Source organism: Falco cherrug, chromosome 11 (assembly GCF_023634085.1).
Source record: "Falco cherrug isolate bFalChe1 chromosome 11, bFalChe1.pri, whole genome shotgun sequence".
NCBI classification, from domain to species: Eukaryota; Metazoa; Chordata; class Aves; order Falconiformes; family Falconidae; genus Falco; species Falco cherrug.
The window spans coordinates 15,606,290-15,750,468 of record NC_073707.1 but is presented as its reverse complement, the minus strand read 5'-3'; the positions used below and the strand labels follow the sequence as shown (position 1 = coordinate 15,750,468).

At 39.9% G+C, this 144,179-nt stretch overlaps 3 protein-coding genes across 8 annotated transcripts; 1 reads left to right on the top strand and 2 right to left on the bottom strand.

Annotated features, from left to right (window-relative positions):
- The first annotated feature begins 30,410 nt into the window (after positions 1-30,410).
- On the top strand, positions 30,411-104,076 carry SPHKAP (SPHK1 interactor, AKAP domain containing). Of its 3 annotated transcripts, none has more exons than XM_055724008.1 (12): positions 30,412-30,860; positions 50,236-50,338; positions 56,705-56,815; positions 80,816-80,875; positions 83,998-84,132; positions 87,206-87,461; positions 87,745-91,489; positions 94,870-95,049; positions 96,950-97,036; positions 99,030-99,082; positions 99,166-99,350; positions 101,867-104,076. In XM_055724008.1, exons 1-12 carry the CDS (start codon positions 30,808-30,810, stop codon positions 102,008-102,010), a joined length of 5,112 nt encoding a protein of 1,703 aa, XP_055579983.1. In that variant the 5' UTR covers positions 30,412-30,807; the 3' UTR covers positions 102,011-104,076. The 3 variants fall into 3 exon arrangements, with proteins under 3 accessions (XP_055579985.1, XP_055579983.1, XP_055579984.1); XM_055724009.1 differs by lacking the exon at positions 30,412-30,860 and adding an exon at positions 30,887-31,024; XM_055724010.1 differs by lacking the exon at positions 96,950-97,036 and having other exon boundaries at positions 30,411-30,860.
- A 4,217-nt stretch (positions 104,077-108,293) lies between these two features.
- DAW1 (dynein assembly factor with WD repeats 1) lies at positions 108,294-129,676 on the bottom strand. Of its 4 annotated transcripts, XM_055724093.1 has the most exons (13): positions 129,591-129,676; positions 128,293-128,365; positions 125,383-125,524; positions 122,061-122,119; positions 121,288-121,410; positions 119,567-119,666; positions 117,931-118,038; positions 116,783-116,889; positions 113,429-113,531; positions 112,927-113,041; positions 111,766-111,842; positions 109,690-109,852; positions 108,294-109,053 (listed from the first exon to the last, which is right to left on the bottom strand). In XM_055724093.1, the coding sequence occupies exons 1-13, from the start codon at positions 129,628-129,630 to the stop codon at positions 109,019-109,021; spliced, it is 1,245 nt and encodes a 414-aa protein (XP_055580068.1). In that variant the 5' UTR covers positions 129,631-129,676; the 3' UTR covers positions 108,294-109,018. The 4 variants fall into 4 exon arrangements, with proteins under 4 accessions (XP_055580068.1, XP_055580069.1, XP_055580070.1 ...); XM_055724094.1 differs by lacking the exon at positions 117,931-118,038; XM_055724095.1 differs by lacking the exon at positions 121,288-121,410.
- An 11,108-nt stretch (positions 129,677-140,784) lies between these two features.
- On the bottom strand, positions 140,785-143,268 carry CCL20 (C-C motif chemokine ligand 20). The gene is made up of 4 exons (XM_005443669.4): positions 142,811-143,268; positions 142,442-142,556; positions 141,598-141,675; positions 140,785-141,309 (listed from the first exon to the last, which is right to left on the bottom strand). The coding sequence occupies exons 1-4, from the start codon at positions 142,890-142,892 to the stop codon at positions 141,282-141,284; spliced, it is 303 nt and encodes a 100-aa protein (XP_005443726.2). The 5' UTR covers positions 142,893-143,268; the 3' UTR covers positions 140,785-141,281.
- Between the last annotated feature and the right edge of the window lie 911 nt (positions 143,269-144,179).

Sequence of the window (144,179 nt, the reverse complement as noted above, 5' to 3'; positions counted from 1 at the left end):
GATTCTCTCTTTCTCTACTACAGAGACAGATTCAGAAAAGTACCTCTTGCAGAAACTCACCACAATGTCAGATGCATTTATGGAAGAGGTGTGCTTTTTTAATGTTCTTATGAATTAAAAATTGCACTTGAAATAAAAGAATAAGTTCCTAGGTGATCTTACAAAGCATGTTATAACCCTTCTTGAGCTGGGAATAACAGACAATATACAGCAGAAAATCCAACCTGTCGTTTTCTGTACTAATGCCCAAGATGTAACCACTCTTGTCAGAAATTTTATTGTCTCATAGCAAAATTTGAGAATATTAAAATACCAGATGAGAGATTTGATATTAAAGACATTGCTCATGAAATTACTTGCTGCACATTGACAAAATCTGGAAGCCCTGTGGGCTTGTTCCTTTAAAATTATACATGTGATTCTGACAGAAAGAAATTTAAAGAAATTATGTAGAGGCTTATTTCCAAGTAATAGCAGAAACACAACTCATGCTCAAAACCAAAAATCCAAGTACTATAGCCTTTGAGGATTGTATTGAATATGCTGATAAATGAAGTATGAGTAGGTGAAATTCTCTGTATGAAAAAATAGATACATGGATTACAGAAGTCACAGCAAATTCTGCACAGGCAGCTCTTTAGTGCATTAATATTTTCATTTAAATCAACTTGTAGCATCTTGTTTCTTTGAAGATGTAACAAGAACTGTGTAAATTCTCCTGAAGCCATTAGGCACAGAGAGATACTAAGATGCACCTGTAAGTGTAGTTAAACCAGAAGTCAATGTGTAAATTAAATCAATTAAATTAGGAACAAAATTGAACTTTTAATACAGCAAAGCAAGTGATTCTTAATGATGACTCAACAGCAGCTATAGGCTAAACTTATCACTTCCTTTCTGACACAGCTTTTAAAAAAAAAAAAAAAAGAAAAAAAAAAAGAAACAGGCTAGCATAGCAAGCAGGTCACCTCCCTCTGCACCGCATTCTTAAGAGTGAAAGACTGGAATAGAAAGATCAAGAGAAGCATGGTAAAACACAGGTCCTCCTCCTCAAGTCACACAAGCCAGCTTCCATATCAGGACCTTACATCTGCTTCTAGAGAAAAAGCACTGAATATATTCTCTTAGTCTCTTCTCATCACGCTATCACTCCGAGAAGAGAGGTACATGTTTGAATTAATCTCTCCAAGCCTGCTTGTCAGATCCTTTAAAACACTTGCTCTATTTAGTGTCAGAGTGCTCTTTATGCACTTAGCAGGCTTTCTGACAGAGGAACCAAGCTGACCACATCTGGTCAAAGAAGCAAAAATATGGGATGCCTGACTGCCATGAAGAGTTCTGCACCTAGATACCTTCCCATCTTGCCAGGATGGCCCAAGACCGTGGCTTTAGCCTGTGGGTAAGAGATTCTTGTCCCCAGGACTCCTCTTCTGCTCTTCTAATAGTACTTCCCTTTGAATATATTAAAATCTTTTTAGACCAACAAAGCATAAAAAGTTGGGCTAATTTTTTACCTAGGTTTCTTTTTGGTGCAGCTAATCCCATTTCTCTAGTGCATGCCAAAACCCAATTCTCATATGATAAAGCACCAACATGTGTCTTAATCTTACCATCATGCATTGCATAAAGCCAGAGAGCTTTGTACTAAAGTTATTTCTTCCATTGTGTTAGGGGTCACACATCCCTATCACTGTAGCTATTTCCTCAATCTATAGCTGTCCAACTTCTGATAAAAGATGTGGGGGTTTTGCAGGATGAACCTTTTTTTAGTGACATGTTCTCACATACTGATCCATTACTAGAGGCTCTGCTGAAGTGGTGTCTTGCTAAAGAACATGAGTAATCTTCAGTCTATCTGACCTCCACTTCACTTGCTTGTTGAAGATCATCCTATGTACCTAGCAAGTGTGTGATCAGAACTGAACACAAGTGTGACAAACATTGTCTGAGATGCTGCCCCCAAATAAGTAACAAATGGGAAGAAAAACATCTAGGTAATTGTGTTATATAATTTGCTTGTTTCATGAAAACCGTGGTCTGCATCAAACCAGAGAAATTGTCTTTTTATCTAGACAGAGTTTAAAGGGTAGGTATTCTTAGGGTGGTTAACTGGGAACATTTCGGCTGAGATGTACTCTGAACACAGAGACAGGTCTATCATTTACAGTAATGAAAAGTCATAAATGTCTCTATTAAAGAATTATTTCCTGCATAAAGAGGAATAAGGGACCAAGGGGTCTCATAGGTGAATGCAGAAGGAGTAGGAAAGCTATTTTTTCATAAAATAGTTCCAGACCAAACACTGAACAAGAAGTCAGGTCTGAAATCCCTAACTGACATTGATGCAAGAGCTAGCTTGGGGGCATACTTTGGATAAGTGTAGTATTGCTCTCTGTATGGAGCACAACAGATTCAACTACCACAGCAACAGCAACAAAATTGCATTAAAAAAATTAAAGGCTGCCTATTGAGCTCTTCTGAGGCTGTAAAATGATGTAATTTTGTGCCAAACCCACCCATTAAAAACAAAAAACAAACCAACAAGACAGAACTATTTTGTCTTTAAGATTATTTCCTCTGATAAGGCTCCAACACATTTAAGAACCATATCCTAAGGGAAGACAATATTTCATAGATCTAAAACCATCAACATTCTACAGCAGCACTTGCCACAGCATGGAGGCTGGCGGCTGATGGGCTCGAGGGATGTTTTAGAGTATGACCCATACCAGGTAACTTCTGCCTTTACACGTAAGGCTTCCAATAAATATATTCACTGATGAGGGGGCCAATATGAGAGATTAAAATCTCCCTTAAGCTTTAAGGGAATGGAGTCCACAACACATCTGGATCGTGCTCAGATTTTTCAAAGTTAGCTTTATGTCATCAGCTCATTATTGCCACCTGCCAGGAGATATTTGAGGATCTCTGGGGTCTTTTGAAGCAGAAAAGCAGTTGCACCTCACAGCAACATTGGTAATCTGCCTTCCTGACACTTGAAATTACATGAGAGAAGTTTTACACAAGCTGCAGTCCTCAGCAGGCTTTCTTTACTCTGGCCTGTAGTTTAGAGCTTTAAGTCCTTTAGCTGTGTGCCATGATGTTACCCGTTTGTGGGCTCTGCAGTCACATTCGCTGCCAAGAAGCTCATCACAGCTGCTTCCTTACCAGGACAGAACTGCCTGCTATTTGCAAGTTTTATACAATAAAGGAGAAAAGCAAAGAATTAACATTTCCTTAATGAAAGGCATTTCAGTGCCCTTTCTGGCACTATGTTCATCCACGTTGCCACAGATTTTAAGCCTTTCCTGACAATGTTATCTTATGTATTTTTGCTCTTGATTGTTTACAAAAGAAACACACATTATTTTTTCCCTTTGTAATTAAGGGAGGGAATAATTTATATAAATAATGCCTTTCACCCACACACCAAATTTGTTTGCGACAGGGAACACACGTTTCATCCTAAGTTTCCAGTGAAACTGGGTAGGCAACTGTAGGCTAGGTTTTTAAAATAAATATGTATTTTTTTTAAAAAAAGGACACCGGCAGGGACTCACTTGTAGGTAAGAGAAAGACTTATTCTAGAAATAAACTTATAAATTCGGAGGATTTATAAGGCTCAGCCTCGGGGACCACCAGCACAGGTTGTGCTCAAGCCTCAGGCCCAGGGCGGCACGTGCGAGGAGCTGAGGGGTGGCCGAGGGGCTCCTCACCGCCACACCCGGGCTCTGCCACCACCGCGCCCAGGGCCCTCAGGGACCCCTCACCGAGGCGGCTGAGGGCCGGGACCCGTGCTACGAAGGCCCAGTGCCACACACAGCCCTTGCTGCTGTAACATCCCCAGCAATCGTTTGGCCAGTTTGGTCTCTGCACAACCAGTTTTCTGCTGCCACAGGTCCAAGGACACAGAAGGGAAGCTCTTCTACAACAGATTTATTTTTGCCCAACTCATTTTGAAAACTGGACAAGCATTGGTCTCAAAACATTCAGTAAAGAGTTAATCTGGTAACAACTATTTCCCACGTCTTTTTTTGCATTTTTAATAGATGAATTTTTATTATGAGCCTATAAATAAACTTTGCAATGACTATGCTATATTCTGATGAACGTGCGCTTTCCCGGCTGAACAACCACAGGTTATTTTTTTCCTTCCAAGAGGAGCACAGCCCTTCAGCCTGGCCCACCACACAGACCCAAAGGGATCATGCGCACACCTTTTATATGCAGGGGTGGATGCAGCCCCAGGTGATGGGGAAGCTGCTGGGAACTCAGTCTGTCCCAGGGAACTGGGAATATGGGATCACTCTTCAGATCCCTGAAGCAAAGCCATGGGGCAAAGCAGGGAATACACAGTTTACAGCCCCACCACTGGGAAGGAAACTTAAGGCTTTGCAAATTAACTTGACACCCCCTACATATATGCACTTGCAGATATATCCTGTTACATGTCATGAGTCTTTACTAATGAGGGTAGGATATTTTGGGAAGAGGATGTGGGGCATGGAGGGAAAGGACATGCAAATATTTAAGCCCTGCTTACATAAAAATAAGTGATTAAAAAAAACCCAAAACAACAAAAACATCACACACACACACCCCACTTCAGGTGAGAAATAGATCATATTAATTTTAAGTAGTTATTCCTACTAGAAAATGCTGAGAAAATAAACTGACATATACATACTTCTGCAAAAATGGTAAATAGGACAGTTTAGTTTTTTCCTGTTAGTAAGCACACTGTAGCTTCTGTCCATTCATTTTTAAAACATACTCTAACATAACACGGATCAGATCTATCCCTGACTGCAAACCATGGGTTTCTTCCACTAGATCCAAAAGCTCTTATAGTAATTAGTCCATCTTTAGCACTACAGAACTCCAGCCAGCAGGAGGCTCTGAAACAAATAATTTTAATTAAATCCTGTTCTGAAACACCATTTATTATTCATCCATGCCAGGAAAACACTTCAGAGTAGGGTAGCCATCAGAGTGGTCTGCAAGTAAGGTGAACATGCGAAGCATGTTTCACGCACCTTAATGTTGGAGGGTGAGGGAGGGGGGGGCTGGTTTTGTTTGCCAAAAGCAAGCCTTGATTCTTGTAATAATGCCACATGCCAACTGTAAGAAATAACTAGGGGAGTGGTAAAGGGAGTTTAGCACTGGGGTTGAGACAAACAAGAAGTAGAGATTCTGACTCTCCAGGTGATGTGATCCCAGCTGGAGCTTTGCACTCACTTGGCCCCATGCTCTTTACCATTATGAGAAGCACCACACTAGAATGACATTAAGAGCTGAACACTGCTGGAGTGATTTTAAAGTGTTTTTTAATTTGGGTGCCACAGGAACATTAAAAAATAGTTAACAACGTGTGCTAGTACTGTCAGAGTCAGGCAGCTTCAACAGTCCTCAGCAAACAAAACCTATTTGCAACTTCTGTCCTACCCTCCTCCTGCTGCCTCATTGGTAGGGTAGACCAGTTTGCTATAGCTTAGACTCATGCAGCTCTCAGGCTCTTGTTTTCTTGTTTAAACAGAAAAAAAAAAAAAAAAAAAAAAAAAGTCATCATACTATTCACTGTCCTGTTTTGTTTTGAAGAGATATGCAGCTGTTCTCAGTTTGGCCGTTTATAAGGAACTTACTCTTGGCTATAGCAGAGGCTGGGTCTGAATCTGTTTACACTCCCGAAGAGACTATGAACATGTCAGTCAGGTCAAGAATTCAGAACAGGATCACAGAAGATATATCCAAATATATAAAAGTACTGAGTTAATTTATGGCCAAAGACTAGGAGCAGGTAATGGTGTAAGCAACAGTGACATGGAATTTTCTATTTCAACATTTCCTCTGGAAATGTTTCATAAAGCTGGAGGAGGCTAGAGCTTGGCCTGACAGAATTGGGATCTCTGTAAAACCAACCTAAACAGCAAAATCTATACTGTGTATTAAGGTATTCTGACAAGGAGGCCAGTTATCTAAAGATAAAGATTTGGATTTGAGTTGTCATGTGATAGAATAGAATTCCACACTTAGAGGCAAGCCTCAAATGGAGGGAACACAAGGAAAAAAGGGACCTTTGCTAAAACACCTTTGTTTCCTTCATATCTGATCTTGCAATCTTTAATTCATATTTCAGTAATTTTATACAAGCAAGATTGTTCTATTTCTATGAAAGGTAAACACACATTACAGCTAAACTTCTAAAAACTCAAGCTGTTAAACCTACCGGTAATTCAGGAACACAGAGCAAGGCTGAAAGCATGATATTGATGGAGCTGTTTAATAAACACTTCTGTGCAATGTCAAGAAAGTGTTGCTTATTCTCTACTCTGCTTCAAGTTTTACACTATTTGGTTTGTTTCTGAAAGGCTCAGCTTCTGACATGAGGCATTAATTAAGAACCTTACCTTTTATTAAAAACAAAAAACACTGTAATATTCATGACAGAGGGAAAAATAAAGCAAAAATCTAGAGGTGAATATAAAAAGAAAAACTTTTTTTTTTTTACTCCTAGTTGTTTACACAATCTTGTTTACTTAGATGAGTAGTTTTAATCCTTGAAGTAGCTAATGCTGAAATTTGGTTTTGGCAATTTTATTGCAGGTCCTTTCCAACAGAACTAGTATGAAAATAATTCAATTAACTTGTTAGTGTGGATGACCATATATCAAAAATGGGAGAGATCCTTTCCACTTGAAGAGTTTCATTATCTTGTACTGCTCTTCATGTCACAAACACAGCAAACTCCAACAGTTACCCAGAGGAAGGTTCATAGGGTAGTTTAACTCGCCAGAAACAACAGCTTGCCACTAAAAACAAACAAAACAAGACTCTACACTGTCACATATTGGTTATTTTTATCTTTTTGGTCATGAGAATGTTAGCAAACAAACCTTGCTCTCTTCCAACAAATAGTTTGATATAGAGTCATATGTACAGAGAAATCTGTGTTCTTAACTTCCTCCCAAAAATACAGAGCATAACTACATTCATTTTCTAATGCCAAATTCTTGATTATAAGCAAATCAGTAAATACCAATAAAAAATAGCTCCCAATAAGCATCTATTCTAAGGTCTTATTTGTAGTACTATACCACACAAGATGCTCAGAGCCATGCAGCAAACTGCAAAGTTGTAGAGATTTCCACCAGTAGAGACAATTTTAACAGAAAAAAAACAGGCAGCCTGGGACTGGGTGAAAAGGGGCTATTCATGCAGCTGAAAAACTTCGGGAAAGCCCACGAGCTAAAATGTAACAGAGGGATGTAAATGAAAATAATCAGAGCAAGCAATGCTGCCTACAAGTAATGTTATAGTGTCTAGCATTATAATGTATAACTGTTATAATGGAGGTATCAGGCAATTTTAGAACTTTGTCATATCTCAAGAAATGGAGCTGAAGATTTCCCACATTATCTTTCTCACAATGGCAATTTTTACTGGGACTTTTTTGGGGACATTGTATCAGAAGTACTTCAGTCATTTGTAAAAAGTAGCAATTGTAGAAACTTCTCTTTTGCCCCAGGGACGGAATTCACTCCACAACTATTTTCTTCAGCAGCTTGCTATGTGTGAGTGTTCTTTGTCATCAGGAACTTATTTTTCACCATTTCTATGAAAAATGCTACTTAGCTGTTCCCATGCGGTTCACGAATGCTTAGCCTCCTGGCACTGAGCAGCTCCAGCCTAGGCTCTTGAGGCAATAGGCACAGAAATGCAAGCAGAAACATTCTCTCATTCCCCGGTTTCAATGCTTCTGCTCCTCTCACCCAGGCAATATGGCAAGGAAAGAAGACTGGCAGGTGGGGCAAGAGCCAGGATGAGAGGCTGAAAGGAAGCACGGACTGAAATGAGGAAGCCACAAGCAGAAGACTAAAAGCACAAAGTAACTTTTTTGTTTGGTTCTACTGTCTTTGACTGCTAAGTTTGTAACCTTACTGTCCTCCTACATAGCTTTTGTGTTATAAAGTCAAATGTTTTACTAGATTTCTTTTCTTGGTCTATATTTACCTGTGCATTGTCTGACTTAAAGGACAAGATGACCACTTAAAGAATTATGTCTTCATCTGCCACTGAACATACAGAAAACTCCACATATGTGAGAATTTGCATCTGCAACATTTTCAGTTAAAAAAAAAAAAAATCACGTTTGTGTCCATGCTTAATACAACTTTTCAGTGTAAAGTAACAAAATATAAACTGTGAGTTCAAAAGGAGAAGTAGGTATCCCTGATAGTACTCCTTTTTAGATGTAAATGTTTTTATGGGATAGCTCAGACATTAACAGATGTGCAATGGCATCCTATTATTTGGAACAACAGATCATATAGGCATATGAGGAATGAAGAATGAAATGGTACTTCTGCACAAACGTCCTTTTTAGACTTTGGCATCACTAACCCATTGGAAATGCACATGCACCCCAGATATGTATTTGACTAACACGACTGACATTCATGGTGTTAAAGCAGCAGATTGTTAACCTCAGCTACAACTAGATTTAGCCTGCAATATAAACCCATTTTTCCTTCTGCTCACAGGACTAGTTTAAAGTGGTCTGTGCCAACACTAGTAACTATGATGTAAATATCACATAAAATTGGGTTTGGCACAGCTCCCCACTTCTCCCAAGACCAGTGAGCTCTACAGAGCCACTCTTCACTACACCTCACTCACTGGAATTTCTTTTTGGGTGCCACATTGTATACCTTAATCCTCTCCATGTTCATGCATTTGGAAGGAAAACTCAGTGCATCAAAAATAGTGAGTCAACGCAATTATATAAATGACTAACAGCACTATATATAAACACTTGATACATCATTCCATCTCCTTACCACCACCCCCCCTCAAAAAAAAAGAAGAGAAACCAAAAAGCCCACACATACTCTGTTATTGACCAGGATTTGCTACCTTTTTGTCTCATTCATCCTTCCTTTGGGGTTTGACATTGGCCTAAATAAAAGGGCAAAGACCCAGGATATGAAAATCCAGTACCTTCTCACTGCTACACAAATAACAATCCAACAAATCCTCTGTATACTCAAATTTTCTTCCTGACATCTCAACACTAGCAGCAGTAGCTCCTGCTTTTCTGAGCCACATCATTGCAGGCACAAGACCAACTCTAAGCACCTGGGAACTGCTGCTAAGGACTTGCCTGATATTGTTGCACATCACCTACTGCTTCTAGGAAACAGCCCTTTTTCGTTAACCCTTAGCACTCCCATTTAGAAAATCACAGGGTCATGGGTTTTTTTACAAGTGTACACTTGCATTTCTGCAGCTTGTATAGCCACTGTGATCTAATAAATGACTATTCAAATTCATAGGCAGTAGCCTGGGAAGCCAGTGGAGTAAAATTGGGAGAGAAACCTGTAGTTATTTAATCACTTGAGTCTCAGCTCTGCACAAACACATGCATTCCAAACAGCGGTTGTTCTGGCTTCAATGAAGTTGGCTTTAACACAGCTAATTAGCATCAAAACGTGCCCAGTCAGGGCCTCTGCTATATCACCAGTGAAGGTCTGATCGACAGAGCAATTAAAATGCTTGTAGCCATCTTATGATAAAACTAGTCACGTGAACATAGTAGCTGCTGCGTGCTTTGTGCTGCAATTATGTTACAATCAGGACAGCAGCTACACATCTGTCAAGTATTAGGTATTTTTCACATAGACCCTCTGCAGAAAGATCACTGGATAAAATCCTTTGGGAGGCGCCTGTTCAGTCTAATCACAGGATAAAGCAAGATACATGAGTGTAACTGAACTGTGAAGTCATTGTGCTCATCTCTCAGGCCCATCACCATGAGACGCGAACGGGCAGCTTGCCTGCCAAACATAACGCCACACTCCTGCAAGAACACTCTCCACAGCTTTGGTCCTTGCTGTCCTATGGATGCTGCAGGCAGCTGCCCATTCTAGGTCATCTCTCCAGAATTAAATGTTAATGCATTTAAAAAGCTGATTAGTTGAACCGACCCATCTTTTTGTCAGCATTTCAGTCGGGCTTCAGAAATCCCCTAATAGGATTTACTCTTCTGCAGCAGTTTGCATAGGAACCCTGTAAATTCAGTCCAGAAGGGGTTTTACTACAGGAAAATAAGCTGATATATCACTTCACTGCAGTACGCTTCAAACACAGCAAAAGCACAAAGAGTATCCAGGTTCAGGATTGATTTGCATGAGGTCATAGGAGAGTGATTATCATTCCTATAAAAAGCACGTGTTGTAGCAAATTCAAACTGCATTGCAGAAACATGATGAAAGAGGAAGAGCATAGGAACCCCCGTCACCAGCTTCCTCACCCACTGAATGAAAAAGACAGCAGCCAAAAAGTTAGACAAAGTATGCAGGAGGCCTGTATTTGGCAGCTCCTCTCTACGTGCAGCTCCGTTTCAGAGCAGCAAATTAAGTCCCTCTGGTAGTGCATTTCAATCCACAACCTCCATTCAGCTACACGGACATTTGCTAGACTCTGCACATAGCTGAAATTTTCCATTTTCTACTTCAACTGTTCTTGAGGTTTTTCCTAAGATGAAACATGTGTAATATCTATTAAAAAACAAAACATCAACAACAAAGTACATATCCCCCTCAAGACAATCCTGGTGAACTTTCCTTTGCCAAACTTCAGTGCTCCCAGGCTTTAGAACAGGAACCTGAAATTTGGAATAACAGCATGTTTGTGCATATGCTTTATGCCATTCCAATTTTGCACAAATATTAAACTTTTGGAAAATGTCATGTAAATGAACACTGAAATATATTGAACAGGGTAAAAGAGGTGAGGGAGGCAGCGGGACATACTGTGGGCAGTTCTGGCCTCCTCTTAGAAAGCAGGGCTAGACAAAATTCACAAAAGAGGAAACAAGGTTGTTTAAAAGACAGAAAAATGCCTGTCACAAATGTCCAAGACTTTGAAATCTGGAAAAGCAAACAACAGACATATAAGACAGACCTTCAGAATTCTGAATGGCATAGAGATAGTACAGTGAGATGGCCCACTCACCACCTCGAGTGCAAGAAGCACGTGGCCTCAAATGAAGCTAGTAAGAACCAAACATCCCAAACAAAAAGGGTTCTTTTTTCATACAAAAGTAGTAGGGCTGTGAATCTCTTTGCCATATGACAGTGAAAATTTATATGGATTAAAGAAACTGGACAAATTCTTGGAAGAGTTATCTGTCAGCAGTTACTGATTATATAGACACCATATTACCTCAAGATGTTTCTGTATCGAAAATATTTGGAGCTGGGGAAAGGATTAGAATATGTTGGTCATAGGTTTATCCTGTTCCCATGCTCTATCCTAGACATTTGTTTTTGAATGTGTTGGAGGCAGGACCTTGGGATATAGTTCTTATAAAAAAAACAAAACAAAACTTAAAATTCTCTTTATACAGTTATTTCCATGCTGTTCTCTCTCAAGTGATTGTAAGCCATAAAAACAAGCAATATGTCTATTTGTGAAGCTCCAGAGATTTAAAGAAGGCCCAAAGTAGACAGGCCCCAGAGGACATCTAATGGCGTTCTGGTTTGTATCTTATATTTTTTATTATTCCCCAAAGCTGGTGTGTCCTGACTTTGCTCCTTGCATACATACCCTAGTCCCAAGAACAATGAGGAGGAAAGGAGAAACGTGGTGAGAAGTTTGTCACTTACATCCAGAGGGATTACATCACATCATGGGGGAAAGTCACTCCACCTAACTTTCCACTGTTACGTAAAGGAGGCAGCTTGCCCAACAAAACAAGGAAAAAAAGGCTTCAGTAGGCTCTCCCAGACAGTGACTCAGAGTTCAACACCTACTCAAAAATCCTCTGAAGGTGTTTTCATCTCTCCTAGGCAGACTAGGAGACAAGCTGGCAAACATAAAATCCAAGCAAATTTAGGCAGACAAATACCCGTTCTTGTGCAGATTGGAAATAAAGATGGAGTTTAAAGAAAGAACGATCAAATAAATTGCTAGTGATTGCTCTTAGACTGCCCAGTAATTATGGTATTTTATCATGTCATCACATCTAATATACAGAAAATGCAATTGAGTCACTCGGTGGGCAATGTGATTTGATTTCTCTTTTTTTTTTTTTATGCTTATAATTCCATTTTATGTTAGCAGCAGAGAGGGTTGGGCTGTGACAGTGATAATAGATAATCTAGTGGTGCATAGTTTTGCCTACATCATCATTAAAGTAGTAAGTCACGATAACCCCTAGCAGCAACAAGGACCGAAGATGAGACTTTCACACAGAGGCTTTTGCAGCATTGCTGACATCATTATGCTGCCACTCTGTAGAAATCAGATGGCATTTTTCAGTGTAATAGAGCAACCTTCCTTCATCAAAATGCCGGTGTTAGCTGAACTACTACTCTGCAGTTCCAAAAAGCCTGGAGGGGCTCATTTACACAGGGGTTAATGGACTGAATTCTGCACTTGTATTCCCCAAATCCACACCCCCATGCAGATATTCTCCCAGTTTTGCTATTATTCAGCAACCTTTGCCTTCTGTCATTCTGGCCTAATATAAATTGCACGGACTAGCTGTTTTCAGGGCCGTATGAACTACTTCAGCTGATGGTTACCTAACTTTCACAAGTATAACAGCACTTGTATCACAATCCAAGCAAATACTTCACACAATTCCACTCAATTCTTCTTCTAAAAGTCCTTGAATTAATGTAGCTTCATAATTATCCAAGAATAAACTCTATTTTCAGATCAATCCTTTTATTATGAATTTTTTTTTTTAGTCTCTCTTAATTAAGCTCAATTTAAATGTTTCTAGCTGGAACATCCTAAAAGAAATACTCTTGTGACTACTATGACAATAGACTGTTCAAAGCACAGCATAAATGCAGAATTTACCTGTCTGGGAGTACAGAAGTAAGATAGTATCTTGAACTTGATGGTTAGATAAATGAAATTATGTCTGCTTGTCTCCTGCTGTTTTAATTCAGTAAGTACTCTGTGCTTCTGAATTGTGGTACAAAGACATCTTAAACTGCTATAATGCTGAAGTGCATTACCTATCTAATGCTCTAAAGTGCAGGAATAGATTACCTGCAGCAGTTACGGAAATGTCTAGCAGTGAGAATTTTGAAGAACACATTGGACAAACTGCTCCTGATGGTTGTTTAAGTATAGTTGACATTACTTTCAGAAAAGAGGATTATCTTTCATGGTTTTTCAGAGACCTATTTTGTAGAATTTTATGGCACAGCAACATTTAAACCACAGTACAGACTGATAAAACAGCAGCAGTTCAGATACCTTGGGCTTTGGTGTGACTACATGGCCTTCTGAAGTTCCTTCCAGCCTGAACTATCCTCCGATTCTCTGTATAGCAATACAGACTGCTACACATCAACCTGCTCCCTTCTGTACACCACTCTGATTTTAGAGGTTAAAGCATCAAATATGGAGAATTTGAGGAGACTGGTCACATACATGCCTACATATAAACATGGTTCTTCTACTGTACATTTCATACCCATAATCTTAGCGTGTTTATAGTCACCCCATCTGTTTCTCTCTATATTGCGGTCTGCTTATACTCCCCCTCTAGTTCTCTCATCTGTTCTTTTTCCCTCTGAAAAGCATCACATTCTAAGAATTTCAATGGATTGTTCTATGTGTTTAGAACTTATCCAAAACATTTCCTCATTCTGAAAGATCTTCACATCTAACTGAACTGTATTTACAGATGAACATTCAGATAATGAATATTTGTTTGAATTTTAGTTTGCAGTAAAAGTAACAATTTGGCTTCTACAGCAATAAACTTTTATGTAACTAACTTTGTGAAACAGTAAACACTTTTCCCTATAATTAATGGATTATAAGTATGCAATACGTTGAGCTGGCTCTAAGATCTCAACATAGAAAAATGAAGAAAAAAGGAATTATCACTTCAGAAAAAATGCAACATTCTTGAGTTCAATTTTCAGTGCAACTAGCTTCATAATCTGACTAGTATTAAATGAGCTTTTGATAAATGGTGTAATTTAGTTGTACTTATAGTATGTTATAGACCCACACAATAATTTTATTTCTTTCTCTAGAATCTGCTTCTTAGCAAGTGTTTTCTGACAAGAAAAACAGCTTCATGACTCCGGAAGAATGAGAACATTTGGAGATTGCTTCTGGTGACCAGCTCAAAAGCTGTGCCCAAAGCACCATTAAAACTGTAAAGCAAGTCTATTTTTTTCTAAAACTTAAGGACTATATAGCTGATGTCCCAAAGATAAATTAATTTTATTCTTTCCTTATTATTATTATTTCTGGGGTTTTTACTCCTTAGCTTAAGAAGGATTTGGAGATGTTGAGAACTGAAAGTAGATGTGAAAACCTTGCAAAACACCGTACTTCATACAAAACAGAACTCAATCAAGTTTAAGAGGTCCATGTGACCTGCCCTTGTTCATACAAGCCAGGGAGAAGTTCCCTCTAAATCACATGGCATCAGTAGCCTTTGTATTTCAATCACAGATCAACCTCATCTGAACAGTATAAACCTTAGTTTGAGTCTTATGCTTATTCCAATGTTTTCCATTAAATCAACCAGAAATCAAGGATGAAAGCAGAGCTTGTCTTTAGATTTTTTAAATAAGAAATAAAACAAACCAACCATATGCACACCCCCAAAAAACAAACAGAACTCAACTACAACACACCACAAACATGTAAACCAAACTTCAAACCAAAATTCCAGTGCTGCACACATAGCTGAGCTCTCATGTCACACATGCCAGTGGGATCAGGAATGTCACACTACTTTTTAGTTCACTGAAAGCAGGATCTAGGCACCTGTGTAGTTGTGTGGTGTTACATATACATTATGCAAAACTGAAAACAAGGTTACTGAATGAAAGAATCTGTAATACAAAAGTTCTGTTATTGCCATTTTCCTGTATATCATGATTGTAAAGAAATATGCCAAAACAATTATTTTGAAGTCTACCTACAAGAATGAATAAAAGCCAATTGATAAAGACTTTAGAGACATTTAATGTGAGTGTCCTAACAAGCTTTAAATGACTATTAAAGCAGAACAGCAGAAATTTTCAGAGTTACTTTATAAAAGGAAATGACATCTCAGTTTAAACTCATGGCCACATTTGAAAGGAAAAAGAACCAAATCTTTAGGTGAAAATAACAAAAAAATAATAATTTAGGAATCAACTGAATTAGAAACAGAAACCATGAAACAACCGATTCAACTGCTTTAATAAGTGACTTAGAGGTTTGCATTCATTCCTGGATAATTCCACATATAAAGATACACTAATCCTTCAGAATACCTTTCCTGACACCAGGATAACCATACTGACCAGGCTTGCAGATACCCTTCCCAAATGCTAGTCACTGGGAAAGTCAATCTAACCTGACAGGACTAAGAATTATGACCACATCACTTGAGTCTTTTAAAGCATTTGTACAACATGTTGAAATAATGAGAATAGGGTTGTTCCTAGAGAAAACATAATTAAGTAATGTGCAAATTCTCCCATGAGGAACATCATTTAAAAATTAGATTACGATAGCACCATTCCTAATGAAACACTGATTGAAGCAATTGACTTATATTCTAGGTGTAAGGGGGACTTCCTTTTTCCCCTCTGTGGTTGGCCTTTTGATGAAAAAAACCCAAACATGCTTTCACTAGTATCTCACCCTTTACCATAATTATGTGCACAAACATGTAGTGAGAGCCCCTCATCACAAGGATTTGCAAACTTTTGATACCTCACACTTGACAGAAGAGTTTAGGCAACACACAAAACATTTTGTTGTTCTACTGAGAAACAAGGTCACTAGACTACAACCAAACTGAAAAAAAAAATTGTTCCAACAAGTATGATAAAGTCATTGCACAGATGTTGGATTTGAAGATAATTATACAAGATATCAGATGGTATATATGCATGTATATATTAAAATAATTATATTTTTTCCAGAAACTTACAGATACTAATGTGTGACCTTCAGATTAAGCACCCCATATTAATATGCATTTTTAAATATTGCTTGAAGGAACCAAAATGACACCTACTCTCCCCTCCCTCACGTGTTTAAATGCAGCCTATGAAGTATAAATAGTATGGTTGTCCCAAAAATTTCATAAAGCACTCTAACATATCCAGTATTTAATTAAAAGACTCAAATTGTGCTAGGGAAATTCAAGACAGCTCTACCATTGGTGTCAGAGACAGCAAGACTGGACATCAAAGTGGATTCAACAACAGAATCCTTATAAGCACAGGGCCTGGTAACGTTACTCAGCGTTCAGCTTTATATCAAGAACAGGGGAAAGGTTGCGTGGATTTCAGCTTGGAAGACTGACAATAAAGAAATCTGAGCCTGTACCATGGAGCAGTGTGTAAATGCATACTCTTGTGGTCTGTTCCAAGTATTTTATTGTATGTGTATATAAAGCTCAACCTAAAGGATATCTATTCAGTGTGGCATAAAACACGTAACTAAATCACTCAGAGAAGCAAGACAATACACTTACCATTGCCTTAGCCTTTCCCTAAAGTTTAAGAACCTGTAATTGAGAGCCATGGGGGGTAAAAACCCCATCAGAGTAGGTCTAATTTTATCAAGTTTTAATTAAAATTACTAAACTACTAACTCAGTTTAATAAAGCTGGTTTTGTATGACTCTACTGTATTCCACATTGACTTTTTTTGTAATAAAATGCAAGGACTACATTAAAGAAATTATTTATGAGATCGATAAGTGCTTTGTATCTTGCTGAAGGCTGATCAAATAGATGCTTAAAAAAGAATAAAAGAAAGGAAAAAGCACTAAATAAGAAAACTTGACCCTCAAATACCAATCTAAGCCTGCTCCTACTGGGGTTCCACTGCTGCTGCGCTAGAGGTTTGAGCTGCTTGGTGTGTATTCAGGTTGCCTGAATTGCATCCAGAAATATGCTGAGCTATTCACACGGCAGATGTCAGAGGGTTGCATGAGTGAAATGTCTGGTGTGTTTGGCAGGAAATTTTAAGTTTAAAATTGGCTACAAATTTTAGGAATCGGAAAGCAGGAGGTACACTCAATTTGAACAGAAACCAAAGAAACTGCCATTGACTTCAGTGAGAGGAGGAGAGGACCTTCCGTCTGAGAGATCAGGGATCTGCCTAGCCCCAGCCTTCCAGCCTGCATTCAGGTCCCTAGTCACACTGTACTTATTACAATCCTATCTAGGCTTCTTGCATTTCCCTCTCTAATCAGTAATCAATATTGATTTGACATCTGGGTCCCTGTAAAAGCACAGTGAAGTAGTCCACTGATTTCTGAAGTATATACATTTTGGCAAGCCAAAAAGGTGCAAAGGTCAACGAGGGGCTCTGTCCTGTTGTATATGCCAGCTCTCTAGCAGGAGCTGTGAACAGCACTAAAAATTAATAGAAAGGAAAAGGCATTGTATCAGCGCTCTGGCCCTGCTCAGCCACCCCCAGCAACAGATGCATTTGGAAAAACTGTAGAGATGCCTCTGAGAGCTTCTGGAAGTTGAGAAGTTACTGCAAAATTTTCAGGCAACATCATAACAATTAAAAACTCAAAAATTATACATGGTACTTAAGGTCAGGAGCTACGAGGTGCTTTGACTTTGGCCAAAATATCCCCAGCAGGTGGCATGATGACCAAGCACAAAAAGTCTAAAATCATCCTTAGCATGTCTATGGACACACAACCAAGCCCAGAACATAGCTGGTCCATGGATGGGTTTAGAAAGCAATGAGAAGTCAATGCAAAAGGAGCCTGTTTGCTATCTGCTCTCTTTTCAGAGGACATCTTGAGAGCACTCAGAAAGAAAGATGTAGACTGGATTAATTACATTGGTAATGTCTGTCTCCTCCAACACAAAAATAACAAACCACTCCTCTTTCCTAGGGCAAATGCACGGTGCAAAACATTTGCCGGCACACAGAGCACTTAAGGAATAAATTCAAAATTTGGAGAGTTACATTTATTATGCATGCACTGTACCCTTGTACAGATACAGAGCATGTACACATACGCAGAACCATTTTATGGTAAAGGAAATGCATTCCAAAGAGAGAAGAGGTGTAATTTATGAAGAATAAGAAAAACATTAATCCTGCAGAGGACCAAAATTAGTCTTCTGTGCCTACAAAATGGCTTGCATAGAATAAAGCCTTTTCCAGATTCCAAACCAGCTGGCAATTCCGATTCAGAAAGTTATAATTAAAGTCCAACTTCCCTCTGCAAAAAGCATTGGAAATGGCACAGTATTTGTCATGCTTTTAGATGATCAGAAGAGCATATATGACAGAATGGCAATGAAAAATGTGTGGAGAAAGAGAAAGATGGGACAGTCTTTAAGATTACTGAATTATCAATTACTGACTGACAGCTGAACTAAAAATCCCACTGGGGCAGTATGACAGTCACTATGGAGAATGTGGATAATGCTGACTGCTTCTGAAAAATCTTGCCCACTGAAAATGTAATAAGGAAATTTAGAAAAAGTCATGAGGCACATTGGTTAAAAGCCAAAGCTACATGTGATAACTACTCAATGCAAAATGTGAGCATGGTAGAAATTTGTGGGTTTGTGTAGGATCTTTACACAACTTCTGAGCCATTAAAACTGGAATAATGTGGACTTTTGCAGTGTTTTTTAAATTTTAATTTATCAACATTTTCAAATGAATTATGCAGTAACCTGTTACAAACTTCAGTAAGCAGCAACACTGCCACATTTTAAGTTTAAGCTAATTCTTAAAGAGCAACAAAATCTCTTCCTGATTTTAATAGACTTAAAATGAGATGTGCATGACGGGTATTTTTACAAATTCATTCTATTATCATTTGTGGTATTGATTTCTGTTAATTCTGCAAACTACTTTTCCCTAGATATAGTATTTTCATTTCAAAAATAAATACTAATTAATGTCTTTTTTTCTTCTTCTTTTTTTAAGTAATCTAAGCTCAAGTTCTTCCTGCTCTAAAATAAAACATTTAACTAGCCATTGCTTATCTACTTGAAAATAAATTCAGCTCAGCTTTGGAAATTTGAAAGGTTAGTGGCAGACACCATGAAATCTAGTCCTTGTAAGAAGTCTTTGCCATAAGACCCTTTGCCATATTGTTACGTACTTTCACCATCAGAATAGCAACACGCAAGAATAAACTTCTTAGTAATAATCTTCATATTGTCTGTAGCTCCTTAAACAGAGCCAGTCTCCATTTTTTCAGACCTAAAGCTTATTCTTACCTTAACACACATTTTTATTGTCACTGAATTACTGTGGCCTGATTAAAATTTAATGACATGGCTACTCTGTTGATGAGTCTCTAGAGACTATCACTTACTGACAGACCTATCTATATTTCAAAGACAGCAGAAGTGCTAGAAGTGTATAAAAGAAGTAGCTGTACAGTAGGAAATTAGACACACTGCCTTCTCAAAAGACATGCAGTGCAGCAAGTGCAGTCTGAGTCTGTGATGTTATTCACACTGTTCAGGAGGCTGCTGGCCCCAAAGAGCTCAAAAAAAACCAAAACCACAGCAACCAACAAAAAAAACCACAAACCACAACACAAAAACCAAAACCCAACAAAAACCCCCAAACAAAACAAACAAAAAACCACCCAATCAAAGAAAACCCCATACATCAAGAAAAATCCACCACCTAATGACATTAGATAAAAAGTTACACAGATTTTGATTATCAGTAGCTAGAATTTCTTGAGGACTTCCAAGAGCTTTGTCTTTCAGACCTCCATTTCATTAATTTGAATAGCTGCTTTCTCATATAACCAATTTCACTTCTACTTCAAATTCTCTATTTTGAACACAACCAATAAAACCCCCAGCATTTACAATGGCTTTCTCCAGTTCTTTGCCTTACTTGGTTTGTTCATACTAGAGCAAACTAGCCTCTCCAAAACTGCGACAGATCCCCTTCTACAGCAACTAAAAACACTAACCAGGATCTGCTAATGCAGACTCACCACATTTTTACATTTGTATCAGAAAGAATAGCAGTAGTATTAGCATTCCTGTATTCTTAAAACACAAGAAAGTGGATTCTTGAATTTCACATAAATTAATCTAAATGAATAGCTTACAAATATGAGTTAAACCTCAGAAATTAATTTCCTGTTGGATGTCTTTGACGTTAAACATTGTGTTCATTTTCAAAGAACTATTCGTTCTATACTAAAGATAAAAATTACTTCTGGACAACAACCAAAAAGCATTAGCTCTTGCGAAACAATATTTCATACAAAGCAGATTTTTCTCACCTCTAAGCAACAGTCATTTTGCCAATTCTGTAACAGTTTCTTTATGGTTAGGGCCAAAGATGCTATCACCTGGTCACAGCTCTTTAGAAATGCATTGGTGCAACTGTGAGCAGAATCTAATCCAATGTATTAAGAGAGTTTTAGAGAGGCTCCCAGGATGCAATAATTACTTTGCACAGACAACCAGTATGCAGGTACTAGGAGTCAGTGAAAAATTGGTAACAGTATCTTCAGCAGTAAGAAGGACTTTACTCATAAGCCAAAGGATGAATTCTGCTATTGTTAACGTTACCACTTCAAAAACAAAACCAAGGCTAAATAATAGCCATAAATCCTGCAGTTGTCTTTCCTGAAACAAAAGGGCCTGCATCAATACATTTTTTCTTGGTAACCTGTGGGAGCTGAGAGCTAGATGAGGCTTGCCATGCTTCCAGCTGGAATTTCTTGCTGCAGGCAGCAGAAATACAACCCTTCCAGTGAGAACTAGACATACTGTTCATGTGCCATGCATGTACTCTTGGCATACGCTGTACATCTAACATTGCCACAAATTAAACATACTCCACATGTACTGAGCCACTGTGTAGTACATTTTTGATAAACTAAGTGTTTCCACACACTGTACCATTTCTCAGCATGCACACTGTAGGAGTACCAGGGGTTTCCAGCAGGCAGCAGCCCAGGGGAAGCTCAGTACAGCAGTTCTTGTTGAGCATACAGAAACATCAGACAAATGATGAACCCATCCAGGCAAAATCCTCCCCAGACAGCCTGGAGAGAGTCCAAGGAAAATCAATGTGTATACATCCAGAAGTGAGATCGAAAGCCCTGTAATTCTGCAGGAGCCAACCACCCATTAAGACTAGTTCCACGTTCAGCTCCTGCCCTGATCTATTTATGCACTGCTCATGCTTCTCTGACAGAGGACGCGGAAGAAGCTGCTCACTCAGCTACATAGCTAGTGAATGAAGCCCTTCAAATGAGTGTGATCCTTAAATATATTATAGCCTGCTGATTAGAACAGTAATCCAAAAATGAAAGACCTGGCTCTAGTATCCTTCAGAAGGTTCATAGCCATATAAACGATCTGTCAAGGAAATGCTAGAGTCATCCCAGACAGCCCAAGATGGCAAAAACCCCTTTCCCTGCTGAAGTTATGCCACTGTATGGAAAAGATTTTGACAGTCAATGTGGTACAAAAATACCACAAAGGGATCAAAACCTACCTGGGAAAGTACAATCTTGTACTCCACTCCATGCTCCCAAGCTAATTATGCTTTTTATTCAAATAACGGTTCTATTTTTATGTTGTCTTCTTGAGCCTACAGTCATGAGCCTATGAGGCCAAGTAATGAATTTTCATTTCAAGTTCACTTCATTTTTCAAGATATAAACAGTTAAGTGCTGCAAAAATTCACATACAAATACACCCTAAAGCCAAAAAAAAAATAATCTGTAAATGCTTAAAGCTTTGCAGAATAGTTTTCTGTATCAAATCACATACCTTGCAAATGACATTTTACTATACCACTAAAAAGTGAACTATAGTTTACAGCAGAAAACACTATATTTACTCCCATCTCATGATTTTCACATCAGAATCTATTGATCTTAGATTTAAAATATTATCAGCATTGTATTTGTATAATTTAATAGTTCAGTAGCACAGATCCTTTTGCTAGAATGAAAGTTTCATGACATTACTTATCTGGACCAACGTTTACTACACGGTAAGGACCTAATCCTTCTTTCCTGTTAGTTCACTATATACTAACCCAACGTCAGAGCCAAACTCAGCATTTACAGCAGTGTGGGAAGATAATCTCATAGGAGAGGTCATTAAAGTATGACTCCTTCTCTTATTATACTAATATAGTTGCATTTGGGGTGTTGGTTGGTGATTGGTTGTTTTTTTCCCAAACCAAACAAAATCATTACAGATTTTCTCACTTTCAATATAGAAATGGTATTGGAAAAAACCTAAGAAGTCATCCTGTCAATATTGTAACATCAATGTAATGCCAAGCTCATTCCTTACTGATGGCTTCCCATCCTCCCTCAAGTACATCCTGTGATAGAAAAGTCACAGATCCCACAATAACTAATTCCAGTGATCAACTGTTCTTAGACTTCCACTCCTTCACCTAAACCAAATTTCTTGAGACTGAGAATCACTAAGTACAGTCATCTGCCAGGACAGCAGACCTTGATAATGCCTTAACATAACCATAAATGAAAATTCAGGAGAAAACAAAAGGAGAAGGGAAAAAGAAAAAAAAAAAAGAAAAAAAAAAGACCTGAAAGAACCTAAACCATCATCAAACTGGGACTCATTAAATATTTGCTGCAGATTTACTAGTCATGCCAGAAGCGTTCTGATTTTATCCTCTTTTGTATCTTATTCCTTTGTCCTCCAAAAATTCACAACATACAACTTGATCAAGACTTCTGTCAGTTAGAACTAGCATTCCAAAAGTACTCTGAATTTATTACAGCCCAAAACTTTCTACCGACAAAAATAACGATTTACCATTTCCCTTTGTGTCCTTCTCTTCCCCTTTACCAAAAAGAGGTGTGGCTGTGTGTGTAATACGGTATTTCAATGTTTTTTCTGAAAAGACAAACTTTATTTCACCCACCCCTCTTCCAATCATTAGTTCATCCAATTCAAGTGAAGTTACTTTGAGTGTCCACATGAACCACTCATTTCTATAATATACCATCCCCTAGATAAGTCTTCAATTATATCTTCAAATGAAGCATCTCTCGGGCTGCAGCTAATTCTGCGTTTAGCAATTAGAGGTCAGATACATACATGTGCCTTGCCTCAGTTTTATTACTGTTTCCTATATGAAAATATAAATAACTTAAAACGCTGAAGTGCAAATTCACTGACAGAAGTCAAAAAGCATATATTCAAAAGCAGAAATTTTTGAAATTAAATGTCTTGCCTTCACATGCAGTTACGAGACCTTAATTTTGATTTTTCTTCATAAAACAGAAAATTATTTTAGGACCTTATCAAGCTCTAAGCACTTCCCCCCTTCTCCCCAGATTTGGATCATAAAACCACAGAATGGTTTAGGTTGGAAGGGACCTAAAGATCATCCATTCCCAGCCCCCCTGCCATGGGCAGGGACACCTTCCACTAGACCAGGTTGCTCCAAGCCCCGTCCAGCCTGGCCTTGGGCACTGCCAGGGATGGGGCACCCACAGCTGCTCTGGGCGACCTGTGCCAGTGCTACAACACTGTCACACTAAAGAAATTCTTCCTAACATCTAACCTCAATCTACCCTCTTCCAGCTTACAGCCATTCCCCCTTGTCTTATCACTGCAGACCCTACTAAAATGCCTGTCTCCATCTTTCTTATAAGCACCCTCTAGGTACTGGAAGGCTGCTATAAGGCTAAACTTCTGTTCAGAGCTATAAACGAAATTGCCTTTGCCTTCTTGAAACCTTCCCAAAGTGTGCCTTATTGTTAAAGTCATACATGCATCTTATTCCTAGGTTGCCTTCCAAGCAAATTTGCGTTTAAAAAGTGTTTAACCTCTTGCAAGTTTAGGCTTTGATGCAATCCTGGTTCTCATGGATATCTCAGAAAGTTATCCTGTAACTGGCAATTATACAAGCTTCCTTAGAAAATATAGAGGATTACTGGTGCAGGGAGTGTGTTATTTATATTTCCTCAGAAAACAGGGTAGATTTGAACTACATTCAAAGGACTGTGCAGAGAGGCTTTCATGCCTGTGGTTCAGCTGTACCTGTTACAGTGGAAATACACATTTCAATTTAACAACTGGTGTTTATGATTCTGGAAATACCATTAGCTACTATGGTGATGCAAATTGATTCCATAGTAATTTTGAAACAGAATTTTGACTCCATAGGATTTTGTACATGACCATAGGCATCTATTTACAATCTCCCCTCCTGCAGCTATTTAAACAACTGTGCACGGTAATTTAGCAGCCGAAAGTATCGAAACCAAGAAAGGTCAGTGTTTTCACATTTATTTAAGTCCTTGTGGCTTGCATGAAGGCTGCTAGCTTTTTGTTATTTTCTTGAGAGTTCAGCCAGCAATGTCCAAAATGAGTCTGAAGAACAGTTTACAGTCAAGAATATTTTTTTTTAAACTTTGTAGTAGCTGCCCTGCTCTTTTCATACACCTGCATTTCATTGTCAGTATATCCTGTCATTCATTCAAATATGAGCAATTTCTCACGTTGTATCTCATGAATATATAATCCACCCAGAAAGTTAACACACAGCAGTGGGTGCATGCTGACATGAAAAAAAATCTACCAAAGTAGTAAATCGTTTTCCTTCACATTTTCATTGTATGTTCTCACCACCTATGCGATTGTAATGCCTCAATAGCCATCTTAGAAATTGCAGCTATAGCTATGGGGTTCTGCAGAGAACCCTATGGAATCAGATTTTCTGCATTATCATTTTCATAGGTCTTTGAATTTCCTTTATGAGCCTCTTTTTCTGACTTCCAATTTTTCTTGTTTTCTGCTTGCCTGTCCATATGAGAAAAAAGGGATACCTTTTATTCACAGCTGCTATAAGGCCTTTTTAGTATGTCTTTTGTCTTGACCTGTTCTTCTAGAGACATACAAAATACAATTCCTATTTAAAAACTAATAGCTCCCAGCACTTGAAAATTTCACCCAAGAGAACAGCCAAAAATATGAAGCCTGAGGGAAACACTACATTGGAGGGTCACAGCTAGAATTAAGATAAAACTTCTGAAAATAGTTTAATTCCAGTGATTTTCAGGAAGACTCAGAATTCCAGAATTTTCAATAATTATTCTGAAGAATTTTAAAATTCTATATGTATTCTCGAAACAAAGCTGACCCAGATAGATACAGCTTTTAAGTACCAGCACTGTGAATGACCTCTGGAGTTGTAGGAAGGGACAAGACTGAGCATACAGCAGTTGTACAATATATTCTCAAAGCTCATGCGACATCAAATTTGGATACTCAGAGAACAGGGGGAAGCCAAAAGCATTTTTCATCTTTATCCAAAAACCCAGGACAGTATAGATAAAGAGTGCATTTGTGAATGTGTCCCCTTCTGTCTACTCTATATGCATCATCACCTTTAGATGCCTAAAAGATTTCAGTTAATGCTACAGATGATGGCTCATTACCTACCAGCTGGTTATTATTATCAGCTTATAGCTGAATTCTGAATAGGAGTTGAGTGCATTAGTTTTGACCTAAGAAGAACTAAATGGCTCATGATAGCATATGTAGGTAATGGCAACCTGATAGCACATGAGGTAATAAACTATGTATGATAATCAACTGCACAGTAATACAGCAAACTGTAATATCCATTTCAGTAAACAAACATCTAGTAGACAAACACAAACTGTGTTAGATGATCTCTATTTTAAAAAACTTTTCAAAATATCTACACAAAAACCATTCAGCGCCCCTTTTACCTTCATTGGGAAAAGGAGGTACTTTAGTTGTAAGGGAATAAATTACACATCCATCAGGACAGTAACTCGTGTGCCCACACAGCTGCACAGCAAACACAGGCAAAGAGGGTAAATAGAGGTGCCCCAAAGATATTGTTTGATTAACACTAGCACCCAAAGGCCTCTATTACGATTAGGACTTGGTTGTCCTAACTGGATGACATTTTTTATAATGTGAGGGAGGTGGTCCCTGTGTTGGGGGTTTGGCAATATCAAACTTATTCTAGAAATGTTACGCCTCTGTCCAGAAAATGCTGAGATGTTGAGAGCTCTTTAGATCCTGCTTTTGTAAACACACAACACATGCTAAGCTTTGCACCTTCGTATTTCCAGCTAGGTGTGTTTCGTAAAAAGCAGCTCATAGGAAAAGCAAAGGGAAATGAAAAGCAAAACACAGTTTTCCCCAGCCTCTTACAACATTGATCTATTGCTGAAAATACTATCCAGTTAAAGACTAAGTACAGGCTGGACAGATTTCTTGGGACAAACCAAGTCATGCATAAGCACAGTTTTTGAGGGCAGGTTTTTTTACTGCAGGTGAATACAACTTCAAAGCCACAGAATCACACAAAGCACAGAACCACTTATGTTGAAAAGGGATCTCTTGAGATCACTTAGCCCAATCCCCCTGTTCAGTAGGGCCAGCCAAGGTAGGTCGTAAAAGACCATGTCCAGAGAGGTTTTCAATATCTCCAAGAATGGCTGGAGCCAAACCACAGTCTTAGTGTAAGTTTGGATCCCTCTGACTTTTCAGGAATGATTGACATTTTGTCATGTGACAGTTAGCTCTTTGGTGCTATTGTTTCACTTTCTGTCAGCTCAAACTAACAACTCTGCAGCAGTTTATTCTGCCTATCTTCCCAACAGAAAGGCTGATTAATTATTTTTAAGAAGCTCCTTGAATATTTATAAAAGTCTAAACCAGCAAAATCTTAAGGCAATCAACTGGAATAGTCTGTATCCTTAAAATAGAAGAATATTGTATTCTCTGGCTGTGACTTTCTGTTATCCAGCATGGGAACAGTATCCTAGGCTGACATGTAAAAGACAGACAGCTAACTAAAATACCGCATTATTCCCTTCCTGTTGCCAATTCACATCTGAAAACTGAGGGAAAAATATACTCCTGGTGACAGCTCTGAAATAAGTCAGTGTGTGACAGTAATCAGTTCTCTTCTGTCAAGTTAGGTTCCAGGAAAAAGAATAGATTTTTTAGGCTATGTGCCCATATTGTCAAGGAATAAGAACAACAGCACTAAGCACACTTGTGTATTCCCCTCAGAAATAAAGACTATAAGCTTTCAGCAAAGGGCTACCTGAAATGAAGTTCCTGGTAAATTGTGAAGAGCTCAAGTCACAATGGCTGGCTCCAAGAGGGGCTCTGCGATAGTGAGAAGCTGCAATAGAAGAGCCCATGTCTGTACAAGACAGGTTTGTGGAATTTTTGCAGGATGATGAACAATAAAGAGTTGCTAATGCAAAAAAAAAAAAAAAAAAAAGAGAGAGAGAGAACAAATTAAATTACAAGATGAGAATCAGAGGGCTTTGCATCAACTATAAGGATGTGAGGATAATAAAAGCAAGAACCAGTACGTGTATAATCTCAGTGCTATCTGCTGGAGTAAGGGATGGATGAGTGGCAATGTCTGTGATGGAAAAACAATGGTTCAGAGCCCTATCATGTCAGGGAACAAAAACCAAACGTAAAGGCAAGACCGAGCAACAAATAACGAGAGAAAAACCTTTCCTCCTCTCTTTTGCTGTCAAAGAGCTCTTCCCCCTGACAACTCACAAGAGCAGACAATCTGAAATTAGTGTGTGGAAAACCTGTTATGAACTTCTGGAATGCAAACATCACTGACAGAAAACAGTCATTTCCTCGCTCTGAACTGTCCCTAGCTGAAGGTGTCTCTGTCCTCTGCCTTCACAACAGAAGCAAAGCACCTCAACATACCAAAAAAGCTGCTCTGAAACCCAGAAACAGCAATGTGAAAACCATATCTATAGAGTTAAAGGACTTAAAGCAAAATAGCTGAGGGCAAAGTAAAGAAAACAAAAAAGCTAACAGGTGCAAAAGAAGTAAGGTAGAAAAGATACAGAGAAAAAGAATTGCATCCTGCTAGGAAAAGGAGGGTAACAGCAGAGTTAAGGATGGGAGATGGCGTGAGACAGTCAAACAGAGCATCTATAGGTAATGTCTAAGTCTCTTCTCCAAAATCTATGACAAAGATAAGCAGAATACAATATTACAGGGATAAGCGTGTCAGAGTCAGGAACAGCTCCATGATCAGTTGTACTCCTTAATTGTTAGCATTTTCTGTTCAGAAAAAAACACCCCAGTCTCAATGAGGTCACACTGCTTTAGAAACTATGGCAGTTTAGATGTGAGCCATGCCCTACTCTCTGCCCATGGGGCCAGCAAACAGGCCTTGACCAGCTTTAATTAGTAGCCTAAATGCAATCTAAGAGACGCCTTGGTAGAGTCACATGTGTACTCAGTCTGAGGCAACAGTAAATATTTAGGCAGAAGAAATGCTTGAGCATTGACAGTGACCAAAAAAAGGCTAAAATGATGACAGTGAAGGAGGAACAGACAAGCTAGTGAAGGAGGAAGAACATGTGAATGATTAGAAGCTCAGTGGCAACAGGACTGAATTTATCAGAAAGGGAATGCCGTGACAAGGAAAAGAAAATAGGATACTTAAAATACAAGAGTGGAGATCTGATGCAAAGTCATGTTAAAACGAATTAAAGAAGATAAATGAAGTGTACTGATCAAGTGAAAACTGATAGAAGAAACTAAGCACTGCATGGGTAGGGCAATGGTGTCTATTAGAGAAGAGCTGATGAGAAACAGAGTCAACAGGGCTGAGGGACGCAACAGACCTGGGAGTCTGAGTGATCCCCAAACAGAGAACATGCACAGTGAGAACTGAGCACGAGGAAAGGGCATTACAGCCTCTTTCCAGGAACAGAGGGATGCAAGAGCATTGGAAGAGTATAAGAAAGGCATGGCACCATGCTGAAAGAGTCATGTCAGAGGGGCTGACATTCAAGTATTAAACAGAACGGGTAATATTTCATGCAGACAAGCAGTTTCATTGCTAATCCAGGCTTGCATTTAAGCAGGTAAGGTCTGGTTTGTCTGCCTCTGGATTTCAGGACTTCTCTCTCACTCAGAGCCTGGAAAGATTCTTCAGGTGTCTACGTTGTTAGATGAGCTGTCTTTAGGCTAGCATATTTCAAGTGCTCCCCTAAGAGGCTGCTGTCTCTTAGTTTTCTCAGCTTCTACACTTCCCATGGCTCTGATTCCCATTTATCCTCAACCACCATGATGTAGCTATCAGCCTTACCATCTCTTATTTATCACTTCACAAGTTGACAGATGACTGCTACAACAGCAGGAATAATCCATACCCTTAGCACAAAGCCTTAAAAGGTATTTAAAAATCAACAAGAAACTTTCTCCTCTTGGTTAGGCAAAAATCAAACCGAAAGGTAGCCTTTCATAATGATAACAAACATTGGTTCAGGAGTTAAAATGATACCATGCTTCTGACTACAAAGTTGGTTTAAGAAACGTCCACACTGTAAATTGAAACTGAGAACAAAACCTGATTTAATATATAAGATAATTCCCTCCACATGCCCCAGGCCCTTCCAAAACTCACTAAACTTCATAATGTTGTGCCAACTAAGGGGAATAGCAAAGCGTAGGAAAGACACAGGGATGACGCATATAAAGGAAAGCAACAGAAACTTTACTGCAGAAGATGGTTGTAAAAGCGTGGATTAAGCTGCCCTTGCCACCTGCCCTTTTTGTCTGTGAATTCACTCAACTCGGAACACAGCAATGACTAAAGAATAGGGCTCACCATACACCAGATAAGCTTCCAGCAGTATTTGTGGATACATCCAAGTTCTTGCCATGGTTTTACTGCTGAATCCTCCTGTCGAGCACAGCATTTGCTGTGCAACTAACACAAGTAAAATACCGGTAACCTAACTGGAGAGAGCAGACCTTGGGCTGGGCTCTGACCTAGTTCATAAATATATTGAAAACAAATCTCAGCGAAAGTGGAATCTCACCAGCAACGACCAGGTGATGACAGGCTGTCTCCAGCCCCGCAGATTTCACACCTGAGCCAAAGGACTCCTGCTGAGCCCAGCAGGCCCTGTGCATGCTCCAGCTCAGGGCTCACCCATAACTTAACATTTGCACTGTGCATCACCTGCAACTCAAACGCTTTTAATCCCACCTCTCCATGACTAGAGGCCAATCCTAATAATTTGTACTGCACAGACTCTCAGACGTGGGTGTGCAAACACGACAAAGACAAGCCATGAGACATTTAGTATTTTCAAGAAAGAAAGAAAGAAAAAAAAAGTGCTGCAAGTAACACAATGAAATAGTTTAAAGCAGCTCAACACAAGACGTAAGCTATAGCTAACTAAGTAGGCTCCTATTCTAAATTCTCGAGTCTTGCATCTAAAACAGCACGAGCGACCCCCCCGCGCCATTTAAATCACATGGCTGACGGGGCTGGGGCTCTAGCATCATGACATTCATAACGAGGAGTCAGCAACGATCGCCCGCTTCTTGCTGGAGCCGCCCAGCCCCTCGCTGCCCCGGTTCCCCACCACCAGCCGGCACCGCCAGCAACTTCCCCGGGCGGCCGGGACCGCGGGGCCGCCGCCCTCAGCGAAGCGGAGACCAGCCCGCCCGCCATGCTCCGGCCGGGCACCCGCTGCCGGACAGCGCTCCGCAGGTGCGACGGGTCCCGGGCACCGCGCCGCCTTGGGCAACCGCTGCCCCAGCGCAGCCCGCCCCGGGCGGAGCGCACCCCTGCCCGCCGCCACCGCGGCGCCCGGCCGTGAGGGAGGGACGGGGAGGCGGCCGCGGCGGGCAGGGGAGGAGTGAGGCGGAGGGCAGGGCCGGGAGGCGCCGCGCCGCAGCCGCGCTCTCGCCGCTCCGAGGCGGCCGGAGCGGAGGGGTCCGTCGCCGCCGCCGCGCCCGCCATGCCCGGCCGCCCCCCGCCCGCCGCGCCCGGCCGCCCCCCGCCCGCCGCCAGGTAGGGCCCGCGCCCCCGCCCCTCCCCTCCCCGCGCGCCGCCGCCTGCGCGCTCGGGGCTGCGCCGCGTCGCTCGGGGCTGCCGCCGCCGGTGGGAACGGCTGCCCCGCTCCCTGCCCGGTGAGGAGCCGCGCCGGGCGCCCGCGGGTCCCCGCCGCCTGCCCGGTGAGTAACGGCTCTGGGCGCCCGCCGCTCCCCTCCCGCTGAGGAGCCGCGCTGGGCGCCCGCCGCCCCGGTGCCGAGGACCCCCGGCCGGGCTTACCGCGGCGCGGGAGGCGGTTGCCGGCGGCGAAGGGGTCCCCGCGCCCCAGGGCGGTCACGGCGGAGCGGGGACAGGGCGGCGGGGCGGGCGCGGAGGCGCCGCGCTTCGCTTCTGCGGTGCCCGCGGGGGAGCGCGGCCGCGGGGAAGGCGGGGGGCTGCCGGGCCGGGGGACCGGGGAGCGGCCGGGCCGGGCACCGCGCGTCCCCCCTCAGCCGCGGAGGGGCTGGCGGGGCGCTGCTACCTGCCAGGAGGTGCTCAGCCGCCACGGCTTTACTCCGAAAAAGGAGGCATTGAAGGGCTTTCCTTACATTAGGGGGGGAAAGAAAAAAAAAAAAAGATTTTGGCATTTAATTTGGCTGTAACAGCTGGTTTTCATACCGTAGCATCTTAAATACACTAGAGTCGGTAAGTTGTTTAGTGCACAATAGAATACCTTTAGGATATTGTGCTTAAATCATTTAGATGCACATGCACTACCTAGTAAATCAGATTCTTTCACAATGCATAAGAAACCTTAAAAATCCCCGTACATGTATTACCCCAGCTCCACCAAATGTCTTTTTGGCGCTTCGGAACAACAGATTAGAGCAAAACTTCCGTCAAGGTGGAAAGTGATGCACAGATATGAGTAGCCTCACAAGATGTGGTTAAGCCTAATTTTCAACAATCACAAGCAAATTGAATTTTGATGATAGCAGGCAGACAGAAGTATTATAGAAATTGTACCATTTAAGTATCATACAGACTATCAGAGATAAAAAGCATACATTGTAAATTATTACAACTCATTTTTGGTGTAATCTCTTCCAGTGCCATGTCCCAATGGGAGATGGGTGATAAAAATGATAGAAATAAAGTTCAGAGGAAACGGCCTTAAGAGGAAGGTAGTGAAACGATGTATCTCTACCTGAATACTCAAGAGGAACTGGTTCGAGGAGGGAGGGACAACTGAAGTGGGTGGTAATTACTTGCAGGAGAAATTGCTTTGATTTGCTTGAAGGAAACAAAAAGCTTTAAAGTAACCCCTCAGAGCTGACTGAATAGTGTTCAATGTCAATAAACTCTTACTGACCAAAGCTTAATAATGTTTTTGCACTTTGATCTGAATTGAGTGATCTGGAAAGAGCCCTTCCTGATTTTTCCCTTGCTATTTCAGGGTGAAATAGGAAGGATTTAACTTTTTTTTGTTGTTGTTAGTCATGGCTAGTAATTTCACATGGAACTCTTACACACTGAATACCAAGGTGATTGTACAAACTTTAGTATTTTATTGGAAGCCACAATCTGAAAGCAAGAGGGACTTTCAGGTTATCTATAGACCTATATTTCACGCTCTACAAGAAAAATTGGGTAGCATGTAATCCTGACCCCAGTAACCTGGGTCAGGATAAAACAGGTATTCCAAAAAGAAGTCTAAAAGATGCTAACAGTTAGACAAGCTGCTGCTTTCCTTGCTTATGGTCTCACTTTTACTGTTATGCATTTACCTCCTCATATGCATACCGCCACCTTCCAACTCCACAGAATTGTTGCTAGGCTTTTCATCACTATATAAAACCGAGGAAACCAGACTTAACCCACTCCAGAGCTCTGCCATCTGGTCATCTCTTCACCTCAGCTAGGTCTCTTACCCAGAAAACATCATCTATTTCTGCAGCAAGGCCAAGACTTATCTTGCTCCTGGGAGCAACATACATACCTCTTTCTTCATACTGAAGAGCGAGAGAAGTTCTTGCTGTAGGTTAAGCAAGTCAGACTTCCTTGCACCAAGAACTACAGTTCTCTCTTTCATCTCTTTTATCTCCTGCAGCTGGTATGTTGACAGCTGCTTGTTATTTGTTAATCAAGGTAACCCTTTCTTTGCTGAACAACTATGGAAGCTTCATACTTTCTGTCTAATAAAGGTCAGAGGACTCCAGGAAAGAAGGTGACCAGCACAGCGAATAATTTATTCAGGCCATTCCTGTCTTCACCAGGAAACCCTGGGGAAAAGGCACACCTGGGAAGCCATGGGACAGATAGATTGTCCTCATACACCTTCAGCTCATCATGCCACCATACAGTATTTGGGCAACTTTAACTGGGGACTAGTTACATCAGCTGTCAAGAAATACAAAGAACATATGTCAGCATTTAGGAGTTTGCTTTACAGACCAAAGAAAATTTTTGCTGTCAAACTTGTATAAATCAAGTAGCATTTTGCGTCTTTCCTACAGAATCACTTTGGGCATTGGCCTGTTTCTGTGGCTATTCACACCTGATCTTACTCACCACCTACAGATAGCTTACTAAACCAAGGTCACAGCTCTGCCCACCTTGCTGACTCTCCTGTCGCACACTACAGTCACTGCCCGAGTTCAGCCTAAACTCAGGGCGCACGTTAATTCGCTTGCTTTGGCTTTCTTATCTGAAGGCAAAAGTATAAGCCCCGGGTCTGGATGCCTGCAGCCGCTGTGGAGCACAGCAGGGCAGGCTGGTGGCCTTTGGGCATCCACAGAGCAATTAACGTTTCTGGCAGTAGCTTCTTGCCGTGAACGCTTATCCTGGGGATCAGGTGAGCAGGTACGGAGGACTGCACGGAACTGGTAGCTGTCTCTTGCTTCAAGCAGCTAAAAGGCATTTTTGGTACACATCGCAGCTGGGAAGCTGGAACTGTGGTCTGTAGTGATTTATTGGGGGTTTTTATATGGTGGAGAAACAAAACCACACTAAGGGCTGAAATATACCACCTTGAACTTTGCCTGTTCAGGTGAGAGGCAGGAAGACAAATACTTGAATTTTTTAGCTATGAGACAGGAACTTTTGTGCTTCTGTCCCCTACGTAAGCCAGTGACTGGGGTGCTCTTGCACAGATGTCAAAGGAGATACAAGCACCCTTTTTGGTAAAACTGCAGTTTCTCTGCTTAAGCTTATGAAACTAAACCTATACACATATGCAATTCTTGGCCAACCCTGTATATCTACAAGTAGCCTTAGCTGACAAATAAGAGTCTTCAGACATGGCTTTTAGACTGGCACATGTTTTCAACACACCTTTTGGGTGAATACTAGAAAGAAAAGGAGGGACAGTAAGTGTTATTCAGAATTAGAAACAGTGCTGGAGCTTAGAAGCAACATTAGACTGAACAGTAGTTCAAAAGAATTAAAATGTATATCCACCCAAAAGAGATGAGAAGTTGCAGGCTGTATATTTTAAACAGTGAAAAGACAAGCCCAAAGAATGTCTGGTTATTTCTGAGAAATTTACTCTCCATGTATTGTGAAAGGTTTTGTGTCACCAATGCAAAATGAAGTGTCTTTGCTGTATCTCAGTAATACCTGGCATGGCAGAAAACTTGGGCACGTAGAGCACAGAGAATGGCTAAGAGGAGCCCTTCTGGGTTTACAGCGTCCTGTTGGAAACCCAGAATTTTTTACATTTGATGAATATGCTAGGGCTGACCACAGGCACAAAGAGGTCAGTTATTTGAAGCTAAGAAGAGATCCCAAAGCTGTGGCTGTATCAGACCTCTCTTACAGACAGTAGGCACGTGGCACGCACTCATTGCCGTTGGTAACTTAATGCAGTAACACTAATGTCACAGACTTCAGCTGACAGCTGCTGTTTTGGTCCAGCAAAGCAGGCCAGATCTTGTATAACAGAGAAAACAGATTTGGTGGCTTTGTACTGAGATGCTTTCAGCAATGAGTAAAATAAAACTTTCATCCTTTAAGGAGACAAAATTGCAGGCAAAGGCGCAAATTATGAAGTTCAACAGTCATGGGACTAAGCTAAAGATAACAGTTTCTTTGAAGAAATTATGAATAAAAAACAAACAAACAAACAAACAAAAAAACCAAACAAAAAAACCAAACAAAACCAGAACAGCAGCACATGAACCAACAGGAATCAGTAGTAAGAATTTGTTTATATTTTTCTACCTCTGTGAAAGAGAAACAAATGTATTACAAATCTCATTTAAATAAGAGAGAGCAAATGAAGAAACCTCCTGAACAAGAGTGTAATATCAAAACTTTCATTATCAAGACAACTGCATGCATTACTAAGTAGCTAGTGTCACATATGAGGATAAAATTTGTTTTTCTGCACTTGTGCAGAGCCAGTATCAGTTTAATACTTGTTGGGTATGCTTTTCATTTGCAGATTAGCAGTTTAATTTACCAGATGTTTGGAGTGCAGTAGCCAGAAAATTTATCTAATGCTATGTGATCATTTTGGACATTCACTACCTTCTTACAATGTCAGTTTGATGGGAATTGGTGGGAATTCTTGAAATGACATGCTGCATCCCGTTTTCATGGGGAATTACTTTAAACAGTTCATTAACCTGGCTAACCTATGTTGTCAAACATAAGCAACCATTCTCAGAGATGTTTTCACTCAGTGAGGTCAGGGGAGAAAAAACTCAGCTAAAACCAGAAGGAACTTAAAATTGTCAAAACTCATAAGTCTGTGGATGAGGAATCTGATCTGTTGATGAGTGGAACTGTGGGTGACAGGAGGAGGTAGACTTACAGAAGTAATAAAGAAACGAACTGTGTCATTTCCATGCTTTGTTTCACTAACCTGGTACACCCTACAGTGACAAAAAGCTATGGTTTATTTCCAGACATGCATCTCCACTTCTTCCTTTATTTTGCCACTTATCTGTTTTGAATTCTCTAATCCAGGCTACCTTAGCCTCCCATGTAAACTCCACGCTTCTTTTCCGGAAAACATCAATTAATCTCCTCTTTTGGTTCCTGCTCTACTCCCATACGTCACTTCTCCCTTTTCTGACTGCAGTGCCTGTAATAATGTCAGTCACTCTGTTCACAGTTCTGCCAATATGTACCCACCCTTCTTCTTCAGCATTCAGTCCTCTCCTCCTTCAAACACCCTTCCCTGAGATTGACTTGAGAAACCCTAACAAGTAGCAGTGACAGTTTGATATGTCTATAATTTGCTGCTGTGTTGTTCATTTTGTATATGATTTAGGCTATGATGGAATCACTCCTTCCAGTGATCATTATAAGCACACCCATTAGGTTAGCAGTGTTTTGCCATCTCCTTACTCAGCCCTCTGTAAATTACTCTTTCTTGTTAATGTAGTTTGTTTCGCTGTACCCTGAGTGAGTGAGTGGGAGGGAGGGATGGTTGGGGGTGGGAGCCTTTGTCTGCACTGTGGGCAATGAACCCAAGCACTAAAACCTGCTTCGGGTCACTTCTTCATGCAGCTTGCCATTCCCTAACAACTTGGGTCTATGCACATTGTAAATTGGAGCACCTTCTAAAGAACAGTATTTTAAGCCATGGTTGGCACCTGAACAGCCAGGAATCAGAACAGTAAGTTCCACGTTCAGGCAGCAGAGTGTCTTGTGTGCTAAGGAGCAGGAACAGCCTGATAGGAGAGGCTGGGAGAGCTCGCTCCAGTGAGGATACCAACCTGGGATCATGGGGATCCCAGCAGCAGTCCCTCCATGTACACTCCTCTACCTTACACTCGTTCAGGCTCAGCTGGAATGCTGCAGCTGCCTGTCGGAGACGGTATTGAGTTATTTAACAATGGGGAAACAGCTTCAACATGAAGGACCAGGAAAACAAGCACTAAGAGTAGTTTTGAGCATTCCCCCAGACGTGGAAAAGGCAGTTTCAGTTTTCTCTCAGAAGCAGCAAAATGAATTAAACTTTTGCATCAAACAATAGCTTTACCTGCCAACTGACTGGCTGATGTGCGGCAGCAGCACCCACTGCCCCTGCGCACTGTGCAGGCTGCTGCCTGGTGCTGGCGGTGCTCCCTGAGGAGCCTGCCTGGCCCTGGCAGGGACAGTGCCTTTGGAACACTTCACAGGCAGCAGGAGCTCAGTGTCAGAAATTTGGGGGGACTGTTTCCTTTTTATTTTTTACCACCTCTTGGCGTATCAGTGGATTAGTTAGTGCTTCAGCCTGTATGTACAGTACACCTTCCCTTCCACTCACTTTACTGGAAACAGGGAACAATTACACTGGATATTTCTGTTTTTCTTCTAATAGCAAGCACAAATTTAGTATGTGCAGATTAATACTAGGACTGCTGGGATTTTTTTGGTGCCCAGTACGAATTTTAAACCTTCTTTTTTAGTCTTGTCAACCTTGGATTATTTTTGTTAATCTCTTTAGATTCCCTCATTCATTATCTTCACTTCAAGACTTGCCTGATTATTATCAAGTATCACCAATACCCATGACACATAATAGGTAGTCGGTGGGGTTTTTAATCAAAGCTATGTTTTCTCTTGGTTGTGGCATCACAATTTATTACATAGCTAATTATTCTTAACCGCTACATAAAAAAGTTTGCTTCCTAGATCTTGATTCAATTCAGTACACAGCTGAAAGAAAAAGGACTTTTTTAAAAAAAAATCCTAACACAGAATCTGATGCTGCCATGCACATTTCCCAGCTACTCAAATTCAGAACTGGTCAACAAGTCCTGTATAACCCTGAGCGGTCACTTTTAAGACTGGGACCTACCCTCTGTGCTCTGAGTTGGCTACATGGACTTGCAATAACCAGCTTCCGCGTATTACAGTAGTTTTTTCTCTTCTGGGAAAGCTTTGATTTATGAATTGCTGAAAACCTGGATTTCATTGAACTAAGACATCTTTGTGTTACAGTTCAAACTTTTTAAACAGAAAGATGCACAGCAGTTAGGAAGCCTAGACCTGGATAATTGGCTGATGTTGATCGGCTCTCCCACAGATACACCAGATGCTGGTGTGGTAGGATATTGTATAGAACTAATTACTTAGTGGTGACTATGTAGCCAGTTAGATTTGTATGTTTTTTTCTTGCATGGTGGTTAGTTTTCCTGCTGGAGTGGCAGCACAGGGTGCATGAGCTAGGTAAGTCCAGAAAGCTTGAATGTAAGCGTTCAGCAGCCAGACAGAACTGTTGTAGAAGCAAGAGCGTTCAGCAGGCCGAGGGGGCTGCAGTGCTCATCTGTGCGGTAATCTTAAAATACTTGGGTACTGTAGTTCCGGCACAGCTTACTTAGAATATCCCAAAGGGCTGTTCTTGTATTTTCTTTCAGCAATGAAAAACTGAGGTGGTCCTTGTGAGATTGCATAGTTACCATAATTTCCTACACCAGGCACAGCACATCTCCACCAGCAGCGGAGCTGTTCATTACATGCAGTGGCTCTTCAGAATATTAAAGGAAGAAAGACTACACGTCTCTTAGTTTTCAGAACTGTGTTTAAATTAAGTCCGAATTCTTTTCCACCCAAGAGTCATTTGTAACTGTCTTTCCTATTTCAATATGAAAAGGGAAGAGATCAAATCAGCAGGGTAACAGCTCAAAAACGTGCTTATAGATTGCTTCTCTTCTATGTTGTCAAGGCGATGTCTTCCCTCTCAGTGAAAAACGTGTGTTACCATTGTAGACATCCAATAAAAATGAACAGCTCATTTACTTTTAAAAGGAAAAGATTTGTGTGCTGTGATATTGAAATGAAAAACTCATCATCCTCACACATATTCTGGAATAAGACCCCCCCCTCAACTAGAAAAGTAATTTTCTTGAATATGTAAAAATACAGAAGTAATAGCATGGCTACTAAGGAGCTTAGTTGAGCTTAGTTAAATGGTTGCATTGTACCTGCCAGTAAGTTCAGCCCTAAGCATAATATATGCCATGAATTCAGTGAAATCCAATGGTCACGGTATTCACATTCTTAAAAGTAAGTAGCTTATGTGAACTGTAAGAGTGGTTTGCATGATGTCATTTAAATACTAGTATAGTCACCAACTACAAAGTTTTGATACTTTTAGAAGTACGGCCATATTTCTAAGGTTATGGAAATCAATAATGTACATAATGGAACAGCACATATTTGCTGAGTACAACAGATGATTTTCTGATTCAGAAGGCATGGCTGTTAAGGTATAAGGTATTAGAAAAATAATTAACTACTGAAAAAAATAGAGGCAGACAATAAACAAATAATACATTTAAAATAATCATCCAAATCTAGTAATTAAAAACAAAAAGAGAAGCCATAGAATCAGGTTTGGTTTGGCATGGATTGCTTTTGGATCCAAAGAACTAGACCTCTCTATTATACTGCATCTTTCCCCAGCTGAAGTTGTTACAGCAATCCCTCAATAAAACAATAGTAAGTTTGCAAAACCTGAAGTGCATGCCTCTTTATTTTTTGTTCCTTTGAATCAAAAGAACTTCAACATTGCAGTGCTGATCAGAGTAAAATGCAAACACATCAAAGACATGAAACGAGGCAACCTCAGCTGTTAATAAAGTTAATAGGAAGAGCATGGCTGCTGCTGGGCTCTGCTGAATCAGGGTGACGTCCCTGTCCCAGAGACAGTGAGCACCTTCAGCTTCCTTCATACTGTGAGTTATGGTCATTGGGCACTTTTGGATGCATTACAAAATACAAAAGTTCATGCTGCCTTCTTATTTTTACTTTTAAAAAAGGAGCCTGAACAAGGTAATGGCTGTGATACAGGTGGTCGATTTAGATGTCCTTTCCATTTGTAAAGTCTGATCTAACTAAATGGTCAGCTGCACTGAAGTTACTGTAGGATCTGTGACCGCGGTGCAAGTGAACTTGTCTGTATCTGAACTAACATCCAACAGAAACACTTGCATCTGCAAGGACCAAGCACGAAAAACAGCAAGCAGCATCAAAGAGCAATTTTATCCCTCTCAGATTCTCTGCAACCAAATCGCCTCTTGATTTTCAAGTGGATAACTGAAAATCCATGTCTACACATAGCCTGGTCAATATTTTTGCATTAGGTGTAAATGCAAGGATACTAATTTAGCAACTACTCACGTAATCACACTGCAGGCAACGATAAGGTTATCTGAGAGCTTAACCTGAGCTCAGCTGATGATGCAGATAGTCCTGCTGGACCTTGTGCATCCCAGCGAGAGCAAGCATTTCAAGCCCACATGTCACAACAGTTTCATAGTTATTCTGAAGTTCATTGCAAAGCAGTGGCTGAAGAAACTCTGCAGTTTATTTACATTGTGACCCCAAGGAAAAAATTTAGATTAAGTTAATAACTTACTGATCTGAGTCACCTTTAGATTCTCAGAGATAGTGTCCTATGTTCCTTATGTATAGTTAAAAAGGCAGTAGATTTTAGGGGGCGGAAAGAAGGAGGATTCATGTTGCCAAGAAAACCTCAACCATAACTTCTTGGACTGAAATCTCATGCTTTCCTTATGATGGTATAAGCAAGGAAAAAATTGAGAAAGTTGCCTTTATACCTATCACACAATCCTGTTAATCACATTACAGTCCATGGAAAAAAACTTTCAAAATTCAAGCAAGCTAAGCCAAAGACAATATTTGTAGTATCTTGATAGAATTATACAAAAGCATGTTTTATCATATTAAAAGCCAAGGTAATCTGAGGCAGCTTAATTTTATTCACGTCTCTGGCAATGTTGTTATGCTTTTTGAAAAAAACATACTTTGAAACAAATGGGCTTCGAGACTTTGTTTTCTATAAGTTATCACAGATTGCTATTTATTGACATATTAACTTAGCATCAAAATTGAGAAGATCTGTGTTCCTTTGGAACATTAGTAGCAAACCAGAATTGTTCAAGAATATTTCAGGCATGTAAATTATGTTAAAATAAGATTTGTTGTGAATAAGCAGTGACAGAATGTATTCTTTGTCATTAAAATAACTTCAGAATGTACCCTGACATTTTAACTAGATAGTTTGTGAAATAACTGCAGGTGGTCATAGAAACAATACTGGATTAAAGAGAATAGGAAATTTCTGTGAATATTTTAGATGAAGACACTTACTTTTAGACTATTGTTTTACTTTTCTGGTATCATTAGTTCAGGTAAAAACATAGTGGTTTGTGAACACTATTATAATGCTAAACAACATTGGGAAAAATTAGCAGGAATCTAAACCAATTTGGCTTTCTTTCAGCTAAAAAGGTCTGGAAACCAGAATGGAGTCAAAGAAATAATACATTTACTAGATAGGTACTTTTGAACGTACTTCAGATACTGTTAAAGTAAAATATTTACCGTAATCAAATTGAGTTTAGTAAGGACCAACATCACAGCTACATACAGTAGTTTTGACCAGTCATTTTTTAGAATACAGATGTGTTGGTCAGGCTGCCCGTCTGGGGAAATGAATGACAACAGACTATGAACTGCCTTTATTCTTACAGCCGTAGAAATTATTTTACAATTGGGTAATGTAATTTCTGAGAACTGCATAAGAAGAGTAGACATCCATGGAAGAATATCTACCAAAGCTGCTGGCTTTGCTCACAGCAGCAAAGTCTTGGTTCTATCTGGAGTGGGCAAAAGCGAAGAATTCAGGGGGGTAGGTTCATAGTACCTGCTCAGATCTTCTGTTCTGCCAGACACAAGATCAAAATGTCTTTGGTGGCTTGCCAAAATATCTGCAAGTGACCATTATGTTGAGGATTAGGGTAACCTGACCATTTAACTTAAAATGCTCCCTCCTTCATTAATTAGAACAACCACACAGGCTAGTGTGGTTATTTGGTGGTAGGAAGGATCGTTCTGCACTAGCACTGTCCCTGTCTTATAGAAGACGTGGCATAACACCAGTTCAGCTAGTTGCATGCCACACAGATTCCCAGTAAGAGAATCACTTCAGCCTGTTCTTTATCCCTCTACTTGGATTGACTTGTATCTCAGAAATGCCCCCCCCAAAAAGAAAAAAATAAAAAAAAAAGGAAAAATAAAAAGAGGTTATCATGCTTCACTGATTAGTTCTGTGGCTTACTGGTGGCTGGGGAGTCTTCAGGCATTTGGAATAAATATTTTGTTATCATTTTCTTCAGTATTCAGAAACATTAACTGCATCTTCAACTACGCTATAGTGAAGTCAATTGTAGGATCTCATGATTTGTAACACTGTACAGCATGATACTATGGCCTCTCAGCTGGTCATACATATAGTTTGGGGTTTTTTTCCCCCAAGTTCTCAAAGTGTTCTATAATTCAGAGTCTGTGTTGAAGAACTTGGTTTCCAGTACCACCAGTCCCTTTTCACTAACAGCATGGCCCTTTATCTTTTTTAGAATAGCTGGAAATGATTCTGCAACAATAGGAAACTCCCAGACTTCTCCCTTAAATACCTGGGGACATGTCAGCCCTCTGTTAATCTCAAATTTCCAAAGCCAGATTTATTATATCTGAGGAAAGTTGGTACAAAATATTCCAGAAAGTCTGCCAAACATTAGGAATATGCCATTCAAAACATGAAAGCAACGTTCACCTTCCTGTCATGCGCATAATCCAGAGTACCTGCCACATTTCAATTACACTTTTACAGTCTATTTGATTTGTAATCAATCTAACAAGGAAAACACTGGAACAGCTAACAAGTTTTGATTAGCTACATGCATTTTCTACTCAAATAAAATCATGACATATGCATTTACTTTTAAGTTATGAACATCTTTGTCACATTTCCTTTCAGAAATACTTAGTATCTGTTTTGAATTTAATTAATGAAAATATTTTATAGAGTAGATTTGAGATCTTTAAATGGTAGCTTTTAAAAAAAGTTGTCAGTGAAGTACTTGATTGCACGTGCTGGGCTTTGAGGTCTGTTTTATCAGTATTTGACTCTGGTTGCTCTAATGCTCAGAATCAGAAACTCACTGCATCAGCCAGTGGCAAAAAGCTGGTTGAGAAGCTCAACTGTGAAGTTTGGCTATAAAATATAAACAAGATGCCAAAAAATTACTTGAACTAGTCAAGATTAACATCCTCCACATGAAATCACCAGTTTCTTCCTATGTCACGTTCCACTGGTTCTTCTGAAATGCCCACCTGACAGTTTGTACATAGCAAAAGGGTGAGCAGCAGTCAGAGAACATGAGCTGTTTGTTAGATACAAGAAACATTTAAAACAGACTTTTTAAGAATTACTCCGTGGTTTATGGCACGAAAGCCTAATTTGCAACATCTTTGACTTCATCTTGAAAAGTGCTGAGAATTTCCATTTCTAGTTGAAATCAGTGGGAGCTGCTTGCACATTTATTATGCATTTAATTCAGACCAAATTCCACCAGATTCCAGCTGCATCACAATGTTTTTTCCATTATCTTTAAAAGAAGTAAGAACAGATAGCATGACACCCTTGGAATATTACACTGTGCTGCACTAACAATGTAATCTATATTAAGAATAGGCATTGCCATCAAAAGTGCAGTAGTAATATAAGTTGTTTAATGAATACACAGTCATGAACATTCCTGTTTGAGAGGATAAACAAGTGTTTCTTCTTTATCCTCCTTCCTACAGCACAAGGACAAGTGCTATTGTACGGCACACCTACACATGCTAACTGAACAAGGAAATTTTAGTGGGACATCTTTTTAAGAATATTTCTGATTTTGTGTTGCTTCTTGATGACTTAGTAGGCTTAAATAGCTGCAAACTGGCTGCTTTGCTGTAGGGGAAATGAAACGGCTTTATTGTGTTGTTTCTGTAATGCCTGTGCCTGAAAATAGTGAATTCAGTCTGTATCTCTCTAAAATCATCTTCCCAATCAGCACTACCCACTTAAGTTACATACAGACTGACTAATTAGATTGAAGAATCCTTCTTTTAACAAGATTTCTTACCTTTCTTGCAATCAAACCCTCAAGAGTGCCTCAGCTCCCCCCCTAGCTGGCATTCCAGAGCTGAGGATGGGCTCCTTGCTTTTAGGGCAGAAAAGCAGTCTTGGCTGGCTTTCAGCCCATCTCTCTTAAAGTGCAGTTCTTTAGCCCTCCCTGAATTTAAAGGTCTGTTCCTTAATCTTTCCCAGGTTCAGTCATTCTTCCTCATCAGACGTTGTCTGGTCGCTAGCTGTTGATCCAGGGCTTCTTATACCTTCTAAAAATCCTCCAAATCAGGAGCTTTTTAAAGAGTCTGCTACAAATGCTGCATCCTATGTAGCGTTCAAGGTGTTTTCTTTCATTGCTTTATGCAGGAAGAGAACTCATGGTTCCTCGTGTGCTTTTTCTGTAGCCTCTTCTGACCAAGGTCCAAGCCTGTCCTTTCTAGAAGGTTTCTTTAGTAAGTAGCCATTCTACCAGCACAAAAAAGGTCCACCTGGAATTGTCCTAAAGTTATGTCAAATCCAGGGATAGCTGGGAAAAAGGCAAGATCACTATCAGCTGTATGCAAGCACCCAGTTTATATTGGGTTGGCTCTCTGTCAGTAAACTGCTGAAATACGTTAACCATAACAAATAAAAGAAAAGAAAGAAAGAAGAAAAAAAACCCAAAACCACCAAGCAACCCAATCATCTGTCATTCAGCTCCTGATTGTCAACTCTTTGATTTGATTGTCTACTCTTTTATCTGAGTAAACCTGCCATAATTATTGAACGTGGAGAAGGTTGTCAGGCTTGTGCATAAAACCTTGTTATTTTTCCTTTAAGAATTAAATCAGTAAAGGAAGGAACGAATATTTCTAAGTAAATCATATAAAATTTAGTTAGTTTGGTTTACGTTGACTCTTCAGTAAAAGTCATCAGTTCTTTTATATTTTTAAAACATGTCTTGAAAGAAGGCTGATCATTGTTAATATTTCCAAAGGCTTCTATATTTGTTTGTTTTTAAAAAATTTGGAGCAGAATAATGGAGATTCAGAGGTCTGTGAACATGGAAGGAAAAGTCTTTTTTATTGTGTGGCGTACCATAGTATGAGTTGTCTTTTCTCTGCTCCCGTTTTTCATTGGCACAGATCTAAAGACCTGGTCTTTTTGCAGATGTATCACCAATAAAAATGAAACTTAAATCAAGAGTACCCCAGTGACATTATGAAATGAGCAATCTGAATACAAAGCACTTTAACTTCTACTCTTTTTAGTACACTGGTCTGTAAAACTAGCAGCCCAATCCTGTACCTGCTTGACTGCATATAGACACTCAGGTCTGATAACGATGGGAAGTATTCAGTATTTTCTGTTCCCAGTGAAGTCAACAGCAGCCAAAGAAGACTGAACCAAGTCTATGAACACCTTAGAAGATCTGACCCTGATATTGCCAGTGATTATATTCTGCACATGGGTTCCAAATCCATAACAAAATCAGAAAGACATTTGTTTGAGGTATTTATAGAGTGTCTGTTTGACTAACCATCTGTGCCCTGATTGAAGTATACACATGGTCCAGACTGAATAAAAACCAATCATATGGATTAAAATAGTAACTTTGACACTGTTACATCTAAAGATTTTACTGCTAGTGACTTTATTGACCTCTTTACATGTAAAGGTAAATTTAAAAATTGTAAAATCTGAAACGTAGCATGAGGAAAGAGTGTGCCTAGTCTGTCCACTTTGGAAAGGCTTTGAAGTTAAGGGATGCTGTTTGAGTACTGCATGCCTTTCAAAACTGCTGTTTGCTTAAGGTCTGGATTAAGCTAGCTGCCTTCCTCAGTTTCTGAATAGCTTTGGGGTTTATTTGTGAGTGTAAAAGTAAGAATATGCTAGCGTAATTTGCCATGCTTTCACTTGTCTCATATTTCTGTTTCAAAATACAATTCATTCCTTTTTTTGTTCTTCATGGTGTTCAGTACAAATGTTAGCAAAACATTAGAAATGTAGCCGACTATAGCTTAGGGTTAATTGCACTGAGAAATCTCACTGTGTTTGTTCATTTTGCTTCCTTCATCAAAATTATCTTTTTCATGGATCAGTATGTTTTGTATGTTCAAAACACTGAGATTAGGAGTCATAATGGAAAGATGAAAAGCACTAGGCTATAATAGCATCGATTCGGAATATACATATAATGGTCATTTATTATTTATTGAAATTGCTTCTTAGGAATGATTATTGAACAGCAAGTTTTTGGAAGCTGGTTATGCTCATTCAAGATGGTAGGAAATAGAAGTTTCTGATATTGTTTCACAAGATTAATTTTCTTTAATGATAACCTGGGGAATTCTTTAAATTACCTCTTCTCAGTTGATGTAGCACCATCTGCCACATCTGCAAAGAAGATAATTATTTTTAGGAGCAGCTGTGGTTTTTTTATTAAGTCTTGAGTCATCAAGGTCAGTATTTTTGAATTATTCAATGTATGAAAATAGAAGCAATTGTTTTGCATTTTTGTCAACAATAAAGGATGTATTGTTACTATAGTTAGTCCCATAAACCTCATAGCTATTTTACTACAGTTTTCTAATTTCCAAGACATTTGTTTGCATTCTTTGTGATAGCATTTAGCTTTGTAGGAAAAAAGTATCAGTCATAAATTATGAAACAGTAAGAAAGCACCTGGTGGCAAATAAGTGACTGTGGAGACTCTTCTGTTAATGGAAATATTAAAGTGAAAATGGCATACTTCTTAAGATGGAAGGTCCAGGTTCCCAGCTTCTGTTTCAAAAGCTGAATGGTAAATTAGGATCTCTCACACCAAAGGAAAAATCCCCAAATGAGCCATCCTTTGACAGAATTCCCTTGTTATGCCTGTGGCCTTCCATGACAGCTCTAAATTAGATGCACACATCTAAGTCAGATGAGCATTCTCCAACACATAATAAACAAGGGGAGCCAAGCAAAGGTGAGAATTAGGACCTGAAACTTTCAACAGCTTGCTTTATGTCATAGTAAAAAGGCTCTCATCTGTGCCAGATGCCTTGAAAGACTAGTGCTTTGTGTAAACTCTTAAAGTGAACTAATGAGTATAGTACGTGAATGCAGAGGTATCATTTGATGATGAGGGGGCTACATCTCTGCAGCAGCTTCTTTCAGCTTCCTGCTGTTGAGGTACTAATGAGAGCAGGCAGCTTCTCAAAGACAGAATAGTTTTTCCCTGGGGAGTTAATGAAAAGCAGGTTTATCTTACTAGCTTTACTAGAGCGAAGGTGGCAGAGCTGTATGGCCTGAGGAGGGTCTCTTAAGAAATCACACAGGTGTTGAAAATCCCAGCTTAGAAAAGGTGGCCACAGGATAAAGAAAAAGAGGAAACTTTGATCTAACTGAGAGATGAGATAATTGAAAAAAGAGATGTTGAAAGCCCAAACCCGTGTTCCCTGTTAAAAGAAAGACCCGTGAATCTGAAGCTATCTAGACAGAGCCTCGTACACTGCACCTCCCTGAATTAGGGAAGACTCAGGTTTGTGACATTGGATGCCCAGCCTGAAGAAGCTCAGCTAGGTGCTCATTTTTCCATCAGTTAGTGTGTACTGCTACATATCTACTTTGTGTGATACCTAGAGGTATGTAGCTGACCATAAGTGGTGGCCAAAGTGTAGGGGTATGTTTCTCTATACTTTTTTTTAGAAATTGTATACCCATAAACTCACTGAGGAAAAGGCTGTGGAGTCTAAAACTGTTTCTGGATTTAGCTCTCATAATTTAGCATTTCGTTGTTAAAATCACTCTGCTTTTCAGTCACTCTGAACCCCGACTGCATGAATCTGGTTTGCAGACAGTGGGAGCCTGGATTTCATGACTGGCACAACTCTAGAGATGCACTGCAATGCAGCGTGAGAGTAAGGGTTCTGCTCTACAGTTAACAGTACAGGAAACAGGAACCCTAAGATAAGAAAGAAGCTCTGAAAGTGTTACAGATACTCGTAAATGTGTTGTCCCTTGTCCTGTGAAACGCAGTTGCTGATTTTACCTTGTGCTCTGAGTAATCAGCTGGATGTGACATACAGCTCTGATGACTGGGATAGCTAACAAGAGAATTTAGGATTACCAGATTTCAGTAACACCAAAAGCAGTTGCTGTTGCCTGTCTAAACTTCAGCCTGAGATGGAGCCTTTTCTTGTTCAAAACATTTAATGGCGTTCTACATTTATGTCCCTCATCACATACTTTAAACAAGCGTTACAAATCAAAAGTGCGTTTATTTTGGAAAGAACACAGATTTTAAACAATTAAGGATATTTAACAGGTTTTTTGATTGCCACATGACTAGGAAGGCAGCTTTATACACATAAAGTATGGAACATGTAATGCGTAACCCCTTACTGGAGCATCATCCAGAGAGAGCACAAATTTGTTAATACTCCAGAATGTGACTCCTCAACTATATTTTCCAGCTATGCTTTAATGTACTATTTTATTTATATTGTTTAATTAAGGTCCCCAAAGGCCTTCAGTTAGTGGCCACGCTATCACATTTGTTGCTTCTAGATTCAGTGACACTTTGTGCACTAGAATTTCAGCTCCCTGCACACAATGTAACTCAGAGTATAGTCATTATCAGTATGTCAGCTCCCTGAGGGCAAAGCGGTGGCAAAGTCACTCACTCTTCCTCTCAGTGAAGAGCAGGAGAAAACAACGGGCCTAGTACTTCAACCTGCAGGTCAGACTTCATTTGTGATTTACTATTAGATTGCAGAAGCGATGCATGCTATAAAAAGAGGCAGTGCACCGCTGCTGCTGGGAGTACCGAGTGTTACCTAGTACAGAAGCTGCATCTAAATGTGGGCTTACCAAGGAGGGCACTTAACTTATACAATATTTGACCCTCTGAATATGAGGTTCTTATTTTAATGAAAATGTAAAACCAGAATGACTTCATATGTTTAATGTCCCTCAACCTCTTAAAGAATAAAGAATAGTAAAGAGTTACTGTTTATGTATATAATCCGAGCAATGGAGCAGAATTTTGTAAACAGAGAAAAGTCTCCTTTCTAGATATAAATGGTGCTAGTATCTTAGAGTATTAAGTAGTACCACACTTAGCAAGTGAACTCAGTTAACCTACTGATCTCACTCGTGCATCTGTATTCAGTCCTTCCCTGCAGCTCAGGAAGCTTCCCCCCAGTTAGCAATTAATAAGTGCTAAGTTAGTTTTATATTTTTCATTCACTCTTCTAATTCCAGCACATACACTTTTCTAAAATAATTACAGAGTAGCACCACACATATCAGCAAAATTCTTATTGACAGTTACTTGTCAAGTGAAAGTGGGTATATTCATAACTGGTCCTAAGCAGTATCAAGTGAAATATACATACATGAATCTTTGAGAGAAAGGTAGATTTACTGATGTTTGAGTGTGGATTTAGGCAAAAAATGAAAGTAGTGTCCTTTTAACATACCGGTTTAAACTCCAGTGAGGGCAACTTACGAAAATGCATTTTAGTTTTTAATTGAGCATACCAGGAAATGGCACATGGTCTGTTATCACAATTGATGAAAGATTATTTGTTAAGGCACAGTAACCTGGTCGCCTGTTATGATCCAGCACAACGTGTTCCACGTCTTCTCATAGTTGACTTGCAATAAACGAAGAGCACTCTAGAGACCCAATTTGGGAAGCAGAACTTGGTCACGTAGGATGCTCTTTCCCTAGTATGTTTCTGGAGAAATAGCCCTTTTGCACTGGATGGTCTTTAATTGCGATCACATCATGTCCAGGCAGAGAAGCTTGAGCTGTGACAGTTTGATCTGTTGTATGGATGGACACCTTACACGAGTGGCCTAAACTGTTCCAAAAGAAAAGTGTGAGGAGTAGTACCAGCTGTGCAAGCAAATAACTTGACTGTGGAAGCTTATTTTTATGGTTTTGTATTTCACATCTGCACAGTCCCGAAGTAAATATAGTTTTGTTTTGTACAACTGACTCACAAAACATTGTACTTGCATGACTTACCTTTGCTCCAAACCTACAACGTATCAAGATATTCCATCTAAATTACAGAATTAATTCAACTGCTCCCCATCATGTTTTTTACATTTTAATCACTACCCCTTTACTTCTATCCAGGCAGGTGAAAATATAGCAAAAAATTATTTTGTCTGTCAAGCTGAATTAATGCAGCAAGTATTTAATTTTCTGCTCCAAGCTGCCTGCTTATGAAAACAAGCTAGGACCACTTTTTACAGTGTCATTGAAAAGGGGCAGATATGATAATAGGCAGCTATATGCTATCTTGTAGTCTTCAGAAGACATTGGTCTGCTATTTTGTATCCAAAAAGGGAAAACCAGGTAATAAATAGACTACTAACGTCAGCAAGGAGAGTATAGACAGCTTCTTGTAATCTAAGTTACATCACTTTACTGAACTGTATGTTGGTATCATTTGAGGTATCTGTGTGGCTGAGTCACTGGAAAGGTTTTTGGGCATTTGTTTCTTTTCTGTTCTTCAGCAACTTTGAATCTCCACTGATGCCTGAAGTTCCAGAGCACCAGGGCAGCAGCACAGACAGTTTGGCAAGCAGTTTGGGAAGCTCTGTCACAGCATGTAAGAAGGTAACTTCTAAGTTTATGTTATTTTCAAAGACAGATATATCCCAGGTTATAGCTTTGCTTTTTAGCTTTTGTCTTTATTGGGGAATACAAAATATAACTGATACCTAAAAAAGAAAAGGACTGATACAGAGAAATAAATTTTGGGTGCTGTTATCGTGCCTTGCAATTTTGTCTGCCTGGTCTATACTTGTCTGTCCCAAAATACATTATGCATATATGGGAGATAAACATTTCTATTTTTCTTCATTATCTGACAATATGAAATAAAAGCTGTGCGTAGTGTAAATACTTTCAGGACTGCTCTTCAATAGGTGGCAAATTTCTGGGACCTAGCCTGAGGGTCTAGAGCTTTGCTTCTCTCAGGTCAATACGATGGAGGGTCCTTCATGAAAAGCTTTTCTGCCTTCCCTAATATCTGACTGGAAGGGTTTCAGCAACCCAGAAGGTAGTACAGCTTTGACCATTGCTAGGTTTGTTGCCTCAAAATGGGTTTGTACATAGTTATTTAATTTAGAGGATGTGGCAGGGGGAAAAAAAGCAGTGCCTGTGTGTGCATGTATGTCATTAGGAGAAGTCAGATATGACTGACATTATTTTATGCATGTAGGTAATTTTGGTACAACTGAGAATACACAGGTGAAGGCCATGGATGCTTCCTTTTATTCCTCCTCCCCAGGGCCAGGTTACGGCAGGGCAGCCTGAGGAAGGGGGCACTGCCAAAGACGCGTTGAGGAGGGCAGGCCATCTTTCATCTCTCACTTTGCAATAACCCTCAGAGCTCTACTGTCTCCCACAGGCGTAATTCTAGAGCTGATAAGAAAGCTTTTGTCCTAACACAGAAATGTTATAAAATTTCACAGTTCATTCAGTCTTCCCATAATTCTTACTGTTTTTCCTTTTCCTTCCACTAGTAATAATAATGCTTTCCTTTTGTTCGTTTTTTTCCCCTCGATACAACAACAATATATATTTATACACATAAGCACAGAGAGAGAAAGATAAAAAATGTAGAAGATTTATTTTCCTCATCCTGAAAACTGTACTGTGGCTCTGGGGAGGGAGCTTTGTCTGCCTATGGAAATTTTGTTAAATGTAAAATCAATTATATAAAAAAAGAGCTCAACAGAGTGATGTGTAAGCTGCAGCTGGGCTTCTCCAGCTCACGCCAACATGGCTAAAAGACCAAGTATCAATATTTCATTTGACCAAAGGGTTTGTTTATTTGCAGAACAATACCTGATTTTTAACAAATGCTGCCGACTGTAGTTGGAATCTTCACAGAGGCAGAAATGGACAGAAAACCCATTGTGCAGGAGAACAGCTTAATTTTTTGTTTAATCTCAGAGTCGTCTATTTTATATACTGAAGGACAAGTGGCACAGCACTGAGAAGTGCCACCACTGTGTTTACAAATGCTCCCAGCTTGATCACCTTCGAAGCACCACTCCCTTTTAAAGGCTAGCCTTTACCACATGATTTAGAGCTGCTTCACCTGTCTGATCCCTTACATCTGAACTTTTCACTGTAACACGAGTAAATTTTATGATTGTCGGCACACTGAAAGAAGTGATTCACTTCTGCCAACACTTCTGACAAACAGCAGGATATTTTGGGCTTTACAGCATTGTCACAGAATGTATTACCATTCTTTTTTTGTGTGGGGAAAAGGATAAAGAATTACCAAAAATAGTCCATTACCTTTAATTTAGCTTGTGTTACAGTGATTTTTAAGTTAGATGTGTAATTGGTGGTGGAGTGGAACACTATGGGCTCCTGCTGCAAGGGAACAGTTTAAACAGTTGACTTGCAGGTTTGAGTAATTGTAGCTGGCATGAATGGCTCCTGTCGGGAGCCATATGAAATGTGGCCTGTTACTACACACATCGATCTGAACAAATGTGGAAGATGTGCCCCTCGATATCTCATCTTATTTGGTATGTCCCACTTTCATATCTTTTTTGATGAGTAGTAATTAACCAAAGCAATTAAGATGATCAGCCATGAAGACGCAGATGTTTCATTTGTGGAGCAGAGCCTTTTTAATGTTGTCTCAGCTATAGATATTTACTGTATTTTAATGTCTTATGATCTAAATCAGGGAGCAGGAAGCTGTTACACTAAACTCATATGCAATATTTTCCTCTGGGAAAGAGTGACTTTTCTAATCCACACTCTGCTAGAGGCTGATTTAGTTCATTGATTCACAACACACTGAGTAATGCTGACGGCTGAGTCTCTAGATGAGAGTGGAAAACTTTTTTTTTTAGAACCTTGAATTACTGCTGATTTCACATTTAGCACATGATGCAGATTCATCCTGAATTATTTTCTGAGTGTGATGATCCTGCTCTGAAGCAGATACCCAGCAGTATAGTGTGTGCAGCTGGTACATAGAAGTATGGTCAATGAACCAAGTTCTGCTTTCAGTTGTATCATTGCAAATCAGAAGCATCCTCGCTGAATTCAGCAAAACTGCTAACAATGTATGTCAGTGGGATTGGCCCGGAACTTGCCTCAATTAGGTAAGAATGAAGAGAAGTACAAGAGAGGAGGAAATTTTGGCAAGTTATAATGTTTGCCTGAAAAGTGCAGGCTATAGAATAGAAGGATGCTGACTGACAGCTGAAATAGTAGAGGCTTAGGTTTCTTATCCTTTCATATAGACCAGCTCATTGTATTTTAAAAATATGCTTAAATGCAAAAATTACAATCTGAATGTACTGGTAGAATTACATCTCTGAAGAATACCAGTTCTCACATTGCATTTGATTAATTAATTAGCCCTGTTAATTTAGGCCAGCTCCTTCAAGCTTATACAGTTTTGATCATCGCAGTCATACATTAGTTTGCTTTAAGGACTTCAGTATATTCCTTTAAAAGCATGAATATCCTAGAAAGTCTTAATATATATCCAAACTCCCACTTTATATAAACACATGCCCCTAGTTAACGAGGAGAATTGCCTTACAATATTGAGATGCTCTAAGCAGTATTACATTCACTCTTACCGTATGTTTGTCTTTGACCGTGATAATATTACTGTCTGTTACCAAAGAAATATGCCCCAAAGTTCATTTTTGCATAGCAGGTGTGTGCAGTCAGCATTGCAGGGTGGCCCAAATTACCCTTCCTCCAAAGAAGCACTGATGGGAAGGTTCTGAGCAATAACATGTCTGTAATGTTCCTAATGCAGAAAGTTGCATTTTATAAGGTAGGTTCATAAACTTATCCAAAGTTTACACCTTGTTCCTGCCACCCTTTACTCAAATGTCACTTCCCATCTCCTGAACACTTTTTCTACACATATTTAGGTATGTGTAGAACGAGACCCCATGCAAGGAGGCCTCCCACATATCCCTGTACACCTCCCTTTCCCACAGAGCTATCTTTCATGAGTAATTTCCAGAGGCTTTTCAGATGACTTTGGACTGACCTATATTCCTTAGATTGCCAACCTCCACCAGCTTCTGCTGCATGGACTCAAGTATATCTGGTTTTGGTTTTGTCCCCTGTCTTCTTCAGATCCAAAATGCTGTAAATTATATTCTCCAGCCTTGAAATGTTATGTCTGTTGCACCCTTCTTCACATTTCTGGCTGTGTTCTCCAGTGCATGTGCAGAACTACTTATGCACACATGAGACCATAATCTGGCCCAGGGAAAACATCATCCTACTGTTGTTGTTTATCTCCTTGAAGTTACTTAAAAATCACATGCTGTCCTTGACTTCAAAGTCTATTATGAAAAGCTGCATACAAAAATTAAATGTACTACAAAGCCTTGCAACTTATAAACCATCCTGGAGTGACCCCAGCTTGGCAACTATGACCTGACCTGATCGAAACATTTGTTCAGGAGAGTTATTTTTTTTCTGCTGGTGCTTTACCAGTATTTGCTTCCTGATAAATGCATCCTCTGAAAGAAAGGTAGAACTACCAAGGGTCATTGAACATCCCATAGGAGGAGAAATAGGTGAAGTTTGGACTGCCCAGCTCTTGTCATGGGTTTACCATCTACAATATACATCTGCTATGATCTAGCTGATCTGAAATGCTGGGTGTGCACACCAAGTCCTCATGAGACGAAGAGTAGTACCAAGGATTTCTGAAGCTTCTTTCTGCATGATGATTTCTGCCCACTACAGTTTCTCAGGAACTGACTGAGATTTGGGAAAGAAAGATATACAGTGATTAAAGCTGAAAGGCAAATTTACTGTGATTTTTAAGGAAATTACTGCTTGTTACAGCAAAAGCTATTTAAGCTAAAGAAAACTGTTTCCTATGTATGCAGAATTATGTCTTAACAGGTAATTAGAACTTCAGTCCTTGAGGGTGACAAGATCCAGAATCAGATGAAATCTGAAATCATACATAATATGTGTGTGTGTGTGAATGTACATATGAGTTCTATTCTTTACGTCTTTGTAAAAGCCTCAGAGGATGGTAATTTTTGAAAAAGAGGGGAAAAATGCTTGATTCTAGATTGTACCAACTAGTTTAAAATGGTTCAGTATTTCCACATTTGAAAATATTTCTTAAAATAATAATAATAAAAAAGAGCGATTTATAACACTAACAGGAAATTGTTTCTGTGGGATATGAAATATATTATTTTCTCAATCTAGTCTCAGAGTTAGTTATGGTGGCAGGAATCTTTTTGCACTGAGACAGGAGGTTATAAAATTTGTTGAGGGCAGAGTAATTCAACTGGGAAACAAGATTAGCTAGCAGCCTCCAAGAAGAGACTGGTGTTGATGTGAAGCATTCGTGAGCCTTTGTCATTCTCAGAACAGTCTTTGGGCACAGTGCTTTTTCTGAGTATTTTGTGAACCCTAAATCTATATTCAGAAGCTCTTTGAAAGAAATCCCACAGCAGGGCTGGAGTACTGAAGAACAATGCCCACAGAGGTGCACAGCCCTTGTGGAGGGCACTGACGAAGGGCTCTGAGGCCAGCCAAACATAGGCTGTGGTGTTCCCCATTACCTCCTCATCCACCCTCTGCTGACTTTTATTCAGACATCAATATAGAATAATACAGGCAGCGCAGCATTAACTAGCTAACTGGCTTTGTGCCAGAAAGATAAAAATTAAGAGTGGGTGTTAGGCTGTGGGTGTTAATAAGCTTACTGCTGGATTTCCCCTGAGTATTAGAAAATTGTGTCAGCTGTCCAGATCAGCTTTCTGCAGTCATTCATCTTCCCTGAGAAGTGAAGATGCCTCAGGAGCTCTTCTCACTTCTCCTCATAGGGAAGTGATGTAGGCTTACAGATCAAGTGTTCCTGAAGTAGGGCAAAGGTGTGTCAATGCAAAACATGCAGTAAAGTACTCAGGGTAGATCATTTTCCAGGTAGAGCAACAAATTTATATTTTAAAATATCACTATTAAAATAAAAGGCTAAAGAGCTAGAGTACAGCCTATTTCCATGTAATGCAAGAACTGCGAGAAGTACAAACAAGTACAAACATACGCCCATTTCACAAACATACTTGTTAACATTGCTGCCTGGGGAAGACGACGATGACGTGCAAAATTTTCTGTAAGTAGCAGCATCGTTGTTGCAGCTATTCTCTTCCTGCTGTTACCTAGCTGGTTTAAAAATACTAAGGGTCCCTCTTTTTCATGGGAGAATATTAGTACAGAGGCAGCAAGTGCGTTAATTCAGGTCAATCTAAGCATCAGACTTGCAAAACTGGCTTTAGCTCTTTATAGTCTGGATATCTGTAGCCCCATTTTGGTTTTGTTTGAGCAAAGCTTGTGGCACAGGCTGTAGGCTAAGTCAACACAGAAAGATTAAACACAAGGTTTTGGTCTCAGGGTACTGACTGTGCTCAGTACTCATTACAGCAGGTCATAAGTAGTTTAGCTTCTCAGAAAGCAGAAAACTGTGTTTAAGAAGAAAGAGTTTGTAGCCTAGGTGGTCTCAGAAATGAGGCTGCTGGCAGAAGGAATAGTACTGATCTGTTGTGGTGAGAGATACAGTAAATCATAAAGGCTGCAAGTTTGTGCACTCCGGTATAATCAAATAATTAGTTTTCCCACATTCTATGTTCATCACTTTAACACAGAACAAAACTCCTAGCAATATTCTCCAATAAAAATTTTGGGCTTAAGCATCTCCTTCAAGTATCTCCAAGGACTTCCAGTTCTGAAAGAAAATAGGCTAATACTTTAGGGGATATATAAATCACTTGATTTAAGGTGCATTAACTGGACAGGTCCAAAAGGAACAGTGGTGCCAGTGGTGCCCCCCCGCCAAATTTTGTAGGCAAGATTTCCTTTGAGTTACAACAATAGAGTTCAGGCCCCCAAAGCACAGTAGGACTGAGTACTTTTTTAATTATTTTAACTTTTTAACTATTTTAACAGATTCTCTGCAGTAACAGTCTGCTAGAATCAACAGAATACTGGCTGCAGAATCAGAGGACGCCATGCCAAATTGGCTTTCTGGAGGACAAGTCAGAAAGCAACTGTGCCTCAGTAAGTACTTGCTGTAATCTCCTCTGGGGAAAAGTCCACTGAGAGTTATTTGTGCAGGGTGTGGGGCCAGCCACAGTACGTGTTAAATTAAAACAAGTCAGTGACTAACTGATACTGAAATTATAGCAGTCTGTCTATAGTTTCTGTAATTTCCATCTTTCTGGTAAAAGCTAACATACAAAGCAAAAATGCACACAGATTTCTATACAGAGCACATTATTAAGATTACTGCAGACGTTTCCCCACATTTGGCCTTCAGACTCTGTGGCCCTCTGTATTTTCTTATGTTCATTGTCTGCAACTGACAGGAAAGAAAAATAAGCCAAAGATAAAATTATTCCAAATCATAACTTGTTAAGAGGCAGGTTGGAAAGAGCAGATGTTTAAAAAGCTGCTCAATGTTCCTGAAGGCATAGAGATACACAATTAGAGAGAAAACTCTTTCCGTATTAGATGAGGAGAAGCTGCTAAAGAACTCAAACAGAATTATTTTACATTTGAAATGAAATTTCAATCTCACTATTGTGGGTTATAACAGCTTTTGATTAAGAGCGTACATGAAGAAATAGGAGTTGTTATGTTGCTTTACATACTGTCTACATGAAACTGGGTAGAAGTTCATTGCTATGATTGTAATTATTTTTTATTTGATGAAGGGCTCAGGAGAGCAGATCCTTACTCAGAATCCCATTTGATTACTACTCCTTGGCCTCCGTAAGCCAACAAAAACTGTAGAAGAGAGCAGTTTTAATTCAGGCGAAAGGTTTCCAGCACTGCTTTCGCTGCACACCACCTAAAGCCCAGCTGAGGCTCTCATGGAGCCTGCTGGGGGATTCCCTCGAGGACATGGACATTTCAGCTCTAGCTGATGAACCCAGGCACCTGCCGTCAAGAAGCTGAATCTCCATCCCATGGTGGTGATGACTGGAGGCTTTGTATCTTTGCCTGGGGGTGATGCAGCATGCTTGAGAACAGCAGGAGTGATACAACAGTGCAATTACAGCAGTTAAAACATAGGAATATGGCCAAAGGTTTTACAGCTCAGTTCACTGTCACACCATCCATGGGACTATCAGTTTCCACAAGAAAGAATGAGCAAAATATACAACCTAATCAGCGTGTGCTAGTAAGGAACCATACAGGTTATAAAGTGAGAAACTAAACAGACTCCTGTGTCTGTTTTGAATGATGCCGGGTGACACAAGGAAGGGGACATTAAGGAGTAATGTTCAGTGGTACTTATTTCCGAGACTACCAAAACCAGACAGCAGCTTCCTGTTCTTGGATCGTTCCGCATGTGTTCTCCCAAACAAAAGGGTCACAGTGTTATGAAGTACAATCATTGTTCAATTGCAGCTGGAATGCTGTCACTTGAACCATATCTTGAATACATTCTTAAGCAGAATGGGGTCATCAGGCAGGTGGTTAGTGGTATCCTTCTTGTTTGATATAGGAAAGGATTGCTTTTAGTGCAAAAAACATGGACCACAGTCACTTGGTTTTACTGTTTAGTATTTCATATCATAAGAAAAGGTTTATTTTCTCAGAGGAAATTATGAGTCCAAATAATAATATAAAAATGAATTATGACTTGCTTTTTGATATGTTGAGCTATGACTTTATTCTTTGTGTTTCTTTGAATCTTATAGGAAATTATATCCGTCTCTGTTAGGATGGAACTACTGAGAAAAGATGGCTTGTTAAAGCAAGACTATACTCAGATTTGATTTAAAAATACCCAATATAGCTGCTTGATACACACTTGTCCTCTTGGAAGCACAGGTCAGGTTTCATCTAGCCCTGGTCAGTCACCTTGTAGGGAGAATAAGCATCACTCTTACCATTCTGCAGATCTGAGGGAAGAAGCAGAAATACTGAAATTACTTTTTATTACAATCCCAAAAAGAAGTTCTGAGATAAGGGGCTTCAGCAAGTCACAGACCTAAATCTCACATGTGCTGAATGCCTACAACTTTCCCTGACAAAGTCACACAAGGTGATAATTTTCTTTTAATCCCCTCTTTGTCAAAGAAATGACTATACAAAGCTCTTTCCCAAGAAAACAGCTTGTGTTACTATAGTAAGTGATGGTATACTTCTGCTTGTAGGCAGAGGGTGGGCAAAGGCGCTCCGTGAGGCTTCCAGGGGACAGAACTGCCCCACAGCTCCTCGTGCCATCCTAAACTACAAGACCATGACTGAGCCCTTTCTTACATGGGAGGAATATTAGGCTGTGCTTTGACACAAGGCCTGCCAAGTCACCTTCTCCCATCACCTGCTGCTTGCATAGTGTGCATATAGGACAGTCAGCTTTCCCTGTATGGCTTTCTGAACACAGTGCCAACCACACGCACACACACACAGTTTCACGGTCTTCAAAGCAAAATGTTAGTACCTAGTTTATTCTGCAATTTACAGTTATCACTATTGAAGAAAAGAGATTCTATTAAAAGAATTTTGCATTAATGAGATTGAAGTGGAATGTACAATAAAATGTATCATATAGAGAGAGCATTAACTTAGAAGCTAAGAAGTTAAATATTATTTTGGAACATTAGTGTTCACATCAAGAGAAAAGGTATTTGATAACCTGGAAGCTTATTTCTTGATCAGTCCCTGGAAATTATATTTTTGAGATACTGTTAAATAGTTACTCATAAACTGTTACGAGCAGAACTGAAGTTTTGTTCATATTCCTAGTTAATTTATTCTCAGTGGTAGTACAGTACAGAATTTTAATCTGCATGCCTAAAAAGTTGCACAACTGATGTAAAGACATGCAGTAAACTAGAAAACTTTGACATTAACCATCAGATTTCATGTGTGGATCAGAGCGTAAGCACATAGATGATTTTTTCAGAATTGCTCTCCCCACCTTAGATACATGGGTCGTTCATTTGGCTGCGCACAGTACATAACCAGGGACCAGGGGATACTTAACCGCTGTGCAAGGATTAAGCATTAGGTCAGTATCATGCTCAGAACCTGCAAAGCATTTCATTCAGAGTCCTTTCCAATGATAAACGAGCAGAAGCTGCAGGAATGAGGGAGGAAGAAGGATATGAACATGGAGTGGTTTCCCCAGCTTCTCAATTAGCAAGCAAACCAGACTGCCCTTAGCAGAAAATATGTTCTATCTTCTTGTTCATGTGAAAGATTTTATGAATTGCTGTTACCTATGGTGTCAGAGACTCAAACTGCCTCTGAAAGTTGTCGTTAGGTTTGCAGAAGGAAAAAAGAAATCTCCAGTGTACTGTATCATTAACAGCTGCCTTTCCCAAAGATAGCTGGTAATACATGTAGCTACAGTGTTCGGTTTTCATTTGGAAGAGTTTATGTTTAGTTATAAGGAGTCTAATCTTACTGTAACTATAAATGCAACAAGACCATATGAACATAGCTTTCATAAATATTATCTTCATTATGTCCCATTACAGATTAGCACAGTTAGTAGAAGTGAAAATAAGCTGATGGCAGTCCTACATATGCTCACCAAGTATACTAACATTGATTTATTAAAACACTAAATATTTAATTCAGTTATAGCAGACTACTTTTTTCAAAGAGATAACTTTTTTAAAGCAGAATGGGCATTTTGCTACATGTAATTCTCTATTCATTTGCAAATTGGTTAATGAAAATATAGCCATTATGATACGAAAATAAGAAATCATGTTAGAGGAACAGTATTTCTTGTTTGCTTATGTTGGACAGCTCCTGAGCTCTGAAAAAAAATCATATTCTGGTACCTCACCATAATAGAAGAAATGCTAGTGTGTCCATATTTAATCCAGTGTTTCTAGTCATCCGCAAGGATAAACAGTAGAAATAACAGGGAGAAGTAAGAGTGAGATGTGGTGTCTGTTCTCCTTGTTTTATGCCAGCTTAGCGGGATGTCGGTGAGTTGTCTATGGAAAGATGTGTTCTGTGTATAATGGGTCTGATGTGAACAGTTTGAAAGATTGCCTTGTCCTAACTTTGCTTTTCTACTTTCTGTACATACTATTTTTGTCCAGCTCTCTGTGTTTACATTTCAGAAATCAGATTAGATACACTGGGATTGAGTCCAGGGGGACAGGGCTAACTGTCCTAGGCTTTCTAGGGAGACTTCCCATGGAGACTGGTCAGGAAGGGGCAGCTGAAAGAGATCTCTGTGTGCTTGAAGTGAAGGCACAGTGGGAGAGAGTGCAGGTAAATCCTAGGTAGAAATGCTGTTTGTTTTCATTTCTGTATTGGAATAAAACATCCTGCCATCTCTCTTTAAAACATCCCTGGGCTGAAGTGTGCTACCCTCCTTAAGTCGAGTCTATCTGATTTTGCCATGCTGTCGGCTAAAAAAGTTAAACTCCCTCAAAGAACATCTTCTACATCTATGTTATGTTTTTTTCCTCTTCAGAGAATATTTGAGTAATTTCTAAACATTAAATTAAACTTAGTTCAATTAACAATGATACTGTTTAGCAGCAGTTTACTGCTGCAAATTAGAATACGTTGTTTCATGCAAATATTATAATTAGATAGTATAAATTTTAAAGTCAGTTTATGTATGAAAGTTTTGTTATGTTTGTTTCCACTGAATGAGAACTTAATCTAAATCCACCTAATATAATAAAATACATGGATTCATGAGACATAATCATTCATAAGCTGCACATAGTGACTTATAAATGTAATTAAAATATTGGTAATGTGAGATTACCCCATGGAGAGACCTCATAAAATAAACATAGTTTCACATAATTATATACAACTTTGTGCACTCCATTATTGTCAACTGTCATTCTCTGGACCTACATCAAATGTTCCCTGCTTTGGACACACTTTTAAGCAAACCTTATTTAAAAAGAAAAAACTGATAGATACTTTGCTTCTAACTTTCCCTCCAAAGATCTAGATTATTTAATTAGCAGTGCTGAACATTTGTGGTTGGCTTATGTTAGTACAAGTTAAGAAATTTAATTCCTTCCTTAATTAGATGATTTATAGTTTCTTCTAGCATTGGACTCTCCTAAAGTGCAAAGTCTTAATCTTGCAGACAGGAAAGTAATTTATGATTCTTAGCATTTCCTAAGATTTGACATTTTTTCTTTTCAATGCCTGTGCAGTAAGCACAAGCATGATTAAAGTAGTATTGTGATGCTGCTGAAGATGTATCTTAATTGTCTTTTAGGAATTCTTAATGAAAAGAATTAATTAAGAAAAAGGAGGACACAAAACAAAACCAAAAGAAGAAGATGGTATTTAGTCCTGCAAGACATATGGCATTCATGTACCTCATGATGCATAAATCATAGCAGTAAATTTTCCAGAAATTCTCTGGACTCCATACTCTAGACCAGCAACAGATGGAAAAGCAATTAAAAATTACATTTGCATTGAGAAAGATTTTGTCTCAAAACCCAGACTCCAGTAATCCTCCCCGCCCCACCCCCTGAATGTGGCATCATCCCCTCTTCCTCTTCACACAACCACCCTGTCCCACCATGGAGGCTGGGAAACAGGCCTGCCCGATCCATACAGTGTAACAAGGCTCAAATTGCACTTGAGAACCACTGATCTAAGAAAATACACCCTTCCCCTCCCTTCCCAAGCAGTGTGCTTCTGTGTGAGGGGTAATGGGATTCCCAGACTTTGGCAGAAATGCTGCAGACTTCTTGTCCATTATTCTGGAGAAGTAGAAACACAAAATTTACACCATTAAATGGCAGTGATAGATAGGGTAGGTAAAAGATCTCTGCTTTTCATTTAAAACAAAGCAATAAAAACCTGCTCATTTCTTATTTTAGCATAACAAGATACCACATTTTAAAGAACCAGGATGTGTCAAGGGCTCTAAAGCTCATTTTGTGTTTCCTCATAACTGAAAAAAAATCTGACTTTCCAGGCAGATGGGTGAGAGAACAGTTTCATTAAAGGGCTCACAGATTTGAAACATTCTTGAAATAGTCCAGCAACTTTTCTGCTTGCAAGCACTCCTGCTCTGTAACAGCATGAATGCTCACACCAGAATACTCCATACAAGTGTGCGTATAACGTAGGCTATATGCATAGACAGATGCAGCTGTATGTTGGTTAGATCCAGCCCAAGGGAGCAGCAGGAAAGCATGGCCAGAGGGAAGGGGGAAGGACGGCAGCCCAAACTTCAGTCACATTCAGTCTTGTTAAAATACCCTCTCGTTTAAGTGTTGGCTGCTTTTGTCTGACCCCGTGCCATTTGCACTTTTCCTCTAAGCGGTCTGATGAGCGCTGGTGGTGGCAGAAGAACCCTACTCCATCCACAGCACAGGTGGAGGAAGAATTGCAGCTTGGGGTTGTTAGTTGAGTACAGGAGAACATACCCAGTCTGCGAGACAGACAGTAACATCTCAAGGAAAGGAAGATACAGTTGTATTAGTGAAGGGTGGCAAGGCTGTTGCCTTGGTGAGAAATAAAACAGATTGTTAAGAAAGCAAAAAGGTGATGGAATTATGGATCACGCTGGCTATGATCTTTCAGTTTACTGAGAGAATGAAGAATGTCATCTTGCCATCATAGCAGCTGAATTTCCAGAACTGGCCACTTACCTTGCTGCTGCATAGCTTCGCTGTCCTAAGCAGGTACCTGAGCACTACCAGTATCACTGCAGTTTAGCCATGAGCTTTTAAACAGGTTCAGGAGGAAGTGAAGGATGACATTACGCGTTAATTTGCGCTGGTCAGATCAGGACTTTTGCGGTCTCAGCTCTTCCCCCAGCCCCTACTTCATCTTTTTTACTGCCTTGGCATTTGTACAAACATGTAGTAAGTTGATTCAGAGAAAAAAGTAACTATGAAATCAAGAAATTCATTTTTCTGGCCAATTCTTCAAATTCCAATGCTCACTCAAGCGATGGAACACAAACATCCAGGAAACAGCTCCCACAAATTAATTCAAACAAATGATAACATATGCAGAAAGAGAAAATGTTTGGCAAGGTATATTGTGAGGAGGAAAAAGAGAACAGCTTTCGACTGAATTAAAGTAGATTATGAGTAGTTTTCATTCATTTCTTCACTCAAGTCTTTTTAGAGGTTTGATGCTACATATCTTTAGAAGTTTAGATACAAACGTACAGATTTATATTTTACATCAGTCTTTGATACCGGAATTCCTTCCAGGTAACTTGCTAACAATACAGTGGATGCTGGTCAGGGTGTTGAAATCTTAAGCCCTGGGACTGGGATTTTGTATCTTTTAACTGGGGCTCCTGTCTCCACTAAGTTCTCCGGAGTCTCCAAAGAATGAAAGCGTGCCATTACTGAAGAGTGGGGATCTAGGCTTACAGGAGTTCAGAAAAGGAGGCTGTTTCTTCTTCTTGGTATAGTCAACAAGGCAATTTATACAGCCATGGATGGAAGGGCAATCCTGGATCCCAAAGAAGGTTTTTTTGTTTGTTTGTTTATTGGGATTTTTAAAGCAAAACCATACGTGTGTTCCTGAATAGTGACCACAGAGCTGAAACAACCGATTTGTTTTATAGTGTTTGAATGAAGATTTAAATTTCCTAAGAAACATAGCAAAGCCCTATTTGTTTGCGTAAAATAGACAGACAGACCTACATACTAAGATGTTTGTCCTCCCTCATGAGGCTGCATGCACAGCCTCAGCAGTACGTTACATAGACAGGGGATTACAAGCGTGTTTACTTTGCCTTTCAGTCATTAATTACTCAGCTATCTTCAAGAACAGCATTGTCTTTTTCAGAAATCAAAATCCATCCATTCTTTCCAGATCTAAGCCATAATTACTAGAGGTATTTTTAGTTTTAAGTCCTGTCTTCCCATTCAGCCAGACGATACCTTAATTATATCCTGACAAGGAGCCGGAATCAACAGCTGCAGGCTAAATTGTGGCATTGAGTCTTAGTCCTTCATCCTTCCTCAGGCATGCGTGGGTGTTTCGTGCTGCTGTGGTAAGGAATTGTACCTTCCAGAGAGCCTCTCTCTTGCTTGCACAGAGAAATTAGAAACCCTCCTCTTCACCAGTTACTCTGTGCCTGATGGAGTGTGGTGCGGGAAGGCTGAGCACTAGTTTAAAAGACTACTGAAAGGATTGCTTGTATCATCTGTACAATATGTTTCTCTTTTTGCTCTTATACATACTTAGCTCTGAAAAAAACTATCTTCACATATGAGCTAATGTCAAGGCAGAAAGTAAATATGCCCTTAAAGGGTTGGTTTTCCACATTTTCAGTATCACACACGTATTTTATACAGCAGCCAAAAGCCATTTCATGAATTTTGGGGTGAGGAAGATTGACAGTAGGTTTTCTTCTCTTGTAACTTCAGACTTAGACACTCTTTAATTATTTGTCTAGATCTGCTGTCTTCTTTCTGGACCCTCTGTGATACTCTCACACACCAGTGTTTTCCTATCTGTATTTAAGAGAACCGGATGCTTAGCCTTACTCTGACAAAGCTATAAACAAACACCGGGAGGATCAAGCATGGTATTGCAGCTGTGTCCCCTTCAGCATTTCACACTGCCATATCCTCGGTGCCTCCACGGTCTGCTTTATCAAAAAATAGGATTCTTGTGCTGCCTCCAGAGTGGGCATCTGTGACCGCGTGCTGCCGTTATAACCACGGGCTCCCTTTAACATAAATTGCAGGGTGAGGCTTACAGAAATTTGTTAAACATTAAGTATACAGGGCACCAGAGAAAGCAGATGGTGCATGTGGCATAAATATTTATTGGCATATTTTCTTTAAGTCATAAGTGACAATTAATTGCATCAAACCCAGAGGAATAAACCTTAATGGGAAGAAAATATTCACAGCTGTTTTTGAAGCAATGGATTATGAAGAGATGACTTGGGTTGATTCATCAGTGCGGTCCAGCCATTAAAATAAGGATAGTCTCTAAAATATCAAGACCCATATATCCACCAATTCATTTGAAATACGCACTTCTGAAGAGTAATTGTGACTAAATTCCAGGTACATAGTTGCTAAAAATGCTGGAGGCAGAGCAGTATAACTCAGCCTTCTGACAGCGTACAATGTGTACCTAAAAAAGAATTGTGGCTGGGTTGGGGAGACACAGGAAAATCACATCAGGACCTTATTTAGTGAACTTGGGTGACTCACAGAAGGTAGTATATACTGGGTTGTCTGCTTCTGGAAATGCTCCATTAGGGCTTGCAAGGAGAGCAGTTGAAAATCTCGTCTGCATCTTAGACAGCAGTTGTGCAGCTCACGGCAGAGATTCTTACATAGAATCTGAAAGCAGTAATGTGATTTTTGTGGCCATCCTAATGAAAATACAGGACAAGAAGTGGGAAAATACTTTCTCCATTCAAAGCTAGAGAGGGAAATTGTCACTCTTTAATCATGCGAAGGACTGTACAACAGAAGGAAGGCCCAGACATGGCTTCAAGTTGATGTTTCCCCAACCCGCCCTGCGTCCTGTTGAAGTTGTGGACAGAGAAGCTGTGAGTGCAATGGCCCTGCTTTGACAAGGATGGATTTTTTGATGGTTTGCAGTAGCCTGATCTCACTTTGGTGAGATAAGGCAGGTACCACTGTATAGCTGAGGGATACCTGTCATGAAGTCTTTTTTGTTATTTAGATTACAGTGCAGAAGGTGTGCCTGAGCTGCTTCGTATCACTTGTAAATTCTCCCGCCTGCGTAATACTGCTGTCTCACACTTCCATTCATGTGCATCCTTTTCCAGGCAGCTACGTGGCATATCTAGTACTTCCAAACTAGTATTTTTATTTCTACGTTTCACAGCTGGTTCCTCTGCCAGAATCATTTTGGCAAGCATGGAAATTAATGTAAGACAAGCATTGCATCCAAATGTTAATGGATAATTAGCTCTGTCTTCCAGAAGATACTTTTTTTATTCTGAGTCAGGCTATTCCAAACACGTCATATAAGACCACCAACTCAAGATCCTCTTTAAGCATTGAAATATAAAGGATCGAATTCTACTGTGTGTAGAGGAGAGCTACATTTCTTATACCATTCCCAGTCTCCTATCTACCAAAAAGTTAAATTATGCATACTAATTATAACTGTTAATGACTCCAAAAAGTAGCGATGGGAGCCAAGGGCAAGGAAAATAAGTCACCAAAATTTAAATAGTGGGGGAAAGGAAATTGTAATCTAAAAGCAAGTAACTATGACATAGAAGTAACAACTGGTAATTTTTGGTTTCCTTAATTTTTGTGAAATATCTCTGATGTCCTCAAAACTGAGACGTCAATCCTTGTAACACACCCTTCTTCAGTAGGCTTTTATCTCTATGTGCAGGGAAGGGAAACGCTTGGGAAGTAGCCAGTTAGGTTCTCGCATCGCAGGACAGCCCACCAATTCAATGGCAAGGCAGGAAACAAAATCCCACCTGGTTCCCAAAGCTACTCAGCAGTGGAGCAATGGGAGGCTAAATAATAGTAATGACAGAAAACAGACAAAAAATATAATAATGCAGCAACAAAAGGTGGGCAAACACTTTCTAGAATATTACCTGACACTGAACAAATTTCAGCTGGTAGTTTGTGAACAGTTGGGATCTCTCTCTCCCAGAAACCATGGGGAAGTGTCTTTTCCTCTACATGCTTTATAATGTAGGTGTCACAAACCTCACTGCTCTGCATGAAGACATTTCATAGACGCACAGTATCAAACCAGAAGGAAGATGAATGAAGATCACACGTTAGGCATTATTAAACTGGATGCACAAGAAAGCCACGCACAGACTCCTGCTTCAGATAATCCTCATGTCGTCTTCATTAGAGGGGGTGTGACTTCACAGGTATATCTTTATAAATAGCTGAGAAATTTGTGAGTGGGCCTGAGTGAGTGCAAAGACTGTCTGCCTCCAGGCAGCTTGTCTGACTGCCTCTGTTCCAGCTCAGTCTGCTTCTGGCTGCAGCATTAGCGCTTCTGTTAAGTAAAATGAGCAGTTATTTCATTCCCCAGATAAACACACATGCCTGATGATGGCGTGACAATTCAAGAACATACTAGGGTTGGGAGTTCTGCACAGCTTTGTGCTCTTTGCATTCAGAGCATGAACTCTAACTTCCACTGTAAGTTGCACCTAATTGCAGTCAAGTGTTTTGCCATAGGTGTTTTCTTCTCCAGAACTCAGGACCTTGTATAGACAAAGTGTATGTTCATGTGCCCTTTGAACTGAAAGATCCACTACAGCTGTCCATACGACATCCATTTTACTATTACAGTGTTTACATATAGTTGTTTTTTTTTTCCTAGACACACTAAGAAAAAGTTACCAGGGGTAAGCAAAAGCAGGGATAGGGGTTCCTGTTTTGTAGAGGCATTTACCTTCTCAAAGCATCAGTGTAAGTTAGAGAACAATCAGGAACCATGCCTCACACTGTTACTGAAATTACCTAAAACTCCACTCCTGGTAGTATTGCAGGAAACTGGCTTAGGCTGGGGTTTCTAGCTCCTTTTCCAAAAAGACGCAATCCAGTCCACAACTGGATACCAGGATTTCTCATCTCTTTGTTCCTCTGCAAAGAAACTGGGAGCTACAAAAGCCCTGACTTTCATCATCACTGTAGGACCTTCTAGACCCCTTTCTGCATTACAAGCCCAGTGCAGGGATGATGCCACAGAAAGCACGCCAGGGAGCCTCACAGACCGGTTTCCATCACTGCTCTGGACCTACAGGTTTAATAAGGCTGTGAAGAAAGCAGATGTTGTCCTGGGAGAAGCTCGTCTAGGGGGAACAAGAAGGTTCAGACCAGAAAATCTTTTTAATTTCCAGCTTCATCATTTCATATATGAGAAACTGAAAGCTAAGACATTCTTGCTTTAAGGGGTTTGTTCTAAACCCCTCAAAAGTTTTATTCAGATATTTTTTCTCCAGCCACATATACAAATACGTGGAATGAACAACTCGTCTTTCTAAGCTGCGGAGCCTAAAAATGGTAATGATAAAGCTAATAACCCAACTGACTCATGGACAGAAAGATCTTTATTTCTGTCTGCCACTATTTAACTTAGAAGAAAAACATCCATGATTTCAGCAGCTGTGTAGTCTGGCTCTGGGAATACAGAGCTTGTGAGAATGGGTGAGTGTGCAGAAGCATGGGTGCTTCTGCCCGACATGCAGGGATTAGGGATGGTTTCAATAATTATGATGCGGTGGCCACCTCCAGATTCCAGCAGAAGATGTTTGACTGAGATATTCCACTCTTTTTTTTAACTGATGGTATGCAAAGGTGGGTAGTTTTTCTAAGTAACCTCTACTTAGAATCTAAAGGTACTGTTTTGCTAAGTAATCTTTCTAAGTATTTGGGAAGAATTGGTATCAAATCCACCAAAATGAGGTTTTCTGGTTAAAATCACTTTATGTATTATGAACACCTTAAAGAATTTCCCAGCTTGCTTCTTAAACAGTGTATTTGGGTAAGATAAGTCCTACCAGATCTGCACCACCTCACCCTCCCTCCCTATTTTTTCCCTGAATGCTGCTTAAATAACTCTGTGAGAGGAAATTTTTTATCTTTACTATTTCCTACTGGATTCTGGAAATCAATAGATCAGACTTCAACTAGGGCAAGACCGAAACCTGTCCAAAACTACATGTAATTAGGCAAAACATTGTCGCAAAGCCATTTTGTGGATTCATGTGTATAAAAATTGTTTGACAAACTAGTTGAATTAGATTTAAATCAGTTTGATTAAATATTTTTTTAAGGATCAAGAGAATACCTAGGATTACAGCCTCCATAAAGAAGCATGGCTATGGTTTCTGGTTGCCTGTTTATCAACACAAATAATTTCAGGCTCAACTGAGAGCAATCAAAGAGCAAATTCAAGCTGAGGGGCGAGCAAATAAAGGAAAAGTGGGGTAAAAAAGGAAATTTCAGAGTTCAATTAAGGCTTTCTAATTATGCAGTGGCATTTAGGGTTTTGAGAGCATATATTTAAGATGTCAAATTAACTGACTTGAAGAATCTTTTTAAGGTGACTGAACAGCACATTCTGCAACATGGTAGGCATGGTGATTCATGATTTCATTTTCAAAAAATTTGTGGGATCAGAGATGGTGGTATCATAGAAGACGCTTTTTTTTTTCCATGGGTGCTAACACAAAGCAGTCCTCTAAAAATAGGCAGAGAGAAAGCGAGGGCAGCACCAAAAGCCCTACTTATGCAAAAGAAGACGGACCTACACGCTCACTCCTTTCAGGGACACGTTTGGCTACCGAGCCTCCCCCGGTGGCTCCGAGAGGCCGAAATAGAAAGAGAAGTCCCATGCCTTGATGGAGACAAGTCCAACAGCCTGCCACAGCCACTGCCTCCAGCAGCAGCAGCTGAGCATGGGGCTTCAGATTTTTTTCTAGCCAAATTTTAAGCCCTGATGGTCTGTGGGAGGCAGGTGAGAAGGAAAAAGAAGGCTGGAGGGTGGGTAGCTTTGATAAGGAGACAGACTGTGTTGCCACCAGTGCTGACAGTGGGAGGAGGAGGAACTGGTGCTTCTGCCCCGCCAGTGTTCTTCCTGTGGCTTCTCTGCGGTTTGCAGGATCTAGTAGCTGACATGCTTGATGTGCCACACAAAGCTACCAGATTGCATCTCCATTTCCAATTAAGACATAGCTTGTGAGTACACGTGGTCGAGGTCTCAGTGTGACAATCGGTAGTCACTTTCAGATTTACTGGGAGATATCTAATTTGACACTAGGCCAGAGGTCCCAGAGGTGAAAGTACCTAATGATTTCATGAATATAGATGAAACTGGGAGACTGTGAGTGCACCAGCTGAGTGTGACCTCAAACCTTGCTTATGCAACAGTGGAACAAGGCAAAGCCACACCGTCATAAACACTCTGCTGATGGGAAAGCATCAATCAGAGCTTACACCTCAAGATCTGAAAAGTTAACCTTGAAACATTAACGTGTAGGTAAGCAGGCTTTTCTGATGCCAGCACTCACACAGCCAATCATAAATCACCTGTTTTCCAGATCACTTCATAAGCATGTGGACGTGTAATGTGTTTTCTTTTTCAAGTCATCTTGCTACTTCAGAGCGGTACCTATTTATAACCTGTCTAACAGCTGGGGCAGAGCTGCCCAGGAATTTGTAAAGTATACATGAGCAGGCAGATGCTACGCCAGTCTCCTTCAGCAGGAACAGAGGTCAGCCCCTAAAGGTTTAATTTAAAACGACTGAAGCTTTTGGCAACCATATGTTATCTTTGTTACAGAACTTTACACGGAAATGATGAAAAGAGAGATTGGTGAGCCACAGGTTCTAGCAGGAGCAAAGGCCACAGTGAAAGACTGAGCTGGTGAAGTTGGGCAATTAGCCTTTTGTTTGAAGCGTAGGGTTAGGAGGGGACACACAAAGCAGAGGGCATCACTGCTGTTCGGGGCTAATCCACGCTGACAAGCCTGGCACTGACATTTCTGGGTTTCTGCTTTCTTGTTAATGTTTTCCTAGTAGTTTGTGTCTTATCTTCATTGGCCTTTGTGTAACTGAACTAATGTAAGTTATTAGATTTAAGGCTGTATTTAGAGACTATGAATTGCTGAATTTAGAGGCTATGCCATGTGTTGTGAACACAATCTTTAGAACAGGGTATGTTAACTTCTGAATTGCAGTGGAAACCACTAGCTAGTTGCTAAGACTTTGTTTTATGTGGGAAAAGTCTCTAAAGAACAAACTGGTTCAGTCACAGAATAAGTGGATTTTTTTATTTGTACTTTAACTTAATCTAGAGATTTCTATAGGATGTCTCTGTTAGATGACAATAAAGTGTGTGGAGCTAAAAACAGTCACCAGGCTGTATCCACTATGAGGTGGTAATTTCTGTTGCTTGTTACATTGCTCAGCTGTAGCTGGATCTTTTGTGCCCTGAATGCAAGTGCTGTAAGGGAAGGATGGAGCATTCTGTTTCAGATAGTCTTGGTTTAAAAATTTAACATTATGACCCAGGAAGAAAGAAGCAGCACTGGGGCCAGGATGGTCTTGGTGGGGAGAAGGAAGAGTTTAGGGCGCTATCCTGATCACTTACATTTTACAAACCTGATTTTTATTCTGAATATGTACATTGATGCATATTTATCATACAGCTGAGCTCAGTCAAACCCTATCATCAAACCTGTGTGTTTCCTTCCTTGGTGCCTACCTCATTTTCTCAAAAGCAGAGAGAGCTTACAGAATGGTGGGCTTTACTACAGAAGGATCTCACTAAGCAGTGCAGCAGAGAGGTCTGTTTCTAATCCAGAGACAATAGTTTCTGATCTACTGGATTCAGTCCTGAAATCCGCTCCAAAAAAGGCTTTAAGTAGAGATTTATCAGGAGACATGGTTCAGGAGATGTGGCAACCATGGAGCTGCTGATTTTGTCTGCCGCCCTGTGAAGTACCACCTCCCCGTCCCTTGTGCCCCCACCGTAGCCCAGAATGAAGGCACCTGAGCCCAGGGGACACCAATACTTAGCAGACCTGCCCCACTGGGTGAAAGACATTATGAAAATGAGAAACATAGTCTAAACTATTATGCACACTAAAATTATACCACAAAAGTGGGGGGGGGGGGGGGGGGGGGAACATGTTGGGTATCATAATGAAGTGATAAACATTATTGAGTAGTAGAGGCAAGGGAGAAATAGCTAACTACATCAGTTTTAAAAAAATACACTATTTCAGATATTGCTTCTGATCTAACAGCTTGTATCTGGTTGTATGAGACACAATTTACTCTTGCTATCCAGTTGATATGCTTTGGCAATACCTGCTCATTCATACACCCGAGAGACCCAGAGCAGGTGGAACTTGGGTCCAATCATTCTGTCATAGTCACTGCTATGGAATGTTTTCACTTGACATCTTTGTTTAGCAAAATCATTTACATTTTTAAATTAGGTTTAGCAGCATTTACTTCCTCATCTTTCTCAAGTACTGGAAATGCCTGTAGAGCACCATAGAACTGTTTGACATGCATAGATAAACAGAGTGGATTTAAGTACTTATAACTTTTTAATCTCCTTTTTTTCATTTTACATGACATAGAAATGTCTTTGGGAAAAATAATTGATTCTTGTAGTAGTTTAGAGCAACACTGTACCAAATGAAACTACCTCTGTGTTAAAGTAGTAGGCAAATACTCCACTGTCCCAGAAATCTGAACATTCCTTTATTAATGCACCATCAATGTTCTCTTCTCCATATATCCAACATAGCAATAATTCCCTGCTTCGGCTGCTTGTAAGATTAAAGACTGCATCTGTTTGGCTTTGTAGACCCCAGGCAGTTACATTTCTTGGCTTAACAAGGCTGGCCCGGGCAGACACTGCCAAAATAATTGAAATTTAGGGCTGCAGGGAGTCAGTCTTTCACCTCAGTTTCATTGTTAAATAGCTCGTTTTTCCAAACCATTACATATTTTATATTCTTTGGTGCAGTTATTTAGCAGAGTCTGGCCTGTAGTTAACCACAGCAGTTAAAAACTTCATGGCATTTTGACAACTGGAAGTTTCAACAATTTCTATGAAATCTTTTTCCCTGGAAGTGTCTAAAATTTGGAAGTACAGTTTTAGAAAGTTTTATCTTTGTCTTTCTGGAGCAGCCTGGTCACTGGCATATTGTTCTAGACTGTGCTGATATTTGCGTAGCAGGCACCAGCGTGCATCAAACGATGCAGGAAAGGAGAAAGGAGGGCTGGCTTCTGTGCAACCCACAGACAGGACTCAGGGTCATACTTGTTATTTTGCACAGGAAGAACAAGTCGTCCTTGAAAATAACCTCCCCTGCCTGCAGTGGTCTGATAGAACCATAATTTTTCCATACCAACAATCTTCAAATACAGGAAATAGAAAAGAAAAGATTGACTTGAACAAAGCTAAATGATGGTATCAGTTATGGTTTATTGTTTTATATTTATCATTGTTTTATTCAGACTGGCCTTGAAATCAGATTTCTCAGCTTTGTTAACTGTCACAGTTATATTATCTGGTCCTCTGAGATTCTACTTGACATTTAAATGGGTACAGAAAGAAGGAAGATAAATAAGCATAAGGCCTAGGAAAAAAAGTGATTTAAGGTGACTAACGCAGGTGCATAAGGTTTTATAGAAATGTACATTAACTTTGTAGTCTTGCACAAGCAGTAATACTTTCTACTTGTTCTGCAGCAAGAACTACTTTTGATCCCATGATGTAAATTAAAATGGTGACAGAGAAACAAACTATTTAATGGTAATGAGAGACAAGCAAAGGGTAGAAAGATTAGGCTGGATATTGCTTTTGGCTTTGATGGATGCAGAGTCATTTCTGTGAAGTAAGCTTTGCACCCAATGTGCGTAGTCATTGAGGCAGTTATGGAGTTATCGATAACAAGATTCGCATCAAATACAATTAATTTGCCCGAGACCTCAAATTTCTGAAGCTGCAGTGTCGAGTGACTTCAACTCTTTGGAGCCTGAGTCACAGTGAAAACCTGATAGCGGCTTGTCAGCACATGAATCAGAATTATATTGTACAAATTGTCTTGAGAGACACAGACATACTGGCCTCAGGTGTCAGTTATGAAAGTTTTCTTTTTGTAAATAATTGCAGTGAAATGACCAAAGCCACAATCTTCCCAAAGAATTCACACAAGCATCCTCATTTCACACAAGTCCTACCAAACCTAGATCCTAAAAGCATTCCTAGGATCTCCAAAATTTTAAGGCAGTTTGTTTAATTATTAGCTAAAGGGTAATCTCATGTAACATCTCAGAACATTTACTCAGAAGTCATCATTTTACAGCAATTTTTTTTTGTCTTTCTTAAAAAAAAAAACAACACAAAATGGTACTTAACTCTATTGAGATTACAAGACTCAACAAACTGCAAGTTTAAAGAACAAAGAGGTCAGTAATTAGGGGTCCTTACAGACAGGAGAGATATATATAGATCTTTCTCACACGAAGTCCAAGAGTTCTTAGCCTTCACATTAGCATAAATAATTCAAGTGAAAATAAATGCAATGTCCTTTTTGATATCAGCTTTGCAGATCAGCATTTTGATAACCATCAAAACAAATGGTCTTGTCATACAGACTGAAAAAACAGTGGCTACACTGCTAGAACCTGCTGGAAAACGCATTGTACACCATCCTAATATAAGTGAAAAATATGTGAATGTTGCTGGCCAATGAGACAAAGCTCACAGAAAACTCACAGAAAACAGACAAACTATGGCACAGTGCCACTCCTTTGATATTTTCTGTGGGTTAGTTTGCTTTGTCTCAGATGCAGGGAGGAAACCAATATTTTTTCCTAGGGATTTTGCTGACTTCAGCTCCTAAGGGAGCATGACACACGGCTGTTTCTGTGAAACAGACACCATTCCAGTGAGTGATGCCTTGGAGTTGCTGTATTTGGTTATTGTGCTATGGGGAAATTACAGTGATCTAAACTATCTTTCTAAAGCCAGGAGACTCTGACATTGGTCTAACAAAAGTTTAGAACAACTGAATTGTTTTTCTACTTTTGCACAGATGAAATTAGGATGAGAATAAGGCTCAGAATTCCAAAACTGCCATCCCATTACAGAGTTATTGCTGAGAGCAGAAATAAATGAGGTCAGACACTCCATTAAATCCTTTAAAACAACTGTCATAGTAATCATAGTTGCTGTAAAATTTCACAGCCCTCTTCACAAACTGTAGCTTCACAGTTCTACATTTAAAAAGTGGATGAGGTGTTCAGCACCCTAATAGCGTACAAGAAACAACACACGTTCTGACAGCAAAGAATACCTGCCCAAAACAGAGAGGGGAAAGAATGTGGAAATAAATGCCAAGCCTTTCATTTCTCAAAGGATAATGCCAAATAATTACAACATCACTGCTTTAATGTAAGATGCGTGATAGTCACATTGGGCACGAGGGGCAAGGGAAGAGACAAGGAAGCACAGTCCGAGACATACTGATTTAAAAGTCACATCGTGAGAGCTTCACGCCTGCATCACCAAACCCAGGACGGAGGAGCCAGCGGAGCGCCCTGCCATAGCTGCCTGCCCGCTCCCACCGCCCGGCTCCTGGCAGCAACAGACACTCAGAGCGAACAAGATAATGTCGGCGTGTCGCTGGGGAAAGCTTCAAGTGCCAGGAACAGCACAGTCTGAACTTGCCTCTCCCGCTGTGGAAATAGAGTTGCTGCTGCAGCTCTTTGCCGGTGAGGACAGCATCCTCATCAGTGCTTCAGCTGGTTTTGTTGACAGAACCACTGTTGGACAGAACACGGATACATCCCGCACGGCCTCAGGCTCAGGCATTTAAACTATGTTTTTCCTTTGCACCCAGGAACTGGCTGCTCTGAATTATTTTCTCCTGCAATCTCTCCTGGGACTAATCGTCATCTTCACATCTGTTTGTAGGAAATTAAGGGTGGGTTTTATGGGCAGGTTGGAGTGCAGTCCCAAACCAGTTATTTCCTCTAACTCCCTCCTGGGCTGTCTGAATCAGCACCTTGCATGTCTAAGTAGACTTGATGGTGTGACAGAAGGCAGAGAGATGAATGAGAGGATGGAGAAAGCATAGACCTGGGATGTAAAGACCCTATAAACTCAGTCTCCAGACAGCATTTACATACTGACATACCAGCCAGGACAGCAGAGGTTGCAGTGAGCTCTGCACAGTTCCCCTGCAGGTTCAAATGCATCCACAGAAGCTTAGCTGGTGCTGAGGTGCTGGCACCAGACCCTGTCTGCTGGTGGCACCTGGGCCAAGGCTGGGCAGGATCAGCTGCACGGGTGCAGGTGCCATCTGAAGTTGTCCTGCCCCCATGGTGGCATTTGATACTGTCTTTAACTGCACAGTCATAGCCCCAAAAATATGGAAACTGTAGACAATAATGTATTTCTTTGCTTGTCATTCAGCTGCTTGCCAGCATCAGTACTCTTAAAAAAAAAAAAAAAAAAAAAAGTTGCTTTACTCTTCCAAAGTGAGAGAACAGTATTATGCTTTTAGCAGTTCCCTAAGGCCATCTGTCAATGAGTGAAATGTATTGTGTGTATAGTACATTATATCCTTAAGTGCTTTGTAAACAAGTTATTTCTTAACATGTAGCTCTTTTAAGAAGTAATAGTCTTAATTTGCAGATAGTGGACACTGAGGTGTCTGTAATTTCTACACTGACTACACAGTAGATTTCAGGACTGGAAACTGCTGATCTAGAGAATTTATTCTATACACATCTTCCCAGCCACAGAAATTATGCAAAATAGGGAAGAAAAAAAAAAAGTTTCTCCTATTTGTTTTTTAGATGAGTCTGGAAAGCAGACTTCTTTGCGATCAAAGTTCATCAAGTTAGTGATGATAATCTGCCTGGTACTAGAGTAGTAGAAATCCTTGGAGAATGTTATAAAGAGAGGCTTGGGGGTCAGAAATAGATTCATGTTACTCCTGTACAAGAATGCACATAGTAGAAGAGTTGCTATTGCTAGTGCAAAATGGTTGTGTATTAAATGGTTCCTGGTTATGTAGCAAACAGCTTTCCGCCGCTACTGAGATTCTAGCTTGGAGTGCAGTGGTACATGTTCATCAAAGGGAGCAGATTGTTCTCATTTGAGTAAACGGGATTTCTACACTGGAAACACTACTGAACCTAAAGTTGTGGGTGATTGTCTCACTGTGTAAAGACAGCATTTGGGTGGTGGTCTTTAAACTTTTTGTATTACATAACACCATTTAATTTTAGTTGCTTTCTGCCCCCAAAATAATTATTTCCTAAGTCAGCAAAACAGGCAGTATCTTGGCATTTCTGCGTGGTTTCCAGACAGTAGCTGACAGTAACTCCGTATGAGTGGAGAGCAGACACATTTTGGAAAAGAAAAAATGTTTTTAGGAAGACAAGGATGTAAGATGTAAAGGAGAAGTGTATGGGAAACAACCGATATTTAAAGATACTACGATTAGGACAAGGCTAGGTTCTACTTAAATTAACCTTCATCTGGTCCAAGGGGGGAAAGTCGGAATTAAATTGAGGTTAACAAATGCTGGCCTGAATTTGGCTTTTTCTTCATAACCTGTGCAATATTTCCCTCCTACAGTTTATGAACTATATAGTGTTTTACCTTGTTTTGACGGAGGTGTCTGATGATTACTAGAAGTTCATCAAGCAATGCAAGCTAATGAGAGCTTAAATTTTGTATCATGTAAGCAGAAAACAGTGAGAGAGTTTTCAGATGGATCTTTCTGAGCACCTCTAGTGAAGTATCCCCAAGAAAAATATCCTCACAGTGAACTCCCTGGAAGGTAAAGTAGTGCAGAGCCTGCAAGGATGGAGCTGTAGAGTTGATTTATGATTACAGTAACCATCTCATCCCACCTCCTGCTCAAAGCACAGCTAATCTCAAAGCAAACAGCGAAACGGAAAGAGTAAATTAATTCTTCAGTGTCTTTCACCAGTGCAAAACTATTTTTGTTTTAAAATTGTCTATAATTAAAACTGCAAAATCCACAGAACAGGAAAACACTAAGAGCCTGCATTGGTGGTGGATAAATCAATGTCAATGGAATTTGAAAAGTGTATTTGGAAACTGGATATAGTATCGCCATAGGTTTTATAATATAAGTTCTTTGGGTCCTTAGAAGGACTTGTAATACATATATATATAAAATGTATATACATATAAAGATGTATCTTATAAGTTCAATGGGGTTTAGAAGATTAAAAAAATCTTCTAAAAAAGATGAAACAAAGAGAATATGACTTTAAATAGTAGATATTCCTGCTTGTACTATTATTTCTTCTAGTGAGGCATCACTAAGTTACACACCATCCACGCCACATGAAACAGAGATGGTGATTTTTGGGCTGCTCAGAGAGGGCATACCTTTAGGATGGTACTGAGTGTCACTGGTGGGAGTGCGGTGTATAGCACAGCAAAGGCATGCACCATTGTACCAACATGTAGGTAGCAAATGACAAAACAAGGTTTACCAGAGAGCTGAGTGTCTGGCTGGAATGCACGTGCGACATGACTGCCCCCACACAGCTTTTTCACAAAGCTTTCACACTGAATGCAGCGCAATACTAGACCTTACCGCTCTGGTATGGGGGCTTGGAAACAAAGCTCTTAAGAACAGCCCTGCCTTCAGTAGTGAACATGCTTGAGAGGACCAGAAACTGGCCCCGTACCTTCCAGCACTCCCACCCTGATCACCAAAGCAATGGTCCCCTGAGCAAACGCACCGCTGTGCACCTGCGGACTCACGAGCACATATCACTGCGGGTGCTGGGCAGGTACACGTGCCAATCAAGAGCCTAATTTTCTAATCCTTTGTAATAACTACCCATTGCTGCTACGCAAAATGCCTATACGTAAAACCCCAGTGGAAAGCAAGACAAATTTTTGTCTGTATAATTAACTGTAACATGGTTAGGACATTACGTAACTCCCACATTATGTTGCTAGAGGGTATTTGCAATACTTCATAGCTCAGAAATTTTTATAGCTATGTCTTAAAAGTTAGCCAGCCACAAAATGCATATGACAGTGGCATGTCCTGCTTGTTGACATTGTCAAGCAAAGAAATATTTTTTCCGATAATTGTAAAAATGTTGGACAATGTGTTTTTAAGTTCATATAAAGGTGCCATTAAACTGTTTAAAGGGCAAAAAGCTTGCTTTTTCACTGGGGTTCTTTTGGTTTACAATGGGAGGTCTGGCTGGATCTTTCCATCTGCCGTGCTGGCTGTTACTGCAGATGGTCATAATCTGTACATATGGTATGTGCATATATAAACCGAAATCACTGTTGTCTTGGGGTAAAAGCAGGCATCCAACAGGAGCTTGGATGCCTAACAAGAATATTGTGAAGGGGATAATTTAGAGCATTTTATTTTTCTAGGGGAAATTAACACAGAAGTAGGGAAAGAAGCATTTGCTGTTTACTGGAAAAGAAATTAAAAACAAAACCACTCAGCTCTTCAAAGGTAAATTCTGGACCTTCAGTGTATTTGGAATCACGTATTGGCTCAGCTCAGCCCTGAATCTGTGCCAGGTTTTGGTTTAAATCAAGACAACACTAAACTCTCACAGACTTCTAAATATTATCCACAGTGCTCAGAAGTAGGACAGTCAGCCTAGCTTTGGAGTCCCTGCTTCTAATGCAGAAATAAAGCTGGAGTACGGATTTTCTTATTCCTGACAATTAGAAAATGGCCTTCCAGTCATGTAAAAAAAATAAAATTCTTCAGAAATGAAATGGTCTTTAGATCTGAAATTTCTGTTTAAGTCAATCTACCATTAAATGGTTGCTGAAACTCATAATGATCCAAGAAGGGGCAAAATAATTTTATCATTAAAAGTAGTAATTTTAACTTTTTAAAAGTAAAACTTTTTTTTTCTTTTTTCTCTTTTTTTTTTTTTTTTTTTTTTTTTTTTTTTTACTTTTAAAGGCAAACTTACTAGATAATAAACTATTCTGCCACCTATTGGAGTGCCCGGTTAGCACTGCTGAAAACTTGAATATTGACTCATGAACCAAGATTAAAAAAAATTATTTCCATAAAGTCTTAAACTTCTATTTCATAAGTTTGGGAAATTAAGATAAATACTACAATAGTTACGTGATGTGGAGAAAACTCTAAAAGCAAGTCACAATTGCACTTATGAAACATTTGGCAACAAATGCCTGAGAAGAAGAAATCATCGGAAAAATGAGACATGAAGAGTTTATCTGATGTACAATCAAATGCATTTTTATCATTCCCTGTAACTTTTCCAATACCCTCTGTATTACAGTTTCTTGCAACATTTGCCCATTCATCAGATGAGCTAATTGTCAGAGCAGATAAAGTCATGATTCTTACTTTTGTTCCTTTTTTCTCCTTTCTTAACATCTACCCTGCTGTTCTCTTTGCTGACCTTTATACCTTTCTTGTACTGGGAAAAGGCTTCCCAGATTCAGCTACAAGACTAGAAATGGAACACATATTGACTTTAAAAGGGTTGCTGCCATTCGAATACGACTTTCTAAGCTACTGTTTCTTTTTCTTTCCTATTACAGGTTTGTTTTGTGAATTTAGATGCAAACAGAGACAACTGCAGCTATGAGCAAGTGAAACAGGTAACAATTTAGGTCTTAATTGCATGCACAGCAGGTCTACTCAGGTAGCCAGGACTCTCCAATACAAACCCAGGACAAAATTCTACAGAAAAATCAAAGCTGGCCCTAGGTTTTTAACCCTTACAGAGTGCAATACATCAGGAATCTGAAATTATCTCAACACCAGGCCATATATTACAGCTTTTCTTACTCCCATCCCAGAAATATCCATTGTTGCAGCTTGTGAATTCACAGCCATGACCATGTGAGTGGACTTCTTGCTTAGCCTTCAGTCTTACCAGAGAAGTGAACACAGATTTATCATACGTCCCATTTTTCATTTTGCTATAATACTACATAAAAATAATTTCTGATGTCACTTTTTTCTCCTGCCAGAAAGCCTTTAAGAATTTCTACTCATTTAGGTCTTGTTTGGCTAACCGGTTTTAGTCAAGTTCCAGATTGATTTTGTGGTCTTGAATAGTGGTCTAGATAAAACAGAACTAAAGGTATGTTTTACCTCTTTAACTGAAAGTTTGGAGGGTAGAAAAAAGGGATTTAAAAGAAAAAAAAAACACCTCAGTTATTTTACAAACACTAATACAAACTACATCGTGATATGCTGTTTAAATTACATACCATTCCAAAAAGCCCTCAGATCTGAGGAAGTTATATTTTAAAGATATGAGCTAGTGTCACTTTTGAGTTTATATCTTCCTTTATCAGTTCATTTTCATCATCCTTGCTTGGTGCCTACGACTGACGCAGCGATATGTGGTAGGTGACCAAAGGTAGGATCTCCCGAGAGTATCCAGGGTGTTCCTCAGTAAAGTGTTACGGTTTGCTGAAACTACTTTTAGCTCACGGGCTAAATGCTGGGACCTTTTTGCCTCCTGCAAGTTATTTATTAGCAGGAACTGGTTTTCTGTGCTGTTTTCTGCATCCTGTATCCATGAAAATTCAAATGTCAAAAATAAATACACTTCTTGCAGCAAAATGTTTTATCTGTTGAATCAGCAGGTTAACTGTGCAGAACAGACTGAGAGCTTTAGCTTTACTGAATCCACAGAAGCACTGGTGGGTTTCTAATAAGGTTTTATTGTTGTTTAAAGTCTTTATTAAGGAACAAAAGCTATAGGAAATCATAAGGAAATAGCAAAAGTTTTTTTCCCTCAGTCTTAGAGCTGGATATCTGTAGAAGCCAACTTGCCTGAACTTTATACAGCTGCCCTTTACGATGCCTGGAGATGATTTTACTCCCTCGCAAGCACAAATCACCTTTGAAAGCACTACCCGCATTGCCCCCGGCTGGCACTGCCCTCATTGCCCCCCCGGCTGGCACTGCCCACACTACCCCTGGATAGCACTGCCCGCCCTGCCCCCCGCTAGCACTGCCCACCAGGCAGGTGGGGGGACCCCCAACAGAGGCTGCAGGGCTTGGCTGCATTTCAGCCAGGTACCCTCTGGTGCAGACCCAACGGGTGTACGAGCCGTGGCTGGAAGATGATGCTCCTTAGCTCTCAGCGTAGCTAGCACAGGTGCTGTGCATTCTTCCCTAAGAGGAAACTCGCACATCGCAGTTTCTGTGTACAGCGTGCAGCATGAGCGGGGTGGGCTCTGTACAACATGATGTGGTGAAAGCATTACCATAGAAGAATTTTAAAGATGTCAGCATAGCTGTTGTTCATATGAAATATGTAACTGTTTACTAATTGGTAGTTAGGATGTTGCATTACCTGTTAAACCTTCGTGGCAAAAAATAATAATCTTTCTGGACTTTTCATTTTTTATTCTGAACAAAAGGTAAGGAACTGAAGTAAAAGGCGTACAAAATGCCATGATTTCCTACCTAAGAAATCTGATAAAATGTGGCAATTTAGGCAGTAGAAAAATAGAGATACGTAAAGAAATGTGTGTGAGAATAGAAAGGTTATAATTTGAAAAAAGAAAATGACGAGAACTTTTTTGTACTATACTGAAATGTCAAACTGAATTGAAGCACCAAATTTAGTTATGTCAAACATAAATACTTAGCTTCATCTGAAGATCAGTCTACTGAAAAGTGAATTGTTTCCCAAAATTGAATTAGATTTGCTAAGCCAGAAAGTTTTATGGTATCTAATTCAGTCTGAGGAAAAATAACAGTACCACAAGCTTATTTTTTGAAGATTAAAAAGCAAAAGTGAAGTATCGTTGAATTGCATAGTAAATAAGGCATAAGGCTAGGTGCCCCAGATCTGCATTCCCCTAATGGCTTTACCATTTGATGGGCTGGGTTAGTGCATAAAATCGAGGTGGCATTTACTCACTCTGTAAGGGGTCATCCTCGATTCCCTGTTCACAAAGCAAGCACACAGAGATCCCTGGTAGAAAAGGATTGCAAGCGCTCGCAGGGTAGGTGTTGTCCTTTTGGTCTGGCCTTTGTACACAAATGAGCGCAGATGCCTCCTGCACACACTGGGGATGCCTAGCAGTGTCACCATACTAATCTCCTCTGTTACACAGCATCACCAATTGACTATTACCACTTTTGCCTCTAGCAAATACATAACAGACTGAAAATGATTGTATCATTACAAATGAAAGGTCATGAGGGTATTCAGTGGAACAGCAAAGAAATGCATATTTCATCTGTGTATTAAAGACTTCCATTATTCCAGCTTTAGCGTTGCATCAATTTGATCAGCTGTTTCCAGCTAACTTTCCCTTCGGTTTCTTGCCTGTCATACGCCTGGAGAGAAACGGGAAGATTGGCCCTGTGCTCATTACCATACTTAGTGCATCGTTTTTGGTTTAGACAATAACAAGCACAGGGTTCTCAGTCTCTTAGGAACTCACTTGTAATCGGAAGGGCAAGCATTTAGATGAACAGATACAATCGAGCTGCTTAGCATACGACAATGTAAGGGATGACAGATTGTCCTGCTGGACACTTGTGCAGAAATTTATACTGTTCCCATTGTCTGGTGGCTCAAAAGAAAGAACATGCATTTGAATGCTGGCAGCTCTATTTTTAATCAATCCGTTCAAGTAAGCTTTCTAAAGGGCTGCCTGTAAGTGTTATTTCATTTTGCTACTTATGAATGTAACTGTGCAACTCAGATTTCATTACCTGAGAGCAAAATCTATCTTTCATACTACAGAGGTTGATCAGCATCTCTCCAAATCTCCCCAAACTCATCAGTTCAATGAACGTACAGCCACCAAAGGAAAATGAAATAGTCCTGCTGAGTGGATTAGCATCAGGAAACCTTCAGGCCGATTATGAAGTTCCCCAGGTAGGAATCAAATTCAATCAAATCCAGGTAGGAATCAAATCTTTAAAATCACATCACACCTGCGAAGGATGGAATTGGAAAAGAGGAAGAAAGGAAGCTGAAAGCCAAGACCTTGCACCAGTTTAAGAGATGAGTGGGAATCTGCAAACACAAACACAAAAAGTAAATCTGTCTGATAAAACTCTACTAAGTGTGTGTGTGTGGGGGGTGGGGTGGTGGCACAAAGATAGGGCCGAGATCCTGCTATTCCCTCTTGATACAGTGCGTGTCTGGATTGCAGCTGGTAGTGCTTTAAGCCATATTAGTGGCTGATCCTTCAAGGGAAAGCAAACACTGCTGGCAGACGTGATCCATAAGCCCAGATTTCAAGAGTAGCAGGAGTCAGAAGGGTAGCACAGAGGGGAGAGAGGAAAGATGTAACACTATTTCCATTCATATAGCTAGATCAGGGCAGCTCCTGCAGACTCCCTTTCAAGTGAAGGCTTGTTATTTCCCACTTTTACTCCCAATCCATCTTCTCCCACGTGTGCACCTTGGAAAAGAACTAACGCTAGGACCTGAAGATCCTAGAGGCTTCTGTAACATGACAATGGAAAACGCCAAGCTACATTAACCATATCAGAGCTGATACACCATTTAGCTTGTGTCAACTTAAAAAGTAATTAATGCATTAATTAAAACTTAACATTTAGAAGGAGCTAAAGGCAAAGTTCTCATGCTAACTCCTTCACTGCCATTATTGCCAATGAAATGTTCCCTATCTGTGATCTGGAGGCCAAGAATTCCCCTTACTGGCACCGCATAGAGGAAGGAAGCAAACAATAACATTTGCTTAAAGGCATTTTAATATACAAGTTTCAGAAGCTTAACTCCTTATTGTAATAAAAAGCTTTTTCTTCCTTTCCATTGTTGTCATACTTTATGCCTGTTCATTTCTGTGTAAAGAAAAAGAGAACGAAAAATGCTTTAGTATTTTTCTGCCTGATTCAGATTTCATTTGGCCAAGCATAAATTGGGAACAACTTCATTAAAACTGCAAGTTATCCTGGAGTCCAAAACTGTCTCAGCAAACTTAAAATGTAGACAGGTATCTCCAGTTTTATCTGCTGCCAAAAAACAAAAAAAAAGGCAGAAAGTTCCCCCCCCCCAAAAAAAAAAAAAACAACAAAAACCCAAAAAAACTTGTGTATGAAGTTTTTACGAAGCAGGCCCTGGAACAGCTGTATTGCAAATATCATTGAATTTTATGTTATACCAATAAGCTGATCTTTCAAGAGAGAAATTGCCTGGCTATTGAGCTTTCTTGCCACTTGTGACTAATGGCTGACTTCAGAAAAATTTTAAAAAATAAGAGTACAAGCCTGTGGCAGGAGCAATGGAGCTCCAGACCCCATTTCCCGGGGCAGCAGCACTGCAAAGCACACAAGGGTGTTTCGGGGACTCAACAAGATGGCTCAGGTACCCCAGTAATGCCCATCACCGAACAACTGTGGCCAGTGAGACTGGCAGCCTTCTCAAAGAGGGTGCAGGCAAGAGGCAAAGAGAACCATGCTGAATTTCTGCTTTATGAGTAAAGCTTTGCATTGAGACTGGGTGAGATTTATTGACCAGGTAGAGCACATGCTGTGGTCATCCTTAGGTTTCTTTGACTTTCCAGAGAATATCATTAGTAAGGAGCCTCGCATAGTTTTCATACAAGGATTTTTATTCCGTTCCCCCTCAGCCCTTTTCACAAGTACAGCCCTGCAAACAGTGGGCTGGAGAAACAGCAGGGGAATGTTTGACCTAGGGCTGCATCTGGTTTTGATAACGTTTTTCACAATATGGTGTATGTTCAAGTCTGAGTCAGCAACAGTTTATCTGCAGCTAGTTCAAAAAATGTATCTTTTCTGGTTTACTTTTAACACTCTAATTTACCTGGTTTTCTGTTCAGACACATTTTTAGGTGGAAAGGAGGACCACACTAATGAAATGTGCTATTCCAACATAATACTCATCCCATTGCCTTTATTACTAGATATTTGCTTTGCATTCACACTCAAAAGGTCTAGGATGGGGTTGCATTATGCTAGATACTGTGCAAATGCACAGGGGGTCCGGGGCATCTTCTGCAGAGCTTAAAATCGACTGCCTTAACCCAGAGCAGGTTCCGCTCAAGCTGGCTCCTTCCTGGGGCCCTGGAGTTAAAGCACAAGATCACAAGCTGCAAAGCTTGGCTTGGCTTCAGAGCGCATCCATACCACAAACACAGTCCCCTGCAGAGATACCAACTTAGCTCTGTGGTTGTATAAATACCCAGCAGTTTTAATATCAATAAAATGAGGATAAAAGGAGTTCCTTTCTCTCGGTTTCCGTCCAACTTTCAACTTAATTGTACAGCTTCTCTGGGTAAGACAGTTTTATATAAAAGCTCAGCACGGTGCACAGTGGAGCCCCATTTCAAGTGGGAAGTTACACTGGTCTGAAATAATGGGGCTTTGGGCAAAAATAGGTACAAGGGGAAGAAGGGCAAAGAAACAAAACACAGCACTACTTTAAAGCAGTCTGTAGAAGCATTTAAAGGTGACCTGCTCCTCACAATCTCGCCAGCCAGTCCTTGCAGGGCTACCTTCAAACAAGCATTGCAACAGAAATTATCCTGAAAAGGAATTCGTGCCCACAAACAATTCCCTCGAGAGACAGGTAACGCCGGGTGGTGTGAGGTTATTAATAACAGTATGTCAGATGGCTGGCTCTGACACGGATACACGAAGATAAGTCTCTGTCATTAGAACAGGAACTTGATTGAAAACAAACAGCTTGGTAATTTCAACAAAATAAAGATGCCCTTATGATACCGCTGGGTTCTACTAAAACCTGGTACAACAAAAGCTGTCGGTCCAAGCAGTCTTATTTTAGCGTACAGTAACTGCACACTGCATTACAAACACCTAATGACAACTTGTATTGCTTCTCTGCAACAGAATATTCCTGAGGTATTTAGAGAGGGAAGCTTAAAATAAGTTGTTTGGGGTTTTTTGAATATTTTTTTTTTTTTACTTAAATAACTATTTGAGATTCTGTTCTCCTTTAGTGTCCTTGGCTGGCAGATGTCTGCTTGGTTCAGTGTGCAAGGGGGGACAGGAAAAACAGTGCAAGCTGCATCATTTTTGAAATAAACAAGTTTCTGATTGGACTTGAGCTTGTTCAGGAGAGACAGCTGCAGATAGAAGCTCGTATCTTAAAGCCCGAGGATGACACAAACTGCTCAGTGTCCTCAATAGAAGAAGATTTCCTCACAGCATCAGAGCACCTCGAGGATGACAACGAGACTGATGAATATAAAACTGGTGAGAACAATGGGGCTGAGCATAATTCTGCTGTCGTTCATCCTGCAAAACTGCCATGGCAATGTGAACAGAAATTGCACTTGATGATAATTCATGCATATATTTATTTGTAATTTAGACAATAGGCAGCCATTCGTATTTTTACATGGTTGTTCAAAGACAAGGATGGATGGTTGTGCAGTAGTTTTACAGAGCAGTGATGTGTTGCACAGTTGCACAGCCGTTTTCTTTTTAAAGTTATGGGTACTCTGCAAAAACTAATTTCTGTTTTTTCTTTCAATAGGTCATGAAAAATTAAGTGTTTCAGAAGCATCTTCAGATGTCAAAAAAAGTAAAGGCAAGGGATTTGAAAATCTCCACTACAGAAAAGCCAGGTTGCCATTCATTCCTGAAGGGAACTGCATTAATAACGACAATGCAGCTACTAGAGCCTCTGAAGCTGTGAATGTTGTGGCTGAAAATGGCATCCTACAACCTGAGGATAAGTCAGACCAGGAAATACTGTGGCAGAAGGAATTAGCTGCAAGAGCTACTTCATCCTTTAGTGCTACTGATTTGACTACTGTCGTTGAAAATTCCTGCTTACTGCACGTGTTGGAAGAGGAGTCTTCAACCAAAATGGCTAAAGAGGAGCTGGGGCCTCTGTGTGACCCAACAGTGAAACACAACAGTAAGGCAGACGGAGAGGACGGCGCAGGTATCCGACAGATGGATCCTCCCTCACAAAATGAGCGGGCAACTACAGGTCAGTATGCCACAAATTTAGCAGAATCTGTTCTACAAGATGCATTCATTAGACTGTCACAGTCTCAACCCACTTTCAGTGAGGAGGCTGCAGTCAGTGTCTCTGTAGGAAGCTCCTGTAAGTCAGAAGATGTATCTGGTTCCCGGTCGTGGAATGAACTCCCAAAGATCGTCATAGTCCAAAGTCCAGACAGTTCTGAGAACATACCCGACTGGCCAGGGTCTGCCTTCCCCAGCCTGTGCCACTGGACCGAATCAGAAAGTTCTGCTGAAGTTTCAGATCACTTTGAGGAGGAACATTCAAACGGACACGGCCAGAGTGCACTGGAAGTGGCTCTAGCTTGTGCAGCCACTGTTATCGGAACCATTTCCAGTCCCCAGGCTGCAGAGAAATTCAGGCGGGATCCGGAAGCCCCAGACCCTAAAAGCAGAGCAGCTGATAACGAAGAGCTGCACCCAGCACCTTCACAGCTACTTGATGACTGTGCTGCCACAGATTATTCATTTCCATCTGCGCTGTGTGGCATGACTCAGGTAGCAAGTGCTGTAGCTGTCTGTGGTTTGGGGGAAACGAAGGAGGAGAAGTACCCTGCAGCTTCGAGTGGACTTCTGTCTGCTGCCCAGACTTCTGCAGCCATTACTCTTCACTGTAGCATAGCTATAGGAAGCAGCATGGAGAAGCTAAACGATAGCATTGCGGAGGCACTTCTCAAAGAGGCATCAATAATTTTGACAAAACCCAACACATACAAGAATGTAGGTCATTTTATGGAATCCATAAATGGAAAAATTATTGAAACAGCAGCAAGGCCACGGATTCCACACACTGATGAAGTAATCAGGGATGAACTCGCACAAAACTTATCCAATGTTATTCTACGGCATTCTATGGAAGAGGTTAGGAAGAAGAGACAGCTACACTCCCATTCAGGAAATGGCTCAAGTACACAAGACGTTTTCATGGAGGCTGCAAACAAGTTGCTTTTTAACGTAATATATTTCACTTGTAAGAAGATGAACGACATAAGACAAGTTGAAGAATGTTCTCCTCTCTTTTCCGAGGGCACAAAAGCAGAGAAAGTAACAAGAACAGAAGGATGGTCAACACAGGCAACAGCATGTGAAACTTCACACAGCCGCCTCGATCAGCCTGCTGTTAAGCCATTTGGTACATGCTACAGCACTAGTGCTAGCAAAGATCTTGGAAATGTCACAAACACTAGGAGAAGTACTATGAAAGACGTAAACAGCAAGGAAAGTGCCACACTGAATTCAGTACCAACAAGCAAAGCTACAGGGCATAACACACTTGCGGCAAAAACATCTCCCAAGAAGAGATACCTGAAAAGAACCGCACGAGACTGTTACAAATCCCCAAATCAGAGTAACAATCATCAGAAGAAGAAAGACTACAGATCATTTTCAGGCAAAGAAAATACCTTTGCAAACAACGAATGCAGCCATGGTGTTCAAGAACAGCTGTCTTCCAGTGCCACCCTGAATGCAGAAAACCAGGCCAAGCATAAGTGTGATGCTGTGCTGAACAGCGATGTCCAGGTTAGCTTGTCGTTACTGGGAAATCATGTCTTGCTTCCTTCACAGCCTGTGCTGCAGGTGAAACATGCAAGGGACAAATACTGTATAACAGATTTTGCAGAGGAATTGGCAGAAACAGTTGTCTCTATGGCAACAGAAATCGCTGCCATTTGTCTTGAAAACTCAAACGGAAAGCAGCCCTGGTTCTGCGCGTGGAAGAGAGGCAGTGAGTATCTGGTGACCCAGAGTCTGTCATGCAGAACCATGAAAAGGAAAAAGGAGACCCACGCTAATGGTTCGGTTGTTCGGAAGCACAGGGCACCTAGACTTAGTGAGATCAAAAGAAAAACAGATGAGCACCCTGAACTAAAGGAAAGGTTGATGAATCGGGTAGTAGATGAATCTATAAACCTTGAGGATACACCAGACTCGGTCAATATCTTTGCAAACGAAGTGGCTGCCAAGATCATGAACCTCACCGAACTCTCCATGGTGGATAGTATCTGGCAAGGTCCAAACCACCCCAGGAACAGGCTGCACTGTGAAAGATGGAGCCGAGCCAAGGCCTCAAGCTGCGAGAGCATACCAGAGGAGGACTCCGATTCCAAAGCCTCTTTCAATACTCTAGGCCTAATGAACACCTTTGGTCAGCCTGTGAGCCAGACAAGTTCTGTCTCAAAGCAGTCTAGTTGTGAAAGCATTACTGATGAATTTTCAAGATTTATGGTGAACCAGATGGAAAGTGAAGGAAGAGGTTTTGATTTATTACTGGATTACTATGCAGGAAAAAATGCAAACAACATCTTAACTTCTGCTTTGCAACAAGTAGCCAAGAAAAATGGTCATCTTAATGTAAGACCAAGTTGCCCATCCAAACAGTCCAGCACAGAAAGCATAACAGAAGAATTTTATAGGTATATGCTAAGAGAAATAGAAAAGGAAAATAAAGATAATGTATCTTCCCCTCGGAATTCAAAGGACTGGTGTGGCAGTTTGCTACCACCCGCTCTACGACCACCTTTTTGCTTTAGGCAATCATCCATGCCTGACAGCAGATCATCAGGCTCTAGGCTAACAGTTAATGTCCCAGTTAAAGCAAATTCATTAGACGGATTTGCTCACCATCGCCAAGATTCCTTAAGTGTACAGCCAGTCAGTACCGTGGCTTCTTCAGGTCTTTGCAAGTCTGACTCATGCCTGTACCAGAGGTGCAAGACTGACCAGATCACAGATATGTTGATTCACGAGACGTGGGCAAGTTCGATCGAATCCCTGATGCGCAAGAACAAAATCATAGCAGATGAAGTAGATGCTGCCGAGGCAGACCAGTTTCATAGTGATTCCCCACCACATGTGGAGCAATATGCAAACAGACTGGCTGCAAATATTGTTGAAAGCGGTAAAAATTTAATTGTTGTCCAGCAGGATTCCCTCGATTATACAAGCCGAGAACATGTGCTGGAAAGCAAACATCCCCAAAGCGCAACTCAAATTCGGTCAAAACCCAAAAGGGATGGAGTAAGTCTGGATGAGACAAAAGAGCAGATGAAGAGCCCTGGATACCTCCCTGCAGGTCAGCACAGGGAAGTGCCTTTAATTCAGATAGAAACCGATCAACGAGATGAGCCAGATAAAGATTCCGAGTCCTTAACTTCATGTGGCCCTGCTGGAAAGGAGCACCAAAGCAAAGAAAAACCTCCAGAAGCTTTTGATGGGAAAAACACAGTTTCCAGTGCCCTACCAAATAGGTAAGTAATAAAATAACAAATCAGCACATTGCTTTGGTGTTTGTGTCAATTTCCCAGTAAAAATTACTTCAATAAAAGAAGGTAAAGAGAGAAGCACTTTTAATGAAATAAACAGGTTAAGTTCTGACTACAGGTTTCTAATGGCATCAAATCACCCAGTCATCCCTCACAGCACCGATTTCTGGTGCACGCTTACATTGACTACGATGATGCTATGGGTCTAAGATTCACGCCTAATGCTGCACAGACAAGTTTTCTCTCTACAGATATTTCAGTCTTCCATAGTTGAGACAGGAAAGATGGGAAAAGTTTGAGCTTTCATTTAGCACTGGCTGATACCTCAACTGAAAAATAAATAAATAAAAATCTGTGCTACTGTAAAACAGAAGATAGCAGAATTTGACCTGTAGTTCTCTGCTGTGCTTTGTGTACCTGGAATCCAGATCAGGCTTCCAAGAGCTTGAAGTTCAGTTTTGAGTTTAGAGTCTGGAGCTACAAGTAATAAAAATTCCTTAGTGGAGGAAATAAAATATTAATTAAAAGCACCCCTTACCTCCTATTTTTCAAGACTTCTCTGATAGAATTTAGATAAAGAATAAAAATTAATTTTCTTTTAATTTCATAGAGTTTATACCACAGCTTAGCAGCCTCTCCTTACAGCTGTACTCTTTTTGTTGAGAAATCTGCAACTTGCTTTGGTTAAGGCAAGGTGTAAACCCAGTGTGAGAGTGCAGTGCAAAGGCATAGGACTGCTGTGGATGCTAGGAGGTTAAGAGCAAGGCTCTTTCTCTTCATCTTATCTGTTACTTTAATGGTATGTAAATTGCCAGACGAGTGGAGCATTGCAGCACCCCATTATCTCAGAGTGCTAGAAAGAGTGCAGGTGCTAGTGTTAGAAACTATTTTGTAGCTGATTTTATTCTGAGCAGTGACAAAGCTCTGCTTGAAGTGAGAAAGCATATACTTTCCTGTGTATGGTAGCAATTAGGTGAATAATTATTGGTGTTGCTGTTCTTTCATACTTTCCCCCACTAACCTTCCTTTTTCTTCAAAGGCAACCTGCTTTAAATAAGATACATTCAGAAACCTACCTATTTAGAATCTTGACTGTTTGAAAATGAAGTTATTTTGGCAGTTTACAAGCCCTTTAATAACAACTTTGCCTTTGAAGCAGAGTTCCAGAAGTGGCTATGGGAGGTTTAAAGCAATAGGATTGACAGGGCAGGATTAGTGACCAGAGGCTACACCTACACGAGCATTTTGGGTCAGCGATGCAGTGCAGTTCCGAATCAGCCCGTCTCCATTTCCACACATCAGCTCCGTTTGCAGCGTGCGATACAAATTTCTTTTAAAGGGATCTCAACTAGAGGCCATACAAGTGGGTACCAGATGTGCTTGTACCCCGACAGGGAAAGCAAAGCTTCCAGTGGTTCTTCACATGGATGTGAGCCATTTGCAGCACAGCTGTCTGGACCAAGTCTAGGCTGAAGTAAGAACCTAAAAATATATATAATGTAGATGTAAAAGCATCAGCACCAATTGCTTTGATCCACTCCTACCCAATGAAATTACTTGCGAGTGTAGATACAGGCACATAGGACTCAAGGCAAAACATTCAAGCAAACATACAGTCAGTTACAGGGGAAAAATAAAAATAAAAAAGCCATGCCCATGCAGGCCTGGGGAAGAGGTCTTCAGCAAGAAAAAAAAAAAAATTTTTTTTCTTGTATGTAGGCAGTGCAATAGGCCCAGTCCTGTCAGTTACACAGAAACCATTCCAACTGGCTGTTCAGGAGTAGGGAGCTGTCAGTGCACAGCATCGCTGGTCTGATATGTAATTGCATAACAAATCAAACAAACCCCAACACGCCAAGAAACAGCGCCCACAAAAACCTCTCGTATTTGGGACCATGTATTAGGTGTTACCTCTCCTGTATTAAAAACCTGAATAACACCACTGCCCTGCGACTCGGCTGCTCAGGGCCTTCATGTTACTACAGATTGTGAGTTTGGCACCTGAGGGGTCGGGGATGACAGGCGCAGCCAGCTGGCAGATGCTGAGCGCCTGGCAGAGCAGAGGTCCTCAGGCAAACACGTCCTGCTCCCCCCGTGCAGCAGGCTCCTCTCCCTCTGGCATCCCGCATTAATGCAGCAACTTCTCAGCCATCCTGAGAGTCAGAACATGGCAAAAGGAGATATCCACAACGATACTGCCTCAGTATATTCTTAACCAAATTAATTACTTGGGAGCAATAGAATTTTGGGAGTGATCCCTTGCTCTAACTGAAGACAGGATGCCCCAGCCATGACTGTAGATAAAAGTCTGAAGGCGAGAACTTCTTTAGTGGGATCCTGCAGAAGGCTGCCAGTACACATGACACTGTTTTAATCACAACGTTGCAAACGCAGACCATCCAGTAAATATAACAGAACTACAGTTTTGCTTTAATTTTTATTCTGGTACTGCAGTGATATGTAACTAATTCTTTCTTGTCATCCAAAAAAAAAAAAAAAAGGGGGTGGGGTATTATATACTTTTCTGCCTGCGTATCAAAAGCCCTACAGTAACTCACACACTCCCGTTTGGCTCTGAAAAGTGACCATAAATGAAGTTTTTACTTTTCATTTGTGTGTCCATTTGTGGAAGCGTGTGTCTCTATGCATATTTGTGTGTGTGACATGTTCAGTATGCAGAATTATAAAGCATTTTTCCTTTAACCCTGTATTTTCTAAACTCCCTCTGGGCTCCATATTCAGTCTGGTTTCTGCCTACCTGCTGCGCTTCTACCTAGAAAAAGAATTCTTCGTCCTTCCCCAACCTAAGCAGCAAGGGTCCTAAGGAATGCAGAGGGCTAACAGTCCTTAGTGATTCAGAACCCACAATACTTTCCTACTTTTACTTCCAGACCTCTTTTGGATCTACAGGGCCAACAGGGTAGAAAACCCTGGCAAGAAATGTATTCATCCATTACTGGGACAGGGATTTAGCACCAATATATATTTCCAAGAAACACCATCATTCTGCACTAACCATGTAACCATAATACCACATGCCTGAAGTGCATTAAGCAACAGGCCTATGCAGTCAGCATTCGCTTTGTTCATGTAAAATCTTTTTGTACAAGTTAAAGCTTTTCTCTGCATATTTCAGCATAAGGCTTACTTTGTTTTGTGTTTGGTTATAGCCGTCGTAAGATCCTTTTTTAAGAGCACCTCAGTATGCTCAGCTGGGCTTCGTGTATAAATTATGCACTTGTCCAGTCCCCTGCATCTGTATAATTTTGCAGCTTGGTTGACTCTAATGAGCAGCATTGCTTGAAAACTGGTGGCACTATTTGTCTAATTACAATATCAATGTGCCTTCCTTATCACCTTACTAGCAACAGCCCTCAGAGCAGACCCGATGCTGAAATCGTGGGAGAGACAAAAACAGCTGAAGAATTTCCAAACCATCTCAGCAGCAGTGAAGAAAGCACTGGCAGCTGGTCCCAGCTAGCTAACGATGAGGACAATCCTGATGACACAAGTAGCTACTTACAACTCAGCGAGCGATCCCTGAGGTACCCTTATTGTCTCCTCTCAGTATACAATACGGTCTACTCGGACAAGTCAATGACTTGACTACCATGCACCAGGAATGAGGGTCAACCACTTGAGATTTATTCAGAATCTGTAAAGGAAGCCTAATGACAATGTTAATTTCTTTATTTTTTAAAAAGGGGGGGTAAAGTTAGCCACATTCTAGTTCTCAGCCAGGTCTTTTTGTTGTTGTTGAGCAGCTAGATTCAGACAAAGAAAAATCTTCCTGGCACCACTCAAGTGCCTCAGTCCTACAATGAAAGGGCCATTGGACAAGCTAATTGGTATGGTCTTTCCTTTGATTTATTTGCATAATGGTTTTCTTGGCATCTCCTTAGCAGAGATGGATGAGACTGCTCTTCCCACCAGGTATCTGTGCACTGAGAGCAGAGACAGAGCCCTGATCTGCTTAGACTGGCACAGGGGAGCAGATTAACGGAGGGTGACCAAGTTCCCTTGCGTAGGTGTAAACTCCAGAGCTCCCATTGCAATGCGCGGCTTTTTATTGCTATTCAAGTCAGGACACGTATTTAAAAAAGTTACCTAGCCGTTTGAGTTTATATAAAGTTATGTTAGTTTGACTTCAGCCCTTTCATGACTTCAAGATGAGCAAGGATTTTTTTCTTCACGTGCTTTTAGATTAGATTTTAAAACATTGCCAAGTAATCACAACTTTCTCTTGGGTATTAAGACAAAAAGGAGGGAAGACAGTACGGTAGTAAAGCAGGAAAGAGAAGAAGTCTCTGTCAGAGAGCACTGTTGGCTAGCTGAAAAAATACTGAACAAAACTAGTCTGTCAGTGTGGGTGAACATTCATCCCATTATTATGGTATCAACCTTTAACAAAGTCCTTGGTCTCAGAGCTAATGTGTTGTGCCTTTTGGCTCTGCATTGAAACAGAAATTGCTACAGCAAGTCTGAATGCATGGCGTGCTGACACTGACTCAGAAAAAGCCGATGGGGAAAGGAACTGTCTAATCAATCCTTCTAATAATGTAAGAAAAAAATTCTATTAGTTGCTTTTCCCATAAAAATTAAGTGGTTCAAGTTGACTCGCCATACAGAACTTGTTTGTGCTCATTGACTTGCAGCCAGCAAATTCACAACTTGCTCATGAGACCATTGCAATATCTACGTAAACATTCACTGTCAAATTTATGATGATGTTATAAAGTGAACTGGTACTATTTTTTCTAAATATTCTCAGATGTAATACTTCATTCTTGTGAAGAAGCCAAAGAGAGTACTTCTACATACTACTGGTCCCAATGACCTCTGGCTTTAATTAAAATCTCAGTCTTTCAGAGTAGTCAGAAACATAAGGGGTCACCACTGTACCTGTGGGTTCCATCAGATCCCAGATAGTATCTGGGATGTGATGTAATACACGGACACTGCTGCAGGTTACAGGCGTGGAGTCACCGAACAGGTAAGTAGTATGATGGGCAACCAAATGCCTTGCTCTAAGTTACCATGTTCAGAGGTAGCTGAATCTCTGCAGGTTTTTTCCAGGACATCTCTGTGCCTGATCATCCGTCTTTTCAAGGACTTATGCAGACTGGGTTTTGTCTGAGGCCAAATCTTTGTTGCATAAGCCACTCACAAGAAGATAGTCCACTTTTTTTGTTTTTCCTCTCCAGTTTACATCATCACTTGAGACATGCTCCATCTAGAACTATTTTAATAAAAGCCTCGTTATTTTGAGCAGATTAGGGTGCTTCATTCTGGGAACCAATTGCTGAGCACAATCGGTCACGTGGAATTCTGCGTAACAGGGGGCAGCCTCCTCACTTTGCTTTGTACATAAATAAATTTCAAAAAGATGTATGGAGACACGTTCAGTGCAGCTTGGCACTAATATTTAAACTTTTGCTTTGTCAGCAATGGCAACAGCAGTACAACTAGCAGTCTTGGCATTGTGGACCTGGAAATTTATCAGGAGAACGTGCCATCTTCTCCTATGATTAAGTAAGTAGTCACCGAAGTGAGACTTGATGTTTAGTCCAATTTTAACTGCAAATTGTTTATGCCATCTAAAATGTGCCAAGCCTTGCTTTGCAGCTGCTGCTGAGCTTGCCCTTAGTTTCAGGTAAAAAAACACAAGCAGGTGTCTGTGCAGAGTGATAACACTGGACAGCGAAAGATCACAGGAAAGCCCACCCAGGTGGATCTCTCAAGTGGATGGATCCACCAATCGCTCTGCCTAAAAGTTTTCTGCAGTATTAGTTTCCCATTGTGGTAACTTTATTCTCCAAATAAATTCAAATCTTATCAAAACTCTACTGTAATACCAAATCAAGTCAGATAAGGATCAATTAAAGTCAAAGAGAAAAAATACAATAGCATTCTTCCCAATAATAATAATAATAATTTGGCCGAAAGTACATCTTGCCTTTTGTTTTGGGGCATGTTTCTAATGAGCATCAATTAAATTATCAAGAGATGTGCAAGCACCTGCCTAAAGATTCTGGTACCCTGCAACCTGGTATAACCTGCCAGACGGTGAATGTCCCGATGCAGTCAGGGCATGGCCGCTGCAGAAGCGTATAGGCTGTATCACAGTCTATACACTTGGAATGTAAACTTTGTGAAGTTGGTGATATCAGAACATCTTCACAGCTTGTTACCGGACTGTACTAAACTGTCTTGCTTTTGAGAGGCTCTTTTTTTGTAAGAAATCTGGGCATTCACATTTCTGTAGAAGTACACGGATTCTCTCTGTGCTGCCAATTCAGAGACTAACCTCGTTAAAATACTCCCATCGTCACAGTAGGCAGCAATACCCTCTGCAGGCATTCCTAAAGATGACCACTCTCCCTTATATGTCTGAGGACCAAAGGGATAAATTTCTGCCTCCCCTCGTTAGCTTTCAGGGGCTATTCTCAGGTGTTAGCCAACAGGCGTGAGAAGTTTGCACTTCCACAAGTCAAAGTCAAGGCACAAAGTACATCTGCTATTCAAACAGAAAACTGGAAAAAAATCTGATGGGAAGGAAGTTTTTAAGCACCTGTGTTCTAAGTCATGAACAACTATATGATGCATGCTGCCATTTTCTTCTTTCCTCTCACATCTTGCAATAACCACTACGCAAGTATAAATAATCTTAATTCTTTAAAGCCTTGGGGGAGATTCTGAAATCCTGTGAGTGAGGGTGGTAAAGAGTAGCATCCTCCCATGCCAGAACAAGCCTAACGCTTGCAGCATTTCCCCTGACTGAGCGCAGAATGGGACCGCCTGGAAGCGTGTGCTGTCAGTGCTGTCCCTCTGGGAGCGATGGAACAAGTGTATCAGCTGCAACATCAATAGTGAATGTGCACTCTCCTGCCACAAGCACATGAGCACGGCTGCTGTGTTCAGAAATGGAAGCTGAAGCAGCGACCGCATGCCTGGAGTTTGTTTCCTGTAGTTTAAGAAAGAGATTGTACCTAAGAAACTAAGACCTTTGGGAATTTTTGCAAGGTGTAAACAGAAATTGTTTATCCAAACAGCTAATCTATTTAAAACTAGAAGCAGCTGATGTCATTGATAGTTATGATTGTGTTTAACGATGAAAGATAAAACTAGAAAGCAAGACTTAAAAAGATTCAGCTGGGGAGAATAGCACTGAAAAAGGCAGACAGTGGAAGTTCAGTATTTCCACCCAGGTTATGAGACTTGCTGTGTCTTACCATAACGTCATTTGCTTGTCACTATGTAAACTGTAGAGATAAACAGATCCTGGTGAACTGTAATGCACAGTGCAACCAGTTCAAGTATTTCATCCTATTAAAGGAATTCCCATACCTTTTCCTGAGTAACAGATTACATAAATATATTCACTATTATATTCTTTCATCCTGTGTAACTTTTTTCTTGCAGTTTTCTAGGTCTTACATTGAGGGAGAAGTTTATCCATCATGAAGCAATGTTGTAGACTGTTCCTAAATATCACTAATAAGCTTTGTTGTTGTTTGTTTCTAAGTGAATTAGTAGAAGAAAAGGTTTTCCTTAAAGAACAGACAGAAAATACAGAAGGTAAGTTGAACCATATCAAGTAAAACACACATTTGAAGTTAACACAAGTAATTGCACAGTAACTGTTGAGAATATTTTTCCAGAAAGTACTGCTGGGCTTTCAGTGGGAACAGCTGCTTGTCAAAAGGACCTACTGGTGATAAACTTTGATCTGGAACCAGAGTGCCCCGATGCAGAGCTGCGAGCCACCCTGCAGTGGATAGCTGCTTCTGAACTTGGAATTCCAACCATCTACTTTAAGAAATCTCAGGAAAACAGAATTGAAAAGGTAGTATTTACAGAATTGGGCGTACTATTAAGTCACTTTAATCACATTAGCAGTTATGATTTATATGTTACTGAGCTTAAAAGCAGATGCAAAAACATCATTACAGCAAGATGGCAATGCTAGTGTGTATTAAGAAAGGGAGGAGAGGGTTAAACGTGTCAGAATTTAATGTACGTGAAATATTTAGTAGGTTGTCTATGGCACAAGAAACAGTATCACCATGAGACCTTCTCCAAAGCCTCTATAATATGCTTTGATGAATCAGTTTGCTTTTTCATATTAGTGGTCATTAAGCATCAGTGCCCAAGGCAGAATTCAGCGTCCTGTACGTGGCTGCATTGGAAGGGTTGCAGACAGATAGCTTACATGGCGTTTATGCAGGTAGCTCAAAAAATAAGTATCTCATGCATGTGGACATCACACAAAGTTCTACTCGCTGACAGTAAAAGCTGACTATGATGCGAGGTAAAAGTTGGATTTAAGATTTCCAGCTTTGAAATTTTTTAGCCCTTACGCAGGTTCTGGCTTGCCTGCTGCACTGATTAGGGCAGCCTCAGGCAGGTCGGACCTTGCGCCTGGCTGTTCATAAAGTTACAGCTGGGGCTACCACAGGGTGCCACAGGGTCCTGACCCCTCCTGTGCATTTAGGTGAGATCTGCCGTGGACAGATGCGTTGGCTTTATAGTCACGTCATGCTGGCAGGAGAGGACTGCTGCCCACCGCCCAAATGTACAGAAGTGACTTCACTGCAGAACAGCAATAACCTGTTGGCTCAGGTGCACTGTCCGACATAATGAGACTAAACAGACCCGTCTGTGTAGACGTACCCTTATGTTATTACTACCCTGAGAGACAGCTCTAGTCCAGGCAGTGACCAACCAGTGTTTTCCAGTGGACTCATATTTGCTATCACACATCTGCTACTTGGAAAATTAGACTGATTGAAATATTTTGCATCATTGCATGGAAATTATGAAGCACCTCCCCTGGCTTAGCAATAAAAAAGTGCTGTGTGTGGCAGCACTCCTAGCCCAGGCATAGCTTTGCCTCTGCCAGCCACCATTTTGAAAGCAAAGTCTACTTTCAGGGAGAGGCAGACAGGATCAGACTACCAGAACTGTGAAACCTTCTGAGCTATTAGTCCAAGCCAGAGCACCAAGAGCAGCACTGAAGTCAAACATGGTCACAAGAAGCACAAACCATTTCTGTTCCTGAATGAGTAGTTGGTGCTCCACTGTACATACCACCAAATGCCACCCACAGTATTTCAGGAATGACCAAAACAGCCCCATTTCCAAGATCACCAAGAACAGCTCAAGCCTTAAGGCTTACCAAAGTGTCATGGTTTTCAAATCAATTAACGAAAAAAGTATTACAAATCAGTATTTTGGTCTTTTATGGGAAGATCGTTTTAAGTAGCGGAGATATTGTTTGATTTTCTTGAGTACATGCATTTGGGAATCATAAACATAATTTAAAATGCATTCAGCAGCAGCGGTCCAAATTGCATCTAATTAAAGAAACAGCTGTCAGCTTTACCCATGTGCTTTGGCAAACAGTTAATTCAATTGCAAAAATACACTAGAGAATAATGAAGCACATCCTGCCTACAACAGTGCTCTTGGAAATCGCGTGCCTATTAAATATCATTAAAATACATATTAAAAGTTTAGGCTTCAGCATGTAAATAGCAAACAGCTACACTAACTAGAGACATACAATATTTTCTTGTGTGGTTTAAAACTGGAAACGTAGGAGCAGCAAGCTAATTAGATATTGATTGTGAAACTCAAAGAAATGAAAAGCTTTGATTTTCATTTATGTGCTGCAGAAAAAGATGGGACCAGATGTATGACACTGTGAGCCCATTATTAAGTATAAAGTGGACAAAATTCAGGATTTTTTACAGCTGCTTAAGAACATATATTTAACCTTTGGTTTATCCGGAAGTTAAAACAAGATCAAATATAGATACTCTCTGTGATTCAACCACAACTGTAATAAATGTCTTCATGTGACAATTTACCCAGAATTCCCTCTCGCCAGTACTATGTGAATATTTAAAATACTATGGGATGTGTATGTGGAAATACAGAAAATATAAATTAAAATATAGCTAATAGTAACGAGGAGCTATATTTTCTTTAAAATGGATGGTCACACTTCCATTTATGCTGACAGTGAGCTGTCGATAACAAAGCTGTGATCCTTTATCAAGCTCACTTTCACTGTTCTTACTTTCATTGCAATAAATAAAAAATAGTTGATGACAGCAGCTAATTTAGAAAATGTCACGAGACCTGACCAGTCTTTGCAGAGCTATGGAACTTCAGAAATGAAGTTTTATAAATAGAAAGAACCTTTACGTTTCTGCACGGTGAATTGTGTCCTCTCCCTCATATAGTAGTGCATCTACCAAGGATGTTCTAATAGCACCCTGGGTGTATTCATTTAACAAAACCTTAGCAAAACGTTAACCAAATCCTAAGCATGTTCTGTTTTGGTTTTTTGTTTAGTTTTTGGATGTTGTGCAATTAGTTCAACGGAAGTGCTGGAAAGTGGGGGATATTTTTCATGCCGTGGTGCAGTACTGCAAGCTCAGCGAGGAAGGCAGAGAGATGACACCGAGCCTGTTCGACTGGCTGCTCGAACTGGGTTAAGAAAGTTCACCTGTTCAGAATTTTTGTTTTATTCCAGTTTAAATAAACAGTGGCTTGTGTAATGCTGTGATTTCCAAACAACACCGAATAAAACGAGCAACAGTATACAAACTCTACAGAATCAGCACACGTGCGTTCCACAACTGAACCAGGAGCAGTGAAACCAAGGTGTATTGTATCTTTCTGTATCACGAGAGACTCTTGACATATTGTGCTATAGGATGTACTGTACTAGGAGGGGATGGATTTTTAGCCTTCTGAATTAATGGACTACACAGTAAAGGCTTAATTATCTAATGTGTTCCATCTTCATCAGTTCAATTAAATCAATCAGCTAAAATGGGATAGTACACCAACGTTCAGTTTTAAAACACCAATATTTGTACAGTTTAACTATTAGAACCAGCGTATGTTCCAGGATGCCTAGACACACCCATGTCCCTATAACAAATTGTTTTTAACTCCCCATAGTCTGCTAAGGGTTAAAAACTTCTGAACACTTAGCACCTTTGCAGTTAGACAACACAGCGGGAAGCTGCTGAAAACACAGTTTCTTTCCACGTGATAATTTTTCTTCCATAGCAGTTCCCGATTCCTGTTGTGCTCTCAAGGAAGTAAAATCTAGACTCTCAGTTACTCCCCTTAAAACAAAAAAATAAAAAAAAATAAATTATTCCTTTTCACTTGGAGGCAGCGCAGTTCAGTATAGCTACACCTGGCACAGCCCTGAACACAGCTCTGCCAGTCAGGGCCACGGGTCCTGAGCCCTGTCGCATCACAGACCTGCCACGATAGGCAAGTCATTTCACCTCCGTGCCTCAGTGTCCCTACCTGGTAAGAGGGAGTAATGATAGTACAATTGTTACGTAAAGTGCTTCTATTTCAAGCCCTATGTAACATGCTACATATCAGTTAAAAGCAGTGGGGAAAAAAAAAAAATACTGTTTTCATTTTAATCAAATCACTAATAAGGCGAAGAAATGCATATCTGAAATAAGAACCATCTTATCATCAAAATCTTAATGTTAATTTTTATAGCTTACAAGAAAGCAGAATGATTGTTAAAATTTCGGCATACTTGTTCATTTTGGATATAAGCGTTTGGACTGTATGCGATAGCTCACGTTACTATAACATTTATATAACTGTTTGATAAGATATACTATGGTATTGTCTTGTTGAGATGATCTGTTAGTATCATGTACTTAATGATACATTCTCTTGACTCTGCCAAAGAGATTGGTTTTGAACTTAAAGGTAAATACAACTTATCACATCACAGCTCTTCTGCAGTTTGTTTCTTTGAAAATACTTATTTTTCATCTCTCCCTACCCAAATAGCATAATAGAAAATCTGCCTGCTTTTTCCAATATTCAAGAGATGTTTTATTTTCCATATAACAATATATGCTTCTGTAATATTTCTTGGGAAAAAAAAAAAATTATCCTTTTGCACTAAATATTTTTGAAAATTTTGAAGTAGTTTTAAATAATTTATGAAAAAGAGCCATATTCTCAATTTTATCTTTAAAACCATTCCTAAACTTGCATGATTGCATCACTCATTTGTTATGAAACGCAAATTGTTAGCGAATCAAAATCTAACGTGGAACATTAACACGAGTAATTCTCCATCTACTGTGCAGAACATACGAAACAGTGAAGGTGACTTTACTGTCAAGGTAAGGGTCAATTTATTGCGTACACTGAACATAACTGTGCAGTCACTGGGCCTGCTGCTAAGAATTGCTGAACATCCATAGCTCCCGCTAACATGAGCGGCAATTCTGAATGCTCAGCGTTTCTGAGGCTGGAAGTTAATAACAAGCACCAAGTACTACAGACTTAAAGTGCTTTGTTTAAGTTCATAAATGGGAAAGTGTATTTATTTTTAAACCAAATACAGTTAGTTGTCCGTATAAATTTTTTGCTGTGATAGAATAAACGTTTACTTATCCTACAAAGCACAAATACCATGACGGAGTTGTAACAGTGTGATGCAGTTTCTCTGTACAGTAGTTCTTAATGTTGCAATTTATTCAGAAATAAATTTATGTTATAATGTGTGTCCTCTTTGCCGTCTTCAGAAGTTCATGAATGTGCTGTGGGTTTTTTAACCTATTAAATAATATTTGCCTGCCATCCCTGCAGCTTCTCAAAGCTCTGCTTCTGGATAAAAAGCCTGACTCATGGCCCTGACCAGAACAAGTCAGAGCAAGCTCCAGGTCTTACCTCATTTCCAAAGCTACAGCTTTACTCAGGTTCCATGATTCATTCAAGTGATACAAGGCTAATCGTAACATTCTTAGTATCACAGTAAAATAAATTACATATTCATTGCCAGAAAAACCCTCAACACACCAAATCTCTTGTAAGTGTTCTCTGTAGCTGCTTTCAGTACTTGCAAAAGCGTGCAGGGGGTGGGGAGACAGAAGCTCTGGAGTTTCTTCTGCTTGTGTAATTTTGCACAGATATTTACTGCCCTACTGCCTAAGTATAAAGGTCTTTCTACTGCTAAACAGAAAAGGAAACCAACACTTCGCTGAGTAAATCAGAACAGGACTTGTACACCATTAAAAAAGGCTGAAAGAAAGTCAATCTTAAATACACATAAATGAGAACTTCATACTATACACAATTTCAGGTGAAAATCAGAGTAAACGATAAGCAGTTCGGCCCCTCTGTATACACAAGCATGATGGAGGTTGTTAATACCATGAGGGCATGTTGGGGACGGCTGCTCACTATCTTTCCCAATACAAACCAGGACTCAACAAATGAAACTCACAGGAGCCGGATTCAAAGCAAGCAAAAAGCGACAACATGTTATCAAAGGAGAGGATGCAAAACTTGTACACAGGTTCAAGTGGGAGCTGGTTAAGTGCTTGAACGAGATGCACCACAGACAAACCCCGTGAGCCTCAGGAGATGCCCTGGCCACCAGAGGCCACCCATGGGAGCAGCAGGCACGTTTACCTTGGCACCTGCTGCAGCACTGGTCCCAGTCAGGGTGTCACTGGTCCCAGTCAGGGCAGCCCCGCCCACCTTCAACTCTGCGAGAAGCCTTTGGGGGAAGGTGCCCGCTATCCGGTTGTTGACTCTACCACCCACCTAATGACAAGCAGAATGAGGCCTATAGATATATTAATTCAAACAGGAGAATTACCTATCGAAAAATAAGTATTTTAAAACTTCATTTTTAGTTTGGATTTGTTTAGGGCACTTTAAATGTTAGGATAAGCAGCAGCTGAAAAACTATACCTCAATTTTGTCATAACACTGGAGATTTTCAGTATCTTCAAGTAAATTAATCATTTTATTGTGGTCTGTGATAAAAGTGGTCACCTGTTTACAGTTATCTTGTTAAATTCAGCAGGTAACTTTTCTGGAGAGGCCGATTTTGCTGTTTCTCTTGTCCAGTTTCATGCAGAACTGCATGACAGGCAAGCATAGGAATGCCACCATGAATCCTGCACTCCGACTTCCAAAATGACAGGAAAAATACCCACCACTCCATTGAAATAGAGAAGCCACGTGAGCTACTTAATAAAACAAATTCCAGCTGAGAAGGAAAGCAAGTCCATACTAGCAAATTTAAGAATTTTAATTCAAGGCAGAACCATTCCTAAGCCTGCACTAAATATAAGCTTATAATGCCACTACTTCAATTTTTCAAACCTTGTGTAAAGCCAGTCATTACAAGGAACAGGCCTTCAGAAAGCAACTTGCGGCTGTACAGCGTTTAGCAGGACAGACAGTTAAACCGAATCAGCTGGGCTATCAAACTAATTAAAACAATTTGAAGTAAAGGCAGGTCTGGCTGATACTGTGGATACTGTGCCCCCCTCCCAGCTTCAGCTGAAAATTAGACAATAAAGTGGAGCAAACTAGAAAATACTATCAAGCAGGATATGTTTCAAATCTTTTCACAAACTACCCAGAAAATGCAAGTGATCACATGGAAGGAGCCGAAAAAGAAATTCTCACAAAATGCCACTTTTAAAACATGAGTGGGTATGAGCATTCCTATTCAGAAAACAATTTGAATCTCAGGAGATAGAAACAGCATACATCAAGAGTCTCAAGTACAAATTCTGTGTTTACATGGAAATCCTTCCTCATCTTTCTCCTGTAAAATTTGTGTTCTGTCCTGGGGAAGTCACATGATACAGGCTAAGGGCTATTTTCCCTGAAAAACAAACTTGTACATTTACAGAGTTATATATGGAAGGATTCAGTGGTCTAGAGGACAGAAACAATACAGCAAATATGATTTCCACTGTGACAGCCCTTGCTAAGGCACACCTTGGGCATCTCCCGAAGTAATCCTGGTCAGTCTGGGCACAGGGACTCCTGGTTGCCAGCATTTCAGGCTAATGTTGAAAGCCGCATCCCACTCCAGCCACCCAGTGATTAAAATAGCAGCTTGGAGAGTGCAAGGTATGTAGCAGCCAATGTTTTTTTAATAAGATTAAAGAGGCACCAGACAACAGAGCTAGAGCACACGCACGCACGCGCTGATTTTGGTTGCAGGGTCTGAAGTGGCATTAGAGAAAGGGATCAAGCTGCTACCAGGGACACAGAATGGTTTCAGGAGGATACGTCTATTCAATGCACTCTTAACATATATCTGTATAATTTATTAAATCTACATATGGGGAAACCAAGGTGCAGAGAACCTAATATCAAAGCATTCATATGATGGTACCTTACGTACTACAGAAGTTCTTACAATGCGCCAATTCAGCACACTTTTCAGCAGTGCTGAGTCACACCAGATGTGAAAGTATTTCACATTTGAGCAGGAAACCTGGCTAACTTAGCTTGAAAAGCAATTCTACTTACTGAGTGGATCTAGGGAGTCAGAAATAGAGCCCAGATGGCCTCCCAGTCCAATGCTTAGTCTATGAAACCTCAACTCACAATTTTACAAAAAATAGGATAACGGCTCAAAGCCAAAAGCTACTACAGATGTTTGATTCACTGAATCACTAGTATAATATAAAAGTCATAATGGAAAAGGCAACAAAAAGTAACCCAACCTGAAAGATTAAGGAAAAAAAAAAAATCTACTACCTAACCACAGTCCAAATGATTTTTTTCCTTTGTGGTGGTTACACAGAAAATAACATTTCAGGTTTTAAGTACGTAGCAGTATCCGTACACATTTCATCACACCAATTTTCCTCCATTTTTGTCAGCTGGAAATACACACCTGTGAGTACAGCTGCAGTGCAATCCGACCTGAGGACACCAGGCTATTTTGAAGTAACACAGAACTACATTGCCCTTCCTGCCCCTTTCAATTCCAGATTACTGAGATACATTTTTGATATCGTAACTCTTTGCACAAGAGAAAAGGGAACACCATAAGCATTACAGTAATATTCATAGCAGCCACTTTACCTACTGGTAAAGGTTTAATTTTAAGCGATCTGCATCACATTTCTTAGTTTTCCCACAAAATTATACTACTTGAAACAATGAGGATATTCGCCAAGTAATCACAGGCACTTTTGTTTCTTCATTTACACACAAGAATGCTGGCAAACACTCAGAGACAGTCAGAACACATCAGCATTAGTAACTTCCTACTAGATTTAACAACATTTAGAAGTCCATAACCACCCAGAGATGTAAACATAAGCAACATACCTCCAAGTTCATTCTCTGCTGCACATTTCCTTTCTTCCTTTTTTTTCTCTCAGTCAACACACATACCTTGTTCAATCCTACCCGCTTCACTGCTTCATCCTTCTTCCAAGGCTGCTGGAAAAGACTAGTCGGCTCCACTCTTTCACTGCTCCCCTGCAAAGAGCAACTGCAGCTTCAGGTACTCTGCTAAGAAGCAGGGAGAGCTTCTTATGAACAATGCTGAAACCTGTTAGCGATTGCTGGTGAGAGGTAAACCTGGGCAAGAGCTCATTGTAGAGTGGTAAATAACTTGCAGGAGTTCCTCATCCACTTCTCAGTTTATGTCATGATCCTTGGCTCCAAATCTTTGGTGCATTGAGTTTCTTCATGCTGGCCATAATATCTGGACCGGGATTCAGAATTGGAGTCACCACCATAATTTTTTACCTCAGGTGAAAATAGGAGAATGAGGGCTCAGCAGAAAGGAAAGGAATGAATGGAAAAATGGGGGCAAATACAAAAAGGGGGCGAGTGGGAGTTTAACTACAGCATGCATGCAATAGTTAATAGCAGTGCAGTTCACAAATGGTTGCTGGTTTTCTCTAGAAATACCAAGTGGAACATTGTATTACAATTAGTGAAACTGGCATTTTAACTTGATACTTTATCACACAACAAAAAAATTACAATAAAAGTTCCCAGAACAAGTGCATAACAACACCCCTTTCACACCTGAGAGTATTATAACGCTGTGGGTATTTTATTACAAGGGTTACAAGTTAAAAATTACACACAACAAAATGGAGCCATCCTACTGGATTCATTCACACTAATCATGATTTCTCCCAGGTGACTAAGATAACAGAGCCAGAGTCTTCTTGGTTGTACCCAGTGAAGAGGCAACATGCATAAATTGAAAGAGAAGAAAACATTCCATTTAAACACAAGGGGAAAAATGCAACTTTTTTACTGTGACACTGATCAGACACTAAGCATGTTTCCCAGAGAAACTCTGGAGTCTCTGTCCTCGGAGATACTCAAAGCCATGCCGGTCCTGGGCAGCCTGCTTGGCTGACAGTGCTTTGGGCAGGGGTGTTGTACTAGATGATCTCCAGGAGGTCCTTCCCAACATTTACTGTTTTGTGATTCCATATCTACCAGACATCAGCAAAGTCAAATCTATCAAAATCTAGGTAACTTTTCTACTTCAGTAAAGCTGAAGGCGAACAAAGAGGGTGAGAGAAAACAGGTTTGAAAGACTGAGTTTATTGACTATGAAATTCACAAAGTAGGCAAATACCAAACCGCATCTTTCCTTCTCTTCAGTCAGTGCCAAGTAGGCATATACCAAACTGGATCTTTCCTTCTCTTCAGTCAGTGCCATATTCTACAGGAGTTATCCTTGCTTCCTAGTAATAAACACACATTGTGAAGGAATAATTTAGCTGTATCACACAATTTAGCCATTTTTGTTAACACCTACATTAACAATCTACCCAGAATGCTGAGAAGCCAGACAACTATTTTTCTGTCCATGACTAGCAACAGTCTGTAGGACCTAGAGCAACAGTTTTAGCTGAGAGCATCCTGCCTCCCATATTTTGGTAATTCAGTCAAAAGATCAAGGCGATCAAAAATACTCTGTTCGCGTCTTTTCCCACTCCCACAACTTTTTGCCTGAAATGAAGGGAACCTAAACAGAGTTCAGTGCCAAATACACACAAGGTGTGCTCCTGCCTTTTGCTCATCCAGACCTCCCTCACTTCAATGCATTGTGAAAAAATGGCTTAGTCACTGGTCTGGTGCCAGTATATGCCCATATAGAGATGCTAGGGTATTCCCATGCCTTTACACAAATTTGTTCATGGTCATATTCACAAAAGTGAGGTTTTAGCTTTTTTTGACTGTATTTTAAGTCACTGCTGGTACTTGCATTTCAGACATGGTCCCAGGAAACTTTTCCAACTCTTATTTTTTTTTACCATAACAAGATTTCAAGTGTGTCTCAAAAATAAAAGGAGAAAAAACCTGAATATATTAGTTACCTGTAATGATTATATTGCCTTTGTAATTGAAAGCACAGGAGAATATCTCATCAGTATGACCCTCTAATATCTGAAGGCACTGTCCGGTAGCAGCATCCCAGAGTCGAGCTGTTTTATCAGAGCTGGCTGTTAGTATACGATTGCCTTTAGGGTTGAAACATACCTTTAAAAAAATATAGAAAAGAGTTATATTAATTAGCAAGCCAATATGCCTAGAAAAGGAAGCATATCTAGTGATTAAAACATGAGAACAGAAGCCAGCAACTGTTGCATTCAGCTTTTCAGCTAAAATTAGGGGTAGCACTCCCCTAGAGTCAACTTTATTGAAATGTTATTACTATTATTCCAATAATTCCAAATTTATACATATTTTATAGAGTTCTACATGAAATAACATACGTCTCTGTAATAGAAAAACTTCCACTGAAGGCAACTCATTTTGTCTTCATATTTGTTAACATTCATTGTCAAAATTGCATGTATTTCCAGATAATCATGTATATTTTCCTAGCACTAACTGGACAATCCAGGTTTATTATATAATGCAAAGTTGCTTAATTACTAAGGGCAAAATGCCTGTTCCTCAGAAATCCAATTTCCAAGTAATAATCTTCCCAAAGGATCACAGCTACACAGAACATCTGCAGAAATAGACTGACTTTTCAACATGTTCCCAGATGAGCAGATTCTCACTTCCAGCAAAGAAATCATGCCAGCACTATGGACCCTGCTGGAAGCTGTCCCTAACCCACCCACGTGTCAGCACGTGTTCAGACTGCATTCCTCAGTGCATCGACACTGAGCGTGAAATATTGCAGTAACTATATTAAGCAAGGAAAGACTAGCCCTTCTGAAATTAATATGCTCTCAGTGGAGTGATTATAATTGCCAAATCAATCCAATCAAAGCATGTGAGTTTTGTTCACTAAGAACCACTCCAGTTTCAAAATATTAACATTTCAATTACAAAATACATCAAACAAAAGCAGCACAGACTTAGCATACTAACCTAAGTTAAGTGAAAACTATCCAGTTGAAAGAATAATGAAAAGTTGCAACAGTCAAATATCAAAGTTTTAAAAATATGTACAGTTTGGGAAGTAACTAAATGCATTTGGAACTGAACTTCGGCATGCAAAATTGAGCCAGACAAGTCTTCCAGCCAAGTACACGAGCACACTCCTCATGACAAAGTGATTTTTGAAACAGGCTTTATACTTGCAAGTCCCTTACACACTTCTGAAAATAAGACTCTCCGTGTATTTTGCCACAGAAATATGTTTTTTCTGTTCCGTTCCATAAATTGGGTGTGCAGAGAAATGAAAAAAAGCAAAGAGGAGCAGATCTTGTAGAAGCAAGGAATAAGGGTGATAGTAAAAGCCTCAGATGCAATAGCTTTAAGATGCCATCAAAAGACTAAAAAAACTCATGCTTATTCTTTCAGAGAATCTGGGGCCCCAAGGGCATAACACAAATGCAATTTAGGACAGGTCAGACAGAAGCTCTATTAACTATGATCATAGCAGGCAAATATTTGGACAGCATCTCTCTCTCTGCTCCCCTCGTTCTCTGCCAAGCAGTAGTGGAGAGCCAGCCTATATACTGTTTCAGAAAAAGGACAGGGGTGAGGAAACACAGTCATTTCGATGTTAACAAAGCCAGGTACTGATCCCTGGGAGGGATGGACTTCTTAAGTAGCTTGCTGACCGCAACTGAATTCAGTTCTAAAGAATCAAATAGTAAATGACATGACAATATGGAAAGATGACTCTTGAAGCCTATAGGACTAGCACACACAATACTATCTTAGCTCAGAAGTAGGGCGCTAAGCTTTTAAAAATACATTTTTGTATTTGTATTTTGTATGTGTATTTTGTATAAATAACATTTACAAATAGCTTTTACTTGAAATGAATGTTCCTTTAGTAAAGACAACTTCTTAGCCAGACCTCTCAGTCTTAAATATTAATGATTTTACCACCACATTCTTTAACAGTATTCCCGTGTCATGGAATAACTGATGGATTGAATGTCACTAATCAAATAAGAAAAGGTGCAAACCACAAACAAACTTACCTTTGAAATTTCACCTCCATGCCCCTCCAGCTTTGCAATGCACTTTTTTGTTCTTGCATCATAGACTCTTGCTGAACCTGTTGTAGATTAGGAGCCTTTTGTGATTGTTATCCTTAAGCATGCATTTCAGTAAGAACATTTTGATAAGGTTGGTATGACCTCATCCTCAGGTTTGATTTTGAAATAGAAAAACAATCTTAACACAGTTTCCCCCAAGGACAAAGTATGTCAAAAAGGATCTGTAATTTGGTTGGAAAAGGTTGAATTCTTAATGGTTTCTGCTAGAAAATTAACATGTGAATGCAAATGTCCACATACAGATGGATTACTGAAGTCTGTAAATTTAGGATGTATGTACAATATATTCTGAAAGCTTTCATTACAGTTCAGCTATTCATTCTATTTAATAAGCTATTAATTATATTTAATAAGCTATTGATTTCAGGAAAAAATTTACGCTGTCTTATGTTGTAGTTTAGCAGCTACAACAAATCAGATGCAGAGTGCCCTCATCCAGTCTACTATCCTGTCTCTGAAAATGGAAATCAAAACACTTAAGTATGTAAAAATAATATGGTATCGTCAGTATGCACTATAATATAACACTGTACAGACAAATACAAAAACCTATTTATTTATTATTATGCAATTCCTAAAGAAATAATAAGCATACAAAACTGCTGTACACCAATAACAAAGCAAAATTGCTTCTTTCACTACCTCTTTATTGTGTATTCTCTTGCTGTACATATGGAAAGCCTAGTAGCAAATGCACCATTAAAATTCCAACTACCTTTTTCATTTAAGCCTAAATTTGAGCCACCCAAATAAAACTCATTCAAATTCATTCAAAAACTATTTACCTAAACATTTAAGCCTTTTCAGCCACAAGTGAGATATTACCCTGCAATTTTGAAGCTAAAGGGGAAAGACGTGTTGAGTTGTTTAAAGTGTGAAAAACAAGAAAATTTTCACTGGGGAAAACTTCTGAAATTTAATGCCAAACTTTCTGTACTGCAACAAACATTGCTTGATCTATAGTTTTGGGTCATGATACTCCTCTTGCATCAAGCTACATTCAAAGCAAAACCAAAGGAAAAGGACAAAGGTGTTTTACGCTACTATTGCAATTCTTATAGCAGTCCCAGTCACTTAACTTACCATCAGCAGAAGCAGTTGCAATACGCTGGCCAGCATAATCAAAGCAGACATCCAGTACTTCATCGCTGTGACCTGTTAAAGTTGCTATATGTGTCCCAGTCATAGCATTCCACAGCTGCATAGATAAATAAAAGTAAATTTTTTTTGCTTATTTTGACTAGTTTACTTGGTAGGTATCTAGTTGATCCATAAAGCAACGTATATAGGCTCTTTCTGATGTCTGACAATGCATTAACATGAAAACTGGATATAAATCAGTAAAAAGTCACTGTTTAGTCACTTTAATGAAGTCCTATTTTTTTCTCCAGTGTATTGATTGAACAAGCCTTAAAATATATATTGTTATTTAACTGGACTTCACTGAAATTATTAAGCTTATAGGTTTTGTATTTACTTGTAAATTCTTCAGTGAATACTAGTTTAAAATAATGTTCTTCCATTTACAAAATATATATATGGATATATCAAGTAGCTGTATTCACTACATATTCAACTTTCTTACCTTGCATGTTTTGTCCATTGATCCAGTGACTATGAGAGAACAGTCCCAGCTGAACTGTGCACTACTAATCTCTCCTCGGTGACCTATTAAAGTATGTAACACCCTACCAAAAAAAAAAAAAAAAATCAAATTTTTAGTGCGGATTTTTATACATGAATATAAATTATAAGGAAATTTAAAAAATGGTATCTCTGAGGTGTCAAGTCTTCACATTTTATCCATTAAAGCAATTAAATGGAGTGGTACAGGTCATTTAGGATTCTGGTACTACATCAATTCCTTTTTTTATCTTTGACACAGACAGGCAGTAAGGAATAAAATGGAAAAGCCCTCTCTTCTCTTTCAAAAATATTTTAGTGAATGTATTTCCAGTGAAATGTGTTGACCTTCCAGTGCCAGAGACAGACTCCTTTTATTCATCTACATGCAAGGCACATACAGCAAGTTTTTCCACATTACTCTCCCATTATCCTACTTCAGCGAACAGTAAACAGTAGATCTTTAAAACTCCATATAATCTAAACCTTTTATAAAATCCACCAAAGATTAAATGGAACTTGATCGGATACTTAATATGTACGTGTTCCCAAGTAATAGGCAAATAATGGCCAAACTGAAATATGATTTCTAATCTGCATTAATCCTAAACTTCTTGCAGCACAAGACTGGAAACACTAGTTCCATTAAATTCTTCAGCTTTAGCAGAATACAGAGGGTACAATTAGCCATTATTGCTTCCTGTGAATTAATGGCCTATAAAGAAATGAACCCTAAAGAAGATTAATTTTATATACATATAAAAGGATTAGTAAACCCAGTTATTATCACAATGCTAATTAATATCACTGTACCATTAATAAAAAACCTGCTTTAACTAATGGATAAACTAACAACTAGAAAAAAATGAGTTTGACTGAAATGTTTTTATTCATTGCATAAGATATATAACGGTAGTTGTATTAATATATATGCTAAATGAACAGCAAAGCAAATCTTCTGAGCACCTAAATTTTCTGTTTATGACAACAAAAACTTGATATTTTGGGGGTTTTTTGAAACATCTCAAATGAGATTTGAAAATACTCATGTCATTTTACAGAATTACTCCTTTTACTTTCTAACAATTGCACTGCTGTAATTGTCCAGACCTTTTTACAATAAAACCAAAAATCAACAAGCAGAAAACAACAGCGGAAAACTTCTTAATTTTGTGAACATAGTATCTGGCCAACAAGACTGCTGTTATTGTAATACCTAATACCCAGAATACCTAATAATGAAAAAATTGTTAATTTAAAATGTAAAAGTTTTCATTTCCAAATTTCAAAAAGGCAGTTCAGGTTTCAAGCTTCAATGTAAATATCCAGTCAATAAGCAGAATAAATAGCAACATATGGAACATATCACAGAAACCACCATCTATCAGACACACAATTAGAAAGAACCCAGAAAACAGGCTTGTCAAATGCCATCAAAATTTTCCATTAAAATTATTAAAGAAAAAAAAATCACCCAAAAAATCAGCTTCAGTCATGATAATACTTCTTTAGCCTTCAGTTTTCAGTGAAATTGAATATATGGATGCTCTAATATTTGCACCATAATTGCAAATAAGAAGAAACCGTCTGTCTCTCGGCATTCGGGTGTCTACCACTCCTGACCTCAGTTTTACAGGCTGTTAATTTGTAAATGAAGCCCTGAAGACACCTCCAGCTGAACTATAGATGACTGTATCTGCCATGGAGAAAATACTGATGAAATACAGACCTGTATTACAAGGGATGTAATACACTTTTTTGTTTGTTTGATTTTTTTAATTTTATGAAGAAAATCTTGAACCTCCTTGAGATTTCTTGTCCCTACATAAACTTCCCTCAGAACAATTCTGGATACCCACCCAGAATACAACTGAGGAAGAGACACTCAGAGTCAGCCAGCAACACTAAAACAAACGTCAAGTTCAAACTCAGATTTGGAAAGCAGTGTTTCTGATGTATTGCATACGGTGAAAGACAGGCACATACAACCTCACCTACAAGATCTTTACAAATCTATCTGAATCTGTATACAGCAAAGTATGATTTGCTCACAGTCTTTCCGACCTCAACTTTTCATTATTACTAAATGTAGACATGTCCAACTGCCATCTAAAAGCCTTAATGCTAGCCTGGCACCATTATATTGCCCACTAGCTCATCACCAGAGCTGCCAGTGTTTAAACAAGAATTTTCTCCTTCATATTCCACTTCCTGCTACAGACCCCGAGGTGAAGTCCACATTCATTTCTTAGGAGAAGAGAATGCAAAATGAATATCCCAAGGCTTTGACTTCACTGCAGTCTCACACAAGAAGCTGGAAGAAGCAGGTGTTTTCAAACAAAAATATTTGCAGGCTGAGTGAAGTTGAATACAAAGGTCCAATTCGTTGAGTACCTCCTAAATATTTACCTGCCACACATTAAACTGCCAGTGTTGAATAAGCTCAAAGCTTTGGAGCAAGCCTTAAATGATGCACTATGTGTACATTATTTTTTAAATCACATAATCACTTTCATTTTTAGGTGATACACATTGTTTATTATCCCAAGATATCACTGTACACACACTTTCCTTTTATATATAAGTTTTAGAGATATTCCCCTTGCTCTCACAAGAAGAAAAAAGGCATGACCTCAGAAAACATAATAGAATCATTATCTTCACAAATTACTTTGCCAGTAATCAGGGCAATCATTTCATTATTCTACTTATACTGAGTTTCCAGTTGAAAAGACAGGTGGATTTGTCAGGATAATACAACAAGTTCATATTTAGCTACTACGTTATTATTTGCTGGCATCATAATCAAGACATTTTGTTCTTTGCAGTCAGTGGCCAAATTTTCTCCTTTTTATAAATTTATCCTGATATAAAGGATTGTGACAAGGAAAATAGTCCTTGTATAGTTTTTAAACACAATGTGGCCAGACTAATTTACTACAACATAAAATACACTTTCTTTCTACCTAAAGAGTCTGATCCATCTAGAAACTCTAAACACCTTCCAAACCATTAGTTGCTATGTTGATGAATTATTTTCCTGTTTGGAGAATTCATCAGTAACAAACACAAGATCTGTCCATTGTCTGCCTCATCAGATGGAAATTTAGAACAAAAAACATATACAAAAGCATTTAAGAAGCAGCATTCCTTTTCAGCAGAACATAGGGAACAGGAGGAACAAATGATAAAATGAAGGAATGCATACTCTAAATGAAGCAAAAATACAGGGTCTGTAATTTGTACCTCAATGTTGAGTCTTTCATTTGTCACTAAAACATGTAATGCAAAATTATATTTATTAGTACTTTAGTACCTGCGAGTGCCAACATCCCACACTGCTACTGTATGGTCAAAGGAGCCCGTGATAATCCTGTCTCCAGTGGTGTTGAAAGACAATGCGATGATTTCTGCTGAATGCCCCTGAGAGAATTTTAAAAAAGAGGTACGAGGATGCAAATTATGACTTTTCTAATAATGTAGTTTAACATGTAGCTTTTTTTCAGCAGCACAATCCTTCTATAGCCCTTCAATATATTATTTACTTTGTTGTCCAGTATATCAAAATTTTGACAGAAAGATCTACTGGACTGTGGAATAGTCAATATTCCAACAACTGCAAAGAGTCAGGCACATCACTTAAGCAGTGAGCAACTGTCCAGTGATATCATCAGTACGTATTTTCCATACTTGATTTAAACAGAATCACATTTTTTCAACAATACATACTGAAATAAGATAATTTATTTACAGTAAACTATAGTACAGTTTGTCATTGATGGTGGTGGAGAGAGTTGGAAAAATAAATGAAAGCATACTTATAAGCTAAAGGTTGACACATTCCATTGCTCTTTGCTCTGATCAGGGCTCTAAGGAAGGGAAAGTCAAGGAAGAGAAAATGCCTCACTCACTCTGTAGGCCACACACACCAAAGCAAGGCTATGCACTACCTGTTATTTACAATTTATGTAAGAGAAATTAATTGAAACAGCAGAGACCAATCTGAACCTGTGGAATCCCAGCAAGCCATGTAGACCAAAGAGACATCACAACCTAGAGGTAACTGGGTGGCTGTCCTCTGCTGATGTCCACAGGAAAAAAGATTCATACAGATGTAGCATCTGACATTAATGTTCTCAGAGTTACTTTATGTTAATGCAGACAAGGTCATAATTGACAGTATAACAACATGTTTTAATGAGCAATGGAAGGCATTCTAACCTATAGCAATAATGCCACTGAAATGAGAAAATCTGTCTTGATAAATAGGACTTCTTACAGAACACCATAGCTTTGTCATTCCCTTCAAGTTCTCTTCATCTGCTTTTTAACTGCAGTCACTGTGGGACCCCCTGGTAAAAGAAACTCTACAAGTTTGGAAACTATTTAGGAAATACTTTTATCTCAGTTAGAAAACTAAGAAAGCAGCCAACACCTTTAAAAACATGAGGCAAGCAAACATACGCTTAAAGTGACTATTTCTTCTCCCTTCTCTACATCCCATAATTTGGCAGTGGTATCCAAGCTCCCAGTTGCCACCAATGTGCTCTGAAGATTAAACGATAAACATACCTGTAGCAAGAAACGTTGGATGGAAAAAGTTTGGAGAGTAATGATACACATTTTCTCAAAAAAAAACCAAGTCAGGATTAATATTTTTAAACAAGACAAAAGCCTGACTTAATATTTTATGGCATACAGAGAAATTGCAGAGTTCTTCCAACAGCTCACTAAAAGAGCAATAAACCCTTATCCCATAGCTCTGGATGACTACTCAAATCAAACAGACTAGTTGGCGGCTCTGCAGTAGCAATACATTAAAAAGACTTACTGGAAGGTTTCCCACATTGTTTTCTGAAGTCTGAATTAAAATTCACTATTTAGGTGCTTCATTTCTGTCACAAGTAGTTCATAAAGTTTTCATGAAAATCAAAGCAGAAGCAGTACGTTGATTCACTAACAGCACATAGTTAACTGGCACAGTTAACAAATTATTTTCTGCTGGCTATTATCTTCTACTAATTATTTGTTAGCACAACTCATAACACTTTGGGTCTAATCTAACCCCTACAGAAGTCAGCAGAAATTGAGAGGCCTTCCAGTACTTACCTATCTGATTTGTGGAAGCAAAATCACTGCAACCTGTCTCAATAAGCAAACATGTTCTCCATTGTAAGGGATAACAGTTTCAAAGTGTCCAGAGAATCAAAAACTCACTGAAACCAACCTCACCTACTACCAAGCTAAATCACCATTTTCTCACACTAGTTATAGGCCTCACAATCTACAGATTAAATTCCAATTGTTTCCAGAAACAATTTCCAGAAATGCTTTATTGCATAATGACTATATAGCTATTTTTGTTTAAAAATACATTCTGCATTTAGATTTGCCCTGATCTTTTAAATCAGGTGACATGGTGCATCAAGATATTTGCTATTGCTAATAGGGGTCCTAGTGCATTGGAAAGGAAACCAACCATTTTTAAGCTTACACTGGTTTCGTTTCATATTACCTTTGACATTTCAGCATCCCACATATACCTAGTTAACACACTTAAAATTTCAGAAATTCCTCTGAGCCACTGTGCCTATCTATTAGCACAGAATTGTTCATGACTTATGATTTCTGCTATAGCTCCAATTGGTCCTGTATGTGAAGTACAGGCCTTAGTGTAAAAGACAGCAATACAAGTAATGATGTTCTTGTGCATTTAGTTCTACAAATATGAGAGGCAATGCAAGTTATCTAGGAAAAAATGAGATATGTAAATAAATCAAGGAATAAATATGTGCTACAAATTGAAAATTCCAACTGCTATGGTATTTTTCAAAGATGTTTTAACATTTAGTACACAAGGGAAATTGGAACAAGTGAAAAATAAAAATACCATTTCAAACTGTATACAATAGTTTATTCCATTTCTTAAGAACTGTCAGAACATCTTTCTTGCACTGCAGAAATGTTCACAATATCTGAATGTGTGAATAGATGCAGCAGAATAGCTGCCCCTTCCATTGTCACGGGGACTTGGCACCCACGGCCATCAATGGTGGTGTGAGGAAACACAAAGGAATAAGAAACATCCATCAGTACTCACTATTTCTGCACTATGTCCTCTGAAAGTATGATAACATTTTCCTGTTTCTGTACTCCACAGTTTGCAGGTTTTATCAAAAGATCCAGTGGCTATCTTGTCACTAAAGAGAAAAAAATCCTGTCATTTTTATTTAAAAAGAAACTGACTTCCAAGATAGCAGAACTCACAGAAATGATACCCAGTTGTCAAAGCTGGCATGCATTTTGGTGCATTCTGCCACACTACAAGATCCTGGAGCAGGATTTCACAAACAAAAGTTATGTTAAGGGGAAAAAATTAGCACAAATAATCAGTTTCTGAAGGCAGCACCGTGCACAGAAGTGTTCATAACTGATGACTAACCTACATAAGGGATGAGGTTATCTGTTGTACTTCCAGTTGTATTTAAAAGTTATGTCATTTCATCAGATAGCATCTGTTTGATAAATAAACTCTTTCTAAAAGCAGCTTACCCAAATTTCAGAGGTCAAATTCCACTCCCACTGAAGTCAGTGGAAGAGTTGTGACCAACTGCAGTTAAAGCAAGACTGAAGTGAGGTACCCAGAAAATGCAGCAAAGGACACTGTATCAAAACTTAAAGATTAACCAAAAAAGTTCTTTTTTTACTGAACTTTTACAGTAGAAGTAGCTCAAGGTTCTCACAAGGTTTTTATTTGCTATATATTGCTTCTCTGCTTTCATGTTACACTCTATTGATCTTTGCACAGGTTTTTGCCATACATTAATTTCTTCAACGTATATAAAAGAATTTGATTAAGTGCTTTTAAAAAGTAAAGAATACTATCAGATATTGTCAGAGTGGGTTCTAGGTTGGATAAAGTCTTTTCATTTAGAAGGAAATGATGATGCTCCAAATAGCATAAGAAAAAGTCTTTAATATTTATTTCCTGATGTTAACTATGTATCACTTAATTGATAAACAGGACATCTGACAGTGAAAGAAGTGATGTGATTCAGTATGAAAACAGGAATTAATTTCTCTTATTTTCCAGAGAAGCAAAATGGTTTACTCACAACAGCTTTCTCAGGAAGAAACTAACAGTGAAACTTCAATAGCTAACATGTAATTCCCTTCACCTAACAGGTAGCAATTCTAACCTAGAGCAGGTATTGCAGAAAACAGATGCGTAAGTTCATATTTGACATTCATACAGCAGCACCCTGTGGATCTTGTAAAAATTACTCAATGACAGTGACACTTGTAAATCGTTCTAAACAATAACAAGTGAGTAACACCAAATGGGCAAATCCACTTTCATTATGACAGAAATGTTCTTTCTCCTTAACTGAAGCAACACAATCTGTCCTAAGTATTTATATTTCACATCATATACAATTAATTACATGGAGGCAGAAAAGAATGATTAATGTTCAGAACAAAATCTGATCATGCAGATATTATTGAAAGAAATCTGTGTTTAAATATATTAAACTGACTCATATACATATTTTTCAAGACACTGAATATCTAATGAAATTTATGCTTTGAATTTCTAAAATTAATTTTTAAAAATTATAGCAGAAAACATGTTTGAATGTACCTCTTATGCAAATAATATACAGTGTCATCCCATGGTGATTAGTTGCAGTTGAACTTTACAAATTCAGAATTTGAATTCTTTCAATTTGAAATAGCCTGTTTTATGTTAAAGTGACAGTTCTGTATTTGCAAAATAACATGATTAACAATTAAGAAGCATCTCAGAGAAAATATATTTACCCATAGGGATTATTGAATGCTATTGCATAGACAACGTTTCCATGTCCCTCCAGTGTACGTAGCTCTTCTCCTGATGCAGTATCCCATACTTTGCATGTTCTATCATAGCTTCCAGTGATAAAGCTAAAGCAACAAGAAATTCATTTCTGAATACAGTAAATACCTTACTGGTCCTGGAACATAGTCTAATGAGTTGTTTCCACAGATTTCAGTTAGCACTGTCTCAGACCCTGAATCTCTTATTTTTTTCAAAAATGTAAATTACCATAGAACTTCCTCTTTTTTTTTTTAAGATTACTCATTAAAAACACTTGTTTCTAATCTTTAATGTATTTCAACTAGAAAGCAAGCTGCTGCTTTCAAGACATGAAGGAAAAAATGATCAGACACATGCCTACAGTGAAATCAATTAACATGTAATTCCACCACATGAAACTCCTAAATGAATTCATGTGAAAGACTCATTTAGCTTTTAGTAATATTCACTTTATTGCCATAAAGGTGCTTCCTTCTAAAGTACAGTAATTGCCAACAAACTATCACCTTGGAAGAAAAAAATTACATAAATTGAATCTCACCCGCTACATTTTTGCATCTCCTATTGGTTCTCCCATGGAGACCTGAAATCTAACCCCCAGTCATGCTTGAAGCTGCTTATAGGCAGCACAGCTGAATTCATTTTGCAGCAAGGTAAGAGCACTGAGATTCCCTTACAATGTAATTTACAAATATAAAATTAGTGATTACCTATTTTGACTTTGAAAACAACTTACCGGGAACCAGATTTGTTAAATGCTACATTGGTCAGTGGCAATATATGTGCTCTAAGTACCTGAAACAGAAGCAGGGAGAGAAAGAAGAAAATAACATTTGATACAGATAAAAAAACCCAAAACAATTACTCAAAATTCTCAATAGGTTAATATTTTCTCCTCCTCCTGTCAAATTAGCAATTACAAAATCCCCCATGCTTTAGCAGGTTATCGCTGCAGACACTATATAGCATTTATTTCAAATTTAGGTTTTACTCGAATGAACTGTCTTTTCCCTATGATTCCTTTTTCTCTACCTCCTCTGAGACCAGCAAAGTGACCCTAGACCAGAGCTGAAAGGGCAAAAACAAATGAGTGAGGAGACCATGCCTGGTGAGATCACTGAAGAAAGAAATTCCAACTAACATTAAGCCTTATATGGTGAATCAAGAGATCCAGCTTAATTGAGTATTTTGAGTCCTTTAGGTTACGGGATGCTTTCAGCTAGTATATGATTTTGTTTTAAAAAACAGAAAGAACAGAAATAAGCTACATCTACATCCTATGAGGCCATGACAAAAAACGGCATGCAGACCCATCACAAAGATATTTATCAAAACAAAATTCAAAGAAAGAATGTCAAATTTGGTATCTGCCTGTATAGTGCAGGTTGTGGAGGTCATTGTTTTTCAAACATTGCTTCTAAGGTCCTTTAATCAGACAGTATATACATTTCATGTAGATAATCTTGTAGCTATAATAATACATACATTAAGGTTTATTAAATATAGGTGAAAATGGTTTCAGATACTGCCAATACAGTTCAGCATGCCATGAGACTTTGAAAATGACCAAAAAAACACAATCTGGTTCATGTTTGAATAAACTGGCTACTGCATAAGAGGGTTCGTATTTGAACAGCTTTCACCTATTAGAAGGTGGCTTCTGCTCAAGTCTGAAGCATAACAAAATCATAACCTGGGAAACCACAGCAATTGCTGACAGTGAAGTAAACAGATGATAAAAATACAGCAGTGTTCCACTAGGTCTTCTCTGTAGTGTAAGAATGAAGAAGAAATGCTTTATGAGCAATGTCATTTAATAACTGATGTATTACCAGAGTTTCAACTTTTTGTTCTTATCTGTAGCTCTCTCAGCCACCTGTCTCTAAAAAGATAACAAAAGTGGGTCAAAGATCTGCTCGGAAGAGTAGGGACTGATCACAATGGAAACAGCAATGGTCAAGTGAAGGACTGAGAGGGAGGGAGAGAAACAGAAAACATTTTATATTAAAGAAACAGAAAATTCTGTTCTCTAGAGAAGGTAAGATGAGTTGTACTTTCAGCTACAGCAGTGAGAATGGGCAATCAAGATGTGGAAATGAAAAAAAAATACTTTGTTTTTTTTTAAAACAGCCACAGTATACAAATATCTGCATATGAGAATGGATAATTATGGAAATTTATGGAAATTCGATCCATGACATTTTTAGGGCTCCATGCAGGCAGCTCTGAACAACAAACCTACTTAACAATTATAAAAAAAAAGGGAGGAAAATGAGATGGGTTTATGTTCAGTGTCAGATCACGGGACTAATTCTGTTCTTCCAAAGCCCAGTGCTGCTGTTGCTTCATCCACAGAACTCCAAGCCAGCAAGAATCGCTTGTGCAAATGATGCAATAATAAAACCCTAATGCAATATTAAAATAATGTACTCCAGTTCTGCAAAATCTGCTAAAGCAGTCCCTAAGACAAAAATCTACAAATTGCTACACCATACCGTTACTACGTAATGGTTCAAAACCTGAGAAACTATTACAAAGCTTGTTTCTCTGCAGGGTGCCTAACACACCACCATCACCACAATTACTGGAAATAACAAAAAAATGGGTTTATACAGTCATTTAAGATTATGCTCCAGTGCAAAAGGAAAAAATATTCATTTACAAACCCCACAAACACATGGAACATTTGGGGGGGGGGGGGGGGGGGGGGCAGGAATTCTCATTCCTACCCACCTCTTGTACTTTATTAGTATCTCAGAAGAACCTAATACTCATGTTTTATTTACAAGCCTTAAATGGAACTGAAATATAAGACAAATTCTTTTCACGTATTCTAACTACCCTTCATTGAAGGATATAAGCCAGCACTGATGGGATTTGCCTGCTTCTAGTATTTCCAAATACAGATCAAATGTGGCACTATACCCAACAAAGAACAAATGCATTGGTTACACTGAAATTTGAATAAGCATTTGATGATTTGTCAGTCTCTGTGATGAACAAACAATTTTAAAAACTTGTGAAAAGCAAGGCATTATCTCAGTTGAGAGCACACCTTAAAAGATAACAGGAAGTTTTCAAATTTAAGATGCCTTATTACATAGCTCTGTTTTCAAGGTTAAATACACAAATCTCTGCAGAATTCACCCAGATGTGTACTATTGGTCAAAAGAATCCAAGGTATATCTACCACCATGCAAGGGCTTTTTTTTAGCCAAACAAACCAACACAAAACTTCTCCCTTTTCTCTCTAAAATTCAGGTAACAGTAACAGAGCACTGACCAGCAATTTTTAACAGCTACACGTTGCCATCTGCTGACACAATAAAGACATAACACTTAATTATTTCCTATCCCAACATGAAATCTCTGGAAGTAATTGTATTCTTATTTCCACGATTAAATACAATTAAACCTATTCTCTTCTGACAGCCTGAATCCTTGATTTGAAGCTCTGAAAGGTCTCTTTAATCATTGTTCTTAAAAAGCTGACTCATTTAAAATAAATTTTTAAAGTGCTGTCTGTAAGCTGAAGATCAAACTATCAATATTCAAACATGATAGCAATAGCAGAAAGTAATTACAACTCGTAGTACTGTATGTAGCAGAATATATAAACCCCCCAGAATTTTCACAAAATGATGAACAAGTAGACAAGGGTATGAAAATATTTTAGGCCTTTCCCAACAGCTAATTTACTTGGGGTCTATTTACAGGTTTTGTTTTAACGTAACTATGGATGTTGCTGGTCCATAGAGTCTTATTTGACAAATAAGAGTATTATTTCTCTCCATCTGCAACATACCTTTGTACATAAACCTGTGCAAACAGTGTCTAGGAAGAGTTACACCTCCCAGCCTTTTGGGGAATTCCTGGCAGACATAACCCAGCAAGACTCAGTCACTCTAAACAGTGCAGAGATGATTGAAAAGAGCCAAGAAATTGGTTATAAAAGACCAAATTCTGCTCTCAGGCACAATATGCAGAAGTAAAAACATACAACACCACAACTGAAACCCCCGCAAAACACCCAAAATTATCTTAAAGACGCCTCTGACCTTAGACAGATAGAACTTGTGATCCTCTTTTTCCCCTAGCTTCTCTTGCAATCTTCGTACTAAATGTATGACCTGCTCCTTGCACGAAGTGATGAGAGGTTCTCCTTTTTGAATTTCATCTACTAAGGCTATGGCATCTGTGCTAATTATGAAGGAAAAAAAAAATTAAAAACCTGAAAACTCAAACCCACTAGATTTCATCCTCTGGCAATAATTACAAATACAAAACTAAGAATATTATTTACTTGCAGAGAAACTGAAGTACACAATTAAATGATATGCATTTATGTCCTCATTCTCTAAAGGCTTAAAGAAATATGGATAAATCTTCCTTGGTTTGTGTACTTCCTTCTCTTACTAAAGTTGTTCAGTAAGATTTAACTTGCCTGATAACAAATTTACCTTTCACAAGGGTTTCCACAGAGGGTCAGACATGGGAGATGTGTATCCAAAACTGATAGTTTTGGAATGAATATCTAAATTAAAGTGGAATTTCATAAATTCCAAGTGAATTGCCCCTGAAGAAGCAACAAGTTAAATTATATATGAAAAGTGTTAAAATTATCTCTGTCTGTGGCTTCACACATCTATGCTTGTTCCTGTAACTCTTAGTTGTGGTAATAACTTCTAAAATGTGGTCTGCAGTCTGCTGATGTCCATGAAGCCCCCAGGAAGTAGTTCACAGCTCATCTTTGAATTGGATCATCTTTCCATCAGATATCCATCATCCTAGCCATCAGATAAACTGCTGATTCCTAGCCATCCATGAGAAACAGGGTTGACAGTACCTGGCAGTCAAAGCACCAACATACACTTAAAATGAGTCTTGGCAAGAAAACCTAACATTTCTGTTAGTATGTAAATGATTGCAGTCTAAAAGGGATTTTCTGTATCAGTCCTCTAAATGGGAGCCACTAACAATCCCATAAATTAGTATTCTCAATGTTTATATTGCTGTTCAGTAACACCAGAAAACTTAGGGTTTTCACAAAGTGACTTCTTAGGTTTTACCCAGACGACTAAGCTGGGAAGTTCCAGATAGACAAAAACAAATAATTTTTAAATTTGGATTTTTCCTTGTATGTGCAGCCTACATTGTCTGCTACTTTTGTGCCACATGCAAGATCTCTTCCATATCAATGTTGGTATTAAGACAATCATATTACTTCATGCCCTTCTGCCTAATGAATTCCATGGATTTTGGCAACTTTATTTAATGGAATTTTTTTTATATTTCTGAAGCTTTTCCTGCCAGAGCTGGCAGAGTAGAGCTCATAGGCTGGCTACTATGATCAGAATCATATTAAGGCTCTCAGATTTCTCTTTGTTTTTTCTTTTGGGTGTTTAAAGGGAGACATTAGCTGGAGGAAAACTGAAGAAACAGTTTGAGAGCTGAATAAAACTTGATAATCCTTCCATGGTGTTTGATGCCAGACAAAAAGTTCTGTGAATAAATCCACTAGATGTGAAATTCAAATTTGTGAAGTGTTCCATACTTTTTATGTGTACAAATAGCTAATGGGAGGGAATGAAGTAGAGGGTACCACACTTTTCTCAGTACTACTCACTGAGAGGACAAAAGCCAATGAGTACAAATAAAAACAACAAAAACAACTAGGAAATTCAATCTGAACACAAAAATATACTTTTTTGCTGTGAGGGTGGTCAAACACTAGAATAGGTTTCACAGAGAGGTTGTGGAGTCTCCATCCAGAAGATATTCAGAACCCAACTACACGCAGTCCTGGTCAACCTGCTCTAGTTGACCCTGCTTTAGGTGGTCTCAAGAAGTCCCTTCCAACCTAAACAATTCTTTGACTCTGTGACATGCCATTGTATCTGTCACTGAATGCACAAAATAGCCAGTCAAATAACCTTTCAAGCACTGGTGAATAAATTATACATAGCAGCATTAAAGCTAATTCCGCATAGCAACTTGTTACATCGACATTCTCATCAGAACAAATTTGGCCTATTCCTCACAAGGAATACACACACGAGTTTCAGACTGGTGCCTTCTAACTGTCTGAAAGCTAGAGGCAGATGTGACTGAGTATAGTCCTACACGTAGCAAGTCTCATTTGCTTCCTCATGAAGTGACCTCTGCCTTCTATCTCACTTAAAGATATCCTATCAAACTTAAATCTAAACTTGACTTTGAAATACATTGTAGCTTTAATTCTTCAGTTAGGCCAATCCCGGATTTTTAGGTATACCAAGCTCCTGCAATTTCTTTCATCTGCAGGAGACTAGACAATCAGGTTATGCACTCATACTTGTTCTTTCAAAAAAGCCAACTGCAATTAAGTTTGAAGCAGAAGAAAGCAGAAAATTTCCATTACTTGCAACAAAGGCAGATACTTAGGTTTTCCACACAAACATATGAGAGGAAATCACTTACTTGCTTACTTTACACCACCTTGCTTATGGTTGTTATGAGGATTAATTAATTAACAAGAGACATGAACTGATGACTAGTTGTTATTTCCAGGGATTTAAACCAATGTAACTGGAGATTGAGTTAGACCCACTTTTTGAAAGCATTCTGAAGACCAGAAATACTATTACAGGACCTAAGAACTAACTGTCATTCATCACAGCATTACATTAAGCACTGTGTATTTCGGCTGGCTTTGTACAGGCATCTTGATAATCCTAACTCCATAAGCAAAAAGAGGCTTCAACTCTAAACAGAGAAGCACGATGGTAATGACCAGCTGGAATCCAAAATTCTGTATTTAAAATAGTAGGAAAATGACTTGACTACGTTATTTGCTTTTCTCTGTGTGTGTGTTTTATTGAACAAAGACATAGCTGACCTCAATTATGTTTAAAACAGTCAAATACAGTTGCCCATGAGCGTGCTATAAAACAGCAGAGTGCCGTTAACTGAAATATTACCATACTTACTCAGGTCTAAGATCAAGTAGATCTATAGATCTGGTCTTTGGCTCACTGTCTTGTACATATTCCAAAATAATTCCTTTAAAAAAGAAAAATTTAATAAGAGTCTTAATTAAATGTCCAGGATTTCATAACATGCACTGTAGGCAGGAATACTTCCACTTTTATCACTCTACTAACTTCAGCAGACCTACTTCCAGTTCTTGGAACTAGAAGGATGTTAGCTGTTCTTGCTAAGAGTTAGCAGGGTGACAAATGACTCTGAATGTGTTTATATGATAAAATGCATTAAGTGTTATTCTTTATGAGCCATTTTCTGTTCTGGAAATGAACAAGTTCTTTTTTCCCCAAAAAAACTTTTTGCATGATTTCATCAGGTCTGTTTTCAAAGATGCTGTCCTGAAGATACCTGCTGTAGTTTGGTGTTCCAAGAAGCCTGGAAAACATGTTTTACAAAACCTGTTACATTTATTTCAGTGTTCTCAAAGGCCTGTGTGCACTAATGTACATAAAATTGTAAGAGACTTCCCATTTCTAGGTATGCTCTGGCACTTTTGTGCCTTCTGCTGAGCCGAAGTATTAAAATGTTTAACCGCATTGCTTCCTGTTTTGAAGCAGTTGTTAAGAGTCCTGCTGCTCATTGGTTTTCTGTGGCAAAGGGCAACTTAGATGAATTTTTATGTCATTTTGCATTTTACCAAGTCCATAGGAAAAGTTTTCCATTTGAAAGAAAGATCTGTTATCACACTACACTCCCTGAGCTGGCCATCTCCATCTTGTTTCACTTCTGAAAACGCATTAAAGTCTCCCGAGTTCATGATGAAGACAGCTCAGCAGCAGAGCTTTTCAAACCACGGTTCTGCTCAGAAAACTCACAAAACAGAGAAAGAAAAAATAAGAAACGTGCCAACTTTTTGCTAACAGGCCTTTTCATAACACATACATGGTTTTTGGTACCAACTACCATCGCTTTCGAACTCCTTACTGTCATGCAAACCAGACCGCCCTGATTTTGCAATGATAACTCGTTAATTACAGCCCGATCGGCGATGAGCTGCGAGTCTCTCAACCAACCGCAGCGCCGAAACACCCGCACCTCCAGCCACCCCAGCGGCCGGTGCGCGGCCTGCCCGCCTTCCCCCACCCTAGCCACGGCAGGGGCGCGGGGAACCGCCGCCACCGGAGCGCCCCCGCCGCGCATCCCTCTCAGGGGCGCCCAGCGGCAGCCCCAGGCCCGGCCCGGCCCCACCGCTGCCAAGGCCCTGGGCAGGGCACCGGCTCGGCCCCCCCGCCCCGCTCCGCACCCGGCGGGTAGTAGCGCAGCAGCAGCCGCCTCAGCCTCATCCTCCGCCGCCGCCGGCCCCGCGCGTCGGGCCGCCTGCCATGGCAACGGCCAACGGCGCCTGCGCGCATGCGCCCCGCGGCGGGGCGGGCGGCGGCGGGCGGCTGGGGGCGGGGCGGGCGGCTGGGGGCGGGGGCCCATCATGGCGGGACGGCGGAGCGGCGCTCGCGCCGCGGCCCGTTCAAGGTCCTTTCAAGGCCCCTCCAAGGCCCCCAGCCCGGCTTTTGGCACCTGCAGGGCTGGCGCGGAGAGCGGAGGCCCGTGAGGGAGCGGGCCGCCGCCGGCGGTAGCAGGGCGCCATTTTCTTCCCTACTCCCAGTTCGTTCTTGTGAATTCATAACGTCCGGGGCTTTTTACTGCGATTTTATTTCAGCAGAACTATCCGTTTTAACTGCAAGATGTTAGCAGGGTAGGCATCGCCAGCAGGAACCCCATCGCTATTTATACAAGCATAGGTTTGCTTTCTCCCAAGTGCATAGATTTGTACTTATCCTCACTGAATTTTATCCACCTTTCATTGGCCTTTCAGTTGGTATTGCAAGGCTTTCCTGAAGTTTTTAAACAGCTCCTCTTGACCACCCTGAATGCCATCCACCAGAGCTGCTGACGCTGTGTAACCCATACAGAGCTGCGAGGGCTCTGGTCTGCCATAGAGGAAGCACCAGGTCTTCAAAGGCTAGCGTTCACTAAAAAATGATAAAATTTGGAGTGCTAAAGTGCCACAAGTAACGGCACAGCAAATATATGAAAGCTATTTGAAAAGCAAATAGACAATTACTCAGGAAAGTGGGCAGAGATTAACAAGAAAATGAAAAAAACTGATCAGCTTAATTTTTTTTTAGAAGATAAACTCAGGGCAGATACATGTGTATGAAAATACCATTTCATCAAAGACAGAAAAAAATACATGTATATGAAAAGAGATAACTAACACTGAATCATTGAAAGATTGTGTATTAAGAGAGCTAAAAATCTGAGTAGAGCTTCATGCAGAAATGACTGTAGAGCATCAATAGGGGGAAGCAGCAAACACATTTTCATCTAGCAAATCTCATAGCCCACATTGTTGACAATGGGTCAAACAGAAGACAGTCCTCCTGCTCAGTGTTTAACAATATGTGACTTTTCCAAAAACACCCACATGGCTCCCCACAGCTTCACTTTGAAGATAGTCCTTTGGTTTTTGAAAACCAGGAAGTAAAATACAATGGCCAATTCAAGATTTTCTTTGGGACATGACTGGGGGACAAAGTGGTCTCTGGGGTTTTCATCCCCATTTGTTTATTTAAATCTTTTGACTTGCTTTTATGTGGAAAGTCTTGAGACAGATAAGAAACATTTTTATTGAAAACAAATAATCCAAACAGCTTTCCAACTGAATTGACTTACTTGGACCAAACCCTCTTCAAAAATAACTTTTTGAACTACCCTGAGTCTTGGTGGTCTCCAGTTTCTTAACAACTTTTTGTATTTGTTTAGCATGGTATGTATCCACCCAGATTATAATTTCAGAATATAAATATTTTTCTGTTCCTTTAACTTAAGGGACCTGAACAATGAACATGGCATGGGCACTGCTTCCTATGTTAACACCACCTTTGATCTTCCTAAACACACATTCACACAACCTTTCTGGTGCCTTCATTATTACTTAACACCAACTAGAAGTGCTACATTTAAATTTTTTAGTCAAATTTAAAGGCTTGCTCCTTCTCTACAGCATAAATCAGGAGTATCTGCAGTTCAACTGTAATTTACATAGTTTCTCTTAAATTTTGTACTTCAGGGTTGTATTTGCATTATTGAATCAATTGTTGCAATACTCTGCATATCATACGCCAACAAGTTTGGTTGTTTTTTTTTGTTTTCATGACACACAGAAAGGGAAAAAGCCTGAACAGGGGAGAGGGAAATGGAAAGGCTGCAAAGCTCCATGACGTCAATACTCGGTGGTTCAGCACGTTCTCCCCTCACTTTCTTGCTGTAAATCTCCATCTGAACATACATGCCTCACAGCTTGTCATCACCTGGGGTTAAGAGGCAACAATGACTCTGGAAGATGATAAGTCAAATCAGGCCTCAGCTCTTGCATCCTTTCCTTGCAAGTTCTGTAAGCAGAAGATTCAGGAGCAGTGGAGGCACAGCAGAAGTCGGTCCTTCTTAGCTCCATGCCTGCTCTCCAGACTGCCCCAAAGAGGCACAGCCATAATCGACTTGTTTGCTCTATTCCTATACAGCAACTAGAAAAAAAATTGTTGACCACCTCCTGAGCAGGGATCAAAGAGCTAACACTATGCTGAGACGAAGTTTTTCCTGGAGTGCCAGACAGGACAAGCCTGTCTGCAAAATGGAGTAACTAACAGTATGTCTTTCTCATGAAAGGGAAAGAAATAAAAAAATAGAGGGTAGCACAGATTGGATTCCCTAGGCAACAGTAAAAACTGTAGTGAGGGAGTGAAGAGAAAGACTTCAACACAGTTACTTGAGGACTAGTCAGGCAGGGACTCTGATGATACAGCAGACTGAGCTGAAGTCTCACTACACACCACTAAACCTTGACTGTTAAGCAGAAATGCAACTCCTTTTCATGTTCAGGGAAATGGACAACTACTGTATGCTTTTAGAAGGAAACATTTTAGACTGCTGGGACAAAATTGTCCTGAAATTTTTTAGCATCCAGAGCACACAAAGCCTCTAAGGCATGAAAGGCCAGCTTAAAAGAATCTGCATAGACACCATAAAGAGTTAAAAAATATCTACACTGGAAGAAAAAATGAAATCCTGAGACATTCATCGAGGGTGAGATAATCAGCTTTTATGTACAGAGATTAAAAAGTATTGATGTTATCAGCCTGGAAAGATAACTTACACATCAGTTGCTCCCTGTGTGTTTTTGCTTATGTCAGAAGTTTGCAGGAGTGGCAGAAAGTTAAGATACTATAAACCCCACTACCAGTCAATATTCAAAATCCTTTGAAAGGCTGCAATACACACTTACCTAGAGTGCTGGAGACACTTAAGCTGGGCAGTATGAAGCAAAATTAATACAATTACAATGAAAAGTTTCCTTTTGAGAACCATGAGTTTTTCTTACCAACACAGGTTCTGAAAACCTCTTTTCTTCAGCCAAAGTACCGTCCTAAGAAGGATAACAAGAAGCAAATGTTTCTGACTCAAACACACTCTCGCTTGCAGAGAAGAGTGGGGTTTAGGCTTCCTGATTTAAAGTTCTATCATGACCCACTTGTTCTGAAGTAGGTCAGTCTGTGGTATGATGAACTAAATCAGAAAGGCCAGCCCAAGAGTAGTCTGAGTTAAGGGAAAGATGCAGAAAGCCACTTCCTATTTCTGTTATGTTAGTAACGGGTGCAGTAAACTTTTACTAAAGGACATTTTTGCATGCTGTCCTTTCTCATAATTGTCGGGTCTGTCAGATGCAGAAGGTCTGTGCTCAGGTATTTCCTTGTTTCTGCTTCATGAATTAAATGGGTTTATGTAATTTTTTTTCAAAGTTGTTTTATCCTGGCATAGATAACCTGCTTCCTCTTGCCCGAACAGACAGACACCGCTATACATGTACACTTCTCTATGCATTGTTAGTGCTTCTTCTCACTTCTGCTCTGTTATTCCCAATGCTAATCATGACACTACAGCCATGAAAAATGTTAAAACTACATTACTTGTATAAGGAACACGACATTCTGGGAGTCTGCTGTTTGCTAAGTAAGAGCTATGCTGGGAAAAAGAACTGACAGTGTGCTGTAGAACGGACAAAGTGCTCTCTTTACCAAAGATGGTTTTTCGTCTTTGTGCAGCTGTTGTCATCAATTTAAAGTTACCTCAAATAATAATAAAAAAATAAATTACTGGTTGCTATTTGACTAGAAAGTATGTAATCTACAAGTTTCTGTTCACATGAATAGATGCATGTCGTGTTTACCTACAGTGAGAAAGTAACAAAGTACCAGAAAGGAACAGTAATTCTTTTCTTTGCTCTTCCATCTCCCATTTCTGACAAACTGCTTACATATCCCATGCAGTCAGGCAAATTTCATACTTACTTGTTTCAGGCAAATTTTCACTTAGCTGAAGAAATTTTTTCCTTGCTGTCCAGTTTTTAAGGGAGAGCCTTTCCTCTTAACCTTGCTAAGCTGATGGGTAGACCTGACAACAAAAAAAACTCAATGCAAAAAAACTGAATATAATATATTCATCTTACCCTCTCTGAGAACTCAGAAACACCTTTAATTTTTCTTTCCATGGCCCAGAGCGTAGGGGACTGAAGACCTTTTGGTTAAGGAGAGCTCTGTATCATCTAGTCAAGATGGCAAAGCTGACGCTATCAGGTAATTACACAAGTATTCTGCGGTCAGATTGTCTGAGCTGCAAGATGAAAGGCAGTGAGTTATCCAGATGCACCTAGTGAGGAAAATAGAAGAGCACTTCTCCCACATATACCTAACACACAATTGGGTCAAACCACTTTGAGTCAGGAAGAAGCAAAAAGCTCCTGACGAATAACAGGATTTCTAGTAAGTCTAAAATAGAATTGAAAAATATAAGTAGTGAAAGCCTCTTTGTTTTAGAAAACATAGCTACATTGAAGTGAAACTGTATTCATCTCACCATTGTTTATAACAAAAATGTCAAAATAACTCATTTGGGCTTTTAAGTTTCATTTTTCTAATGCCAAAATTCATTAAGCATTTCACATAAACCATCTTGTTTTCTACATATCTATATGACTTCACTCAATGTGGTAGCCCCATTGCATTATCTGTTTCTTGTTTTCTCAGTTTCTTTACCATCATTTTGATGTACTTCATATGGATGTGCAAAACAATACTTATGTGTATCATCCATTCATTGTAATTAGCATTAATACAGCACTAACCACTCTCACACCAGTTTGGAGGATGCTATATAGCGAGCAGATCTTTGAGATTTGCATTATTTCAGTTGTATCTCAGATTTGCATTGTCTCTGAAAGACATTTTGACCATTTATTCCTAGTTGTAACAACATGAAACATTCAGATGCCCACTGGAACATATATTTTTCAACCAGCTCTAGTAACTGTACATTTGAAAAGAGGAATCACTGTAGGAAGGCGTATAGCTAAAGTATTATTATTTTTCAGATATGCACGACAAACTTTTACATGAACATTTTGATTTGTATTAAGTACAGCTATATAACAAAGCTTATTCATACGTGAGATGCTGCCACGTTGAGTGAACAGTTGAAATCACTACACTGACCACTCCACAGCTCTGATTTATGTCGTTCCCAAATTCCCATTTGCCTACTTTGTAAGTTTGTAGTGTTCTCGCTAGCTTTGTGCCTGACCAACGATGCTGCAAGGATATTAAACTATTGCTTTAATCTTGACATTGTAAATGAAAATTTCACTGCAAAATGGACCACTTACTTGAACCCATCTCCACTGACACAACTCGGGTAGCTTGACTGGCCAGTGCATAGCACCTTGCTATCCTCTCCCCCCAGGTTTGAGTCTGTAGCTTCTTACAGATTTGTAATGTCTCTGCCCTTGGTACCTAATGATGCTATCTACTGTCACTTCCGTATTTGTTATATGAATTTTTGGTACAGAGTGTATCCCATTGCAACTCATGTTCCTTCTAGAACAATCTATGTTTTGATTAAATTTTATCATCCAGAAGATAGAGGCAGAGTCTAGTGCAATTTTGTCGTAATAGACCGTCCTATACATAAAATTTTTGCATACACATAAATGTATTGCCTTGACTTACGGGCACATGGCCAGAAACAATCACAATTTGCATCACAAATGTACTTGACTCAGAAATGCGAAATACTTTGTCCTGTCTTTTGTACACTTTGGTGCATGTCTTCACTAATCATGGTACCCCAAGTGCAGTCGCAATGTTTCTTGCTTCCTAGCTTGCCTTATACTGTAGCTACATATTAAATGGATGTTAAATGGATCGTAACATTTAGGCCTTCTCACCAGGGAGCCCAAGTGCTGGGCCACACTGTTCCCATTTCCAGAAACTGGTTTGTCTCTCTTTCCTGCATTGTTGCCATAAGCATGTCTTACCAAGTGAGGTATTCTTCACAGGCTGAGAAACCCCCAACTAACAGAAAAGCTTATCTGGTATCTTACTACAACTATCTACCCGTGTCTTCTCATTCACCATAGCACAGGAAACGGTTAATGTTAGCTCTTGAGCAAGCTAAGTATGCTCTGAAGCCTGTGGGCTCTTGAGCAAGCTAAGTATGCTCTGAAGCCTGTGGGCCGTTACACCCATCTCCAGCAGTAAAGAAGTGAAGAAAAAAACTATAAACCAGATAGAGAGAGCGTACATATCTTCAACCTCAGCTAGAACAATTTTTTTCCACTGAAAAAGTGGCTCGAGATCATAATTTCTGATAACTGAAAGCAGTGTTCACTGCAAGAAACATGCCAATAACCCTCACTTTAAATTTCACTACTACAGCTGCCATTCAAAAACAGGAGTCAGATATCAAAACGTCATACAACTAGCTTAGATGTTAAAAGCTATTGAGATGTTCTGTATGTTTTGTTTTCCAAGGCTTTCTCTGTAATTGTGAGGGCTAGAAAAAAGCATTGTGAAGCTTAGATTTTTAGGTAAATCAAGATACTCCAGGAGATAGAGTATTGTGAAACCCTGATACACTGGAATGCTTTGGACCCAAAGGTCATGCAAACAGATTTAACCAAGAGGTTAAGTTTGTAAACTAATACATGTAGGAATTAATTATATATTTAATGAACTTTAGTGACTGCATCTGACATGTTCCTTGGAAACCTTTCCAATAGTAAGAATATTAACAATTGGGAAGAACCAGATTTAACAGAACCTGAGATACAGACTGATCCACAGAATAGAAACCCATAAAAAATCACTTCCCACTTGTATCAGTCACCTCTTCTGAGAGTCGGGTAGCTCCTTCTCCTTGGATTTTCATGTCCCTTTGCTGGCACTGTTAGTCTAGGAAAATCTGCCATGTACAATCCCTCTTTTACTCTTTTGTATGTCCAGCTGCATGGCTGTGATTGTAGATAAAACCCCTGTAGTATAGGGTGTACGTTGTAAGTGTATCCAGCACAATTCTGTATATAGACACCATATAGACCATACCTGTTTTTTCAGGGAATCTCAACCCAGGCTGTCTTGTCTCCTTGATACAAAGATAGTGTAAAAAAAAAAAAATATGAATTGTGTTTTCAATTTGAAATTAGGAAGTAGCAAAATTTCAGGAACACAGAAATGTGGATGCAGATGCTTACAAATAAAATTGTTACTTTATTTTGGGGGTATAACTGAAATCATATAAGCAAAACTGTAGAAATGCTCTTGTAAATTTAGTAACAACAATTAACAATAGCATCTTAATCTCTACTTTTCCTGTGACAGATTTGCTTTGTAAGCATACAGTATTCTAAATTTTATCTGATGCTTTTACCTTAAGTATGTATTTCGGATTGCGTAATTTTTGAATAATGCTATAATTTCAAGGAAGTGGAAAGACTTATTAAACAAGTGCCTGGTTTTATTTACAGTAGCAGCTACATGAACAATACACTATGCTTAATATATAATAGCAGCCACAGCACCCTATCTATTGTATATCATATTTAAAAATTCTAATGTCAGCAGCTCTTGATGAGCATTGACTGAAAGCTACCTTCACTTGATAACACAGAAGGAACAAATGCAGAATTCAAAAAGAAAAGAGTATGTACAAATAGGATTCATTAACAATATTCCAGCAGGCACAGGAATCACTGAGGACTAGTCTCAATACAGTGAGAGCAGGAGGCTTTGGAACTGAAGTATGAAGTTGTGCTGAGACTTTGAAGGGAAAGCTCTCACACCCATTATCTGAATGATACCCAAGCCATAATGAAAAGCCTCATTGGCACTTTGCAAGAAAAATTTAAAAAAAAAAAAAAAAAGATAAATGGAATAGAAAAAGTCCCCAAATGATCATGTAATACTGCATCTCACATTATTCAACTAAATTGCACATGCTGAATTAGGAGATGAGGCCAAAGATATAAAGGAAGAAACTTGCCTACAGAATGCAGAAGAGCCACACCAAAGTAATCAAGATTCAGGCTTTCCTAGAAATTATCATGATTTTCAGAGCCATCAGAACTCTTAATTGGCCACATAAGGTTACTTACAAAAATGCGCCTTCAATATTTTTTTTTCCTCCAGTGAGGTTGGTTTAAAAAAAAAAAAATCAACCAGAATAAGAGGCACTAAAAAAACCTCCACAAATCATAGCTCTGAGGATGAAACATCTGGAGTTTTGTAGCAATGGAGCCATGGCTGATGAGGAAGGATGGGTTATGGAGGCAATAAAAAATTTTTAACAGACCCAGCCTGGGAGTACAAAGAGCTACACACAGAATTTCACATGTTGGTCTTCACTTTCTTATTTTGCTTCCTTCCTTTGAATTCACTAGCTTGGACTCCGGGCTTTTCTATACCAAGCTTATATACAGCTCTGGTTCCTAACTTCTCAACCAATGCCTGCCTGCTCCCAAGGTAAGCTTAGGGAACCTCACCTTCCGATGCTTTTAACATGAATCCAGCCATTTTGTCTGTACCATTTTGTTGGTGCCTGATTTAGCCTGTGAGCTCTTTGAGCCCAAGCAGGAGTCCACACTAGCGCTAGAGCTAGAGCAAGCCCTGCAGGTTTGCTCAGAAATTAGGAGATTACCCAGTGGAACACAATAGGTAAATACTCCTCCCTGGGAGGCTGTTAGCTTCTCACATGGTATCCTTAGTATCAAGGACATGGAATCCACCTGCTGGAAATTTAAGCCAATTAATCTTGCTCCTTCAGAGCTTCACCCACAGAGACCTGCCAATTCCCAGATTTGTAGTCACAAGCAGATTGCTTAAGTTCTAGCAAGTTTTGAAATCAAAAAGTAACAGCCTTACACTCATGAACACCATTATAAAAATCCAACACCTACCAGTTCCTCTCTCAAGGACACCAAAAATACTGTACATTTAAGTTTAAATTAAATTAAAACTAATGCTTCTTTCTCTATGACCAAGAGGTACTAAAAGCCAAGGCATAGATTTATCTCAAAGACTCTGGTACTGACAATGAGAGGACTACACCTACACGGCCTACTTGGTCACATCCCTGAAGCCTTCGTGGGCCATGTAATAGTACTTAAAAAGCTGAGCAGCCTTCCCCATTCAACCTGCATCCACGTCCCACCTACCTACTAGTCCCATTACTTTTATCAGGCATCATTTGTACCGCAGTAATGTCTACAGACCTCCATCAAGAGATCCTGCATCAGGAAAACTTCAGTATGCCAGAAGTCATAGGATACTATAGAAAACACATAAAGGGGAGGAAAACACTGCAGATTTCTCCTTTAGAGATAGTCCCTTAAGTCAAGAGCAGACTGTGTTATTAAAACCATAATCATTCTTAGTGGACAAGCCCTTTAAGTCAAGAGCAGACTGTTATCAAAATCATAAGCCTTCTCAGGAACAAACCCTATAACAATATGTGTAAGGTTTCTCCTGAATAAATACATAAACTGGTAAGAGAAATTCTCTCAAGTCTGAATAAGATGAAATTGAGCTGAGAACAGGTCTCCATGTTAAGCAAAAGCTTCATATATAGCAGCTCTCTGGGGAAAGGAAGGAAATATATCCTACAGATGTCATAGTACCCATAGGGCAAACAAAGTGAGCAGGGTGGAAAGTGACTTTAATGGATGTGACTACATTTGCGTAATTGTTACAGCTGGAGGCTTATATGCAAAGCATGTGGAGGAAAAGGTTATCAGGAGTAGTCAACATGGATTCACCAAGGGGAAACCACGCCTGCCCAGTCCAGTGGCCTTCTAGGATGGAATGACTGGCTGGGTAGATGAGGGGAGGGCAGTGGATGGTGCCTACCCTGACCTCTCAGCCAGGCTTTTGCCGCTGTCTCCCGTAACACCCTCCCAGGTGAGCGCAGGCGGTGTGGGTCAGGCGAGCGGGCAGCGAGGTGGGCTGAGAACGGGCGGGATGGCGGAGCTCAGAGGGCTGTGACCAGCGGCGCAGGGGCCAGCTGGAGGCCTGTAGCTCACGGTGTTCCCCAGGGTCAGTGCTGGGTCCAGCCCTGTGCAGCTCATCCATCAGCGGCCTGGGTGGAGGGGCAGGGGCACCCTCAGCCAGTCTGGGGGTGGTGCGGAACTGGGAGGAGTGGCTGGTGCACCGGGAGGCTGCGCTGCCATTCAGCCAGACCTGGGCAGGCCAGAGGGTTGGGCGGAGAGGAACCTGGTGAAGTTCAGCAAAGGCAAGTGTAGGGTCCTGCCCCTGGGGAGGAGCAGCCCCACGCACCAGCACGGGCTGGGGCTGACCTGCTGGGGGGCAGCTCTGCGGGGAAGGACCTGGGAGTGCTGGTGGGCAGCAAGGTGCCCCTGGGCCAGCAGCGTGCCCGTGAGGCCAAGGTGGCCAGTGGGACCCTGGGGTGCACTGGGAGGGCCGTGGCCAGCAGGTGGAGGGAGGTGATCCCCCCTCTGCTCTGCCCTGGTGAGGCACATCTGGAGTGCTGTGCCCAGTGCTGGGCTGCCCAGGTCAGGGGAGACAGGGAGCTACTGGAGAGGGTCCAGTGGAGGGCTATGGAGATGATGAGGGGACTGGAGCATCTCCCATATGAGAAGAGGCTGAGAGAGCTGGGAACATTTGGCCTGAAGAAGACTGAGATACATCTTAGTCAATGACTACAAATGTCTAAGGATGAGTGTCAAGAGGCTGGGGCCAGGCTTTTTTCAGTGGTGCCCAGCGACAGGACAAGGGGCAACTGGCACAAACTGCCACACAAGAAGTTCCATCTGAATGAAGAAAAACCTCTTTATCTTGAGGGTGACAGAGCACTGGAAGGGGCTGCCCAATTCAAAGGAGGCTGTGGGGTCTCCTTGTCTAGAGTAATTAAAAACCCACCTCGACGCGATTCTGTGCAACCTGCTGTAGGTGAAGCTGCTTTAGCAGGGGCTTGGACTAGATGACCTCCAGAGGTCCCTTCCAACCCTGACCATTGTGTGAATCTGTGAAAGGAATTAATTTCAAGGGGAAGTTACCTTTTTTAATTTTAAAAATAAACATATCACACAGAGTGCACATTTTAACATTTTTTTTAAACTCCAATTTCCATTTTTTCCACAAGCAGACTTTATTTAACAATAGTTCAAGAAGTGTTCTAATGCTGACTACAGCTAAAATGAAACATTTTGGCACAAAACAGTGCCAAAGAAGTAACAAAATAAACAGAATAAATAACCCACTTTACACATGCTGAAAATAACAAAAATAACATGCAATAAACTTGAACAAATTTCATACTCTGTACAACAGCTTACAGTAGTAGTCCTTACTAAACAGAACTGTTATGACACATTAGTAACATAGATGTATTAGTAAAAATAGAAGCTTTAACAAAATGCTTAATTCAAGCAAAAGAGTGATGCAATATGAATCAACCCAAGTTCAACGGTTCCGAAAAAGCCAGAGATAGTGGTGAGGAAGCACACATCAATGTACAAGATGATGATCCCAACCAGGACACTGAGCCTAGTGGTGCTTCAGCCACATCTGTGTTTAGTTCCCTGCTGGAAACCATATCACATTGACATCTTCTTAAGCTTATGGCTGTTAAAAGAATGAAAGAACATACAGATAATGAGTTCAGCCACAGGTCAATTACAGGTTTCTCTCCAAGATATAGTACTTCCTGAGAGAATAGCTCAGGTAGAAAAAGGGAAATATGACGTGGTTGTCCCTGAGAAGATTCTAAAAAGGAGTAGCCACGTCTGACAGGAGATGGAAAGACAAATGTTTATTATTGCCGTGAGAAGGGGCATCCAGCAGATGTAAGAAACAGGCTTTCATACATGCTCTGTTTTCATCAGCATAGTATTCAGATTTTTAGATTCCTACCTCAGGAACAGAAGATGCTTCTTCACCCAGCCCTCCCTAGGATTTACACAGGCATTCAGCCCGCTGTAGGTGTGGAAACTGGGGAGAAAAAAAAATAGAGATCAGTAAATAATTAGAAATCTCTGCTAGTAAATACTGTGAAGATATCTTTGGTCAAAAACATGTGTTGCAGTTACTCTATATGATAAACAACAGCAACTGCTTTTGTAAATGCCAGTTAGATATGGGATGCTCCACAACCTCTCCAATGCTATATGAACAAAAAGAAACAGCTAATGAAATTTAAATGTTATCGCTGTGTCAGTCTCACAGATCATATTTTGCACCATAAAGTTGTGTTCAATTTATTGGAACTAGTGAGACAAAGAACTTTGTTGGATGCCAGAAATAATTTGTGAGGCTAAGGAGACTAGTTGCTGTCAAACTATGGTGACAGATCAACATTTACGAGAGCTAAAATCTTATGGAAAAAACAATTTCGATCTCTGAATTAAGCAAACTCTTGTCACTTATGTGTCTGTTAACAGGTTTTGGCAAGGGAGCACCGTGTGTTGGCTAGAGCGGTCCTTAGCTGGAGACAGAGCATGTCTTTGCACAGCTGATTCCTAAACAGGCAGATTTATTATTTACATTGTATGCCTGTCCTGTCGGTTAGTAGTCCTTTATCAGCAAGAAGTTGTATCTTTTGTTTACAGATACGATATACAATTTATTCATTAAATTTAACGTTTTGAAAAGGCAAGAAAAATGATGCTTACAATGTTCAAATCATTGTTTCTGCCCAGACATCCTAAGGTTAACGTATGTCAGAAAAAACAAGAGGATCTTCTGAAAAGCAACTTACATGATTGCATGGATGTCACAGACTTCACTGGAGAGGTGTTCAGTATAGCCCTTTAGGGCCCACCGAGGCAGACGCACTTTGGTGTAAGAGAGACAGCAATCCTGGTTGCTGTGTGCTGGAAGGAAGGAAAACAACAAAGTAAATAAACCCCATCTGGACCACGGTGCCATGCTGCCTAGGGTACTCACTGCCCAGCCACCTGACTATCCCAGCTCCCTGGCAACAGAAGAGGAGCAAGAGGCAGCATACTTCGCTGAAACAATTCCCTTCCAGCTCACCCTTGTCCTGCCACACACCGCGGCGTGGCTGGCGCGCTGCAGAGTGGCACCGAGAACCACTCCCTGGGGCGGAACGCGTAAGTTCACTCACCTTCAGAGGTGCCACACAGGAGCAGTGCCAGGAGCCCCAGCAGGGAAACCAGGACCAAGCTCTTGCTGCTAAAGCCAACCATTTCTCCTCCACACAGTAGCTGTGCTCTGGTGAGTCCTCAGCTGCTCCCTGCTTGTCCTGCCAGCCGTACCGCACCTCCACCTGCTTATAAAGGGGTTGCAGGAGCCGCGGGAATTCACACGCGGGCGGGTTCCGCTGTCATCAGCGGGTTTCCCCATGGCAAATTCCATTGTGCCCAATTCGGCCCCAGCACACCTTCCTGGTGCTATAATGAGAGATAACAGCATGCTGGGGAATATTTTTTTTTTTTTAAGTAGGTTAGAAGATTCAGCCCAAAAGAAAAGGAAATAAAAGGCCGTGAGGTAGTGGTTCTGTGGGTGAAGTACGTGTATTTTTAGGGGTAGGAGTGTGGGTTGTGAAATGAGGAAAGACAAATGTAGGTAACTCTTGATGTTACCTACAGAAACCGCATATTTGCTGTGCTCTACTTTAATAAGCCAAACTTGGGGGCAGAGGGACATGGGCCTAACCCAGCCAGATTCATTTCAGTGTGGCATGTTCGCAGGAGCTCAGTAACTACCTGCAACGATACCAGAACACTATATTAATATTTACTGGTTGGCTAACACAGTAATATCAGGCTTTCCAGATTACTGCTTTGTGAGACTGTAGTATTGGTGGGGACGTGTGAGCAACATCATTGAGTATACATGGAAACGGGTTTCTTTAGAGTTTCTTTTACCATATATTCAGTGCCATCACCTTCTGCCGGTTTGTTACACATCTGAACTATTTAATCTTAAATTAGGTAAGTTAAAATAAATTACATAAGTTAAAAATCAATTAAACAGAGTTAGCTTAAAAGCAACTTGGAATGGGGTCTGTATTTTCTACCGAATCTCTACTGTCCAGAGTGGATTAATACTGCTTCATAAGCAATAGCTGTATCTTGTTACTTTCCCCTGCCAGCCTGTACTCAAGTATTGTGACTCCTGAGCATTCCACTAAATCACACACTATCTTAATGCTGCCTTGCATGGCTCAGGAAAAAACCCTGGAGAGAGACTCTGACATCACTGCAAGTACACTCTTTGAGGTGCTGCCGAAGGCTGGTGCTTTCCAATGCCATTGTGACCTGTGTGATGAATGTGGTGGCTGCAGGCCAAGTCCTGGTCAGCTGGTGTACACAGAAGCTGCTACCAGCTCCAGGCGGTTATAGAGTAACCCGAGCTTTAAGTAGCTGCTTTTAAGGTAGCACTCAGAGACATGGTCATAGCCAGTTCAGAATTACATTCCTTCTATTTTTCAGACTGCCAGTACCTCTCACAAAAGGTGTGTTCCTATTATT

Bases quoted from the DNA above. Each gene is read 5' to 3' on its own strand.
- SPHKAP (XM_055724008.1), top strand. From the start codon at position 30,808: ATGCCCGGCCGCCCCCCGCCCGCCGCGCCCGGCCGCCCCCCGCCCGCC. The intron at 30,861-50,235 runs GTAGGGCCCGCG...TCTGTTCTTCAG, and splicing joins CGCCCCCCGCCCGCCGCCAG to CAACTTTGAATCTCCACTGA. The intron at 91,490-94,869 runs GTAAGTAATAAA...TCACCTTACTAG, and splicing joins TCCAGTGCCCTACCAAATAG to CAACAGCCCTCAGAGCAGAC.
- DAW1 (XM_055724093.1), bottom strand. From the start codon at position 129,630: ATGAGGCTGAGGCGGCTGCTGCTGCGCTACTACCCGCCGG. The intron at 125,525-128,292 runs GTAAGTATGGTA...CTTCATAATTAG, and splicing joins CTACTTGATCTTAGACCTGA to CACAGATGCCATAGCCTTAG. The intron at 113,532-116,782 runs GTACTAAAGTAC...TTTTTTTGGTAG, and splicing joins TGGGATGTTGGCACTCGCAG to GGTGTTACATACTTTAATAG.
- CCL20 (XM_005443669.4), bottom strand. From the start codon at position 142,892: ATGGTTGGCTTTAGCAGCAAGAGCTTGGTCCTGGTTTCCCTGCTGGGG. The intron at 142,557-142,810 runs GTGAGTGAACTT...CCTTCCTTCCAG, and splicing joins CCTGTGTGGCACCTCTGAAG to CACACAGCAACCAGGATTGC. The intron at 141,676-142,441 runs GTAAGTTGCTTT...TTTTCTCCCCAG, and splicing joins TGTGACATCCATGCAATCAT to TTTCCACACCTACAGCGGGC.